Source organism: Callorhinus ursinus, unplaced genomic scaffold (assembly GCF_003265705.2).
Source record: "Callorhinus ursinus isolate GAN/ISIS: 27379988/994484 unplaced genomic scaffold, GSC_fseal_2.0 scaffold19, whole genome shotgun sequence".
Lineage (NCBI taxonomy): Eukaryota > Metazoa > Chordata > Mammalia > Carnivora > Otariidae > Callorhinus > Callorhinus ursinus.
Genome location: NW_027397081.1, coordinates 30,025,609 through 30,149,678, shown reverse-complemented (window position 1 = coordinate 30,149,678; position 124,070 = coordinate 30,025,609). Strand labels below are relative to the sequence as shown.

Genomic DNA, 124,070 nt, shown 5'->3' with positions numbered 1-124,070 from the left:
AAATGGCCAACAGGCACATGAAAAAGTGCTCAACATCGCTCGGCATCAGGGAAATCCAAATCAAAACCTCCATGAGATACCACCTCACACCCGTCAGAATGGCTAAAATTAACAAGTCAGGGAACAACAGATGTTGGCGGGGATGTGGAGAAAGGGGAACCCTTCTACACTGTTGGTGGGAATGCAAGCTGGTGCAACCACTCTGGAAAACACTATGGAGGTTCCTCAAACAGTTGAAATTAGAGCTACCGTTCGATCCAGCAATTGCACTACTGGGTATTTACCCCAAAGATACAAATGTAGGGACCAGAAGGGGTACGTGTACCCCAATGTTTATAGCAGCAATGTCCACAATAGCCAAACTGTGGAAAGAGCCAAGATGCCCATCGACAGATGAATGGATAAAGAAGAGGTGGTATATATACACAATGGAATATTATGCAGCCATCAAAAGGAATGAGATCTTGCCATTTGCAACGACGTGGATGGAACTGGAGGGTGTTATGCTGAGTGAAATAAGTCAATCAGAGAAAGACATGTATCACATGACCTCACTGATATGAGGAATTCTTAATCTCAGGAAACAAACTGAGTGTTACTGGAGTGGTTGGGGGTGGGAGGGATGGGGTGGCTGGGTGATAGACATTGGGGAGGGTATGTGCTACGGTGAGTGCTGTGAATTGTGCAAGACTGTTGAATCACAGATCTGTACTTCTGAAACAAGTAACGCAACATATTTTAAGAAAAAAGAAAAAGAAGAAGATAACAGGAGAGGAAGAAAAGGGGAGTATGTCAGAGGGGGAGACGAACCATGAGAGATGATGGACTCTGAAAAACAAACTGAGGGTTCTAGAGGGGAGGGGGGGAGGGGGATGGGTTATCCTGGTGATGGGTATTGAGGAGGGCACGTTCTGCATGGAGCACTGGGTGTTATGAACAAACAATGAATCATGGAACACTGCACCAAAAACTAATGATGTAATATATGGTGATTAACATAACAATAAAAAATTTAAAAAAAAAGTTACATTCATGGAAACCGGTTCAACTTTCTCATTTAAAATTTTTCATGGATATCTAGAATTCTTATAAAAATTTATACTTAATATACTCTTAGAATTGTATATTTTTTAAATTTCTCATCAATTTTAATATTAAAAGAATGTAATGAATATTTTCACCATGTGCCATATAGATAGCACAAAATGCCCTCCTTTGCTCCAGTGCACCATTCAAATATTATTTTCCGTGTATACCATGACATGAAAAAGAAGCAAGGTCAGGAAGCATTGTGAAAAAAATCAAGAAGAAATGAATAAAAGATGATATAAATGTAGTGTGTCCAGCCAGCCACAATTCAACAGTTTTCCCAGCAAAGCTAATGTCTGAATTGCAGACCCTGAGGAGGGAATAGCATGGAGGACCCAGAAGGGACTCAAGGTGCAATTGCAGGCAACATGAGTGCAGCCTGGCAGGGTTAGCACAGGGAGTAAGGGGTTGTTCACCCTACTGGGGAGCCTGGATTCGGGGTTCAAATCCAATCCAGGTGAACATCTGCAGGGCCAAGTCTTTCCAGGGATGTCCTGGTAGCATCCCTCCCTGAGACATTACCATGCATCACACAGACCTGAAGACTTCCCATTTTTAAAGTGTCCCTTCTCATCCTGGATTTCAATCATCTGAAATGTCACTATATTCCCTGTTCCAACTGTGACTACAGTGTGCCACATCGGCCTTGTAAATCATCCACTCACGGACACCAAGTCTAAGCCTGGAAAATCACAGCATGAGGTTTTACTGCACCATGCAGTGGGAAACACTGGACAGAGACTTGGGTTCAGGTCTGTTTGAGCCACTGACCAGCTTAGGGACCTCTGGCCACCTGCATTTCTTTTCTGGCCTCAGATTCCTCATTTGTGAAAGGGTTTTACTAGATGATCTTTCAGGTCCTTTCCAGCCTTGACATTGTCCATCTCTGAGGTAATCAATGTCCAAAAGATTTAATTAAATGTTGATTCATACCACTGGGTCAGAAGTGCTGGGTTGCAACCCCCTTGACAGGAGCTATATACCTGCATTATTCACAACTATATCCCTGGTGCTGAGAACAGATCTAAGCATAACAGGAGGGGCTCAGTAAGTATTGAATAGATGGGTGGATAGATGGATGGATGGATGGATGGATGGATGGATGGATGGATGGATGGATATGTTTTCTAGGGATATGTTCATGCCATAGTCCTATTTAAGATACTGTAAAGTTCATTTATTTGAAAAAAAAATTCGGTAGGGCATAGGGAGTCAGCCCACCATGGACTAGAGTAACTTGATAGTGGCACATTTAATATCAGAGCCACATAGAGAAAAAATGTACTGAAAGTGGATGGTTATAGGAAGACATGCCCACCAGGATTCCCCAACCAAATTTGGAAGGTTTCTAGAAGGAGGGAAAATTTAAAACCCTGTTAGGGGGAAGAAACACTGCTGGATAGTGGAAAAGAGCATATGGCCTGCATTAAAGAAGTCATTAGAGGTTGAACTGAAGTCCAGGCCTCGTGGATGTGTGGAGGAGGCAATGAGGAGAACCAGTTCTTCAAGTTGAACAGTCCAGTCTGAATTTGAGCAGTGGCCACAACTTTCTAGCTTTTGGCCCTCCTCTGAGCCCTCATCATGCCCAAAAGGCCAGAGAAAGCCTGAGGAGCTGCCTGCCTCCTTCCACCCTCCCTAGGGGAAAAGCCTTCCATCCTCTAAGGTCAGTGCAGAATGTCCTGTTAGAGGTTCGTCCATCCTGTGTCTTGCCTCCAGTAGCGAATACCTGCCCAGCTCTTGGGTCGCCTTCTGTATTGTCACCAGGGCTGGTCCGGGAAATGCAAAGACTTCAAATGACTGGCCTGGGCAAAATCCTTATGAAGGTGCTCTTTCTGGCAGGGGAAGAGACTTCCCCAGAGACTTCCACTTTCACAGAGGGGAGAGGTGATTCCCTCCAGATGTTCCAGTCACGTCTGCTTTGCTTACCCTTCCCCTCCTGCTGGACTCCTGACCCTGGGTCACTCACCAGAACACAATGTCCTTTATCATTTTCCATTCACCTGGTGACCTCACCCTCTCCATCACCCACCTCTAAGTGGTGAGGGGTCCAGGCCTCCTAACCTCCAGCTCTGTTCTGTCCGATGGTATCACACACCCGAATCATTCAGAGGATTGCCCACAAGTTATGGAACACCTTTCCTGACCTCTGTATTTGCTTCCTGTTGCTGCAGGACCGAATCTTCACAAACTTAGTAGTTTAAAGCCACATAACATTTCTTATCTTATAACAAATATTCAGGAGGCCAGGAGTCCAAAGCAGGTCAGTGGAGCTGTGTTCCCTTCTGGAGGCACTATGGGAGAATCTGTTTCCTTGCCTTCTCCAGTTTCTAGAGGTGCCCTCAGTTCTTGACTGGTGGCTCCATCCTTCATCTTCGTATCTCTCTGTGACTCTCGGACCCGCTTCTGTCATCGCATCTCCTCTCTCTGACTCTCCTGCCTCCTCTTACAAGGATCTTTATGCTCACACTGGGCCCACCCAGATAACCTGAAATTTTCTCCCTATCTCAAGATCCTTAGTTTGGTCAACTGCACACAACCTCAGGGCCCAGGAATTAGAATGTGGGCATCATTGGGGGCCACTGTTACCTACCATTATGTGGCTCTGGAGGCTCAAAGCTAGCCAGTGGCCTCCTATTAAAAAAAAAAAAAAGCTAATGCTCTGACAGTGCCTGCCCAATCAGGTCCCCAGTTACCTCTTCGGTGTCAACATCTACTACTCTCTCTTGCTCACTTGGTTCCAGCCACATGAGCCTCCTCGGGATTCCTTAAGCATGCCAGGTCTGCACTCACCTTGGGGCCTCTGCATAGAAATCCCTCTCTCACACATGCACATGGTAATACCCTCTTCTTCAAGTCTTTGCCTCAATGTCACCTTCTCAGTGAGGACTTCCCTCACCACTCTTTTTAACATTGGCACTCCCTCCCTCCTCACTGCCGCCGGAGTTTGTTACCCCACTGTTTATTGTTCTTCTTCACCCTTATCATTTCACGATGCTATAGATTTCCCTTTCTCACTTGTTTACAGTCATCTTCCCTCATTAATGAGCTCAGTGAAGGAGGTTTTGTCTGTCTTGGTCTAACCATAACCCCAGAGCACCCAATTGTCCCCAAAACTCAATGAACACTCAATAAACATCCGTGGAATCTCATTATTCATTCAAAATAATCTCTTAAGCACGTACTGTCAGGGCCACTGGATCACACAACTCCAGGAGGCATCGTCCACATCATAATCCACGGACCAGCCCATCTGGTGGGAGAGGACCCTGGGCTTTGTGCTCCAGGCAGGAAACAGAGATGAAGGAAGGTCTCTGCCCTCACAAAATAGGACATCTAGTGGGGGAGATTGATACATAACCAAATACTAACAACATAGTGAGGCAGGCACTAATTCAGGCAAGTATAAAATATCATGAGGTTATTCCTCACCTCATCATCTCGTATATGTGATAACATCACAAGATACCATGCATGTCCTCAGCCTTGACAGCCACCTGCAATAAATAGCTGGCCTCTTTCACAGGGCCCAGAAAGAAGGTGTGTGATGACTCAGAAGGTTTTTCCAGCAGGAGTACCATAAAGCAACCCAATATTGCTGCCTTCTGTCACAGAACTGGGTCAGCCAATCAGAGGTCATCGGTCACATGGCCACCCAACAGCAAGAAGCTGGATCCCCACACCTCTTGCCCCAGCTCATCAGGAGCCATGGAAGACAGCCAGAGCCTGGGACTGGTAGTGGCTGCCACCCCCTGCGCTTGTGTAATTGAGTAGACCCAAATGGATGAGAGGAACATTTGTCACCTTTTAGGAGGGCATCTCCCCTCTTGGCTTCAAAACCTACATTCCTCTTTCTTACCTCCTCTTGGAGATGCGATACACAGCTAAAATGAAAGCAATTAATTGAGGCCTTTTCCTAATACTAAAGCTTTTTTGTAGTACCAACTTAATTATTTAATGGCATAGAAAGCAAGCTGGTTGCATGGACCAAGGGTGCAGTGCACAGCAGAACTGGCCACCTCTCAATGACCCCTCAGAGGTAAGGATGCTCCAGATTGGTCTGCCATTGCCTTTGGAAGCCCTGAGGCTAAGTCCAAACCTGGAGATACATGTGCTTCTGCAGTGTCTTGCCCCTGTACAGCCAAGGAAGGCTGTCATCCAAATCAACCGTTCACATTTCCCCCACTACATGGACTACTCAGGGAGCCTTCTTCTTCCCTATCTCAGGAGGGTGAGGGGCAGAAGAGCCTGCTGGACTCTGCTCATTCTGATCCTACCATAAATAGATTGCTTTGGGGGGCACCAGTGAGAGAAAAAGGCAGAGCCAATATCAAGCTTGTGGTCAATGCCCCACATGGACCAGTGCATTCTTAGTCCCATAGTCCCCACCGGCCACCAGGCAGCAAGCACAAGGCTTCGGGAGTGAATTAGCCCTAGTTAGACAATTCCTGGAGTACTTAGGATCATGCACACTTAGGTCGAGGCAGAATGTAAATAGAACCTGTGTACTGAAGAGTAAGTACATAGACAAAGTTGTTGGGAAAACAAGTCCCACGAACATGGATACATAAACAACTCTGGGAGCCACCTAAGGAGTGCCAAGTAGACAGTTGGAAGAGTAAGTCCTTGGGGCCCAGAGGAGGCAGAGGCCACGGTGAGCTGAAGCAGTCAGAGAAAGGCTTCCTGAGGGGAATGGAGATGAGGTTGGTTTCGCTGGATAATCAGGACTTGTCAAGGCACTCCAGTGGGTAGAAGGAGAGGCATGCCGTGTGCACAGGCAAGGCACAGATGTGGTATGTCAGGAGGATAACCTACAGACCCCCTGCCTAGGACAGCAGACTTGTGCCAGCAAAGCGCAGGAGGCAAGTTTACAAGGCAAACCAGAGGTTCAGCTGGTTAGCATTCTAACCCAAACCATCTACTCCAACGTCAGTATGCCCACAACACCACCATACCACTAACCACTCATCAGTCTGGAACATTCACTGTACCCAAGCACTAGCTAAGCACTTTTCAGGTCCTAAGGCACTTATTCAAACCAGCTCCATGTACTAGATACCATTTTATACCCATTTACAAACAAGAAAACTGAGGTCCAGAGAGGGTAAGTGACTGGGCCGAAGTCACACAGCCAGTAAGTGTGGGAGCTAGATTTTGAACTCGGGAAGTCTGGCTCCAGAACCCACCATGTTGTTTTTATTCCCGGTGCCTTTATTTCTTCAGAAGTAGTGTCTTTTTGATTATTACTGTCTGTGGTAGCAGTATCAACTTTAACAGAAAACAATCACCCACTGCCCAACCCCACAAGTCAAGACAATGGGTCCTGTTTCCCATTTTCTTCTATTCCCTACCACTGAGTGACATATTTGCTCCCATACTGGCTGATTATAGCTGCGGCTGAAGCCTTTCCCCTCTGCCCACTCTAGCACCTCCCTAGGACCTCCAGGCCTCCCCCCCTCGAGCAACTGAAAGATTAATACCTGACACATTTTTAACTGCTGTGATATATTGCCTCTTGCAGACAAGTGCTGATGGTGTCCAGAGGGAGTGATTACTTACCCCTCTTGAGTAAAATAAGCAGGCTCCAGATTGGTCTGGTGGTCTTCAGGTGGTACCCAGGAGGAAATGGGCCTAGATGTAAGTCAGAGCCAGCAGCGGCCGTGTGAGATCAGACCCGGGAGAGAACGTCTTCCGCCATGCCAGCCCGGTGCCCTGCATCTCCAGGTACCTGCTCTCTCCCACCATAGGAGAGACTATCATGGACACAGCAAATGTGGGACCTTCAGGGCTGGTGACAGTTTTGATGGGCTGCACTGAAAAAAAATCTGTAAAGATGGTTAAGATTTAACATGACTGACTGCCTAAATGCTTCTTTTTATGTGTCTATAAAAGTGATATCATCAAAGCAGAGCCTTGGGACGATTAATCTGCCTGCAGTCTGCAGGGAGCCCAGGCAGAGATTATTGCCCGGGGCCCGGAGGTGTGGCCAGAGGGCCTGAGTCAGGACTGTGGATCTGGCAGGAAGGAGGTGGGCAGAAAGCAAGAAGGAAAAGTCAACAGGTCACAGAGACTGGATGGACATGGGTGAGGGGCAGTGGGGTTCACTGATGACTCTGGGGCTTGAGAAGCGATCAGGGGAAGGGAGATGCCAGAAACCAATGGAAGATAAAGGGTTTTATTTTGAATGTGATGAGTTGCAGGTACAGGCCAGCCTGGAACTTGGGAGAGAAGGAAGAGTCTGTGTCTGCCTTCAGTTTGAGGGGAGAGTTCACACCTCACTGACACCTCGTGGGCATACGCTGCACCTCAGGCTTTGTACTAAGGAAAGGAGTCTGAAATTGCAGGGAAGGGGATGAATCCTCTGTGGGAATATGCGTGGAAAAAAAGAAAGGCAGTGAGGAGAGGTCCTCCAGGGCCCCCACCCCAGCAGACAGGAAGAAAAAGGGAGCCAAAGGGAGGTCTGTCAGGGGAGTAACAAGCAAACCAAGAATCGCTGTGTGCTGCGAGTTCCAGCTGACACAGGCTCCCCGCAAAGGACAAAACCAGCCCAGTCCACCACCGCTGGGGGACGGTCCACCCATCAGCTCTGCAGAGGTGATCCCTCCAGGTGATGCACTACCACAGAAATGATCCTTTTAATGATGGGGTCATTCTCTGCCCAGGAGTGAGAAGATCAGCAGTGACAAGAGCAGGGCTGGTACCTGCCCTCTCTCTGGGCAACTTTATCACCTGTGCTCAGACCCTAGGTCTTTTTCCCTTTTATGGATTGTGATGGGGCCTGCCTACAGGGTCTCTTTCTTTCTCTCCGTCTCTTTCTCATTCTTTCTTTAAATTCATCTTCAGGGCAGATGAATCCACCATCACTGCTGCTACTTCCCACTTAGAAAGAGAAACCAGAGTAATCCCTGTGGCAAACCACGAAAGCTGGGAGGGTTGCTGGCAGGCATGGGAGGGCCACTCTGCCCGAAACCAGCCAGAGGCGAAGCCGGTAGGTGATCACTCGTTTCTGGATTGTGAGGGCTAAATATTTCCTCACTGGGCCTGACAAGCTGGATCTTGAGGTTCACCCAGGTTTATGAGGACAGAAAGGCCATCACTGTTAGGACCCACCCACAAAACTGTGCATCTTTCAGTTAGTTCTCAGGTCATGAATATGAGCTGTCTCATCTGATGATTGGAGTGTAGAGGCCGGAAGCATATACAGTCTCATCAGAAGTTTTTCCTAAAGCTTCCAATATGCCCCTTCCACCCACAATTCCCAAAATAGGAGGCTCCAGCAGAGAGCAGACCTCCAAAGTCACTGACCATTGTAAAGCAGCTTTGGTGCTCACTAATGCAGCTTTGGTGCTTCAGCAAAGAGCCACAAAAGCCTCAGGGAAAATGCAGAGATTAGATGGAGGCTTTCTTACCTCTGGGTGATTTAAGAAGCTACTGTTACCCAGAGCACTGGCTCTCATAGAGTCAAAACTTTAAATTCCTGGGACTGCAGAGTCTGGACCTCCCAATCCAAAGGCATCTGGGAAGTCCCCTGACCCTGGCTGGGGTGTGACTATGGAGACACTGTTCCTTATCGGGCCTCACAGCCCAGAACCCATCTAGCCCCAGTCACCAAAGGTGCGGTTCTGTGTTCTGTGTCCTCCCCAAATCACAGAGATAGTTCCAAATGTAGGAGATAGAAAAGCCACTCCAAATGCCACACTGGCTTCCCCAGAACCAGTGGGGCACAGGGGTGAGGGCACCCAGCAGTGACCTCAGTGCTCTAGGAGGACACTCTGCACCCCTCTGGGAAGAATGACCACAAGGGACAGAGATTGCAAGGGGCTTCACCCAAATTACCTGACTAGACTCTCAAACTACTCTCATTTCATGGGCAAGGAAACAGAAGCTCAAGGAGGTTTGAATGAGTGGCCCAGGAAATAAGGGGCAAGCCCATGCTCTCACTCAGATCTGTGTGACTCTGAAAGCCCGTGGGGAGGGGATGGGCCCAGGAATAAAGAGAGGCGTGCCCCAGCCCAACGGATCCAGTAGAGTCAGCACCACCTCAGAAGTATGACACAACCTGCAGACTCCTGTTCACCCTGGGGTGGGCTTTCTAGCCAGGTGCCTAGAAGGGGTGGGGGAGCGTCACCCCCCTTTCCATAAACCTGGCTCGGGAGTCAGTCTGGCATAACCAAAAAGGAACGGGGATCTGTGTTCTGTCTGCACTTCCCAGAACTTTACCTGACCCCAGATGGACGTTATGCCATCCATTTCTTCCTCCACAAGGGTAGATTTGAAAGAAGGAGGAAATGCGTGGGTTGAGAAACCAAATTTCCATTCCCACCACACCTGGCTTTGCCTCCTTAAGGAGTCTGCAGCATTGCCCTCTGTCGCTCTTCTGTGTGTTCCCGTCAGGGCTGAAGGCTGCTGCCAGCTCTCTCCTCACCCCTAACCCCTACCTCCTTCTCTGAGTGGCCCTGGATCTACCCCCGGGTCCTTCTACAACTCAGTCAGTCACCCGACAAAGATTTCTGCCAGAACAACATGACCCAAACCCATGGCATCAGGGCTCTTCCTAGAGCCAGGGCTGGCTGGGGTCTCAACAGTGGCCTGGGGGGCTGGGACCTGTGCCTGTGACCTGGCCCCTCACATCGAGGATGGAGGGGAAAGCCTGGGAGACTCTCTCCCTGCAGGATCTGCCCTCTCACAGAGGCGGAGCTCTCCAATGGCTATGATGCCTCAGCAACTTCAAAAAATAATTATCTCTGTGCCACGCTTCTCTCTCAGAGCTGCTGGGACCAAAAGAACATCTCTACCTCAGGGGGGGGAAAAAAACAAGGGACAGAAACTCTCAGGATAAATACAGCCAGCCGGATAGCATGACTCTGCTGAGCTAGAGTTTTGGGGGTTTTGTTTTATTTTTCTTTTCTCTTTGCGGAGATGCTTCATAAAACTGCTGTGGGGCACAAACACCTCCTCTCACTAAGATGCTCCGCAGGAGAAGGGAGGGAAGAACTGATGGCTCTGAAAAGTGTCTGAATAAGCCAATTAGGTTGATAGCAGGCCCAGAGCTCAGACCCCTGTCTTAACGGGCAAGTCAGAGTAGTAAGTGGGGATTTCCGGCCAGTTAACCAGTTCTATGCCTCCTAGGATTGTTCAGGCATTTTGACCCCAATCCTAGTTCTGTCCAGCCACCCGAGGCCCTCACAGGGCATGACGGACCTGCGTGGAAGTCATATTTCCCGTGGGGGAGCTTTGTAAGAGCACCTCGCCTGGGGACAGCAGTTGGACCCTCGTCAGAGGACCCTCCCCCAGATGCAGACAAGGGTTGGATTTCAGTCTGGCTGTCCTCTTTGAGGACTGCAAGTGTCTTCCTCTATGATCAGGAGCAGCTTCAGAAGGAAGTCCTCCTTCATGAGAGGGAAAGGGATCAAACACCTACCTCATTCTGACAGACTTCCGTCAGGGATGGTAGTATTGACGTCAACACTAAAGTTATTGAGATATATAGATATATATATATAGATATAGATATATATATATATATATATATCGCAATTAATAAACATTTCGTATTCATTAAGCACCTGTTATGTGCATAGGACTTCCTGCGCAATAGAAACAAAAGCAGACCACGGCCAACCCATAACCTTTAACACACTGAAAACAGTCCTCAAAAAGCACTCACTCGTTTCCATTCATTCACGCACTGACTCAGCATTTAATTTCATCACCTGTGAGGCCCCAGCACTCAGGGGGGCACCTCCGGAAATGCTAGGATAAGTCAGACACACTTTCTAGCCTTATGAGGAATGCATTCTGTTGGATAAAAATGAATTCTGATTCACAAAGAAACAGAGAGGAAGCCCAGGGTGGTGGTGACTTTTGAGCTGGGCCTGGGAGCCGTTCAGTAGGAGTTCTGCAGCTGGGAAAGAGAATGATCACCTTCTAAGTAAAGAGAACAGCATTACACATTGGAGAGGGGAGTGGCAAGCACAATAACAAATAACGGGCAATAAGGGGCAGAATGTGATAAATGTCAAATGAGTGTCTCTGACAGTAAATGCCAGACAAGTTAGAGAAAAATGCCCATTTGAATCGGGGTGGTCAGGAAAGACTATACAGAGAGCGAAGTTTTTAACAGGATCTTACAAAACAAGCAGGCCTTGCCTGGACAGCTAGAGAAAGGGGAGCTCATTCCTCATAGAGGATAAGGTCGACAAGGAGCAGATAGCAGGACATCTGGAACCCATGACCACCGAATCGGGAGCTTGTTAATGGACGTGGCAGGGGTGAAATGTGAAATCCAAGGGAGTGGCTTGAGGAGAGGAGCGTTTTGCCCATTCAGAAGCAGAAGATCCTAGAGATACGGTGCTGTGATGTCTGGCAAACTGGGATAGGCGCACAGGAGGCAGGCCAACCACAGTCTCCAAGGCCTGCTCAGCCCACCCTTGGGGGTGTGCCCCTTGCCACTCAGAGGACAAGCGCCCTTCCCTCCAACGTCACTCACACCGTGTGGAGCATTTGCTGCTCGTTATACAGAAAGAGGTTTTTCTATCAAAAGCAAAATGGAAACATCAAGTTCTCCTGAACACAATTTATCTTGAAAATACAATTTTCCACTTTCTCTCTGTGGGTGGTAAGAGCTCCCTTCTTCCCTTATTGCTCTGGGCACTTTCTTCACAAGACACACCATTTCTCTTGAAGCCCTGGGAGCCCAGACGACCCCTCTTGTCCTTGGTGCAATGGCAGCCAGCCACCGCCAGTGGCCAAGCCTGAGGACTCACCAGCACTTACTGGGGGGAACCTGGGAGGAGTAGGCAGCGTTTAAAACTCTGCAGCCTGACTTCCAAAGAGAGGAATAATGCAGGATATGAAGGTCAAATATAATCCCACCAGCCACGGCTAACAGTTTGGTAAATTTCCTCCTAGTATGTTTTTACAGATTTTATACCGCCGATGTCACGTTATATGTACAGTTGTGTATCCATTTTCTTACGCACTTCCCAACGTCTCTTTGTAACACAATTGTCTGCAAATCTCTTGCCTGGCTCATTCTTGGAATCCCAGCTCAGATGGTCTTTCTTCCAGGAAGACCTCTCCGACCACTCTCACCTCAGGTAATGGTCTCTCTTGTGGGCTATTTCAGTCCTGACTTCTTACGAGAATTGCCTTGGTATGTGAGGGCCATGACGGCAAGACATGTGTCTGTCTTGATAATTTATGCCTCGTATAGTTCTTAATACATATTAGGTATTTAATAAATGTTTGTTGGATGGGTGGATGTCATTCTTTATATTTAATGGTAACATAATAATTTGTCACAAGGACATACTATAATTATACCATAATTGTTAAACAATTCCGTTTTTCTTTTTTTTTCTTACAGTTTTATTGAGATATAATTGACCTATAAATTGTACCAGTTTTAGGTGTATCACCTAGTGATCTGGTGCATGGGTATATTGTGAACTTATCGCCAAGGTAAGTTTGCACAACATCCGTCTCGTCACGTGTTACGGTGTTTTTTCTTGTGACGGTGAACACTCTAAATCGCCTCATTTGCTTCTTGCCTCCCCCACTAAATGGTAAGTTCACAAAGTACAGGAGCCATGTCCTTTCTATTCGCCAACATGTCCCCAACATCAACTGTAGTACTTAGAACCTTACCGATCTTGAAATTTATTGAATAAATGATTTAAAGAAGAAATGAACGTTTGGGTTGCTATTGTACTAAACAACACTGGGATGAACATCCTTGTGGGTGAATCTCAAACACAAAGGAGGAGTATTTACGCAGATTGTTTGGACATATATAAAGGCTTTTAATACGTGTGTCCACACTATCTCAGGTAAAGGCAGATTATTTCGGCAGCCGGCGTAAGAGAATGATGCTAGTATGTCCTCGACTCGTTGCAGCACATCCAAAGTCTACCTTTTAAATCTCTGTAAATACAGTTGGTGAAAACAGTATCTCATTTATGTCAGTGTGCATTTATTTGACTCCTAGGAAGAGTTAACATTTTTAAAATGTTTCTTAGGCATTGTTATTTTGACCCTTCCATGTATGATTTTTGCCCATCTTCTTACAAGGGTCTTAGTATTTTTCTTACTAATATAGGCATGAGCTCTTCAGATCATTTATTCTTTGTTTTTGATAGCTTTAACTTTTTCCATTACATTTGCCTTTTCATTGCCAAATACTTTTGATGCATAGAGTTTTTAAAATGTAATCAAATCCACTGTTATTTATTTCATCACTTTTATGCCTAGAATTCCCTTTTTCATTTAGAGGCAAGCACAGACTTAAAGTTTCTTCTAATTTCAATATGGCTTGATTTTCTCCTCTTAACATAGATCTCTTGTGATATACAGTATAAAGTGAAATTCTTAGCTGCTTACTTTTCCCAAAGAACAAGCCATTTTTTTCAACAGTGTTCAATCACTCACCTCTTCTCATACTGAGATGCCATACCTCCTATATTCTATTCAGGGCCCTTACCTGGGTTATCCTGTGCTCTAAATCTCTCTCCTCTTCCTTAACTACTACACAGTCTTAGTTAGTGATGATTTATAATATGTGCTAATATATGGTAAAACAAACCCCCTCATTCAACTTCTCTGTCATAATTCTTAGCTATTTTCACCTGCATATTTTTTCAAATGAACTTATTATTTTGTCAAGTCTTCCTCGCCCCATGAAAAAACTCGGAGTTTGAGGAAAAATGAAACCTATGAGTTAATAAGGGAAGAATTGATATATTTATGATGTCCAGGCTTCCCACTTGCCTTTCTTATTTGTTTGGGTGGGGCATGAGGGCAGGCCATGGCGTGTGCCACAACTCTAGGAAGCACCCAGGCCTCCTGGCAGAGGGCACGGGGCAGAGCTATGCCCATCCTGGTGTGGAGGGCTCTCTGAAAGAGCTATCGGTATGAGATCCATAACGACAGCTCTTTTAGGCAGGATCGATAGCTAATTTAGAGCCCAAATGAACATTTTGATCTGAAATAATTTGGTAATTTGGGCCAAAGTAAGATAAGAAATAGGATGCAGAAAGTAGCAATATCATGGCATAATTACAAAAAGAAATTTTTTAAAAAGCACTCGTAAACATGAATCCCATTCTTAGCTCTGCTGCTTACCAGCTGCATAACCAGGACATCAGTTCCCCTCTCTGGGCTTGGTTTTTGCATCTGTGAAGTGAATAGGTTGGATTAGATAGTGTTGAAATTCTTTTTCTTCTCTGAGCTTCTACCAGCCAACTTGCAAACTATTGTACCTACATTTGTTTACTGATTAGAAAAATTTGGAAGATCCCGTTCATTGGTCCCTAACCCCAATTATACAGAACACAGTTTAACTTCGGCATTATTATCTGTGACCTTTACAATAAAAAAGGCACTGAACTGGATTCCTAGGGTGTTTGCCCCCATGCTGAGGCAGGGCATGGGGATAGGAGTCAGAGGGTCAAGACTGGATAACAGTGATCTGGTCAGTCTCCCTTCCTCCATGACCAATGAAATGGGACCAGCATGGGGGCCACAGCCAAAGTGACAGGGCTTGGGAGGTTCTGAGAGGAGCAGGCACAGGGGACAGCTTATTACTGCAGGACAGCAGTAGGCAGAACGTGCTGAGTGCCATGGACACTGTAGTGGGCTCAAAGTCTTCAGGGTAAGCCTTCATACTCCTACAAAGTGTACAGTCAGATCCCCAGTGACTTCTAGTGACTTCGAGGGGAAGGACTCATTCCCTGGGTCCTCACTGCTGCAGAGGTGAGTTCTAATTCTGAAACACCCATCAACCCAGACAAGGCTTTGCAGAGGCCCACCAGGTATAGCCCTGACTAAAATAAATGGATAAAATAGCTGACTCCTCCGCAAAGCTCTATTGTACAGACCTAAGTGAGCTAACAGTGCCTGAATCCACAGTATTCATAGTGCCTGAATCAGGAATGGATAAGGAACAATTGATAAGGAACACAGCCCTGTTACAGGGCTAGAAGTATCTGGGGACATCATAGGAAGAGTAATGATACAGTGAAGTTGGATCTGAAGCCAAATCCAAGCTAACCACTCAGCAGCTGTACAGCATTGGGTATATTGTTTAACTTCTTTGAGCCTCTGTCTCTTCACCTATAAAATGGGTATTATTCATTAAATGAGTTAGCATTGGTAAAGTGCCTTACACAGGAGATGTAATCAATAAATGTTACTTTCGTCCTTTCCTCTTTATCAACCCAGAAGCAGAGATAAATTAGAAAGAAATGTGATCAAAAACATTTCACATACCAGCTCCCCCCATCTTAACAATGTAAATTGGATCCTCTGCTCAAGCTTCCCTTCCTCACCAGTGAAATGGGAATGATGATGCACACAGCAGACAGGAGATCAGTAGACAGATGTGAATGTTCTTTAACAAAAAGTGCCTTGAAAAGGTAAGGTAAGACTCTGGTTTTTAAAGAATGGAGAAGCGCACCTCTCTAATGACCCCACAGAGCATGCAGTTGATGTGTGGCTGCATGCAGGGTCGCTTCATGGTAATTAGTGCTCAATTCCCATCATTAGACACATCCAGCAGGCAGCCTGCATCTCTGAGAGGAGCCTTCTGCCTGCTGAAGCTAATGATGATGTTGCCGTGTTAACCTTCCCCAGGGGTGTTCTCCATCGCTGGGCAGTCAGAAGATGAGCTATTTTCTGGCTTGGCTTTGCTCTCACAGCTGGACAGCCGCCTCTGGGCTAGAACCACGGGACTCTCCTACAGTGGTTTTCCTTCACTGTGATGTTATTTTCCAAGAAAATAGGATCAGAGGATTCAGATACACTCCCTGACTCTCTGAGAAAAATTAATGTAGATGACATGTCCCTCGGGTCACTGGGCATCTGCAGCTACCCATGTGTGGAATGCCTTCTCCCAGTCCCTCTCCCCTAGGACTCCTCATTCCCCTTCAAGGCTCAGTTTGCAGTGCCCAGAACCTACCACATCATACTGTTTATCTAATCTCATTCCCGGGAGTGTAAGCTTCTCCAGGGCAGACTACATCTTATTCACATTTGTGTCTCCAGTGCATGGCTCATAATAGGCACTCAGCAAAAGACAAATTTAAACAGACCTGAATTCCACCAAAAGTCCATGCACTGAGGACCTAGAGCTGCCTAACAGTTAACTTCGGGAAGCAGGGGCAGTGGGCATGAGGGAAGCTTATGGACACTAAGAAGGAGAGGGACTGCCAGAAAGTGGGCACTTTGGCGGTGAAACATCCCCCAACCCAGAAATACCACCCCACAATGGGACCAGAGGGCCTGCTTTTGCCAAGAGACCCCTAAATTTTGAGTTCTACCTATAGCGACCATATTTTCTAAGCCAAAAATCTAGAAAATTAAGATAAAAATTAAATAGCATATGGTGACCCATTTAAGGAGTTCTAATTACTGAAGTGAATATAATCATTAGAAGCCAATAGTTATAAAACCCAGTACCCAGAACTATCAGAAAAAGAAGCTTCTTGGAGGAAGGGGTGAATTAACTTCATTATGCTTTGGGTTGGGATGTGACGAACCCATCCTAAGCAAAACTAATAAAGTACTTTGCAGGTTAATGCACTGACAACTGATTCTGGCTCCCAGGCGACCCTGAAGGAGAGGTCATGAAGGGCTATAGTTTCCCCTTCCCAATGCCCAGGGAGAAGAAATTTCCCTGCAGAGAGAAGAAATTTCCTCAGATCCTATCTCAGTTGGCCAGACATATTAATTTGACCCATTGAAGGACAGAGAAACCTGGGTTCTATTCGGAGCTCTCAGACACTCTGTGATGTTGGGCAGATCACCTGGAGCCTCAGTTTCCAAATTTAGAAAATGGGTGTATTGGGTCAGTCGATGGTTTCCAACATCTGGAGCTCCCCTGAGGTACTTGGAACACCGTGGAGGTTCTCCAAGCCCTGCACCCACCCCACCCCGTCTCATTGCCCCAGCTCACATGGCTTCACCTCCCTGAAGCAGAAACAACAACTTTTTTAACTGTTTTTTTTTTAACTTTTTCAATTCTGTTACTTTTTTTTTTTTAACAATTTGAACTTTTAATTCTATAAGGTTGGGAAATCATGGAAGGTTTATGATGAGAAAGATGTTAACAGCTAACTTTTTTTGGAAGGGTATATATATAGTATTTCTTTTTTTATTATTATTTGGAAATTACTATTAACAGCTAACTTTTTTGGGGAGGGTATACATATATATAGTATTTCTTTTTTTATTATTATTATGTTCAGTTAGCCAACATATAGTACATCATAAGTTTTTGTTGTAGTGTTCAACAATTCATTAGTTGCATATAACACCCAGTGCTCATCACCACACGTGCCCTCCTTAATACCCATCACCCGGTTACCCCATGCCCCTACCCTCCTCCCTTCTGTAACCCTCAGTTTGGTTCCTGGAGTCCAGAGTCTCTCATGGTTTGTCTCCCTCTCTGATTTCTTCCCATTCAGTTTTCCCTCCCTTCCCCTGTGGTCCTCTACTCTATTCCTTATGTTCCACACATGAGTGAAACCATATGATAATTGTCTTTCTCTGCTTGACTTATTTCACTTAGCATCATCCCCTCCAGTCCCATCCACGTCATTGTAAATGGTGGGTATGCATCCTTTCTGGTGGCTGAGTAACATCCCCTTGTATACATGGACCACATCTTCTTTATCCGTTCGTCTGTTGGAGGGCATCTTTTACCTGTTTTAAATAGTGGAGCATTTCATACAGTTTTGTTTGGAAGAACCAAGTATGTACACCACTGGACTGGATGATCTCTAAGAATCTTTCTGGCTCTTGTTCCAGGTCTGGTATCCTCAGTGGACCTGGGGAATAGAGCAGAGCCTGGCTAAAGTCGGTATCGTGGGCAGCCCCGTGAGGGGACATCCTTGTAGAAGGAGGTGGCATGAAAGGACCAGGATGTCAGGTAACGTTTTCCCCACACAATCAGACAGCTTGGACCAGAAAGACTTGGGCATTATCATCCTCCTGCCATAGCTATGTGCCCTTGAGCAAGTGCTTTAGCCTCTCTGACATTTGGTTTCCTCATCTGTTGATTAAAAAGAAAGTGCTTCCTTGAAAGGTCGATCTGACACATGGAAGCAGAAGGGCGAGCCTTCCTGGGAGCAGATCTCCTTCCCTTCCTACTGGAAGGAAAGAACACTGGCTTGCTGATTCTAAGAAATAGCATTCCTTTGCTCAGAACTCTGTTTTTAGTGTTTTTCTTTATAGAGGCTTAATTGGGAAGAAAAAAATATATAATCTTCTTGCATTGTTATTAAAAGCATCAGTTAATCCTGCTGTGAAGAGCTGCAATTTACTTGGGAGGGGCTGAGGAACAGTGAGTCCTCCAGAACAGAGCCATCATTGGTTTATAAGCCCTCCAGGCTCCTGGCTTCTAGCTGGGCACTCCACTGTCCCTACTGATATGCCAGGTGCAAGGGAGGGCAGGGAGGAGTATGACCCTACCCTGATAGACATCCAGGAAAGGGAAGGCGAGCTTGGTCCTCCCCTCACTTGGAGTGTGTCCCTCAGCTAAATATACTTACACCCAACAAGCAGGCTTGGGTAGGGATGTATTAGTACTTGTGGGCCCTGCATATTTTATGCTAAGCAGCAGTTCAAGCCTCAGACTCCTAGGTACATTCCTGTCTGTTCACTGCTCAGCAGTTGCTTTCCTCTAGAGTCAGTACTCCTAGTATTTACCCCAACCTTTGTACAGACTAGAAACTTCAGTCCATACAGGAGGTCCCTTTCTATAGCCATCAGACCTTACTGTATCAGTGTCTGATAGCCTGACCTTCTCCTGGGCTCCTCTGTGCCAAGCTCCCTACCTGCCCGGCTTTTAGCCTACCTCAACTTTGCATTGCCTTTGTGAGCCATCTGGCTGGCTTCTCTGCGGTTAACACCTGCTGTATTTGCTGTCCTGCACTGCCCTGCACTGCCCCATCTCTTGACCTCACCATCCCCAGATGTACTTGCTCTCAAGTAAAAGCTTCAGGTCTAGGAGACCTCGGTTCTAGAGTCTGCCCAGTTCCTTTTGGATATTGTCAAGCCCATCACCATGCCTCCTTTACTTGAGGATCAAGGTTCTTTATCACTGTGGTGCTAAACTGACTATACCAGACTAATTCGCTGCAGAATTACTAAGAAGTACTTAGTTTAGACATAGACATACATGCCGTCAAAGACATTTAGAATTAAGAAGATTCTTAGACCCAGCTCATCTAGACCAACTATCCCATTTCAAGGTTAAAAAGACTCAAGCCCCAAGGAGGGAAGTGAGTGCTAGAAGTCACACAGCAAGCCAATCACTTATAAAGGTAATAACGGTTCCTCTGGACACTACAGCATGATGGAGATGGGTTAGGTATCTCTTGCTTAGAGACAAGAGCAGGACTAAATGGTAGGGGTAGAGGCCAGGGCTCAATAGCAGGAAAATGGAAGTGACATTTAGCTAATGGTGAGCTTCTCTGGCTTCTTCAAGGTCAGTGTTGATAGAACTTGGGTCCCAAGAGATAAAAGGAAGTTTCTGAAAAACATTTGGTCCATCCACTCCCTCCAGTAACCTCAGTGTGCTCACAGGCTCTCTTGCAAGCAAATTTGTTACCATTCTCTTTCCCTTGTACTCAGCGCAGCTAACATGCGCCAGTGAAATGCACCCAAAGGACCTGTGAACAAAGGTAAATGAGATCTGCGTTTCTGCATTCCTGAATGCTCATGGAATGTGGGCATCAGGACAAGTACAGGAGGGAGAACACACTCCTCTGGGTCACCCTCACTTTCTACCTGGTCCTTGATCCAGAGCTACACTCCCAGGGAGTTAAGATGAGGGAGAACATCAAGCTTGACCGAAGGAACCACTTGTGCCTCTGGTCTTTTTTGTGTGTGTGAGGGGCTATAGGGCCCCAGTGCCTGATGGTTGTGTCAGAGAAGGAATTTGAAGCCCCACATGCAGAAGAATCCAGCTCAGTCTGCAGCTTGAGCTCAAGAGCTAAATGACACGTAATTCAGTTAAAGGAGAAGGAAGCAAACCTCATCACAACAGTTGAAAACATGAAAACAACAAATAAACAGCTGCTTTGAGCCTGCTACAAGGAGGCCAATTTGATCTTTGCAGAAAGAAAAGTGCCATCTTGCATGTGCGTGTGTGTGCGCGTGTGTGGTGGGGGAAGGGCAGCTCTCTTCAAGAAGCTGCAGCTGTGAGCAGTTCAGAGCACAGCATTAACCAAGTTCCTGGAATAATTTGCTAGATTAGAACTACAGCATTCATAGCACACAGAGTAGGGTCCCGGGTGGCAATACTAATGTACTTGCTGTAATCCCCCCACCACACACACGCACACACATACCCCCTGCCATAGCTGGGCTAGAAGAGAAGATATCTGGAGTCTGAGAGCCAGCAGTCCTAGTCCTGAAAATGCACTCCCACACTCCTAGCCCTCACCCCCACTGCTGGTGAACTGAGACAAACCCTTCCCACTCAATGTGTATGAGGCAAATAGCCTGTTGCAGAACCATGAGGCACCAACTGAAAAGGCAGATTCCTGGGCCCCCTCCCAAATTAGTAAATCAGAATCTCCTAGGGTCCTATGAGTCTGTTTTCACAGGAACCTCAGTGATTCTTTTGTACACAAAAGTTAAAGGTGTACTGAGTGATATATTGCCCCAAGAGCATCAGTTAGCTATTGCTATAATAATTCTACATAGTGAAAAGAGACCCACAAAACCTCAGTGGCTTAAAACAAGTCATTTGTTCTCACAGATGAGCAGGCCAACAGGGAGAACTCAGCTTCGAGCTATAGGTCTGCAAGTGCTGGGGTTCCACATGTAGTTATTCCAGGGCCAGGTCAAGGGGGCAGCAACTCATCTCGCAGCCATGGTAAAGGTAAAAAGGAGAAGAAGAAGGAGGAGAAGGAGAAGGAGAAGAAGCTGCAGCAGCAAAGATCTACAAGGCCTCTAAGGCCCTGCCTCAGAATGCCTTGCTGTCACTTCCACTCCATTCCAACATCTAGATTAAGTTACACGGACAGATCTGGAGTCCAACAGAAAACTAGACCTTCCTGGTCAAGGGCTTGGATTCCTAATTTAGAAGCTAATTCTTGTTCAAATTAGTCCATCTCATAGATAGAATTAGAATTAGAAGCTGGGTGATGATTTGGAAAATACAATCAATTTAGTCCAATTGTTCTTGCATGTCAGCTCCATCCAATAATGAAGAATTTGCTCCTCGGGCTCTATGGCTGACAGTGAGCCATTATCCATAGGAGTGAGGTTAGTCTGATAGAACACAGGAATCAAATAGGTTAAGGGCTGCCTTCTTCCCCCAACAGAGGCTCCCAGCCAGGGCCAGAGGGAGATTAGTGATCAGATTCTACCCAAGGAAAAAAACTTGAGCACAGCGGGACAATTACCTCTATGAGGTCAGATCCCAAGACAGGGCCAGGAAAAGACAAGGCACCCATCTGTGCCTCAGTTTCCTTATACATAATTGGAGGGTAATGAGACCTACCCTACCCACCTCATGGGATTATACTTAGGAACAAACAACATAATTTATGTAAAACCTCATTTATTCATTCACTCATTTTTAATAAACATTTATAATATCTGATATTCATTAGACATCTAGCATGTACCAAACACTGCTAGGTAAAAGAGCTGATTTAATAAATAAGTCACAGTCTGAACTTCCATGGAACTCATGTGAAACTATACACTTACCTAATAAATAGTAGGGATGGTGGTGATGATAATGATGACAATAATGATGATTAGGCATTCACCCCAGAAGATACTGCTAGCCAGGGCCTGATTGTAATGTACAGTGAAAGATTGTTCCTTCCATTGCTCATCTTGGCTACGAGCTAAGAGAGATTAAAATGCTTTTATACAAAGCAAATAATATACATATTTTATGAAATACATTTCTCTGCCTGTTTAATTGTGGGATCTTCAAGAAAGGCAGACAGATTCACCATTCACCACTGAGATGACTGGATTAGGTTTTAGCTTTCAGCCTCAGGAGGGCCCCCGACCATTATAATGTCAGGTATGAATGAGGTTCACATTATAATGTCCTGGTTCTGCAGGCTTGCTGGGGGTCTGAGTATGCAGGAGGACTACTGACCATGCATGGCCTCAGTGTGCCTAGTTGTAAAGCTATGATGTCCACTCTCCCATTGCTTAAGTTTTCTTAGGCCTGATTTATTGCAAATAAATCTTCTGAAACTCAAAAAAATGATAACAGTTTACCAGAGAACAAGGAAAATTTCATTAGAAATGGTCTATCCCAGCATCTCTGGTGGTCTTCCTAATTTCTTTCACTCCCAAGACACTCCCAGCCTCCCCCATAATCCGTAATAAAGACATTTCAGTATCCTCCTCCCCCCAAAATTTAAGAGCTTTAAAAGTGGTTTCAAATTGGAGATATGCTGAGGCTTCTTGTATAGCAACTGTGGAGTTCTACTAGGTGTTCTGTGGGTGACCGTAGCTAGGCTAGGCCTAGGAGAGTACTCTGGAATTGCCCTAGCTACATCAATAGGCTAATGTCACGTAACAAGGTGGGTTTACCAACAAGCTGATGACCCACAGTTTGGGAGACCTCTTTTCTCAACCTCAGAGTTAAGTCATGGGAAGCCTGCTTTCAGATTCTGCCAGTTGGGCCACCAGGGTGTTGAAAGGAATGTAATTTGACTTGGGGGACCCACTGTGCCTGGACATCATCATACCGTCACTACACCAAAAACATGTCATTAATTCCATAGAATATTGTCTTTACCCACTCTGCTGTATCTCCTTAGTTGTCCCTTTTCCCTATTAGACTGCAAGCTCATTGAAGGTAAGTAAAATGTACTGCCTGGAATGGAAACAAGCATCTAGCAGGTGCTCAGTCAATGTTAGTTGAATGGGTGAACAAATGAGTGGATTTTTTTTTAAAGGAAAAACTGAAAGAAGAGAACACATGGAAACTGATTTTTAAAGACATATAATCCTAGAAGTCAAAAGGATTTTAGATATCACTTAGTTAGCAGAAATGGCTATCCCTATATCCTACCACCCACTCAAGGCAAAATCACTAATGGGTCATGGCACTCTGTCCTGCTTACCATAGATGTAGTTTCAGAACACTTCATACATTCACAACCAAGTCACTGAAATTGGCATGCAAAATAAAATTGATTTGCCGTCCTTGATCTAGGTCAGCCCCCTCATTTGAAACATGGGCCCTGTTAACCTTTTCCAATCAGTCCCCAAATATGTTGTTTCTATTCTATGCCTTTTCTAGCTGTCATTTTAAAGAAGATTCTGTCTTTTTCAAAGAAACACAGCTACAGGGCCTGGAAACAACGTTTTATGTGGATGTCAGCCTGGCTTCCACAACGTGATGCCCTCCTGCCAAGCCCAAGTTGGGCTTCCAGAGTCCTAATATTGCTTATGTCCAGATGCAAGAACATATGCCGCTCATGAGTGGCGCTGGCCTCGGTGCTGAAACATAGATATGTATATATGAGACAGTAAAACCTACATTATTGAGGATTTAGGGTGTTTGCTTTGCTGAATGAAGGATTAGAGACCAGAAAGCCCAAAATGACCATCCATTTGCAGAAAACGGAGCTGGAGAATTAGAACTATCAGATATGTGCTCTAACCCAGAGGGCCCTATTAGAGCTCTCCCTGACTCCTTTCCCACCCTTTATCCATCAGTAGGCTATGCGAGGACAGATCACCAGCTCCCCTACAAAGACCCTGAATGCATGCAGCCAGGAAGTAGCCATCGAATGAAAGGCAGTTTTCCCAGTTACAGGCCTGGGTGCAGGCATCTGTGGGTGGGCAACCTGGTGAGCAGCCACAGTGGCCTGAAGGCTAATCATCTGAGCAGGAGGTTCAAGACTGCCATCTTTGGGGTCTCACTGAACAGCCTGCTTCTGAGTAGTGTCCAGGCTTTCAAGTGGCCTTGCCTCCATAATTTCTTCCCAAAGTCTGAGGAAAAGCTTGACCCTCAACATTCAGCACACTTTCCACTCTTATATCCATACCTTTTCCTTGCTGCCCAGAAATCTTGACAGATTCTTTGCTTGTTTGACAAAACCAGAATGGATGTATTCCTCAGTCCCTTTGGCTTCCCATGATCAATGAGGCTGTCAGAGAGTGTTTAGTGTGAATTCTCTCTTTTCCTGTCTTCCATAACACATAGATCAGTCCACACGAAGTTTGGGTAAAGAGCATCAATGTGCACTGATTCTGAGTATCCCCTCCTCAACTCTGCCATTCTCATGGCTCTAGGGAAAAAAAGGAAGAGAGAGAGGGGTGGAGAAAGAAAGAAAGAAGAAAAGAAAGGAAAAGAAGAGAAGAGAAAAAGAAAAGAAATTCACAGGCCTAAGGAATCCAGAGAGGAAGGAGAGAGATCTGCTTCTGATACACTAAGCACAAAAAAATGATTTCTCAGACCTTTTAACACCAAACTTTTCTTTCAGAAAATGCCTGATCAGAAATCACTACTTTAAGTCTGAATTTTACCTGCAACAGTTACAGCCTCCTATTCTTCCTCTCCTACCCAAAAGAAGTCATGATACCAAGCATCTTGGGCAATAAGAAAAAGTTTGGAGGTCATTGCCCAGTGCCTCCCCTCTCCTCCCCTCCTACATTTTGTCTTGGGCAGCATCCTTGCCCAGGTCTCAGCCTGTTGTCCAGACAACCCATTCCTCTTCTTTCTTTCAGAAGAATCCAGTGGTAGGGCACATGGGCAAAGCAGATGGCAAATTGAAACACTGAAACCCCAGGCTTGAGAGGACTGCCAGACTGAAAGCAGGAGCCAAATCTTTCATTTCCCTATTTTTCAGCACCTAGTAGAGGTCCTGGCACAGAGCAGCCTCCCAGAAACTGAGTTGAATGAACGATTGAATGAAATCAAAGCACCCATAAGGGAAGAATCTTAGACCTTCTTTGTCTTCCAAATTCCAAAAGAAGGTGAGAGCGGCTCAGGAGGAGGAAGCCACTTCTGCAGAAGCTCTGCTAACACTGGAGGTCTAAGATGTCTGCCCATTACCCTGGCTGTGGAGGGGAGTCTAGGCAGGAAATTAAGCAACTACATCCATCATATTTATTGAACAGCTCCTCTCTAGAAGACACTTGTGCAGGAGGTCAGTCACGCACATGAATCCTCAAACTCTGAAAGGGAATGTTCTTCTCACTTCACATTGTTCTGTGCTTGCTCTCCACACTCCAGCCTCACTTGCCTTGTTTTTGTTTCTCAAACACACTGAGCATTTTCCTGCCTCCTAACTTTGCCTATTGCTGTTCTCTAGGACTGAGCTCCAGATCTCCAGCTCTGCATGCAACTGGCCCTACCATCCTGCAAGTTACAGCTCAACTCTGACCTCCTGACAGAGGCTTTCCCTGATCCTCCCATGTAAAAAGCCCCTCCCAGGATTCTCCCTAACTCTTTGCCCTGTGATTTCCTTCTTATAACTCATTCAACATCTGTGTTTATTCAGCGTGTTTGCTTGTCTATTATACCCCTACCATATAAGCTCCTGAGCTATACTGGGATGATGAACAGCATGAGTTCTAGAATTAGACTGCCTGCATCAAATGCCAACTTTGTCATTCACTAAACATGTGACCTTGATTAAATTACCTAAATACTATGCCCTGGATTCCTGACCTATAAAATGGAATTTATGATAGAACCTTATCGTTAACAGTGCCTCATAAACAAATGTCATGAAATTTGTTAATGCACATGAAGAATTCAAACATTACCTGGTACACATAAAGGGCCTAGTGGAAGTTAACTTTTCTCATTGCTGTTATTTACTGCCACATCCACTATTACTGCTCTATCCTGGTGCCTAGCTCAGAGTGTAGCATAGAGGAGCTTATAATAGACTCAGAATATCTGCTGAACAAATGAAAGCATCCATGCGTGAATAAGAACCTCCAGAGAAGCCCAGAGAAGGTGTGATGCACTGAGAGGAAAGCAGCTTACTTCCTGAGGTGCCTCAGTCAGGAGAGGCTGCAGGATGAGGGCAGCAGGGCCAGAGCAGGCTCTTGGAGGAACTGAGGGAGCCCCTAGGTCTCACTGTGCCTGACCCAGGCTTGGGTCATAAAGAGTTCTAAAGGGACTTGGGAGAAATGGATTCTGGAGAATAGTTAGAGAGTAGTTGGAGAGGTCAAGGGGCAACCTGGGGTGGTTTGTACTGCCCCAAGAGGACAGAGACTGTTCCCAAGTTTGCCTCAGAAAGATGTACCTCCAAGTCACAGGGCTCTGCTCCCATAGTCTCTCATGCCTCCCTCAGCCACAGGAAAAACAAAGCAAAACAAAACTACAACCACTTTGTGTTGGTGAGGATGTGGAGAAAAAGGAACCCTTGTGCACTGTTGGTGGGAATGCAAACTGATGTAGCCACTCTGGAAAACAGTATGGAGGAGGTTCCTCAAAAAGTTAAAAAATAGAACTACCCTACCATCCAGTATTTGCACTAGTAGGTATTTACCCAAAGAATACAAAAACACTAATTCAAAAGGACATATGTACCCCTACATTACAGCAGCATCATTTACAATAGCCAAATTATGGAAGCAGTCCAAGTGTCCATCGATAGATGAATGGATAAATATGTGGCATATATATTCAATGGAATATTACTCAGCTGTAAAAAAGAATGAAATCTTGCAACAACATGGATGGCTCTAGAGAAGTATAATGGTAAGTGAAATAGTCAGAGAGAGACAAATACCATGATTTCACTGATATGTGGAATTTAAGAAAACCAACAAAGAAAAAAGAGATAAACCAAGAAACAGTCTCTTAACTATAAAGAACAAACAAATGGTTACCAGAGGGGAGGTGGAGCAGGAATAGGTGAAGCAGGTGAAGGGGATTAAGAGTACACTTATCCAGGGGCGCCTGGGTGGCTCAGATGTTTAAGTGTCTGTCTTTGGGTCAGGTCATGATCTCTGGGTCCTGGGATCGAGCTCATCAGGGAGTCTGCTTCTCCCTCTCCCTCTGCTTCTCCCCCTTGTTCATTCTCTCTCTCTCTCTCTCTCTCTCTCTGTCTCAAATGAATAGATAAAATCTTAAAAAAAAAAGAGTACACTTATCCTGATGAGCACTGAGTAATGAATAGAATTGTTGAATCACTAAATTGTATACCTGAAACTAATATAAAACTGTATGCTAACTATACTGGAATTTAAAAAACTGAGATCACTTTGGGAGTCTAAAGCCATGCAACTGCATCCTCCCCAAGGATGCAGGGATTTGAGAAGAGCAAGGTCAGCCTTCTCACTACAGCTCAGGAGGAATCCTGGCCCTGCTGGAGAGGAAGGGAGGGAGCAGGGTGGGAAGGCTGAGAGCCCTGGAGGCCAAAGGACCATTTCCAATTTGTTATGGGGAAACGGGAATATTCAAAATCCAAAGTTCTGACCAGAGACCTCCTGATGAAGAAGAGCTTAAAGGTTTCCTCTCCTTTCTCTGGGCCATGAGCTCAACCACCCAAAACAACACATGCACACACATCCAGCAAGAGCCACTGCAAGAACAAGCCATGTGTGCCTGCCAGACACTTCAGGGCCCTGGGGAATTCACCCTGACTGCACTATCCTCTCAACTCCCACCACTGTGGTGAGGGAGAGGCTGCAATAATGGGTGAGCACATGCAGTGTGTGGTGGGTGGGTAGGGAGTCTTCCTGGACCAGTACATTCACATCAGCCAAATCACTGCTATAGACTCCGAGGTGGGGGATGGCTCCCTAGAAATGGGGGCCCTAACAATTAGACAGCAAAGCCCAGCACTGGATCCCAAATAGGCAGAGAGCAGCTCAGGTGCCTTCTGTTACCTCTCTGGGGTGGTTGGTTAGCTGAGGAGGAAGGGTGGTCAGAAAAGGAAATACCATTACAAATCAGGAGAAGGCCAAAGCTCCTGCTGAAAGAGAGGCCAGCAGAGGCAGAGGGAACCCACAAGGGGAACAATTAACTGATAAGAGTAAACTAATTGTTATTCATATTAAATTAGGGCACAGGTGATTTCAAGAAAACCTACAGACCCTCCCAGATGTTTTTTGGGTTTTGCATTGCAGATGATGGTTTTATGCAATCCTTCTGGGAGTCAGATTGCGGGAGCTGGGCCAAGACCAGAGCAGGGACAGGGCTCCCATCCTGTTTAACTACACAATAAACACATAACGGCTTGTCCCAGAGGACAGACCCAGGCTCTGCATACTGAACATTTTGATGGTAGGCTTTGGGGGCCTCTGAGCAGAGGAGCTCACTTACTCCTGGCAGGGAAGAGGGGGAAGGGGAAGATCAATCATGCAGGGAGATTCAGGGACTACTCCAGATGTTTGGGGCAAGGGCTAAATCGTGGGATGCACTAAATCCAGATGTGGACGGGAAGGAGACCATGAAGGAAAACAGAGAAGAAGGTAGAAGGCAATCATTATGGCCCCAACCACCTTGTGGAGACTGGTGTATGTGTGTGCACATACATGTCTATGTGTTTGGGTGTTCAGGTATACACATCTGCATGCATGCATGCATAAAGGCACTCCCAGGAGTAGGAGAGTTGTATGTGTCTGCATGTGTACCTGCCTCTTTGTGCACATTTTGTATCTATATAGCTGTTTGTGTATTTATGTTTCACGCACTTGGGGTGTTGCCAAAACTTCCCACCGAAACTAATGGCAGGCTGTTCTCTCTTCACTGAGGTTTATCATGCTAATTTTAATCCCACATTATTGTTTTAAGTTGGCTCTAAAAATTAATATTAAAAAATTCTGTAAACAGAGTCTGGGGCAAAATTACAAGACAGGTCCCTAGAAAGGGGTTTTATTATCACTATTGTTCTTATAAGAATAGTGAGGGTGAAGTTTGTCACGCATCCTGTTCCATCTGGTTAGCTTCCCCTTAGTGAAAGGGACAGTACCGGAGAACACCTGCAGAAAGTGTCCACCTGGCCACAGCCTGTCAGGACCAGACAGGACTGGTGACCATTTAGTCTAACACCTAGTTTTATTACTGAAAAGAGTGGCTGTGAAAGACTGACCACCCAGTCACCCAGGTAGTGTCTTCACAATCAGCCTGAAGCTCTTCATTGCCTGAGCTTACCACAAGGAGGCTGTGCCCTGTCCTGGGGGAATTGATGGCGAAATGGGTGTAATGCCTGGCATATCCTCACACACATAGTGCACACATTGCTGATGCTGACATCTTCTGTGGGTTTCAGTTCCTTTGTTTGTAAAACGAGGGACTAGAACTAGCAACTCTACAAGGGCATTTCTGTCCTACCATTTGGTGATTGTATATCCAGGACCAGCAGGTTTAACTGGGGAGACAGGCAGTTTGTACGCCATGCAAACTCATGGTCACGTCTCTCCTCTGTGCTCTCTCTATCTGCCCTTTCCTGCTCCAGTTGTTGTGGTGGGGAAGCAGAATGTGGAGACAAGGAAAACATGGTCTCTGAAAGGTTTCTCTTAGCAGAGTCTTAAGGAGTAAGGGTTACTCCAATAGGGGAAGGAAAAAACAGAGTAGGGATTGCTATAATTCATGCTTCATTAAGAGAATGAGGAAATGATCCTGCACTGTAGCAGAAGGTACTCAGGTTAGATTTGGAAGAACTTCCTTGCTGGCAAGGAGGGCTGTTAAACACAGGAAAGGAAGAGGGAATGAGAGGGTGGAACAGCTGTCCCCAGAGGCAGTAATTATTTTTTCAAATATCTGTGAGATGGTAATGGATGATGAGGCCCCTTCCTCATCTCAAGATCTTGACCAAAGTAGCTGATTCTGAAGCCTCTGCCCCTACCCCCATCCTCCACTCACCATACATATTCAGGGAAGGAGCAGGGCAGGGCCTGCTGGGTAGTGACCAGGGTAGGGAAGGTGGTAGGGGAAGGGGTCCCGTGCTTCTCAGCATCAGCTCAGGGTACATAGAAAAACAGTGCCTGGTGATACTACTTTGATTCTGCAATGCTTGACAGTGGGTCTAGAGTTGGTGGAAGAAAGAAGGCATCAGACCTTGTGGGAGAGTTTGAGCTTCTAAAAAATACTGACATCCTCTGGCCCTGCTAAGACCAGAACGCCAGCTACAGGAGCTGGCCTCTCCTGGGGCTGTGAAGAGAACACGGGGTGGCTCTGACTACAGGTGTCCAGGAAGAGAACAAGTCTGGGGGTACAAATCCTTAAAACATGCCTGACGATAGCCTCTAAGTCTCTGGCAACTTGACACAAGAGCATTTGGAAGTGTCTCCATAGCTAGCTACCTGCCATGCCTATATCTGTACCCCACAATGCATGCACACACATGTGCCTACACAAGCACTCCCTGGCCACACACACCCTCAGCCCATCCAGCACACACAGGCAGGAAACATGCAGGGGCTTCTTTGCCCAAGGAGCCCTGGGAAATTACTGGATAGCCCACTAGCCCCCTTCTCTCCATTTCTGCTCCTTCCTGTTCCTTCCCAGCTCCCTCTCTACCCCACGCATTGCCTCCCTGCTTTCTCTTTGGAATGTCCAGGGCACTGTGGGAGGAGGAGTGGAGGCTAACACTCAGCAGCTGGACATGCCCTTTGACAAGGCAGCAGTGCCGACAGGTGGGGCCGTCCTGTTGGCCGGTGCCCGAGGACCCCCATCTCTACCCCACATAGGCAGCCCCTACCCCGCCCGGCAGGTACCACCCACCCCCACCAGTTATCTCCCACTCCTGGGTGCCTGAAGCCAAGGAAGGAGCCGCACCCTCCCCGCTCCCCAGCTCTGCCTCCCGGTCCCGGAGAACCGCCCCCCAACTGCCCAGCCCGGAAACAATCACCCTTTGAGAAAGGCTGCCAAGCTGGGCGCCAGGAACAGCCAGGATGGAGGCGGGGTGGGATGGGGGTGCAGGCAACGGGCCGGGCGAGCTTTAACTCTAGAGAGCCGAGACCGGCGTGGCTCGGCCCCAGCCCGCAGCCCCTGCTCCAGCGCCTCAAACCGGAGCCGCCTAGGCTGGGGAGGGTTTGTGTGTAGGGGGCGGGGGAGCGATACCAATCCCAAGGGGGGGCTCGCCACCTCCTCCCCGTGCCCCCCGCCTCAGCTGGCGAGGTTGGTACCGCCCATTAGCAGCGCGGGTCCCGCCGGCAGCTAGCGCGCGCTCGGGGGCGGGGGCGGGGGGAGTGGGGGCGGGGAGCAAGGGGTGGGGGCGGGGCGGCAGGCGCTGTCAGAGCCGCGGCTGCACCGGCGCATCCGCTGCCGCCGACGGGACTCCGCACCGGCCGGGTCGGCTCGGCTCCGGCCGCCCCGCGCCTCCCCCTCGCCGCCCCCCGGGCCTGTCCCCCTCGCTTCCCCACCCCATCCCCTGTGCCTCCCCCTCCCCTACTCCCCCGCCCCCTGTCTCCCTGCCTGCGTCCTCCCGCGCGCTCCCAGTCTCCGGCTGCCGCCTCCCTGAGCCCAGAAGGAGCCGAGCCGAGGCGGCGGGCGGGCGCGCGGACCCCGCGGCTATGAAGTGGCCCCCGGGGGCCCGGAGCCCGAGAGCCCCCGGGGAGGGAGGTGCGCGCGGCCCAGGGCAGCAGCCGAGGGGCGCCGGGGCAGGCGCGTAGGGGCCGCCGCCCGCCATGGACCGCTCCGGGGACGATCCGGACTCGCCGCCGCAGGTCAGTGCCCCCGCGCCCCCCGCGCGCCGCCGCGGCGCACAGAGTCCCTTTATGCGTCCCTATCGGTACCCACGCCTTGTCCTCCCGGGTGCGAGTGTGTGTGTGTGTGTGTGTGCGCGCGCGCGCGCGCGCAGCGGGGGCAGCTGGAAAGGGGCCGGGAACCGGGCCGGGGCTGGGAGGCGCTGCCGCCGAGGGGCTGCGAAACAAAACCCGGGCGATGCCTGCCCTCCTCCGGCCGGCCTCAAGGGGAGAGCTGGTTTTCGGCAGCATTCAACAACTGGCCCAGGCTCTAGGGCTTGGGTCCCTTTCCACCTCAGCAGGTGGTTCCTGGTCGCCCGGAGGAGTCAGGGGCCAGCACACCCGCCGCACCCCTGCTCCCCAGCAGTCGTTCCCAGTTGCTCTGAAGCTGCAGGCACTGGCAAGTTAACTCTCGTCAGGGGACCCAGCCTCTACCACTCTACTGGGGAGCCTGAGGGGCTGTGAGGTGGCAAGGGTGGCAAAGGGCCCTTGGGCCCGTCAGGGTAGCCAGGAAGGAGACATGATGACCAAGTTCACCTCCCACCCCTGTGCATCTGAGGTCCTGATTCCTTCGAAGTCAGAGCACACAACTTCAGAAAAGGAAGCTGAGAGGGGAGGCAGGATAGAAGAAAGGAGGAAGCCGCAGGACCTAACAGTGCCAGAGAAAGGAGGTGGCAGCGCGGTATCAGGCAGCTAAGGTCAAGAGACATCCCCTCCCCCACACATATATGAATACATAAACAAACAGTCTTGACTAGCCTCCCTTTCCCCTGCCTCCACCCAGCCAGGCCTACTGTCAGCCATGAACTACTTGGATGAATTCTTATAGAAGCTGGGGTTTCCAGGGGTTTCCAATTCACAGGACTCGGAAGGGGACCTCTGTTGACAGTTGCTAGCCCTGGGCTGGTGGGGCAGCTCTATCTGCATGGGTACCAGTCTGGATGGAGGACCCACTGGGACCCGGTTGGGTTCCGTGACATGCACTGTAAAAGGATTGGGTGTGAATGTCTTAGTGCATAGCTCTGTGAAGTTATTATGTGTTTGTGTGGAAATGGGAGGCACACAGCTTCTTAAGTTACTGGGGTTGTGGGGGCGTGTGGCTTCGCAGGACTGGTGCTCTAGGGTTTTCTAAGATTTGTCTTCTGTGCCTCATGTCTCCCTACCTCTGCCAATAGCCACCACAGAGACTGAGACATTTCCTCCCAGAACTTGCTTAAATGGTGACCATTATTGGCTTACTGGGCCAAACAAGTTCCCCCTTCTTTCATATGGAATGAAGACCCTTCCCATGAGACTCTCTAAGAAACTGCCCGCTCTGCCAAGTCAATGCCCAGCATACCCAAGGGTTCTGGAGTTGCATGCCATTGCCCTCTGCCCCTTTAGGTGGGAACAAGAAAGCTTGCCAGGGTTAATGGAACAGGGAGGGTTAATGAATTTGTCCCCCATTCAGCACAAGAACCAAGTGGCTTGCTGTGCCCATTTCTCTACCTGGTCTTAGATGCTTGAAAATCACTCTATTTTCAGGCATGTTGGAAGTTCATATGTGCTGGATTGAATATATGCATATAGGTTTCTGGATGAGCAGGCCCTAACTGGCCCACCTGAAGCATGGGGCAGGTAAATCACTGAGGTGGGACAGCTCCAGTGACAGGATTGGAGCCTGCAGCAGAGACCAGGGGCTCCAGAGGAAGATTGGGGGTGGGGGGAGTTAGCTCAGTTCCCTGCCTCAGGCATCTGGATAGACCTGGATTCACCCACAATAGTTTTCGAGGGGTGAGGAGAACAGGTGGACTGTACTTTTTGTGAAGCACAGGGTGAGGAGGCAGAGCAGGAGCTTTGCAAGTGTGAGAAGTGCAGGAGGATGAGCTGATTGGGAGTCAGGCTAAAGGATAGGGGAGCGCGTTCGTTCAGTTTGGCTAGGAAAGAGGAATGAGCAGGCGTAGAGATGCCTGAGAGCTGTCTGCTGACACTGGTGAGGGAGGCAGGGCTCAGGAAGAGAAGGAATCCGGGAGTCTGAGGCAGACAGTGGAGTCAGCCTGAACAACAGACAAAGACACGGAGGCACGCTCACAGAGCGATGGGGCGGGGGGCCCAGAGGCAGAGGTCTGGCTTGCCCAGCGGTGCTGTTGGGGCCAGTCCACGGCCCTCCCAAGCTCCACAGTATCAGCAGTCATCAACCAGGGCAGGGGGGCGCAGGTCCTCAGGGGAGCAATCAGACAGGCAGGCCCTTTCCATGCCTCTGATAAATGCAGGGGATGGTTCAGAGGGATGCCTGAAGGCAGAGGGCTGGCTGTTGGATCAGGGGTCTTCAGGAAGACCTTCTGGCCCAAGCTTATCCCCCAGTGCTGAGGGCTTCCCCCATCTCCCTGCCCCTGCTCTACTACCCCTCCTGGGCCTGGGATGCAGTGGGGTGGGGAAGGGTGTGGACTCTGGAGAGACTGGCTCTGGGGAGAAGGAAAAGCAAAACCTCTTTCAGGAATCCCCAGGCCTCCAGACAAGACCTCTGGAGACCCTGCTGAAGAGCACTGGGGGGCATGGAAGTAGTGCAGTGCAGAACACAGGTTCTCAGCCAGGCCTGGGGGGCCCTCCATGACCAGTCGAGTGGACTTTGGGAAAAACTGAGCCCTCTAAGCCTTGGTTTCCTAAAGACCTAAACTAAGGAAGCCTCATCTCACCAGGCTGTTTTTAGGTGAAGTGTCTGATGAATGTTAATTTATGTACTTATTTTATATACCCTCCCCCACATTCTTCCAGGATCTGGATGGCCCTAGAATTTGGAGTAGCAATTCTCTGGCCAACCCTGGAACCAATTACACCGGGATGGTTACAGTCTCGCCATCTCCCACGCCCTCCACTCCATCTGCTTTGCCACTCCTCCAGACTCTGGGCCTTCCCCAGGCCCACCTGTGATGTGCCTCTGTTGCAAGGACACTCTCATGTCTCCTTGGAACAACAGCAACTACAGTGTTTCCATGTCTAATTAGTGGTCAGTGTAATTGTTCCAGTTCATCAGCCAGTGACTCCCCAAAACAATTTATGCAACTTACAAGAACTCTAGCTCTGTGACCTCTTAATATCCACGCTGAAAGATGGCAAGGTGGACAGACATCACTCAAAATTCCTTTCACTTCCACAGACGTTGACTGAGCACCTACTGTGTTCCAGGCTCTGGGCCAGTGATAGGCATCAAGTAATCCAAAATCTGTAGTTTTTATTTAGCTTTTGGAAGGGTTATATGGGTTGCTTTTTTTTTTTTTTTTTTTTTTTTTGCAGCTACAGCAAATTTACTTTTCTAATGAGGTTCAGTTCCAGCCAATATTAAAATGAGTCTGCGCTCCCTGCGCACACCAGCTGACAGCAGGGCAGGCAGCCTCCCAGCCAAGTGCCTGGCAGGGATTAGGGCTTTGCCACCAATAAGCCCAAAAGTGGAGAGTTTCAATCTGGATCACCAAGAGTTGACTGGATTCAGGGATAAACCTTGCCCACGGGGCTGTGTATCTCACAAAGTATTAGAGCCATGGTCAGGGCTTCTTTCTTCTTGTATGTGCGAACTGTGAGCTGTTATTATCTCTTTATGAAGGGAAGAAGGCTGGAAGTAGCAGAGATTAGATAGTATGTCCTTGGTTATTTGGAGTGGAACTATAGGACCAGCCCTGAGGTTGGGGGCCTGGTTCGGCCAGTCCTCCCTGACTGGCTGTGTGTGGCCGAGCTCATCCCTTCTCCCTCCTTCACTTCTCTCCATCTTGCTTCTTTCCTTATGAGGCAGTTGTGCAATCTGGCCTCTGAAGCCATGAGTCTCTTTAGGCTCAAGACCCTGGGCTATTCATTTGACCATCATCCAGAAACCTCCATAGCCCAACACTAGATGTGGGGTGGGCTGCTTTTCTTCCCATGGTGGGCAGTGTCCCACTCACACCGGCCACATTTCAAGAGCTCAGTAGCCACATGCAGCTAGTGGCCACCATATTGGACAGCACAGATACAGAACATTCCCAGCATCACAGGAAGTTCTACTGAAGGTGCCATTCTAGACTTGACATGGATGGTTTAGCAAGTGGCTAAGAGCATGCACTCTGGAGCCTGACTGGCTAAACTCAAATATGGCTTTGCTCCTTAATAACTATGTGGCCTTGGGACATTACTTATCCTTTCTGTGCCTCAGATTTCTCATCTCTAAAATGGGGATAATACTAGGATGTTTATGAGGAGAGAACGAATCATTACAGTTAATCATGATAATCACTCAGAACATGCAATAGTGAGCGCTTTGCCTGGCAATTTCTATTATTCATTTATTTAACAACTCACTTAATAAACACTTAGTGAACAACATACTTTATACTGGGCATGATGCCAGGAGCTGGGGCTGTCAGTCATCAGCATGTGATTGCTCCCTGAACCTCAGTTTCCTCACCTGTGATGGGAATGTGCCAGGTAATAACCCCTGCACCTCTCCCCTGGTGAGATGCAATGAGATGAAGAATGTCTTCCTTTGCCCACTATACTTCTGGATAAACAGGGGCTGACATTTTTGGAAGTGGATACAACTTAAATTCTCTTTTTGTTGGAACTACTCTCGCCAAAAAGCATTTCCTAAGCCTCCATAAGTTCAACATAAAAGGGGCAAATGAGGTCCCAGCTACCTCCAGCATCTTGTTGAGTGGGGAGGCAGCAGACTTGAGGGGCTCTTGCCTAGGCTCACCCCCTCCCTGGTCCTAAGGGAAAGCAAGCCAGGAGCCTGCTGCCCTGAGCTCAGCAGCAGGAAGAGGGAGAAGGGCCCTTGGCTGGGCAGGATGCCGCCATCAGCTGGCTGACCCAGTGACTAGTCACAGCTGCATCAGCAGCTCACTGTGACAATCTTGTAGACCCTCATCTTCCTCATCTAAAATATGAGGAGCAGGAACCATGTGAACATTGTCCCACCTGAATTATACCACTTGCCTTGGTGAAGGAAATGGGTCTGAGAAGCAAGAACGTGCCATCTGTAGCCGCAAACTGTTCAATGAACACTGAAGACTCTCCAGCCTATAAGGCTTTGTGCAGAATTTGGGATTCTCTGACTCTGGGTTGCTTCATTCTTTTTATAGATAAGAAAACCAATGCCCGGAGAGGTTCTAGGCTTATCTCAGGTCACACCGTGCTGTAGTGCCTTGTCCTAGACTGTGACCTAAGTCTCCCAGTGCCCTGCTTCTCCCGCTCTGTCAGGCTGCCTGCCCTGCACCGCATGGAAGCAGGAGTTGCCTCACCCAGGCGTGGGGTAAGACGCTGACACTTGAGACCCCAGGGCCCCTTTCATCCAGGACGGAACAAGTCTTCTCTCCCCTCCTCTGACAACTGGCCCAAGAGGACCAACCTAAACTATCTCTGACGGGACCCCAGGGAAGGTCAGATCCTTCAGGCCACTGGCAACACATTAAAAATACATAGAAAACTTTAATTAAATCAGTGAATCATTACCCTGCTACTGTATGTCCATGTACACTCTGACCAAAAGAATAAGTTCAGCCTGGAAATCATCAGGCTGAGTGAGCTCTCAGGGGCCCTCCATAGCTTGACACTGAGGTTCTGGGGCTATCTGGCTCCAGCTCAGCCCAGACCTGAAGCCCTCTGGGTCCCTATTGGCTGATTGGGGGTTTCCTAGGGGATGTCTTATGAAGCCTGAGGAAATCCGGGTATCCTTCTCAGCTCACCTCCCCCATCACCGGCATCCTAATGCCCTAAGATAGGCAGGTGCTGACTCCTAGAGATGTTAGCGCCCTGTCCCCCGGAAGGCGTAGTTAAGGGAGGCGTAGTTAATAGAATAATGCAGCCAGGGTGAGCAGGCCACACGAGGGCCCTCGAGGAGACACTTCTTCCCTGTGGCCATCCTGGGCGTATATGTATTTTTCCCACTCAGTACCTCGTGCTCTCTTCTCCTCTATCCCCTTCATGCACGGAGCACAGACCAGGAAGGACAACCCCGTGTTCCAAAGGAGTGGCTGGCCGGCACCCCCCCCCCCAACCCAGGGCTCCGGGATCCCCGCTCCTGGGCAGCAGGTTGCTCATGCCCCAGCCTGCTTAAGTTGACATACAACCTCTGGGCATGTTATTTTCTTTTTCCATCAGAGCTTCTGAACTTAAGCTGAAGTATTACTCGCCTAACTCATCACTTGTCGATACTAACTTCTCCCACTTATAAATCTCTCCCTGGAAACAAATGTCCCAGCTTCTCTGGCTCTGTCCCTCTCCAGCCCCCATGACGAGGCGACACAGCAGGCTGCCATATGCGTGTGTGTGTGCGTGTGTGAGTGTGTGTATGCATTCATGTGTGCACACACTCCTCCACCACATCTTGCTCACTCCTAGCAGTACATCTGGAACCTCTGCAGGGTGCTCTGTGCACGTTTCCTCACGGCAACACTCCCCCATGACAGGCAGCAGGTAGGTGCGCCCAGGAGCCCCACTTACTTATCCTTTCTGTGCCTCAGATTTCTCATCTCTAAAATGGGGATAATACTAGGATGTTTATGAGGAGAGAACGAATCATTACAGTTAATCATGATAATCACTCAGAACATGCAATAGTGAGTGCTTTGCCTGGCAATTTCTATTGCCAGGGGCCCGCCCACTGCATCCCTGTTGCCAGGAAAGCCCTCTGACCCGCCATCCCTCACCCTGCCTAGTGTGGAGGCCCTAAGGGATGTGTCATTGTTGGCAGATCTAACCAGACCTTCTGGACCACCAGTTCTTTTTGGTGTGTGCAGTAAAACAAAACAAAACACACATAACATAATATTTACCATCTTAACGTTTCTCAGTGTTCAGTGGTATCAAGTACATTCATATTGTCATGCAACGGTCTATCTCCACAACTTTTTCATCTTGCAAATTGGAAAGTATATTCATTAAACAACAGCTTTCCACTTCTCCTTTCCTCGGCCCTGGGTGACCACTCTCCTACCTTCTGTTTCTGAGTTTGACTACTTTAGATACCTCATGTAAATGGTATCATACAGTATTGGTCCTTTTGTGACTGGCCCCTTCCACTTAGCGTGGTGTCCTCAGGGCTCATCCATATTACAGCATCGCTCAGGATTTCCTTCCTTTCTCAGGCCGAATAATATTCCAGTGTATGTGTACGCTGCCGTGTGTTTATCTGGTCAGCCAGTGGACAGGTTCTTTGGTGCCAGGCAGTGGAGCAAAAAGTGCTTGATAATGGTGGTTCTCCCCAGTTGACCCTCCTTGCCATTCAGGGGGTGTCTCAATATAAGGGCCCAGCAGAGACCTCTGTGCTCCGAGTTCACCTACATGACAGGCATCTTAGGAATAGAGAGGAGGGAGCCCCATGTTATTTGAAGAGAATGGTGTTCTCTTTTGGACCTCTGGTTGCTCCCTTCACTGCCCAGTGCTGACTGAGCATCCCCAGTGCCCAGCCCATGTGTGGCATTCCCTAGAAGTGTACCTGGCCCAGTCCTTGAAGGTCAAGCAGGAGCTCAGCACATTTAGGAACAGTGAGGAGAAAAACATTCCAGGCAGAGACACCTGCCGGTGAAGTGATGCCAGCATCCTGGCCCAGACCCCTCCCTACCTGCCACCTTCTCAGGACCCTGAGGAAGAATCAGCCCCATACTCCCAGAGCTGTTCCCCAGGGGCAGGGGCCCTCGGTGACCCCAGAGAGCCCCTGTGTCTGTGGCAAGCCTTCCTTAGCACAGGCCTTTGCATTGTGCAGGTTCCTTCTTCATGATCTGTAGCCACCGTGTTGCTAGCTGTAGAATACACAGCCTGTAAAACAGAGATAGTGTCAGCGTAATCTACCGTCTGGGGGACTGAGATTTAGGGATTCTCTATTCATCACATTCATGCCTGCCTGGTCACAGGGAGAGCACACACTGCCTACTCTAGACTTCCAGGCCAGCTGAGGCTGGACTCCCCCCGCAACACACACACCCCCCTTCAACATCTTCCCTTAACTCTTCCTCATCCAGACAATAGGGTGAGCTGATGCCAGGAGGGATCTAAGGGATAAGGCAGAAATAAGAGAGGAAGTTGGACAGCCTCCAAGGGGGGAGATGAAGCTTTCCAGGAACCTGGCCTGCTTCCAGGAGAGAAAGGGCGGGGAATGACAGGGCCCAGGGGTCAGCGACACTAGCCGCCTGCTGATGCCCAACTCTCAGCCCCAAGGCTGCAAGAGTCTCAGTGTTCTTACAACTCTGGAGGCAGGAAAAGAGAAGGGGGCCACCAGATCTTCTGAAATACACAGTCCTTCCCTGAGTGCGTGTCTCAGAGGGTTGGGCAGAGACATGGGCTGAGTGTCCCAACACCAGGGCAGGCCCGGCTGTCTACCCATAGCACAGCCTTTCAGCTTCTCAATCTGTAAAAGAGGACGAGGAAAGCAGTGCCTTCCCGAGGGAGCTATGCTGAGAGGCAGTGGTGGGCAACTGTACGTGAAAGAGCTTGCTAAACTCCGAAGTGCCCGTGAGAGGGGTCAGCCCAGCCTGGAGGTCAGAGCAGGGCTGGGGAGCAAGGGCCAGAGTACCAGATTTCCTAGGCCTGGCCTCCCCGCTGTGGCGAGTATGCCTTCTCCAGGCTCCGGCACACAGGCACCTCTTTTTATTACCCTGCTGCATGCTGATGTGCCTGCTTTCTGTGGGGTCCAGTCTCAACACAGCCTCATCCTTGGAGGAAGGAATCTGCTAGAAAAGCTGCCCCAGAGGCTGGTCTGTGCTGACCTGGAAGGAAGGAACTGAGATGTTCCCTCTCTCTCCCTTTCTCTTTCAGACCTGGAAGGAAGGAACTGAGATGCTCCCTCTCTCTCCCTTTCTCTTTCAGACACTTGGATTCAGCTGAATCTTTTTTTTTTTTTAATTTTATTTACTTACTTGTCAGAGAGAGAGCATGAGCAGGGGGAGTGGCAGGCAGAGGGAGAAGCAGGCTCCCCGCTGGGCAAGGAGCCCGATGCGGGACTCGATCCCAGGACCCTGGGATCATGACCTGAGCTGAAGGCAGACGCTTAATGACTGAGCCACCCAGGCACCCCGATTCAGCTGAATCTTAAAACAAGGTGGTGGTGGTTGTAATTACTATTTTACTTTATATTATCTAACATTTTTAGTACTCATTATTTGCAGGCCCCATGATAGATGTTTTCCATGGATTCCCTCATTTGATCCAAAAATAGCCCAGTAAGAGTTACAGATAAGGAAACTGAGTCACAGGGATATCGGTGCAACTTCTGCTTTGTGTCAGGGCCTGGACCCTTTCATGGGTTCCAGAGGTAAGTAAGGCCTGGTGCCCCCAGAGGAACCCATGGCCCAGGAGCTGGAGACAAACATAAAAACCAACAAGCACACAGAAGGTTCCGGGGCTGGACCTTGGCTTCACGGACACTGAGTGCTCAGGCCTGGGGAAGAGCATGGCCAGGAAAGGCTTCAAAGCAGGAAGGGCAGGCTTGAGGGCATAGGGCTCAGGATGGCCTCACCTAGTCAGCACCCTCACCCAGAACTGCACAGATATCAGCACTAAGGGAAACTGAGGCAGAGAGTGGCCTGGACAATATGAGGTCAGGAAGGACAGTACAATGGGGACAGATTAGCTTTGGCTACTCACACCCTCTCCACAAGATGTCTGAATCCCAGCCTCACCCACAGTCTGAGAGGCTCTGCTTGGCTATCCCTGCCCACCCTCGCCATGGACCCTCAGTCCCTGGGCCAGACCCACAGGATCACCTGGCCTGCTTGGTTCCGGTCCCCAGGCCCTGGTCACGTGCCCTGCCCACCAGTCTGCAGGGGTCTAGTGGGTGCCAAGTCAGTCATGACCTGTTCCCAGCTCCATGCTATGGACCCTCATTGCGACCAGTGCTTGGCTCCCACTAGCCCAGCATTGGGCTTGTCTCATTCTCCCTGGGCTTCCTCTATAGTCAAGGGCCCATGAGATGAGGGCTGTGCCCTCCCGGCAGCCAGAGCCCAGGACGCTAGGGTACTGCAGTCTTTCTGGGTTCTGGAGTGTGCCCTGACCTCAGCCTCAGCAGGTAGCAGGCTCCCTGCACTGCTCTTGCTAGGTAGCCTGGCAAAAAGGAGGGTCACACAGTAGCCTGCGTGTCTCTTGACAACACTGTTGCACTAGCAACTGTCGATTTGCTTGCCCTGCCCCGCTAGCCCCTGCTGTTCATCTTGTATCAGAATCTGCTGAGCCCTCCACTCTACTCCCCTCACTCCCACTCAGCCAGCTAGGTGCCCCTGGCGGCTTGACACCGTGGGTGTGTGCCACTTGAAGGCAAGGCCCCACCTTGCGTCCTGAGCTGCCCCCGACCTCTCCCAGAGCAAGTATTGCAGCAAGCTAGCTGAAAGGCTCAAGAGCATTTTGCTAAAGCCATACGTGGAATCCAAGGCAGGACAGTATCCTGGTGTGGCCTTGACCTGTGCTAGGGTAATACACATTGCCAGTTCTGCTCCCCTGTCTCCAAGGGGTTGAGGCGAGGCCAGGGCAGGCAGAGGATATGGGGAGGTGTTCCTAGCAGCAGTGAGAACCCCAGTGCTCCCAGAGCTCATAATGCAGAGGGCAGAGGAGCTGTTCTGGATTTGCTCACAACACAAACCAAATGTGCTGATTTGTGCTTTGGGCAGCCTTTGCATGATTGAAGACCGGTTTTGGAAGTAGGCAGAGGGGAGAAGCACTCGGTCTACCTTGACATTCATTCCCATAACTGGGTGCCACATACTGGGTGACAGTGGGCTCCAGTTAAGGGGACCACTGTCCCCTGTGCCCAGACCAGCCCCTGACCGTGCCTATGGCTGATGCATTGACTCCTGTTGCTTTCCTTACCTCAGCACAGTCTGGAGGGCCCTGGTTTGGATAATATATGGCCACACCCACTCTGATGGACAGGGCCAAGGGGGGTGACTTAAGCACAGATGCCCAGTATGGGCTCCAAGGCCAGGAGGAGGAGCCCTAGTTTCCACCCAGGCCAGCACAGAGGTGGGAGAGTGCCCAGAGGCAGCCTGCAGGGAGCATGGACCAGGAGAGAGAAGGGCCACACTTCCAGGACCCCTGAAAGGGCCACTGCCACCCAGAGAGCAGGTCTCAGGCAGGCGTAAGGCTGGGCCGCTGTCTGACTGGACCCAGGATACCTAGACACTCAACCCCCTTGTGCCTCAATTTCTTCATCTGCAAAGCATCAATAAAGCTTTGGAATTACAAGGGTTTATTGATTAAATGAGATGACCAATATGAAATCATTTGGGAAGTTGCAAATCACTATTGAGTATGAGTTGCGCTCTCGGTAGTTTCTAGGGGAGGCTGCCCACTGCCCACGGCACCACAGAGAAAGCGAATTGGCCTGTCCAGATCTGTGTTCTAGGACCTGAGGCCATTGGAGGCCAAGGGCACGTGAGGTAATCCTTCATCTGAACAGAGACCCAATCATGGGATTCTCCAACAGGGCTCAGAGGCAATAACCAAACCCAGCCAGGGGCGTGCTTGCATGTGCCAGTGAACACGCGTGTACTCGCTCAGATGGGGTGCTGGCCGTGAACACAGAACTGCGTGCACATGTGTGTGCCATGAGCTGCTGCCCTGTGGAATCGCTCTGAAGGGGGGGGCTCTGGAGTTTGCCGGCATAGCCTTGGGACTTGTTAGAATGGAGGACTCAGCCTGGCCGTTCTCCTGAGTGAAATGACAAATTCCACAGCCAGGGGGATGTGAAGCAGGGTGCTTCAGTCACCTTTCCCAGTCAGACGGTGTAGAGAGGGTGGTGAGTAAGAGGCAAGAGGGCCACACACCCCAAACTCATACTCAGGTCTCCACAGGGCAAGGACCTATGACAGCCAGCAGGTGCGGTTATATACCACCCTCTCCCACCGTGTGGGGTGATGGCAGAGGTCTGGCAAAGAGGGACAACAGGGGTCAGAGGTCAAGGTGAAGAAGCAGGATTGCACATGGAAGGAAGTAGGGGGGATGCTAGTTTGCAAGGGCCGGGCCTGGCTTGGTCTTAGGACATCTTGACTCTAAAGAGACCTCTGCCCCTGAGGCTGGCCCAGATGCCGGCCCTAGGTAGGAATGGGCAGTTACCATCTAAATAAACCAAGCAGGTCTACCTGCTTCCAGAGCTTTCCCAAGTGCTACAGGGAGAAGAGAAGGCTCTGGATGGTAGAGATCAGAGACTGCCATGGGCAGGAGGTAGATAGGAAACAGAAGAGGGTGCAGTTAGAGCAGTGGACTGGGCCACATGGTAAAGAGCCTTGAATGCCACGCTAAGTAAGTTGCAGTTAGCAGGAGATACGAAAGGTTTTGAGTGGGAGCAAATCCGTAAGGCGGGAGAGGCCAGGCAGTGAGCTAGAATCTGAAGAAAGATCACAGTGGGTGGCTGGGGGAGGAGAGAGATGACCCAGCCCTGCATCAGAGGGATGCAGGCCAAGGCCCAGGAGCAGGCCAGGCCAAAGGTGCTGAGGCCCAGCTGATGCAAAAAGGGGGAGGGATCTGGGGCATTCCTGGGACAGGCTGAAGTTGAATGACAGAAGGAAGGGAGGGTTGGGAAGCTAGTCTAGGAGAAAAGATGATACTCAAACCTTAGTCATGTTGTATTTAAGGTCATAGTGGGATATGCCAGACAATAAAAGAGGCAAAACAGCTGGAGATGGGGAACCTGAGGCTGGAGAAATTAAAGGTACTTATCAATGGCCTCACACTGTAGAAGGCCAAGGTCAGCCCTCGAGACAGGGAGGCATCCCTTCTGTCTAGCCCAGTCACCCATCCTCGTTTCCTCCTCCTTCGGGAGTGATCGGGGCTTTCAGGCTCTGTGGCTTCCACCCTGCCTTCCAGCAGCTAGGAGTTCAGCTGGAGGGAGTTGGAGGGAAGCAAGGCCAAGCAGACCCATCTCAGGCCCTTTCCAGGGCTGCAAGGTTGGCAGTCGTAACAGGTGCTCTTACTGACACCAATCATGTGTCAGATAGTTTATACTGATTTTGCCTAATCACCCTATCAACCCCAGTGAGGGAAGCACTATTTTTATTCCCATTTTACAGGTGGGAAAACCAAGGCCCAGAGAAGTTACTTTGCCTAAGTCACACAGCCGAGGAGGAGGGGCTCTAGTATTGTGCCCAGGGCTCTCGGGCTCCAGGGCCAGGCCCTCCACTACTTCACTGTCTACCTGTGTGCCACTTTTCGGGGCAGAGGAGAACAGACGAAGATGAAGGGAGGGAACAGAAGGCTGTGACTGTGGTTAGACCCTGCTGTCACCTTCAGCAGCTGTGGGGGCCAGACAGGAGCTGAGGGTCAGGAGGGGACCTGGCCTCCTTGTTTGGGGGGACAAACTCTAAGGTGTCTCCCCATGACTCCTGACTCTGCTGTTCATGCCTTTGGATAGCTTCCTCCCCTTTGGTGTGTATGGCACCTGTGACCAGCCTCTCACCAGTAGAACGTGGCAGAGGTGATGGACTATCACTCCCATAATTATGTTATATAGGACTCTGTCTTGTTAGCAGACTTGCTCTAGATCCTCCCCTTGCTGGCTTGATGGAGTAAGTAGCTACACTGGAGAAACCTATGCGGCAAGAAACTTCGAGCAGCCTCTAGGAGCTGAGAGCAGCCCCCAGACAACAGCCAGTGCGAAGAGCGGCCCGCAATCCTATGCTTGAAAGGCAGAGGACTCTGCCAACAGCCTGAGCTTGGAAGCAGGTTCCTCCCCAGTGAGCCCTCCAGGGGAGAGTGCAGCTCAGCCAGTACACTGCACCTTGCGAGCCCCTGGGCCATGCCTGGGCTCCTGGGCCACAGAAACTGAAGAGAATAGACGAGTGTCATTTTAAGTGGCTAAGTGTTTGATAGCTTGATGGATAGCAGCAGAAAACGAAGGCACTCCTCTCAGGAGCAGTGACCTTCCTTTCGAAAAGTCGGCATGGCTGCCAGAATGGGCCTGGGGTGAAGGTGGACAGATAGCAAGGACAAAGGCAAAGGAGTTGAGGGCGGTGGCACTTTACAGGCCCAGAGTCCTCCCCTGGCCCCAAGGCCCCAGCCGAATGCCTAAGGCCGTGCCAGAAACGGGGCTGCACGGCTCTTTGCAGGGACTGCTCCCCCGTCTATAAACTCCACAGCTAGGCGTGACCCTCACTGTTTTCCCCCGGCATGCAGGCAAGGGCTGAGTGGCCATGTGCCCTCACTGGGACTCTCCACTGTCCTGCTGGAGATCAGCATGTCACTGCTGACTGTCTCGCCCACCCAGCCCTCCGCAGTCAGCCCTCACGACCCGCTGCATGCTAGCCCTGCACGGGGCTGCCCCGTGGGCCTGGTGGGCCGTTGTTGTGAACAACCCTCCATCCAGCCTGTGTCCTTCAACTTGCTGTCTCCCTGGCTACTGCGCCCTCCCGAGCTGTGGTCATCTGTGTGCTTGGGCCCCAGCCTCTGCAAGCCCCAACTGAGAGCAGCGACCGATGTCCCCACAAAATGAAACATTGGATTTTTTCTCTAAGGGCCTCCTGCCTGGAGGCTCTGGAATGAGTGGCTGCCTGTCTGCCTGAAGCCCACAAGCTACATGATTCAAGGAACTTCAGTGAAACCAGCTGGGGCCCATCTCTTGTTCTGTTTAAATTCCTGCAGTGAACCAGAATGGACTTTGCCTTGCAGAGTACCACATGAAACCAAACCCCAGTTTTCATTTCTTACTGAATCATAATCCAAATTGAATCTAAAGGCTGTTTCAGAAAAACCAAAAAGAAAAAAGACAAAGGAGCTACCTAAAACAAACAAACCATGAGTTGCATTTTCTGTCACTGTTGGGCTGGAAGAAAACCAAAGCCTAAGAGTATGCTTTATGCCAAGCCTGAACTGAAGGAACACTTCTTTCAGCCCAAGCCCTTGGATGAGTTTTCCTAGCTAGAAAGGAACAAGATGGTGGAAGATCAGGAATCCATGTCATCCTTCCTATCAGAAGTACCCAGGAGAGAAAGCCAGCAGTGGCCAGGCCCCAAGGCAGGAGGCAGACCTCCCCAGGGCTCGGGTCTTCCTCTCCTCAGCGCCCCACCGTGAAGAAATGGTGAGAGAGCCCCTCCCCGGGGCTCTCGGCCTGACCACCAGGAGGGCAGGCCAGTGGTGGGCCCCAGCCAGCTCAGGAAGCCGTGTGCCTGGGGCAGAAGTGCCGGGTGGGGGGAGGCAGGAAGCAAGTACCAGGTCTGCAGCGAGGGAAGCAGGATGGGCATGGGGGGCATGCTGATTCGGAGTCCAAAGGCCTGAGCATGCTCTCTGCCAGTGGCCGACTCTGAGCCCTGGGCCAGTCACACAGCCCATCTAAGTCTCAGTTCCCTTGAAGATAAAATGGGGGTATGGTTTTCCTACCTGCCTCGCAGGGCTGTTGTGAAGATCAAAGGAAGATGAATCCTATTGGCCCAGCATTGCGCTGTTACAGGAAAGGCTTACAGCCCCAGCCAGGTGTCCCACAGGACCTCTCTTCACTTCTTCTGAGGCCATGGGGGCAGGGGAGGACAAGGAGGAACAGGAAGGCTGGGCAGTGCAGCTCCTTGGACACTCTCCCCCATGAGTGTCCTGGGGAATGGTGGGCAGAGAGCGGCCCGTGCCTGTTGCTGCCATCCCAGCAAGAGCCGGTGGCTGGAAGCCAGGGCCAGGTTGGGGGGATGGAGGGTGGGGGGGCCAGGTGGCCGAAGACTGGGGCTGGGTTAATGAAGTATGGATTGACTGGCCCAGGCGCTGATTAGCTCTGGCAGTGGGCTTTTCCTGAGCAGTGGCAGCAGAATCAATACTAATCCCTTGATCCCATTAGGGGCTCCTGCGGGTCTCTGGGACAAATCTGTGCCTCTCTTTGAGAGGGGCGCTGTCTGGGGCTAAAGGGTAAAGCTGGAGCCTTGACCAGCATCCCTCCCACTCTCTTCTTTTAAAATTTCCCCTCTTTCTGCCTGCTGTTGCCACATCCCTGCTCCCATGCTCAAAGGTCTGATGCCTTCCCTAGCCATGCTGGCTGCCCCAGCTCTCTTCACCCACCCACCCCCTCCTTCTGGGCCCGAACCACTGCAGCTGCTTCTGCTTCTGCCTGAGGAGGCTTCAGCATCTGCCTCATCAGCCCCAGGGGTCTCAGGCTCCCAGATGACAGAGGACAGCTTTTCCCCTTCCCATGTACAAACAGAAGCTCTCTTAACCAACCTTTCCTCCACTGACTGAGCACATGACTGATGTTCTCCACCCCATCTGTAAAGCACACTACCAGCTGCCTGTGCAAGCCTGATGCCGGACCTCCCCTCTGGCGGCCCACTCCCGCTTGTACCGGCTGAGCCGCATGCACGGAGAGGCCAGAGTGTTTGCTCCCAGCCTGCTTCAATGGTCATGCTTGCTATCACCATCATGGGCTATTATAGGAACCATGAAACATAAGCTGGAAAGAAAGAAGTGTGTTGTCTCTATGAAAACTAAGTTGAATACTCTCAAAAGACTCCCTAAGATGAGTCTAGGGAAAAAGTTCTCCAAATTAGGTGAAGATGGGTGGGAAATATAAAAAATCTTAAAGGATGCAGCACTTGATTTGCTCACCAGATGTCCTTCAGGTCCTGGAGCACTTTGAAGAAATCAGCCCTGGAGGCCACAGGCAGTGCACTGGGGTGTGGATGATGTCGGCAAGGCCACAGGGAACTCGCCTCAGCTGTCTGTCGGCCCTAGGAAAGGCCCTGTGTCAAAACAGCAGAAGTGCTACAAGCTAGCCAGTTCTGAGTGGTTTGGATTTGGGGAAAATGACCACATATGGTGCAGTCCTGGAAAAACATCACCTATTGAGCTCTTGGCTCTTTAAAAGTTACTTAAGTTGAAACATGTATCATATGTGTGCATTTTGAAGGACTCTTCACTTTAATGGATTCCTTTGAGGAGCCAACTACTGTTCCCAAACTTATTAGGTAACATGGCTTTATCATCCTCCAGAGACAAGTGGCTTGGATGGTTTCTGAGCTTGTTAGTAACTAACCTCCATCACACACACACACACACACACACACACACACACACACACACACACGCCCCCTCTACAACAAGAGTACTCATCACACATCATCCTGAGTGATGATGTGGGGGCCTCACAGACACCTGTGTAAAGTCCCTCTCTCCCTCTGGGCTGCGAGATGCTGGAAGGAAGCCCTTGCCTCCCTCTCCCATGCTGCTGCATTGCCCATAGAACCTAACACAGTGCCTGCCCACTACAGATGCTGAGTTAATATTTGTTGAATGTAATTAAATAACCCTCCTCTTCAGGGACCAGGGGCATTGATGAGGTTTTCGTTGGAACACCTGTAGGCTCGGGAGGAAGCCTTTCCATGCATTTGGAATCATCCAGCCTTGAAGCCAGTCTGGCATCCAGCTCTGCCTCCCCAGGCCCAGCTTCTCTTGTCCGGCCTGACTGTCTCTGCCCCATTCTTGGGCACTTCCTTCAGGATGCCCCCTGGTTCTCACACACAGACCATGACACCCTTAAACCCAGAGGCAAATTCCTATAAATAGGTCTTCGCAGACATGGCCAGTCTCCATAGCTAATTGGTCCTTAAATCATGACTAAGTTCCATGCAAAGTTGTTAGTTTGGCTTCCTGCCTTGGATGCCCACCTGACCCCACTTTTCTCACACAGGACATTTCTTCATCGTCACAGAGGCCTGAATGTCTCAACCTCGGGTTGCTTAAAATGGCAGAACTGAAAATTCATTAGCACTCTCCCAACCCAGACTCTCTATTTTAAGATGAAGGTGGAGGCCAAGGAGAGCAAGCAATGGGACCTGGTCCCCCAGTGAAGGGGGACACTGTCCACCACCCAGAACACTGTCCAGGCCACTGCTGCCCTGTCTCCCTGTCACAGCTGCCCAGTGCCCTGCTCCTGTCGCCAAATGACTGTCCCCCCTCCCTTGGCCCACACCCTCCACCCACAGCACAGCCTTTGTCTGTGTCCCGTGGAGGCTTCTTGGAGCACCAGGGGGTTGGAAGGGCCTCCTCATGTCTGCACTTACTGGGGAACAACTGACAGCGGAGGCTGGTCACAGACAAGAGTGACGAGGTTCAGGTGGGGAGTCATGGCGCCACCACGCCCCTGCACTTTCCTGTCAGCCACCCCTCACCGCTTCCTCAAACATCCCATCGCCTCCCCTCTGTTGGCCTCATGGTGTAGCCAATCCCCTGCTCCATCTTTGTGTTGATCCTTCTGCCCTAGCCAGTGAGGGCCCGGAGTAATTCTGGGGCCTGAGCCTGCAGCCACAGGCAAGCCACTGCCTCTCCTCCAAGGTGCAGCAGAACAGCAGGCTATGGCCAGGTGGTCATCCCTGCCCTCCCATCTTACACACGAGCCCGGGTCTGGGGGTGGGGAGGGGGTTGCAGCTCCCAAGACCCTCCCCTGCCCCAGGTCCCATTCCCCACAAACCTGCCCCCTGCTGGCCAGCCAGCTTTCTCCAAGGCTGGGGGCTCTCTCTGTGCTGCTTAAAAACTGCCTGGTAATTAGCTCCATGATTTTGCTACTATGTTTATAATAGCCTCCATTAAAGTTATGGGGTTTTCAAGCCGTAATGGCTTCCAGAGTAATTAATGCACAACTGGGTTTATTGCTAAGTTTATTTTTAGAGCTTTTCTCCTTTATTCCCTCCTCCCTTTCCTTTCATAGATGTTTTGACCAAAAAGACTAGATGGGCTCAGAACTCTCTCTCCAGAGCTCCCTTGCACCCTTGCCTACATCATTCCTCCCCCAGAACCCGCTTCCTGCTCCCACCTTCAGGGAGGTGCTGGGACCCCACAGTGGAGGCAGCTTTCATGAAGAGGGTTGGCTCTGAAGCAGTGCTAGGCCTCGGTCTATGTAGACCTGTGCTCACTCTGCACCTGAGCCAGGTTCAAGGCTCTGGGACCTGGAACCTCTCTTCCCATGCTTCTGCTGACCGCATACAGCCAAAGGGTCAGGACTTCTGTCTGGCTCCACCGTGACCTGATTGCAGCTTTGGACAAGCCCTGATCCTCTCTGGCCTCAATGACTTCCTCATGAAATGGGGTTACAATGGCACCTGTGGCCAGAGGCGTCATGAGGATTGACTGTGAAGAGTTGAGCGTCATTTCTGAACATCACCAAGTGCTGCCTCACAGCTTGTTTTTACTAATGACAGTCCAAGCAGACAAGTGGGAGGCTGAGCAGGTGCCAGAGGTAGGAGGCTTGGGATAAGAGGCCGCCCAGAGGAAAAAGGTGTAAAAGCAGGCACGTGCAGAGTGAGCAGGCTGGATGTGCATGTAGCAAATTGGCCTGGAGCTTGCCTCTCCGGTGCTTTCTCCACCCTGGAATTAACCCTCCCCAAGATGAAGGACATTTGGAAAAGCTCCTTTTTTGAGTCACTAAGAATCCAAAAGAGATCTCGCAGCCAGGCCTCCTAGAAGCTCCCCTGTCCTCCATCAAATGTGGCCTAAGATCACCCAGCCAAACCAAGGCCTTGACTCAGCCCTTTGTAGCCTTGTCAGTGGCCTTGGAGTGGGGGGATCGGGGTGGGGATGGGGGTGGCGAGAGGTCACTCCACTTCATCATACTGAGCACACAAGAACCAGACAGGGCTCCTGGGGCAGGACACTGGGTTCTGTCACCTGGGGGAAGGGGGGCATAAAAGAGGAGTTTGTACTTATTCTCCCTGCTCTGTGTCCACATCGTTTGTCCCTGCCTGTAACATTGCAGCCTGTTGGACCTTCCATTTCCCTGAGGAAAGCGGGGCAGCCTGTTTACCACCTGCCTACAAGGAGATGGTGGAGGCCGAGCAGGTCTCTGCTGAGTAGGTAGCTGGCTGGGACATGCTGGCCGCCCCTGGGAACCATGGTGCGCTTTACTAGAAGACACACCTGGCTCTTGCACAAGGTGACAAAACTATTTGGAGAGAGGACCAGACAAGGAGAGGAAAACACACTGTTTCCCAAGCTGGGGGGGTCGGTGGGGGGGTGGACAGAAGTTCTTGACCTTGGCTCTTGACACTGCCAGAGGTGAAGAGCATGTGCTCCTTGGGCTGGACGGGGCGGCTGGACTCTCTCAGGCATGTCACTGCACAGTGCTGGCCACCAGAGGTGGTGAGCATGCCAGGACCAGCCAGGGGCTACCCGGATCCCGCATCTTACACAGGGCTCAGCGCAGAAGGGAAAGGGAGGCAGAGAACAGGATGTGACTATTTCCATGGTGGTCACGAGGGCACAAGACAGCAAGGCCCAGAGAAGGATGCTGCTGACACGCCCTCTGCAGAACTGAGGAGAAATTCTAGCGGGCTCACGCTCCTCACAGAAGGGGTATCTCTCCTGGAGCCCCTGTTGTTGCCACTCTGAGTGCTGTCTCCTCAGCATATGGCAGCCCCCACAGGGACACCTCTTCATGTCCAACAAAAATTCCCGACAGACATTGACAAAGGGAAGGCACTTGCTGCATTTCCTCCCAGGGCCTATCCCCCAAAACATGTCTTGTTGGCCCTCACCCCAGTGTTCACCCCTTTATCTCAGCTATGAAAGAAACCACCTGGATACATGTGGACAACTAGCCAACATGTCTTGAGATACACACACATACATACATGCCAGGCACCATGCTGTGGCCTTTGTTGGTATGAACTGATTTAATTCTCACAGCCTTGTGAAGTAGGTAGTGATCATACCCCATTTCACAGATGAGAAAACAGAGAGGCATGGAGAGCAGCCGTGACTTGGTAAAAAGGGCATATGGCTTGTTGGTGGCAGAGTTGGGGTTTAAAACAAGACACGTGTCTGAAGGTCGTGCCCTTAACTTCTGTGCCCTGCTGAATCATGGAACTGGGCAGCGCCACGTCCCCATGCCTGTGGGGGACAGAGGCTCGTTTCATTCAGGCAGGGAAGCCGGAGCAGTCCTCAGAGAGATGGCAGTCCAGGCTCTACTGTGAAAACCCCGATGCTGTGAGCCCCACAGCAAGGCCCCAGGTCTCTGGCCATCCTGCTCTGCTCTCTCTTGCAGGTGTCCACTTCACAGGGTTCCTGATCATGCCCTTGGACAGCCACCCCTTCTCGGTCTCCGGTCTGGCCAGACTCTGCAAACCTGCTTCCGCAATGGGTGGGTTGTGAGTGCTGGTAAGATCTGCTAGCCAACATTCGGCTTCTCTGCTCTCCCTGTGCCTGGCCTGCCCGGCCCATTCCTGTTCTTTTCTCCCCTGTGCTCGCCACTGTCTGCCGCCATCGCCCCTGGGGCCACCCTTCTCCTGACCTTGCCACCGCTCAGGTAACGAGGAGCTGTGGGCCCAGCCAGCCTTGGAGATGCCGAAGAGACGGGACATCCTTGCAATCGTCCTCATCGTACTGCCCTGGACACTGCTAGTCACCGTGTGGCACCAGAGCACCATCACGCCTCTGCTCACCACGCACAAGGGTGAGCCCCCCAACCTCTGGCCCCCAGCCCCAGCCAGGCTTCTGTCATAAGAATGACCACAGCCAACACTGATGGAGTTCATGGTTTCATGTATGAGGCAGCTGAGAGGAGCCATAGGATGGTCCAGGCCAGTGACCTTACCTTTGTGGAGGTCTTGGTCCTTTCGGGAATCTGATGAATGGCGCCACACGCATGTATGCACAGAGACACACATGCAAAAACACAGTGCAGAGACACACATGCACGACACTGCATCCAGTCTCAGGATGTGTAAGGATTGTTTGCTCTAAGCTGTGGGTAGTGAAGGATGCGGATGGACGGGGTTTCTGGCCTGTGTTCTAAAACCGTTCAGGGAGAGCATCGTGTTTGCTCCTTTTTCCTGTTTAGACAACCCTAACCTAGTCAGTCCTACCGAGTGAAAATAGGCCCAGCTAGAGAAAAAGTCCCACGAAGCACTCGTGGATGAACAGGCTGGAGCCAGGTTCTCCTGGCTCTGAGTCCAGAGATTTTTCCCCTCCACCAGGCTGCCTTTCCTTCTCACACGGGACTCCCCATACCCTGGCCACTTCCATGTGCCCCCTGTCTGGCCTGCCCCCTCATTCTTTGGTCTCTCATCTCACACTCTTCTGCCCTCCAATGTACTCCATGCACGTACAGACTCAGCACTCTAAGGCAGCAATTCTATTGAAACGTGCATCGTATTACAGGATAAAATACAAAAGCACCCAGGCCCATCCCAGAGAAAGAGAGGGTGGGTCTGGAGTAGGGCCTGCAAATCCACATGTAGCTCGTAACCCCGAGTGATTTGGATGCCGGCAGTAGCCAAAAATCATAGTCAGAAGGCAGGCTGCTCCACAGTTATGCCGTGGGTCCTGCTCAGTCCCAGCAGTTCCTGAAGCTTCCATGAGGAAGATTTTCCAGACTGAAGATCAAGGAATTCCCACTGCCCAATGCTGGGCACTTAGAGTCTCTTCTGACATTTATCCTCCAACTTCTCTCTTTGGTGCTCTTGCTTTTGGAATTGTTATCCTACAACTACATCATGCCAGAAGGGTTAAAGCTACCATATACCAAGTGACATAATATCACATAGATTCCATTCTTGGCAGAGCTCTAAGGTCAGAGGTGTCAGAATGTTTAGCTAAGCACTGATGCTAGTGCCTGAGGATGGGGAGCTGGCGTTCTGTCTCCTCAGAGTATGCCAAGAGGGGCTGAAGGAAAGCTGCAGTGAAATCATGTCAGGGTGGCCAGGAGGCCTTTGTGACTCAAAGGTTGCAGAAGCCCTGAAGCCAGCACAAAGAGCTAAGCTCACGCTGTGGCCAGGTCAGAAGGCATGGAGAACGTTCCCAGGGCCCAGACCCGCCTGTTTGGGAGGACTTGAATGGAAGAAAGGTGAGGAAGATGGCTCTGAATCTTTCTTCCCAGGCCTCAGTTTCACTGACTGCAGGATAAATAAACCCTTATATAGATCTTGGTCAGAATCCCCATCATCCACCTCTCTTTCCTCAACTTTGTTATGTTTGTTTGACCCCAAAACCCCTCCAAAAAGTCGCCTTTGATCAACAGAGGCTGAGCATTCACACCCCCGGGGGCAGTGTGTCTCCCTCCCTGGCTCAGGCTCCTCACTATCGCTGTGTGTCTTACTGTGCCGTTGGCCTATGTGAACTCCCCAAGAGCCCAGAGCCGGTCTTCTTCTGGGTTCATCTGTACCTCCTCCCAGAGCCCAGCGGCACGTCTCATATGAACACCACACACACACCTCATCTGCTAAGAACAGCGATGGGAAGGAAGGGAGGTGACAGAATGATTCCCAGCATCCTCCCTGGAACCATACTTCTACTCAATGGTGAGAATGCTCTTCTCCGGCTGCATGAAGCCATGCAGATGGAGGGCTGGCAACTGTCTTCCCTAGCAGTGTTCTGAGTCCTTTACATATATTGACTCAATCCATATAGTAACTCAATAAAGTTAATTCTATTATTGGCTCCATATTGCAGTTGCTAACATTGAGGCGCCAGAAGCTAAGTGACCTGCCCAAGGGCAATAGTAAGTGATAGAACCGGACAGGGTCTGAGCCCAGGCATTCACATTCCTGGGTATGTCCTCTGACCCATACCACCTCCTGCTGAGATGCTGTAAGAGCAGTGAGGGCCACAGAGTTGTTCAAACAGAAAGACATAACTTGGAGAGGAGGAGCTCATTAAAAACAAGAATACCAATGGCGCTGATTTCTCCTCTCTTGGTCTAGCTCTAACTACTAGCATCAGTAATGAGAAAAATGTCCAGGATCTAGAAAAAGCTTGGTTAGAGCTGCCCCAACTGAAACAGGTTGCCATCGGGAAGGAATGGGTTCCCCAGGACTGTGAGTGTTCCACCAGAGGCCAGAACTCTGCAATGTTCCACACACTGTCCCTCATGGTGTCTTGGGGAGTAATGCATAAACACTAGCTGGATGTTAGCACAGTTGGGGTCAGTGGTCGAGTTAGTCTCCCAGATGGCTGAATGAGTCCAAAAGTACAGATCAGGAGATTGACATCGAAGCAACAGAAGAGCTAAAACAGGTTTCCACTCTGTCTTCTTGTGTAGGCTAAAATTTAAGAACATCTAAAAGTACAAACAACGGGTTCAGGATTCAAAATTATCTTGACAACTATAGGCATAACCCTGGAAGAAAACGTGATAAGTATGAAATTCTGCACCAAGATTCGTAAGACCAGGAAGGGAGAGGCCCCACTTAAGTAGAAATTCGTGAAAAATCGGACTGAGCCAACCTCAGACGCATGGGGTCCACAGTGTGCTGTGTCTAGGAAAGCCCTAACACTGTGCTTGGGCACTGTGGCATCTACACCAGTACAGGTGGCAGTGCCATGTGCTAGGCAAGCCCAATCCTGGGCGGGGGGCGCGGGGGTGGCAAGTGCAGGCAGCCCTGGCCAGATGGGGAGGGCACTAGGGTGGGAAGCGTCAGGACACTTTGTCATATAAAACCCAACACATTTAGGAAGTGAGAAGGCAGCCTTGGAACTTGGCCAGCCACACTCAAATAGCTACAGAGCTGTCAAATGTGAGAAGGCGGAAGAGGTTATTTCTGTGTCATTTCGGGAGTCAGAACTAGGAAAAGGCCCGAGAGCATTCCAGAGATGCAGCTTTCTCGGTTAGCTTAAAAGTTAGAGCCCCAGGCGGGTTTCCCATGACAATCCTGCAGGAGCAGAGGAGAGGTTCGTCTTAGTAGGGTGGGCGGCCTCCGGCCCAGTACCTGAGGCCAGAGCCGGGGCCTGCGCGGCCCCTCCCCACACCGTGTGTCTCCCAACCCCACAGATGACGGCAGCGACCCCCGGCGCGATGCGCCCCCGGGCGCCGACCCCAGGGAGTACTGCATGTCGGACCGCGACATCGTGGAGGTGGTGCGCACGGAGTACGTGTACACGCGGCCCCCGCCGTGGTCGGACACGCTGCCCACCATCCACGTGGTGACGCCCACCTACAGCCGCCCGGTGCAGAAGGCCGAGCTGACGCGCATGGCCAACACGCTGCTGCACGTGCCCAACCTGCACTGGCTGGTGGTGGAGGACGCGCCGCGCCGGACGCCGCTCACCGCGCGCCTGCTGCGCGACACCGGCCTCAACTACACGCATCTGCACGTGGAGACGCCCCGCAACTACAAGCTGCGCGGCGACGCCCGCGACCCGCGCATCCCGCGGGGCACCATGCAGCGCAACCTGGCCCTGCGCTGGCTGCGCGAGACTTTCCCGCGCAACTCCAGCCAACCCGGCGTGGTGTACTTCGCCGACGACGACAACACCTACAGTCTGGAGCTCTTTGAGGAGGTGTGGGACCAGGCAGAAGGCGGGGAAGGGGCGGGAGGATGCCGGCGCAGGGCCTCTGGTGTGGGGCCCCGGGACTCCTGCGGAGGGATCCCTTGGAATGGACACCTAGAGAAACCATAGGGTTGGGGTGGGGGCGGCGGGTGCCAACTGGGGTCAGTGTAGAGTACAGGGAACCAGGAAAGGGATGGAAAAAACTCGCTGCCAAGTTTCAGCAGTCACCGTTGGTTAAAGGGAAGAAAGTGGGTGGTGGAGCTCTTAGACCAAAGTCTTCGCCTTAGAGGCATTGTCTCAGTGAAGGCCTCGAGTGGGGTCATTCTATGTGGAACAGTTTGTCCTTGGGGTTTGTGAGTCATGGGAGGCTGGAGCAGGGGAAGGAGTCATTTTACTCTAAATTAGGAAGATGGAGGTTTTGCAGGAGAGAAAGCTGGGCTGCCCAGTCTTGTGGAGAAGCAGCATGTCAGCTGGGTGAGAGGTCAGGCCTTGTCCACAGTGAGGCAGGTTACCCTGTAGATGCCCACCATGGAGAATACATCTGGAGACAGGGCTGGGCTGGATCCCCTGGTACGGCTTCAGATGGCCTGTCTGCATAGAGCTCATCGATTTCCCCTTCTCGGGGGCCAGGCTCCATTCCCTATCAACAGTCCCACGTGTCCTGATTCTGGATCCCCTCTTGTAGATGCGCAGCACCAGGAGGGTGTCTGTGTGGCCCGTTGCCTTCGTTGGTGGCCTTCGGTACGAGGCCCCACGGGTCAACGGGGCAGGGAAGGTGGTCGGCTGGAAGACAGTGTTCGACCCGCACCGACCATTTGCAATAGACATGGCTGGATTTGCTGTCAACCTGAGGCTCATTCTACAGCGTAGCCAGGCCTACTTCAAGCTGCGTGGCGTGAAAGGAGGCTACCAGGAAAGCAGCCTCCTCCGAGAACTTGTTACGCTCAATGACCTGGAGCCCAAGGCAGCCAACTGCACCAAGGTAAACCCTCCCAGAACTGACAGCTATAATGCAAGCTTTTTCCAGCCCATCCAAACCCTCCTACAGATCAGAGGGAAGGAAATAAAGACCTCAAAACAGCCCTGCAAAGGACCAGCCTAGAACCATGCCTTCCTCAGGAAGGTAGTTTATCCTGTCAGAGGCCATCACACTAAAGTCAAGCAGAGAAATAGAGAGGGTGGTGGTCAGTGAGCAGGGCCAAGGGTTGCCTTCCCTCCCAAACCTCAAAAGAGCTAGGCTCCACGACCGCCCTGCCAGACATGTGTGTTCACATATGTACAAACACGTGCTTGCCTGGGTGCATGCACACACCCATGGGCACACCTGCATGCATGCACGTATGCACGCAGACACACACACACTGCTTCCTGTTTGGATTTCTCCAGCTAGGGCCTGAACTATCACTTGGCTGAGCCAAAGCCTCCTGAAAATTTCTCCCTCTCTAGGGAGACCTATGAAGACAGGGGAAGACGAAAAGGAAGAAGAGATCTTGGAACTGACTTGTCTGTCTTCTGTAGCTACATATTTTTTGTTTCCAACAGATATTTTGAATGCATCATTTATGTATAAACAGCAAGAATGGGGGGGTAGGTAAAAATAAAGAACAATGGAGAAAATCTTGATGGAACAAGGACAGAAAAGGAGGGGCAGGAAAAGTACTTGCGGAGCATGGGAGTGAACAGGGAGGTGGCGGGCTGAGGTCAGGGGGGCCTGCTCCATGTTGTTTCATGTCTCTGGACACACAGATCCTGGTCTGGCACACACGGACGGAGAAGCCGGTGCTGGTGAATGAGGGGAAGAAAGGCTTCACTGACCCCACTGTGGAGATCTGAGCTCCAGGATACAGGTATGGCAGGGATGAAGGTAAACCACACACGAGGCAAGGGCACATCAAGTTTGGATGCAGAATAAATCTGCTGAGGCTTTTCGTCTTGGTTTTTAATTGTGGGAGGTCAGGACAAAGGGGGGCAAGAGCGGAAAGGGCATAGCTGAAGTCCCCATCCCCGTGTACCACCTGCAAGTTAACGGGAGCCGACTTCCCCCACACAGCTGGGTCCTTCTGCCACCAGCAACTTTGAAGGCCTCACCTTCTAGACATGGCCTCATGACAACCTCCTGTCATTACTATTATCTTGGCCATGACACTGGTCCTGTTGCAAGGCATTGCCACGTGCACTCTTTCTCCTAGGTTCTGTCTTCTCCTGTGGTCTTTGCCATGCTGCTGTGACAGGGACCCCTCACTCACTGCTGCTCCCTCATCGAGCACATCCATGTGTCTCTTAGTAGTAACCATGTAGTGCAGGGGTGAAGGCATGGACCCCACAGCTTAGTTCAGCCTCCAGGCCTACCACTTTTCACCCTCTGACTTTACTTTCTTCCTCTAGGTCTCAGTTTCTTGATCTGTAAAATGGGCTGTTGGGGGCACCAGGAACAATCTTTGGTACACAAAGAGTCTTAAATAAGTGTTGCTATTTTTAATTGATTCTTTAAAACTTTTGTAGTGTTCCATGATTCATTGTTTGGAACACTACATCAAAAATTAATGATGTACTGTATGGTGATTAACATAATAATAAATAAATAGATAAATAGATAGATAGATAGGTAGATAGATAAATAAAACTTTCTATTGAAGTAGGCCACAGGACCTATCTACATTTTAGAGGTAAAGGAATGGTGTTCAGAAAAGCTAAATGAAGTGAATTGTGCCAGCTGATTTTCCAAGTCGGGAATCGTCTGTGGGCTCTTCTATAATGTCATCACAGAGGTGGGAGCTCAGACGGTGGAATACACATCTGTCCTCTGGCCTCAGAGTTAAGCTTCAGTGTACCTGTCATGTCTGCCACTGCCCTGCCCACAGGAGACCACAGGGTGTCAGTCGGCCTGCTTTGTGCCCTGAACCAAAAAATCAGCTTGACCAGTGCTGCTGAAAATGCACCAGTACACAGCCCCGTTGCCTGCCTCCTCACTTCCAGTGGTCACTGGAAGAGCCCAGCCGCCTCTCAGTAAGAGACCCACAGAGGACCCTAGGGGCTGGGCTCTGCGGAGCTCCTGGGTGGACTCTGAAGGGGGCTCAGGATTGGGCAGTTTGGCCAGACTGGCTGCCCCTCCCTGCCTCCCCCCTTCTTGCCTTACCCATATTCCTCCTTTCCCCTTCACAGGAGCCTCCTTCTCAGACCCTGTTCCTGGCCTTCCATCCTCTTCCCGTGGCTGATGGTCCCTCCGAGGCAAACTCCTAAGGAATCACCATCACCCTCCTTTCTATTCTAAGGGCTTCAGAGAGAGCCCAGCTTGATGCCAGGACAAAGGACGGAGAACCTAAAGCACAGAAATCCCAGACCTGTTGTTCTCTCCCATCCAGCACGACCAGGGGGCCCCCCTGCTAGTCGAGCCATGCCAGTCAGCGAGCCAGTGCCCCAGCATGCCTCCCCAGAGCTTCCCGCGCTGACAGGGCCTGCGGGGGCAGACGCAGTGGGCACCGAAGCCCTGGAGTGACGCCAGGCTGGGGGAGGGGTGAAAAGACCCCGGCTGTCCAGTGCAGTGTGGCCTCCCCTGGCTCCCTGCTCCTGGGGCCCAGCGTGACCACACAGGCCAGGCCATCCGGCCAGGGAATCCTGAAGACCGGAGAGCAGCCCCCTGCCCAGGCATCAGGAACACCCCCGCCCCTCCTCAGAGAGCTGTTCTCAAGTAGACATACCTCTCTGGCTTTCCTCTGGTTCCTACTTCCAGAGCATAAGGCTGTCTTTGATCCCAACAGGCGACCACCCTGCATGAGGGGAGCCTGGGCCTGCCATCAGGCTCCCCCATACCCCAGGCTGTGGTAGGAGTGGAGCCCCTTACTCTGGCCACACATCCCTCAAGCCTGCTCCTTCCAGCACAGAGAAGGAGGCGGGCCCTCGAGCCAGCACAGGTCATGGACTGACCTGGACTAAGACCATGCAGGCCCCAGTCTACACACTGCCTCCCCCCTGCCCACTGGGCCCCAGGGCCCTTTGCCTGGGCCGGGACTGGGGAGGCCAGGAGCCCTCTTTCCAGAGCTCTTGAGAACCACAGACCTCAGGGGCCGAAGTGAGCCTGGGTGGGCAAGGTGGGAAGAGGAGGGAGGCAGGGGCAGCTCCATACTCCTTTCTGCCCCTGGTTGGGGGCGATGGGGCTTTGGGTGAACAGAGGAATTTGTGGAAAAGGGGCAGAGATCATTTGGACCCTGAGGGGAAAAGAGACCTGAGCACACACTACTTTGGAAATCATTCTATTTTAAACACAAAATGGGAATGAAAACCTCCCTTGTCCCTGAGCTGGGAGCACGAGGAACAAGCCTGCTGCTTGTCCCCTCTCCCCCCCCCCCGCCCCCACAGAGAAAGAACAGTGTGCTTGTACTGCCCCCTGCACCAGGACAGGCCACTGACAGGGACAGCCCTCTTCTGATTCTCTCACTCATGCTCCTGAAAGCTGGAAGCACAATTTCCCTCCCAAGTGGAGGAAAAGGAAAGGCCTGAGCCTACTGAAGAGGTGTTTATTTTTTAACGCTAACGGCCCCCACTCCGTTTAAACTCACAGGACCGGTCTGAGGACCGCTGAGAACCCATTCCTGGGTGGGTGGGTGGGTAGGATTCAGTCCAGCAACCTAACATTCAAAAAATAGCATTGGCTGCCAATTTTGAAATGGATTTAACTTCCCACAGCATTCGTGAAACCACCCCACGGGATCGCATCCCTGAGAACCCTGAGCCACCTTGCAGGACGTTCCCTAGCCTCTTACACTTTCGATGGTGGCTCTGGAATCAACCCCTCAGAACCAAGTGGGGTGGCGTGGGAGGGGAGCGAGGAGGTGTGCACAGGGCACCCCCCCAAATGAGTGAATTTATGCCCAGGCACGGCACTGCCTCACTCACCAAAACCAGCCCTGAATGCTCAGGTCAGCCTGGCTGGTCTTAGGCTACCTTCTTAGCCAAAAACCCAGGGCTCATTTTTCAGGAAATTGATAATGAACAACAAAATGGGATATCCTCCCTCTCTGTTTTTGTTTTTGTTGGCGGATGCTATTTCCGTTGTTTTCACCTAATAGCCTCTCTTAGCTGCATGTGTATTTATTTATAATTATAACCCTGGTGGACTGCAGCTTTCATCTTTGTTGGGAATGGGTTTTTTCCAAGTCAGAGTTGGGTCCATGACTACAAGTTGTTTCCCAGACCCAGTCTGTTCCTGCCCCCCACCACAAAGGAGTGAGGCTGGGGGCTCAGAGCCTCGAGAACAGAGCCCATGCAGCTGCACCATCTGGTCGGTTTTAATTTAACTGTATTTAATTTGTTTCCAAAATTAAAAGTCAAACATGGTTTTTAACAGCCCTAACCCTCCGTAGCCCTGCCTTATTCTCATATACTGTTTTAACCATCCAACAAGTAGTTATTTGGCAGGCATGATTCTAGGAGCGAGGACAGAGCAGTGAAAAACCAAAGCACTTGGCTTCATGGAGCTTCCCTCCTTGGGAAATGAGACACACAGACACTAGGCAAATCTACAGTATTTCAGATGTGATCTGGTCTAAGGAGAAGTATGAGGCTGGATGGAGGTGTCAGAGTGGAGCTGAGGAGGAGCTGATCCCTACTCTAGGGCCGTCAGAAGAGCCTCCCTGATAAGGGGACAGAGCAGTGCAGCAGTTACCTGGGTCAGAGCTTTCCGGAAAAGAACTTGCTCCCATGCAGAGAGTACTTAGCATGTTTAAAGAGCAGCAAAAAGGCCAGTGTGCCTGCAAGTGACTGGCAAGATGGGAAGGGGTAGGGTGGGAGGGGGGAATGGACCGCAGTTGGTGGAGGGTGCAGAATACGTTGGCCCTGGAAACCAGGGCAAAGCTTTCGGCTTCTCCCCCAAGGGAAAAGGGAATTGGAACCATTGGAGGGTTTGGAGCAAAGGACCAACACGATCTAACTGGCCTGTAAAGAAATCACTCCCCTTCCTGTGCTGATGATAAACAGAGGGCAGGGTAGGCTAGGTGAGGCCGCTCCTGCCATGATCCAGGCAGGAGAGGACAGTGAGTCAGAAGAGCAAACCTTGGGGCAGAGAGAAGTGGTCAAGTTCTGGACGTGTTTTGAGGTACAGCCAGGAGAATCACCTGATGGAGTGGCTATGCAATACGAAAGAGAGGAGCCAAAACAAATCTAAGACACAGAATAGAATTGCCATTTCCTGCTGCGGGGTGGAGTGCAGGAGGGATCACGGGGGGAGTCATCAGAGTGTGGTGTCACACGCAGGAGAGAAGGTGAGTGGACAGTGAGTGGGCCTGGAGCTTGGATGGAGAAAAACATCAGAGAGCATGAATGTTGAGGCTATTTACAAACCCCCCAAGTCAGTGAGGCCCCCCAACAGTGAGTGTGGACAGAAGAAAAGGCCCAAGGAGCAGGCCTGAAGACCTTCAGCATTTAGAGGTTAAGGGTTATGAGGAGTCTTCTAAAGACTCTGTGATGAGGCCATCCAGCAGGAAGGTCTGGACAAACCATGAATAAACTCTGGAAGATGAGCTCTGCCAAGGGGCTTTGACAGAGAGAAGCTGCAGGGTCAGCAGGCAGATAAGAAGGTCAAGAACAGTGAGTTGGTGCAAGAGGACCAAAGCAGCCCTGCACAGATTTGGATAAAAGCAATTCAAGGGGATTCTTCACTTTACAAAAGGATCACCGTAAGATTCATTTCAAACTCCAGTTCCCTATCACATTTTCCAACAGAAGCCAACTTTTACATACACCTTTGTAAAATTATGCTCAGGTGTAAAGTAAGGTGCAATGACACACTCTCCAGTGCTGGCCATGCCCAAGCCCTGGTCTCATCCGAGTGTTAGCTGTGTGCTTTCCATTGCAAGGCAATTCAGGAACAGCAGATGAGTTTGAGCAAGACTGGGGACTTTACCCGTATCTGGCTCCCCAGCCCTTGTCCATGAAATTCACTTTCATAAGCTCCATTTCTCTGCCCCTGTGGACCCTTGGGCCCAGCCCCTTGTAACTAACTGTCTGTCCTTGACCCAGGCTCAGCTCGTGGGCCCAATGGCTACACACCACAAATGCCCCCTTCCTTAGGCAAGCCCAAGATGGGAGCCATGGGGCTGCTGGGAGCCTCATGGCCTGCTATTCCGCAAAGGTCTTTATGGGCTCCTGGTACAGGCACCGTCCCGAGGAGGTGTTGGCTATCTAACTTTGATTACTATTGAAGATAGTTTGTGGCAGTACAATCCAGATGTTATGTGTGAGGAAAACTCACCCGCTACCTCACATGGAGAGCTCTTGGCTGTCCAGCAGATTCTTAGCACCTGCCCACCAGCACCAGAATGGATCTGTATATGACTTCTCCTCCCCAAGGGCACTGCCGATTCACGATGACATTTCAGGCAGAATGAAGGTCAGGAGGGAGGTGGTAAGGAGCCAGGGGCTGGAGCACCTACTAACCGGGTAAAGTCTGTCTAGACTCTGAGTGCTGGATGGGCTAAGTGGGTACCTGACCCCACAATACCTTTGCTTGTGATAAATAGAAGCACATCTCCTGAATCCACTAGCTCTGAGCTCCCCAGCAAGGTACCAAAGAGCAGACCTGGACCCTGAGAAGTACCACCAGGTGGTTCTTCTAATCTGAATCAGAAGAAAAGTATCACCAAAAAGGGTTTGATTCAACTCTGTTGCTTTATTGCAATTCAGGACAGTGAACCAGAGCTAACCCAGTGGATTCAATCCCTAGAACAAGCGCCTCAAATTTGGACAGACAATTGCAAAGGAAGGCTGCTTCTCCTCCCTGCTGCTTAGTTACAGGGAGTTGAGGGAGAGAGACTGAGCTGGATGCAAGATCTGGACTAGGCCTGTGGGCCCCGTGGCTACACCAACATTCCAGGGAGACTACTTGCCCATGCCCCCAGAGCTGGGCCTTCAGATCAGGGTGTGGTTCTTACTAGGGCCTGCATTCCCTCCTCAGTTGATGCTTCTTCTCATTGAGTAAAACTGGAAATACTCTCTAATTCAGGAAAGTAAGTGGCTGAGTATTTCTGTTTCTCCTAAGCTTGGCTTGTCATCCTGTCAGATGCAATTAGAGTGGAAAATGAGGAGAAAATGTGTGTGTCTCTCATAGTTTCTTCCAGAATCCCAGAGAAGGCTTGGGGAGGGTTGAGAAGAACAAAGATGATTCAGGTGAGACACCTACCCGCTTCCCTATCCTCTACAAATGGTGACAAACCTCCTATTTCAGATGAAAAGGGGCCAGGAGGGGCATGGTTGAGCACAGGTGAGAACATCATAGGAGCAAACCTGTGTCTAGAAGTTATGCCCAACTGAGGGCCCCAGGCATCATCACGTGGACATCTGATTAGACATTCCTACCCTAGAGGGACATCCCTCTGTCTTCTCCCAGAAGTTAAAGGGAAGTAGGAAAGGTGCCAGCAACAAAGCCCAGTCAAGAAGCCACTTAGGACATCAAAAACTAATGATGTAATATATGGTGATTAACATAACAATAAAAAAATTTTTTAAAGCCACTTAGGTAAGGAGGGGGTCCCACCCTCCTATCCCACTTTTCTTCTTCAGTTCTTCCAAGTTTAGGGTCTTGAACTGAACGAGCGGGCCTTGCTGTAGCCACATGGCTGCCTGAGGATGCTACTTAAAGAAACTCTCCTGCATGGGAGGGTGTGAAGGAGCAGAGCACCAGGCTCCGGTCAGCTGACGGGGGACTGTGGTGCTCTCCTGCTTCTCGCCACCAGGGGGCGCGGGGTGGTGCTGCTCAATCAAGGTACTGGCTCCTGCCTAGGTGGGGTGTTTCAGTGAACTGTATCACAGGGCCTGCCATCTTCTCCTCGAAAACAATAACCTGGGGGAAAGAAGGGCTGGTGTATGACAGCAGTAAAGGTTTGTCTTGGAGCCAGATGAGGGTGCCTTAGGGGAAGGGATTGAGAGCCACACTGGAAGGAACAGGGACCCACAACTCATCATCACCAAGGAGGAATGCAGAAGGGGCTGGCTAAACCTTCTGCCCCATCTCCTACCGTAATGAGCCTAAATAGACTGTTACCTGAACCCCGCTCCCAGGAAAACATTGTGATACCAGGGAGGGCTGGGTCAAGGGAAGAAGCTGCAAATGCTCCCACCTGGTTGATGCCTTGGTCCAACCAGGCACCTGGGAGGTATAGGGTCTCCTGGGGTCCAATGTTCCAGTAGCGTCCAAGGTTTTGGCCATTGATGAATACAACCCCCTTCTCCCAGCCCTTTAAGCAGAGTGGGAAAAGGATTAGTTGACCATGAAAGCCACCAAATATAAAGTCACATAGGAAGACAGAGATAGACACATGCCATGAGTGCTTCTCTCAGCTTCCAAGATACCAGTGTGAATGAATATTTCAACAGCCATGAGGTTAACACAAGGGTGTTCTATCTCCTGAATCCACTAGCTCTGAGCTCCCCAGCAAGGTACCCAAGAGCAGACCTGGACCCTGAGAAGTACCACCAGGTGGTTCTTCTGATCTGAATCCACTCCTCCACCCCAGGGAGGCCCCAGGGGCCCTTCAGAGAGGGCAAAATAGAGAATCTCTGGGTACAAGTGGTATAGAGGGCTCCAGCAAGGACAGGTACAGGTCTTGGGCTCAGAGCTCTCTGAGGGAAGGCTGGAGAGCCCAGGCAGGGAGGGGACTACAAACCTCCAGCTTCATGAAGGTGTCAAAAGGGGAAAGGGAAATAGACAAGGCACCCAAAAAGAAAGCAGGGAACGTAGGTACTTCAGGGATAGGGCTCCATTTGTCGATGCTGAACCTATGAACAGAAGAATGGAAGACAAGAAAGAAAGGGGGGCACTTACTCAGATTTGGACCCTGTTCCGAATCTAATTACAAAGGCATTCCAAATACCCTCACCCACCCCCACCTGTTAACCAGGGTACCATGGAAATTCCCTAGTCTCTAGTGCTGGTACTGCCCCTACCTTGGGCAAGTTGCTCTGGGTTCTGGGTCTGTTTACTCTTGAGTAGGAGGGGCTAGGGCAGAGCAGTTTTCTGGGCCTTCCTGCCTCTTACTGCACCTTATCCATGGGTTCACACACTTTATGCGGTGGGGACTCACCTCTGAAAGAAGCTCTTTTTCATATCCAGGCTGTAGATTCTGAATTTTTTCAGGGGAGAATCATTCAGATAGATATTTCCAATTAAACCTGTGGGAAGAAGCCAAGAAAACATGAATGAGGCCAAAGGCAGGGGCAGAGCTGACCCAGCTAAGGCCCTGCACATACATGGAGAATTTCTGAAAAGTTCCAGTGAGGATTCCTCCAGAAGTATATACTCCCTACAGAGCTCTTCATATGGCATAAAACCTTCTCTAGAAATCCCAAAGGAGAAAAGAATGAGTAACAGCAGTGTTGGCCAGGACCTCCCTAGGATTTGCACAGAAGAATACATCTGAGGGTAATGGGAACTGAGAATGTCATTGGGTGAGAATAATCTCTGGCTTTTCTCTGAAGGGGAAGCTCCATTTTGGGACCAAAATGAGTCCCAAAGGGCAGATAATCAAGAGGTCACAGCAGTTCTAACTTAGCTTCAAGATCAGATTCAGTAGGGTCCCAGACTAAACAGACCTAATAACTCAGCCAGAAATCTTCTACATGACCTAGGACTGAAGATATGTTAAGTATTTAAATTGTGAACAGATGGCAATATGACTTGGGTATCCAAGTCTGAGGACCCACACACACTTGCATAGTGATTAGCTAGTCCTTGGGGAAGGGGCCAGCAATGTTAGTCCTGGAGCAGCTCCCATGGTCCTCACAATCATGGAGCTGCTGAATTGCTAGAGAGGGAATCTGAATAGGCTGGGAAGTGCAAACAGGTTTCATAGAGCCTACAGACTCTTAAATTACAGGTACAGGTTGGGGCGGGGAGGTCTTTGACTTATAAACACTGAACTGTTCTAGGGGATAATTACTCCACAGTGAGAGTCCAGGGCACATCTTACTCAGGAACCTGGGGAGGCAAAGACTGAGAATGGGGTGAGCCTGGCAATCCCTTCCTGCCCATAAGAGAGCAAAGGAAGTGAAGATGAGCCTGCAGATGGAGCTCCTAGGGGAAGAAGCCAATATCCAAAGAGGAACACTGGGGGATTCTTTAGGGGAAAAGGAAGATAAGCCTGGACAGTACTAGAAGCTACCATGAGGCCTATCTGGAGAGGGCCAAACCCCAAGACCCAAGAAACCCCCAATGGCTGGGCCACAGTGTTTCCCAGGCAGGAAAGGAAGGAATGCACAAATTTCCTCATTACAAAGGCAAACACCCATGAGAGAGTTGGGAGGCCACCAGTATCCCTTACCGTAGTAGGATTTATTTGTCTGAATTCTTACAACTTACATGAAACCACCGACATTTTGATAGATGAAAAGGAAGAGGCAAATTTAAGCAGAGAAGTTTTAGAAGGCCAGGAAAAATAAAATGAGTTGGTGAGATATTCCTAGGGGAGCATTCCATCAAGAGCATTTTGTTTACTACATGTACTACCTCCTCCTCCCCACCACAAATGAGATCATCAATGGGTTTCCACAGTGGATCAAGAAAAGAAATGCTGGGGCACCTGGGTGGCTCAGTCAGTTACGTGTCTAACTCTTGGTTTCGGCTCATGTCATAATCTCAGGGTTGTGAGATCAAGCCCTCTGTCGGGCTCCATGCTCAGTGCATAGTCTGATCAAGATTCTCTCCCTTTCCCTCCCTTTCTGCCCCTCCCCCTACTCACATGTGTACATGCTCTCTTTCTCTCTCCCCCTCTAAATAAATATATTAATAAAATCTAAATAATAAATTAATAAATAAATAAATAAATAAATAAATAAATAAAAACTCGAAAAGAAAAGAAAACTTCAGTGTGGAGACCCAAGAAGGCAGGGGTCCTATGCCCATTTTGGCTTCCTGGGAATCCCCTTCCTTAAGCCTCACCACCCCCAGCCCAGCGCCAGCAGATAGTCCCCTACTAAAGCAGACTACAACGCAGGGAGATCTGGAGAGGCTGGCTCAGTGTTCCCTGTGTGTTCACCATGGCCATGTGGACAACATGCATAAGAAAGAGGTCAGAACCCACGTGGGCCTTTCAGGAAGGCCCACTTCCACCTCTCTTCAATAGGCTTCCATGAGTTAGCTCCCCACAATGGACCTCTGCAATCCACCTCTCTCCAATGGGCCTCCAAAACCACCTCCCTCCAATGGGTTTCCATTACCCACCTCCCTCCAATGGGCCTCCACAAACCACCTCCCTCCAGTGGGCCTCCATGACCCACCTCCCTTCAATGGGTTTCCACAACCCAATTCCCTCCAATGGGCCACCATGACTCCACCTCACTATAGTCAGCCTCCATGACCAGCTGGTGCACTGGTTTGAAGAAAAAATAGCCAGGCATTGCTGAGCACTAGAAGCTCTTCTCTCAGCACATGCTATGACCCACCTTTGCGCTGGTCATCAATGTTATCCCCATAGTTGACTCGTCCGCGATTCTCCACCAAGATCCTCAGCCTGGTGTAACCCTGCCAGGAACATAGTGGTTGATGATGACCACCTGATTCCCCAGCCATAAGATCACAGCTGCACCTCAGAGTTTCTTTGTGGAACCCCAGTTCTTCCCTGAACTCTGAGAATAGGGGTAAAAGAGTACCCACTGATCAGATAGCAATGTTTTGCCCCTCTTTCCATCAGCAGCTCTGTGGTTAAGGAGCCTCCTGTCTTCCAGGTCTTCCTCTTTGACTCCCACCAAACCTGCTCGGGAAGCAGCTTGGTGCTAGCCATCACCCAGCTCCCCAGGATAACAAACCTGGATCAAGGGAATAACAATCTTCTTCCTTTCATAGTCCAAGAATCCTACAGACACTGTGTTCACAAATACCTGCCAAATGAACAGACAGAAAGCATCCATGGGTTGACAGGAGGGAGGCATAAGAGGGATCTCTCATAAGCAAAGAAAGGGGTAACATTATGTGTGTGCAGTGAAAATGGGGGTTAGCCAGGCATAGAGGAAAAATGAATGCCCATGATTGTAGCTGAAAATGCCAGCAGAACTGATGGTGATGGGCCATTTCTACACACTGGTAACAGGCAGATATGTGAGCACTGAGGAGAGTCAGATGCATATGGTAGGACTTGATGACCACAAGGTCACAGGAAATAAGATGCCCCAAGATTAGAGCACAAATCAATAGTATAGAAATCAAAAAAATAGTAGAACAGATCAAGGAAAATAGGAGCTGGTTTGTTGAAAGAATCAGTAAGATCAATAAACCCCTAGCCAGATTTATCAAAAATAAAAGAGAAAGGACACAAATAAATAATATCATGAATGAAAGAGAAAAGATCACAACCAACACTGAAGAAATACACACAATTCTAAGACATATTATGAGCAATTATATGCCAACAAATTAAGCAATCTGGAAGAAATGGATGCATTCCTAGAAACATATAAACTACCAAAACTGAAACAGGAAGAAATAGAAAACCTGAACAGACCCATAACCAGTAATCAAAAATCTCCCAACAACCAAGAGTCCAGGGCCGGATGACTTCCCAGTGGAATTCTACCAAACACTTAAAGAAGAACTAATACCTATTCTTCTGAAACTGTTCCAAAAATAGAAATGGAAGGAAAACTTCCAGACTCAATTCTATGAGGCCAGCATTACCTTGTTTCCAAAACCAGACAAAGATCCCACAAAAAAGGAAAATTACAGACCAATATCCCTGATGAACATGGATAAAAAAATTCTCACCAAGATACTAGCTAATAGGATCCAAGAGTACATTCAAAGGATTATTCACCACGACCAAGTGGGATTTATTCCTGTGTTGCAAGGTTGGTTCAACATCCGCAAATCAATCAATGTGATACACGGCATTAATAAAAGAAAGGACAACAATCATATGATCCTCTCAACTGATGCAGAAAAAAGCATTTGACAAAATAAAGCATCCTTTCTTGATTAAAACTCTCCACAGTGTAGGGATAGAGGGAACATACTGCATATCATAAAAGCCATCTACGAAAAACCCACAGTGAATATCATCCTCAATGGGGAAAACCTGAGAGCTTTTCTCCTAAGGTTAGGAACATGACAGGGATGTCCACTATCACCACTATTATTCAACATAGTACTGGAAGTCCTAGCCTCAGCAATCAGACAACAAAAAGAAATAAAAGGCATCCAAATCGGGAAAGAAGTCAAACTTTCACTCTTCACAGATGACATGATATTCTATGTAAAGAACCCAAAAGACTCCACCCCAAATTGCTAGAACTGATACAGGAATTCAGCAAAGTGACAGGATATAAAATAAATGCACAGAAGTCAGTTGCATTTCTATATATTAACAATGAAGCACAGGAAAGAGAAATCAAAGAATTGATCCCATTTACAATTACACCAAAAACAATAAGATATCTAGGAATAAACCTAACCAAAGAGATGAAGGATCTATACTCTGAAAACTACAGAACACTTATGAAAGAAACTGATGAAGACACAAAAAAAAGTAAAAACATTCCATGCTCATGGCTTGGAAGAACAAATACTGTTAAAATGTATATGCCACCCAAAGCAATATAATTCCTATCAAAACACCATCAACATTTTTCACAGAGCTGGAACAAAGACTCCTAAAATTTGTATGGAACCAGAAAAGACCCCAAATAACCAAAGTAATGTTGAAAAAGAAAACCAAAGCTGGTGAAATCACAATTCCAGACTTCCAGCTCTATTACAAAGCTGTAATCATCAAGACAGTATGGTACTGGCACAAAAACAGACACACAGATCAACGGAACAAAATAGAGAACCCAGAAATGGACTCTCAACTCTAAGGCCAACTAATCCTCAACAAAGCAGGAAAGAATATTCAATGGAAAAAAAAGACAGTCTCTTCAATAAATGGGGTTGGGAAAATTCGACAACCACATGCAGAAGAACGAAACAGGACCACTTTCTTACACCATACACAAAAATAAACTCAAAATGGATAAAAGACCTAATGTAAGACAGGAATCCATCAAAATCCTAGAGGTGAATGCAGGCAGCAACCTCTTGACCTTGGCCACAGCAACTTCTTGCTAGACACATTCCCCAAGAGCAAAAGAAACAAAAGCAAAAATGAACTATTGGGACTTCATCAAAATAAAAAGGTCTTGCACAGCAAACAAAACTAAAAGGCAACTATGAAATGGGAGAAGATATTTGCAAATGTCTTCTCAGATAAAGGGCTAGTATCCAAAATCTATAAAGAACTTCGCAAATTCAACACCCAAAAAACAAAAAAATCTGGTCAAGAAATGGGCAGAAGACATGAACAGACATTTCTCCAAAGAAGACATACAAATGGCCAACAGACTCATGACAAAATGCTCAACATCAGGGAAATACAGATCAAAACCACAATGAGACACCACCTCACACTGGTCAGAATGGCTAAAATTAACAAGTCAGGAAACAACAGATGTTGGTGAGGATGCAGAGAAAGGGAAACCCTCCTGCACTGTTGGTGGGAATGCAAACTGGTGCAGCCACTCTGGAAAACAGTATGGAGGGTCTTCAAAAAGGTAAAAATAGAGCTACCCAATGACCCCGCAATTGCACTACTAGGTATTTCTCCAAAGATACAAATGTAGTGATCTGAAGGGGCACATGCACCCCAATGTTTGTAGCAGCAATGTCCACAATAACCTATGAAAAGAGCCCAGATGTCCAACAGCAGATGAGTGGATAAAGATGTGGTATATATGTACAGTGGAATATTACTCAGCTGTCAAAAAGAATGAAATCTTGCCATTTGCAATGACATGGATAGAGCTGGAGTGTATTATGCTAAGTGAAACAAGTTAGAGTAAGACAAATACCACATGATTTCACTCATATGTGGAATTTAAGAAACAAAACATGAACATGAGGGAAGGGAAGGGAAAGAAAAATAAAGTAAGATGAAAACAGAGAGGGAGACAAACCATAGGAGATGCTGAACTCTAGGAAACAAACTGAGGGCTGCTGGAGGGGAGGTGGGGGGTGGGGGTGGGGGAGGGATAACTGGGTGATGGGCATAAAGGAGGGCACCTGATGTAGTGAGTACTGGGTGTTATATGCAGCTAATGAATCACTAAAGTCTACCTCTGACACTAATAATATAGTATACGTTAATTAATTTGAATTTAAATAAAAATTTTTTTTAAAAAAAGAGAAATTGCCCCTACCTGTCCCCGGTCACGCACAAGACCACTGAGGATGCCCGATGAAGAAATGGTGGTCTCGTACAGAGTGTACCCAAAGGACTGTCCATTTCCATTGTTTATTGGCAGGTTCTCCATATTGACTGGTTTTTCAGAATTGACTGGCTGTACAGAGAAGAGTAGGGGAGATATAGGCTAGGAAGAGGAGAAAGGGGGCAGCAACCTCATCTTGAGCCTTCTGGGGGAGTGCAAGACAGCAGACAGATCCCCACCTGGGACTGGGGATTTGGGGGAAGAGGCCCTCTAAACTTTTCTTCTAGTTTGACTTCTCACTATACAAACATAGGGAGCCAATCCGGCCGATTGGCTCTTCAAGCTCCAAAATTCTGATTTTGACTTCTCATCTCATTAGCCCTAGGCTGTCCAGGGTCACAGGGAGGGCAGATGTGTGATAACAATGGAATGAAGCCCAGAGATGTACCAGACCTGTAGTCTTTCAATCCACCATCATTTCTGCATCACGGCACCTCACTGGGTCAGCTCCAGGGGGGCACCCTCTTCTCAGAGGGGGGATACATCCCATTCACGTGCCTATTCACCCTCCTCCCCGTCCACCAAGGCTGGAGAGAGAGACTACCTACTGTGTTACCCAGGTTTTCCTCAAATTCCTTTTGTTCCTTCCCAGTTCATACTCTACCACAAGTTTATGCTCTTTCTTCTGAGCTCTAAAGTCAAGGAGTGGACCTCAAAGCTATCAGAGTTGGTTTTTCTCCCTCCACAGCCCCACTGGCCCACCTAGTGACTGCCCCAGCTTCCCTGCCCCAAGGCACTCACCTCCTCCATGTACTGCAGGGCATCCCACAGTGACAGGTATAAATTCGGTCTCAAGGGCTTATACGCAGTCTTGGGAAGGAGGTCAGGTTGGGGAGGAAGAGGGACACCTGCAACACAGACAACAGGGCCAACCCAAGAGGACCCAAAAAGTCACTGCCACCTCCAGCCTCCCCAGCCCCTGGCTTCTGTCCACGGCCCAATGTGCTCCTTTATCCTAGAGCCAAGAGGGAAACATTCTTAGACTGCCTGGCCCTGCTAGGAAGGCAACATGGGGGAGGGGGGGTGCAGGGGATTTTACTTTCTCATATCTTCAGGAGTCTTAATGCCCATAGAAAGGCAAAGCTGATGACATGTGTCATGTGATGACACATGATGAAAACAGTCTCCCAAACTTGCCTGTCCTTGGCTAGGGACATTCTTGTACATAGGTCAACTGGGGTTGAGATGGGGTAGTAAAGAAGTAATTCTTCAGGGGTCTCAGAGCAAAAGCAAGGGCCCAAGTTGGTGCTTGAGTCTGCTGCCTGTCAGGTACCTGAGATAGAGCCAAAGAAACCTCGGAGCTTGAAGTACTTGGCTGTGTAATCCCCAGCCTCTGTCAGCACAGCATCATAGTCTGCAAGACACCAGGATGCTGTCACTGGTCACCTGTATCACAGGACAGTGTCCACAGCAGCAAAAAGAGAAGGGAGAAGCTGGGGCATGGCATCAAGGTCCTCATCCCAGCAATTTGGGAGGCAGAACACTTCTGGTATAAGCCATCAGTCAGAATACAATAAATACTAAATACTATAAAGTACCACCAAAGGTGCCATGGCCATGGCATGACCCTCAATTTCCTGCATCTTGCCTACCTTCAGGGGACTCTCAACCTAAAGGGTGCAGGAGTCACACATCTCAAGGGCCTGAGCAGGGAGAAGAGGCTGCCCTCATCAAAGGACCTTCCCCCATCCTGGCTATACCTCTCACTTCCTCCAATGACTTCCAAAGGCTCACAGGCATGTGAGTGGGCTTCAGTCTCCTACTGCTCTAGAAGTTTAAAAGTAATAATCCAGGCAAAACCATCCCTTCCCCAGGCACTCTAGAACCAAATGCATTAAAGGTGCCAGACACTGCCCCTAAAGGACTCTGCATAAAAAGCCCCAGACATGCTAATGTGGAGTGTTCCAGGGAGGGTCAGTGTTGGGGAATACTTGCCGTAGCTGGTGACATCAGATTTATATTCATGAAAATGCATGGCTCCATTTATGAAGCCAAAGTTGGTACCTCCATGGAACATGTAGAGGTTGATGGAGGAGCCAGCATCGAGGATGGCAGACACTGTTTTTAGAACTTCTGCAGGAGGAAGGGAGAAAGGGGATGTGCAGAGCGAGTCAAGAGTTTGGGACAAGTCACAGACTTGTTGGCCTCTCAGCTGTCCTGACCCCTCCCCAACCCCATCAAATTCAACTCTACAGCTCTGCCCTTCAGCTTCCACTAGAACCGCAATCACAGACGATGAGGGGTGTGAAGACGAAAGGGCCAGCCCCACAGCCCCTGAGCTGCAGTCTTCCAGCTGTTGGTTCCATCATGGCCAAGTCTCCAATGACAGCCTTCCACCTCCACTGTTCTCAACCCTTACTCACACTTGGTAAGATGCAAAAGACTGGACTCCTAGTCGGAGATGTAATTTCTGACCACCTCCCTAATCCCACCTCTATTAGAGAATTAGCCAAAGACGTGAAAAGATAACATCAAAGGAGAAATATAAAGTATACACACATACATATATATTGGCAATCAGATTGACAAATATTAAAAATTATTTTAATACTCAGTGTTGATGAATCTGTGGAAAGTAGGTCTTCTCATTTAATAATAGTAAGAATTGTTATAATCTTCCCAGAGAGTTTAGTACATATATATCAAAATTGAATTAATGTAGCAATTCTATTCCTAGGAACTTATCCTAGGGAAATAATATGCCAGATTTGCAAAACTGGGTTTTCAGGAATGTTCACTGCAATGGTGTTCAATTAACAAAAACCACTGGAAACATCCTAACTGTTCATCAATAAGAGAATGGCTAAATAAATTGTGGTTTAATCACCAATACAACAGGGTTCTTTGCATTCTTTAAAACAGTGATGGAATCTCTAGTAGTATGGAAGGCTGTTCATTTGTGTCAATCAGGGCACAGGCAGGTAACAAAGAGCAGTCACGACTACGAGCATCCATATCTCTGCGTGCGTGCAGGGCTACAGACAGAGACACAGAACTGCCTGCACAATATACAGCTGACCCTCGAATGACACAGGTTTGAGCTGCACAGCTCCATTTACACATGATTTCTTACAGTGCAGTGCTGTAAAGTATTTTCTCCTCCTTACAATTTTCTTCATAACATTGTCTTTTCTCTACCTGGTTTTATCGTAATAATACAGTATATGACACAGACAATATACAGAATATGTGTTAATCAATTGTATGTTATCAGTAGGTTTCTGGCCAATAGTAGACTATTAATCGTTAAGTTTGGGGGGAGTCAAAAGTTATACCCAGACTTCAAGTGTGCAGGGGGTTCAGCACCCCTAACTGCTGCCTTGTTCAAAAGTCAACTGTACGTGTTTTCTTCGGGCTCTGGGGTTTTTATTTCTTCTTCCTACATTTTCTGTATTTGCTGGATGTTTGCAATAGGTGTGCCTTGCCTATCTAATTATAAAAACATAATAAAGCAGTGTTAAGAGTCCTACCGTTCACTTCAAATGTCAAGACACATGAGTCTGGAATATCAAGAGCTGACTCTGACATGCAGATAATCCCAGGAGCCTTGCACCCTACAGCTCATTTACATCAATTAGCACGTTATTTGGAACTGATTTTTACTTCATAGGTCAATACACATGTTGGGTGTAGGTACTGCAAAGCACTTACCAGAAGAATCCAGGATGTTGTGTGGGCCTCCCCACGAGTCAAACCACCCTGTCCAGTACTCCATCACCATCTTGGGCTGAACCCTCTGGGCACCACAAAATGAGAAGTTAGCTGGCCAAAAGAGGCAGAAAGGAGTTCTTCTTTCAGGGATATCCCAGCCCTTCTACCCTCCCAACTCCTCCCTGGCCACACACTCCTTGCTGTAAAGGCCATCAAAAGCAGAGCGCAGGTGAGGACTAAATGCACCTGTACCAGCTTATCCTCCACATGTGCCTCACACTGCAGGTAGAAAGTGGAATGAACTAGCAAAGCTGATGCAGGAGACCCTGATGCCTTAACGTAGTTTTAATGTTGCATACGGAACTAGCAAGAAAACACAGGGACGTGTTCAAAGTCAGTCTGCATCAGAATGCAGCATGTGCTCTGGGAGTCTTTTCCTACGTGGATTTGCTTTCTGGGTCAAGCCAAGCTTTGCCTATCCTCTCTCAGGGAAGGAGAATGTTCTATCAGGATAATTCCATTTCTGATGGGCACCCCGTGGATGCAGACCCCTCAGTTGCCATTTCCCTTTAGCTGGAAGAGTCAGAGGGCTGTAGAGTGGGCCCCTCTTTGAGGTCTAGTTTAAACATTAGTTTACAAAACTGGACAAGAAAATTAGGGAGTTATTTAGCACAGCTTTTCCAGTGCAGGCCCTGCAGCCACAGTATCTGGCTTCATACCTTGGCTAGGATGTTCGATAACAGTTAAGTCTTTAATATTACTTCAGAATGCTGACTTTGGTGTGGGATTGCCCCAGGGATGCAGAAACCATTCCGAGAACCATGTTCTACTGTGCCGTGTTTGCAGAAGCACCAGAGCATCGGGGGGAGATAGAAGGACTAACATGCTGGTGTTTCAGGTTCCACACCAGAGAGCCATCCTCATTCATCAAGTACTTTCTCTGTTAGTGATGGCCTTACATTTAGAGGGCAACACATACAGAGCAACAAAATCTGGTCCAGAGTGATGGGATAGGTTTATTATCTGTTGAGTAGAAGATACCAACCATGCCAGACGAAAAGCCAAAGTAGTCACAGTAAATTTTTTAGCAAGACAAGACTGGTGGCTTGGTTTTTTTTTTTTTTTTACACCTGTCTACCTCCCAAGAAGGGGATACACTGTGCCATGTTTAAGTCACTAAGTGTGAAGTAGATTCTACGTGCCACATGTCAATAGTCTCCAGGGCTAGGAAGGGGCTCCCTGACTTAAGGGTGCCAGGGCCAAGGTACGGGGAGGCCCACCAATGGCCCAGGTCACTGCGCCACACGATGTGGTTAAGAGCTGGAGCTCTGCCTCAGTCAGACTGTGCCGTACCCCCTCACCTGCCACTTACTGGGTGCTCTATTTGTTCTCAAATCAGTCTCCTTAACTGTACAACAGTAACCACGGTATCCAGCTGACCTGGTTACTGGGAGAATTAAATGAGATAATGCATGTAAAGCCTTTAGCACATGGTGTCTAGCACTTGGGAAGTGCTCAAGAAACATCCACGTTAATTATCAGATATCATTACTGGACATGCACATGAGGGCCCAGCAGAGTGCTGTTGGACATCCCAAAGTTGAGCAGAGCAGGGCCTGTCCTGTTTGAGCATTCAAAGCAGACTCTAAGTCCCCTTCCTTGAGGAAAACATCACTGAACTGAACTGCAGACAGAAAGGCCATTAACGGTGCATCTGTCAGCAGGATGACCCGGCCTGGTTATACAGCCGTGGGGCCCCTATCTAAGGATGACCATAAAGGAGCCAACACGAAGCCTTGCTTTCCTGGGTGCTTTCCAAATATTTCTTCATTTGATCCTCAAACAATCCCCCCAGCAGGTACTATCATTATCCCCACTTCACAGAAGAGGAAAGAGAAGCAGAGGGGTCACACTACCAAGTGGGCAGAGAGACAGCTCACAATATCCTATACCTGCCTTAGACAGCACTCAGGTACGATCCTATTTAGTTGCTGGGCTATTGTTTATTTTTGTTTACTCCCCAGGTTGGTCACAAACCCATAAGGCAAAGACCTGCCATCTTCGTCACCACAGGGTAAAAGGGCCTAGCCACATTCCACACACAGAGCAGGCACTCAGTCAACACTGGAGGAAGGAAGGAAAGGAAAAAGGGGCTGGACCTTGGCCCACCGGGACCCACTGTCTCTCCCCCACTCAATCTAACAAAGTCTGCCTGGTGTCAGGTCCCATCCTGCCCCATTTCTTACTGGTCACCTTCCCTGAGCATTCCACTTGTCCCTCTAAACTCAGATAGTAGCCACATCATACACACAGGTGGCCCTCATCCTCCACAGCTTCACACTCCCCTGGTGACTTCATATGGATGTGCCTTTGGACCTACTTCTGCTCTAAGAAATGAACAGGTGGAATGGAGAACAGCCCCAGCATCTCTGTAGGCATCTACTCACGGGTGATGCTAAAGTTCCAACAGCTCCCCACTAGGCCCGGGGAATCAATGCCTACACCTAATAGGTGGTGACAGTCTGGGGCATTCACACCCTTCAGTAAGACACGGTGAGGGATGGAGCCCTAGCTCTGTGAATGGGCTGCCACTACTGTGGCCAGGTACCATCTGCCTCCTTAGGAGAGGCATGTGAACTCAAAAGAAAAGAAATCAATCAGAATAGGATTTAACTGTAAATTCCCATCAACCTGAAGGATGTGAATTTGTACTCGGAAACTTCTCTCCTCTCTCCTCTGACCTGGAATGGCCCAGGCTTCCCATCTTGCTGATGACAATAACCTTTCTAGGCACAGAGGAGCCTTACGGGTTAAAGTCAGACACACAGTACAGGTCAGGAAAGCATTACTCCTCTCAATCCCAAGATGAGCATATCTGGGGCTAATGGAGTCCACAGAATTCTAGTCCTGAGCCTCTGTGGTTGAAGCAGAGGATGAAGGATGAGATGCAGAGGCAGAGGATGAAGGATGCAGAGGCAGAAGGATGGCTGGGAGGTGATAGGCTGAGCGAGCCCAGAGTCATCCTCTCCCCATCCTAGAGCCCTGGACATAGCTGCAGGTACCTCACAGCACTGCACACTTCCTGACAGAGGCTCCATTTGACTCTAGGACTTTCTACACTTGCACCAAGCAGAGCAGGCAGCTGCCCCTGGGCCAGACTTACCTGCACACTTAAGAGAAAGTTGGTTAATAACTGCAGCTCATGTTGTGACTGCAGGTTGATGGTGGCCAGCACTGTAAATGGAAAAGAGAAAGAGAAACAAAGCATTGTCTTAAAAGCCAGGGAGACTTTCTGAACTAACCCAGACCTTTCCCAATTTACCAGCAAAATAAATTAATCTTGACATTGTTTCCCACCTCACATTAGAGTTTAGTTGCTCTGATGTCAGGAGATTTATCTTGTTCCTCTCAGAAACCACCACTCAGCTCACAGCTTACAGGGCAATCACTCACTGGGCATCTGTTCTTGATTAATGTAATTTTTACAAGCAGAGTGTACCTCTCTGGTAATTATTCTTTCATAGGAGCCCAGAGTCTGATCTTTGTTTTGCACCTCAAGCATCTAGTGCAAAGTAATCTAAATGAAGACTTCCCTTTTATTTCTTAAGTGAGGGCTAATTTTCTATTTCATTCCATAATATGTCCATTTTTTTAGTTTAGAATTATATTTTAAATGGCATCAGTGAAAGGTATGCCCAAGAAAGATGTGCTACATTTGGCCAAAAGGTCATGGACCTTTTGGCCTACCCCAGCTGCAGAACTTGGCTCTGAGGCTCCTTGCCTGCCTGTTGTCTGCTTGGACAGTAGGCCTCATATGCACTGGGCTTGGCCTGAGCTCGGGCAGGTCTGGGAATGCATGACAAAGACTGACCAGCCTGCCAAGCTGGCCACCCTGACACTCTCCTGGTAGACATAAGCCACTGATTACCAGTGATTAAAAACAAACAACAGATGAGGCTCCAGGAGGTTAAATAACTTGCCTCAAGGTCACACAACTGGTGAGCAGCAGAGTAGTGCTGCAACCCAGGCCCATCTGACACTGACCCATCGTCCTGTGATGTCACCATCCTCCAGCAAGCCACTGGATAAGACCCTACATCCAGACCCCTCCTCACCTAAAGGAGAAACCTTGAAGATAGGATGCCCATCTGAAACCTAGCAGGCAGAAATCTCAGAAGTGAACAGGATTAGCATGGCTAAAAACATGGCATCTATTCCTAGCCTTCCTGACCCCTCACTAATATAAAAATAAAGGAATCCAAAGGTGGAAGGCCATAAAGAACAAGACCTAGAGAGGAGACAAAGCAGAGAGGAAGTTTCAAGAAAATCTCAGGAGGCTGCAAAGGGCAGTGGGTCAGTAAGCAGCATAGGAGAGCGGAAGAAGCTTCAACAGGCTCCCCACCTCCAGCCCCAGTCCTTGTCTCACGTCCCAGGCACTGTGCAGCAGGGAACACACTTCCATCCCATGCCTCACACACTCCTCAAGCCTCTCCCCCACTGGTGCCTCACCCTGGAGGACCACATTCTCTAGGAAAGCTGAGTGTCTCCAGGCTGGGAGGGATCAGCGCAGCAGAGTGTGAAGTTAAGAGATCTGCAGCTGGTCAGTAAGGGCCATCTCAGCCAAAGGATTCCTGCCCATTCCTCCTGTCTGCTCCCAGGATATCTGCAGCAACAGACCAAAGGATTTGTCTCTGGAAACACTTAATAGAGCTAAAGACAATATCTCCAAACACTGACATTTGGGCTTCCCTCCTGGAAACAGCACACCCCAGCCCCAACACCCCATAAGGGAGCACACCTGCCCCAGCCCCTCCTGGCACTCAGCTCCCAACTGGCCGTTTAGTGCCTCCTCTTTAAACTGCTCAGTCCAGAGCCAGACAACTGAGAAAATCCCGTCACATGGAAGATTGAGCAGAACTGGTAAATATTAAAAAAGTAAAAGTAAAATATCCTCAGAACAAAGTAAGAAAGATTGTGTCCATTTAAAAACTATGCCATGAGAAAAGAAATATATTCAAGGAAACAAGACCCAGGAAATATGAGGATTACAAGACAAATTGAGGAAGTCACCCAGAAAGTGGAACTAAAGAGCAGACATATATCAAAAATATAAGCAACTTAGAGAATAGATATGAGAGTCCAACCTACAAATAACAGGAGTGACCAAAAGATCAGAAAAAAGAAGGGAAAGCATTTCAAAAAAAAAAAAAAAATCCACTGACTGGATGTCCAACTGTTTCAATTCAAATGACGCCCAAAAGTTCCACAAAAGGAAAATAATCCCACACCAAAGATAGACCAGAATACCCAGGATAAAAGGAAAATGCTGTAATTTTCTAGAAATGGGAAGGAAAATAAACAGGAAGAACATATAAAAGGATCAGGAACCAGAATGTCCTTGTACCTCAGGGTGACGGTGGGTGCTAGAAAATCTGGCCACAGCGCAGAGAAGGGGGGAATTGGGCAGGAGACCCAGAGTTTAGCCTCCGGTAAAGCCGGGTAGCCGGCTTCCATCAGGTCAGGGGCGGTCGGGTCTCAGACCCATCGGACTTGACATAGAGTCTGATATGTACAGATATTTGAAACACACGTGACAGGAGTTTGGAAAATCTTTGGTAAAGCGTTTGTTTAAAAGAGAAGAGGGGGTACACAAACTAATGTAACGTGTGTCAGCTATGTGTGTCAAGTCAAATTTAAACAAAAAATAACAATGAAAGAGAAAGGGGAGAGAAGAGAGAATTGAAAGAAAAGAAAAAGAAACGGGATAGTTACACTGAACGTGAAAACTAAGCCCAGCGAAAGCGAGTCAGTTCAACAACACCGCCCCGAATACCGCTCGTACCGCACGGCAGCGGGCAGGAGGGGCATCTCGACGCGGATAAGGCCGGCCCACGAAGCCGGTCAGAATCACCGGGGAGCTACGCCGCCGGGATGCCGCGGGCCAGGGTCACGTCTGGGGACGGGGAGGAGGAGTCAGCATTTCTGTGATCTTACTCTACACCTGTGGATGTCTTCACTCTAATTACGTTCTTAAGTAATGGAGAAAAGTCCTTCCGACAGCAGGCAGAGCTCCGGAGGTCAGGGTTGGGGTGCAGGGCACCGGGAGGGGAGGCACGGGGGTGGCGCGGAAGCGGGGTCAGAAAGGAGGGGATAGGGGGCGGGGCACCGGGGACGAAGGCGGGGGAGAGGGGCACGGCGGGGCGGGGCGGGGGTGTGGCGAGGGGCGGAGCGGGCCGTGGAGGAGGGCCTGGAGTCCGGCAGCCGGCCTCGTCCACTCCCTCCGTTGCGTCGGAGGCGTTGCTCAGCGCGGTGCTGACGCGCTAAACCTGTGCACCCGCCTCCAAAGGGTCTTGCCTGCTGGCACTGGCCATAGCCCCTCCCAGGCCCCACCGGAAGCGATGGAGCGGCGGAGGCCTTGGAAGCAGCCACAAGGAGACTGCCATCGCGTGGAAGCGGCGGGAATCGCGACTGGTCCTCGAGGAGCTCAGTGGGTCTGGGGAAAAGGCCTTCTCTTGCCCGTTTATCCAACGAGACACCCCCGAGTGCCCCCCGCAGGCCGGCGCTGACCTAGGGCCGCGGAGATGAAAGGCTCTATCTGTTCACTCTAGTAGAGGGGAGGGCGACGCAGAAGGAACGGGAAGCCAGGCATGCTGCCACAGAGGCAAGCAGGTGGTGGGAGCCCTTAGGAAGTATCTGGCAGCTGATAGGAGGCCCTTCAACGACCATCATCCTTGCGGAGCATGAACCGTGTCCAGGCACAGGGGCACCACCAAACAAGACGGAACCCAGGCCCTGGTGGATCTTACCGCTGCAGTCAAACAGGTGAATGAAACAAAGAAACTACCCAGAATGTTAGAAGGCAAAAATAAAGCAGGGCTCAAGGGCTGGGTGAGCTCCAGAAGGAGCTGCATTTCAAATGGGTGCTCAGAGGAAGCCTCACTTCGAGGTGACCTGGGAGAAAAGTGGGAGGAGAGGTCTTGCAGGAAGGCTGGGGATGTCCAGTATGTTCCAGAAAGAGATAGGAGGCCAGGAGGAGGGTGGAACAGGATGGCAGGGGAGGGGGGCCAGGAGACACCTAGCCAGGTCACAGAGGTCACAGGTCAAAGGAGGCCCTTCGAGGCCTTTCTCATAACTTGTGCTTCAGTGTGAGGAAGGCAGGATGTACCTGGAGTTAAGGTGAGGCCTGAGGCAATCCAAATGACATTTGCAAATGCTGCTATGTTGAGAAAAAGTGGTGTCAGAGTCAGCAGTGAAGAAAGGAGATCAGTTCAGTGCTGCTGCAACAGCCCACATGAGAATGATGGTAATAGCAGATGGGGTAAAACTTACTTGCATCTGGATAAATTTGAAGATAAAGCTAACGATTTTTAGGATTTGCTGTGTGTCAGGCATACACAAGGAGAGGCCTGAAAGTGCCTACAAAGTTTAGGTGCTGGGCAACTGGGGGAAATGGAGTTGCAATTTACTGAGAAAAAGAAGACGGAAGGTGGGACAGGCTCTGGGAGGGAAACAGACAAGTTCAGTTCCCCACGGGTTCCACTGAGACCGGCAGCCTTCCCAGGGTGCTGTGCCCAGTAGGCAGATGCACACGTGAGGCAGGAGTTCAGGAAGGTTGCTCATGGAGACGTGCATCTCACACTCATCAACACACAGGTCAGACCTAAAGGCACCTGGATGACATCACCAGGGTGGTGAGTGTATAGAGAGGAGGAATATTCATTCCAAGGAGTGAGAGGTAAAGAATTTAAACATCAGAACTCAGGAACAGAGAAGTGACCAGCAGAAGATACCAAGTAGGAGCAGCCTGTGAGGTCAGAGAAAAAAACAGGAAATTGGGTCTCAGACACCAAGGGAGGAAAGAGACTAATGGTTGCTGACAAAATCTGAGAGGTCAGAGGCGACAAGGACGAGCATTTAAATTTGTAACATGGAGGTCACTGGCAACCCTGAAAAGAGCAGCACAGTGGAATGGTGAGGGTGGTAACGTGACCCCGATGGTTTAAGAGAGATGGAGAGGAAATGGACTGGGGCAGCCATTGAGCATGGACATGGGGAGATCTCTTGAAGGGGAGCAGAGAAACACAGCAGCCTCTGGAAAGGGAACTGAATCAAGAGATTTGTTTTACAAGAGAGAAATAACAACATGTTTACATGCAGATGGGAATGACCCAATAGAGAGGGAAAATCTGATGACCCAGGGCAGAAGCGGGAGTTGCTGGAGCAACGCCCTTGAGTAACTGAGGGACAAGGGGCTTGGTGCACAAGGGTGAAGCTGGGCCAGTGCCTCTACAGTAACAGGAAGAGACACAGAGTAAGGAAAACAGACGGCGCTGATGGAGGGCAGCCACAGTCATCTTCTGTTCACTTGCTGCCCAGCCAGCTGCCATCACCACAGGGGCTACATGCCCCCTGGGTGGTGGTCAGCCATCTCCATGATTTTGGCAGCGTTTGAGTAAGCCACCCTCACAGGACACCCCATAATGCTTCATCTGCTCTGCCCTCTCTGCAGGCATTCAGAGAACTTCCGTCTAGGATGACCAACTCACCATTCCTGTGTTGCAGTCTGCAGAGCACTATTAGTGTCCTGAGTGAGTGCTCAGCACAAGTGGGAGACCAGAGATCCGTCTGCCACAGATCCTCCAGCCCTCTGAGGCCCAGAGCTTTGGGCCCAATGCCATGCAAATGGGAGAAGCCCAGACATCAGGGAAACTCCACTTGCGGCCCAGGCCATTTAGGGATGCATGCAGAGTGAGGCCAGGGTGCCGCCTCCCCCCATACCCCCCCGCACCCGCACAGCTTCCAGGCAGGCACCTCCATCCATGACTCCCTTTTGCAGGCCATCCTTGTTGTCTGAAGTCAAAAGTAATTCCACAATACCTCGGTCCTCCAAGGCCTGTGGGGGAAAAGAAAACAAGTCAATCTGTCGTTCCTCAGAGCTGGGAAGGTGTCAGCTACAAGAGAAAGAGGGAAAGATTCAAAATAAAGCATTTACTTCTCTGCAAAAAGTGGACAGAAACCTATCCTGTCTGTGCCCAACATGGTCAACAAAGCTCCTATTAGCTGAAGTCCAGCTGTGGCAGGGGCAGGGCTGTCAGACTCTGGCATCCCTTAGCTGCCTCAGATCTGGTGAGGTGCCAGATCTGGCTAGTGCGTGCGCTTATTCTTAGACGGCCCCACTCAGAGGCCGGCTTACATGGTCTCCAAGAGCAGGCCAGGCCCTCCTGACCCTCCAGCTCCCCCTACACCAGAAGCAAGCAGCCCACTCTTCCCCCACACTGGGCCAGGGAGGGCTGTGTCCAACACAGTCACATGCCCATGACACATTGCACGTACCCAGTAGAACAGGAAAAGCTCCTTGAAAGTCATCAAATGAAGAAGTGGAAGGAGTTACACACTATGCTGAGAGGCAATAACCATTTTACTACTCCTGCTGCCATCTATGAACCACTTACAATCATGCTAGGCCTTCTGCTAAACACTTTACATAGATTCTCCTATTCACTCTTCACAATTAATAACTGTACAGAGGAAGAGTCTCAGGTTGAATAAAGGGTTAAGGGATACAGAGCAAATTAGATGGTATGGACCTGAATCCAGAGTCTGTCCACCTTGGTAGGTCTGCTCTGGGGCTGTGGGCTCTAAAGGATCAGAAACCCTGGCAAGGGGGACTTTCCTCTAATTTTTCCTGCAGATATTTTGACAAGACTGCTTATTTCAACCAAATTCTTTGCGAAATAGGTGAGACAGAGAGATAATCCAGTGGGTACATAATGTTCATGTCTAAAGCCTGATGCCAGTAAGGGAAGAGCAGAGGGGGCCCTAATTCTCAGAGACAACAGAACTGCAGATGTTCAATCCATTAAGCAAGGTGAGATGTTTATTAAAAGCCCTGGATCCAGCACCTCGCAACTCTCCAGCCAGTCATTCGCCAATATGTAACAGGCTTTGCCTCAGTTCCTACCTTATGCATCTAAGATCGTGGGGGTTGGGAGGGTGTAACCTTCTTTTACAGCTGTACTATTACACTTGACTTTTTACAGGCATTAATTTATTGACTGCACACTGTAAGGGGTAATTACTATAGCCTGAGCACCAGTGATCTGCCAAGCAGAGTTACGGGTCTTGTGTCTATAATCTGTCTCCATTCAGCACATGATGAAGCTAAGGCTCAAAAAGGTGAGGTGATTGACCCGAGGTCATCCTGTGCTGATGGTGTCCTTATGTCCGCAACACCCAGGAGAAGCTGCAAGACAGCTTAAGAGGGGATCCTCCCAAGAGGTCAGGATGACAGAGGGTGGGTGCTGCAGCTTCTCTTTGTCCATCTGTCTCACATATGGATACCTTCTCCAGACACCAAGGAAGTGTTGACTGAGCTGGAGAAGCCCCTTGAAGTGGTTGCCCTCTCCTCCCCACCTATTAGCAGAACTCTCCTTCTCTACAGCTCAGGACTCAGTAGACACCTGCTGGAGAAGCCCCAGCATTTGAGAGACAGTCCAAGGGAAGGAGTTATAGTGGGAGAAGCTCTCCTATCATGGAGCCCTGGCTGGAATCTTTCTAGCTAATTCAAAGGCAAAGATGGAGCTGGAGGTATGGTCTAAACAGGCCACAGTTGGGCTTGACTATCAGGATGCCTGGGAATGCCTCTTCCTAGATACAGGCTTGTTCCCTACACAGGGCTTTCTGCAGGTGATAAGAAGGCGGCAAGAGTAGATGAGAACCTATAAGCTAGAGTGCTTGAGCTTGGTCTGCCTGTGTGCAGGAACTTAAGTGATTTCCAGATGGAAAATGAATCTGCCTATGACAGCAAAAGAGATGCTGACATCAAGGGCCAAAACTAAAGCAGCTTTAATTAGGTGGACTCTCTGAGGCCACTTAACATTTCCTCAACCCACACCATGGCCCGTCCTTCTAAGTACCCTAAAACCACTGCCAATAATCTATCAAAGTCTTATTTATTGACTACTTACTACATGCCTAGAACAGTCCTGAGCCAGGTGATCTCACACACATGCACAATTCAGAGAGGCAAGTTCTCTCACTAGTCCCACTTTAAAGAAGAGAAAATGGAGGTTTAGAAAAATTAAAAGGCATTTGCTCAAGGCCTTAGCTACAAAAGGATAGAAACCAGATCTAAAAAAACAAGCCTGTTTTTTTAAGTGTCATCTAGCCCTGCCATATGCTGATCTGCCACACATTCAATCAGTGGTTCTCAAACTAACTTACACATTGAAATCAGATGTCTGAGGACCACCCCAGCGATTCTTATTTGATTGGTATGGTATGTGGCCTGGGCATAGGGATTTTTAAAGTGTATGTTCAGATGAAGCTGGGAACCCTTGCTTTAGATGCTAGAATGAAAGCAGACTCTACAGAGAGACTTCACTAATCATCACACTCAATGAAGCCCATCCCTTTATTCTCAGCCATTGCAAATTACATGTGTGTAGTGCAACCCCCAATTAGACTCAATCGATAAAGGGTAAATAAGTGGTGTCCCCACTGAAATAAAAGTATGGTGAAAGGATTCACTAATTAATAAATGGTGCTAGGAAATGTGGTATTAATATGAGAAAAGAATTAGGCCAACATGTCACATCATAGCCCATACTACATTTCAGAGGAAGGAATATGAAGAAATAAACCAAGTTGACTCTTACTTTCTTGATGTAAGGCATATAGGCAGGGTCTCTGTTATAGGAACCATATTCATTCTCCACCTGCACAGCAATGATGGGGCCTCCGTGCTTGTACTGGGGATAGAGACAAACAAAAGCTGAGTTTATAGTGGACACTGTACTAATTTCACCACACTTATCACCAATTACCAGCAAAATATTCCATTTGAAAGCAAAAGTCTGAAAAGATTTGGTTATATAATTGAGAATGATGTCAGTAAGAGAGTAGGTAGGGAGCTCCAGGTCCTTGCTCTCTTATGGAAACATCAAATAAACAATTACAAACTGACAAAAATAACTTTATAAAAGCTCTGGAAACCAGTTAAATGTTTAAGCAAATCAAGGAAAACACATAGTTTAAAATGATAAGAAATCTCATGGTGTCTTTGCTCACTCTCGCCCTACCCTCCTCCCCGGCATAGCATGGCATTGTCAGAAAAAAGCAACCCAATTCCCAGTTCCCTCCCTCAAGACAGAAGAAGCAAAATGGAACTTGTTTGCAATATTCTGGGCTGTCTGTAGGCTGCCCAGTAGACTAGTTTCAGTCTTATCTGCCTTGGAGCTCAGACAGGAAATGGCATAGCTTGGACCTCAGGTTGGAAGCTACATAAGGCAATGAAGATCACAGCATATGAAAATTTCAGGGGGTCTACAGACCCTTGTATGCCAGGGTGCAAGGGATGATAGGCAGAGGAATATGATAGAAGATCTAAGGCCACAAAAAAAAGCTGGCGTGAGACTCTTTGGGAAATTAAGACATGTAAAAGCAGCCAGGGAAAGCTGGGAGGAAAAGAAAGGTGGCGCACACACAGGCCAGAGTAGATTCGTGCCCAGAAAACATCTGAGAAGATCTAAAGCCATCACCCCATACTGATTTTAATGCTTAGGAGCCCGCCAAATAATGAAGGTGTTCCCCACCAGTCTGCAAACACTGAGAGAGGTGACTGTTGTTTCAAATGCCCAATTTTCTTTTTTTTTCTTTAAATTTTTTGTTGTTATGTTAATCACCATACATCATTAGTTTTTGATGTAGTGTTCCATGAGTCATTGTTTGTGCATAACACCCAGTGCTCCACGCACAACATGCCCTCTTTAATACCCATCACCAGGCTAACCCATCCCCCCACGCCCCTCCCCTCTAGAACCCTCAGTTTGTTTTTCAGAGTCCATCGTCTCTCATGGTTCATCTCCCCCTCCGATTTACTCCCCTTCATTCTTCCCCTCCTGCTATCTTTTTTTTTTTCTTAACATATATGGCATTATTTGCTTCAGAGGTACAGATCTGTGATTCAACAGTCTTGCACAATTCACAGCACTCACCATAGCACATACCCTCCCCAGTGTCTATCACCCAGCTGCCCCATCCCTCCCACGCCCCACCACTCCAGCAACCCTGAGTTTGTTTCCTGAGATTAAGAATTCCTCATATCAGTGAGGTCATATGATACATGTCTTTCTCTGATTGACTTATTTCATTCAGCACAACACCCTCCAGTTCCATCCACGTTGTTGCAAATGGCAAGATCTCATTCCTTGTGATGGCTGCATAATATTCCATTGTGTATATATACCACATCTTCTTTATCCATTCATCCGTCAATGGACATCTTGGCTTTTTCCACAGTTTGGCTATTGTGGACATTGCTACTATAAACATTGGGGTGCACATACAATTTTCAACAACAACAACAAACACAAGGCAAAGAAACAGGGTAACACAGCTCATTCAAAAGGATAAAATACATCTCTAGAAACAGTCTCTAAAGAACACATACTGGACTTACTAGACAAAGATTTTAAAACAAACTGCCATATATATATGCTCAAAGAGCTAAAGAAAACATGGACAAAGAAATCAGGAAGAGGCTATATCAGCAAAGTGAAAAATATCAATAAAGAAAAAGTATAAAAAAACTAAACAGGATTTCTGGAGCTGAAAAATACAATATCTGAATAGAAAAATTCACCATAGAAGTTCAACAGTAGATTCAAACAGAAAGAAGAAAGAATGGGATAACTTGAAGACAAGTCATTTTAATTATTCAGTCTGTAGAGCAAAAAGAGACAGAGAATGGGGAAAAGTGAATAGAACCTGAGGGACATACACAACATCAGTAAGCAGACAAATACACTCATTGCAGAAATCCCAAAAAGAAGAAAGCAAAGGGGCAGAGAGATTATTTGAAGAATTAATGGCTGGAAACCTCTCAAATTTGAGGAGACATGGATATACAAATCCAAGAATCTTCAGTGAACTCCAAGTAGCATTAACCAAGAGCCCAAACCAAGACACATTACAATCAAACTGTCAGAGCTGAAGACAAAAAGAGATTCTTGACAGGAGCAAGAGAAAAGCAACTTGATATGTATGAATGATCCCCAATAAGACCATCAGTGGCTATCTCACCAGGAATTTGCAGGGCAGTGACAGAAGGATGATACATTCAAAGTGCTGAAGGAAAAAAAACAAACTATCCACCAAGAATTCTACATCTAGGATAACTGTCCTTCAAAAAATGAGGGAGAAATTAAGACATTCTCAGACCAATAAAAGTTGAGGGAGTTTGATACCACTAGACTTGACTTATGAGAAATACTACATAGAGTCCCTCAAGTTAAAATGAAAAGATGCAAGACAGTGACTTGAAGCCATAGGAAAATACAAAGTTCTCTAGTAAAGGTAAATGTCAAAAAGAATGAAATCTTGCCATTCACAACAATGTGGATATAACTAGTATTATGCTGAGCAAAATAAGTCAGTCAGAGAAAGACAAATACCATATGACTCACTGATATGTGGAATTTAAGAAACAAAACAAATGAACATAGGGAAAGGGAAGTAAAAATAAAATAAGATGAAAACTGAGAGGGAAGCAAACCATAAGAGATGCTGTACTCTAGGAAAACAAACAGAGTTGCTGGAGGGGAGGTGGGTGGGGGAAAGGGGTAATTGGGTGATGGGCATTAAGGAGGGCACTTGATATAATGAGCACTGGGTGTTATATGCAAGTGATGAATCATTAAATACTACCTCTTGAATTACTTTAAAAAAAAAGAAAATTGTAGGGGTGCCTGGCTGGCTCAGATGGTTGAGTGTCTGCCTTTGGCTCAGGTCGTGATCCCAGGGTCCTGGGATCAAGCCCCACGTTGGGCTCCCTGCTCAGTGGGGAGCCTGCTTCTCCCTCTCCCTCTGCCATTCCCTCCACTTGTGCTCTCTGGCTCTGTATCTCTGTCAAATAAATAAAATCTTTTTAAAAAATATAAAAACCAGTATTGTTCTAATTTTAATTTATAAATCTACTTCTTTTTTACAGGACTCAAAAGACAAATGCTGAAAATAATTACTAATCTATATTAACGAGGACACAACATATAAAGATTTGACTTGTGACATCAATAACATACAGGGAGGTGAAGCTATAAAGGAGTAGTTTTTGTGTGTGATTGAAGTTTAGTTGGCACCAATATAAAATAGAATGTCATAACTTTAGGACAGTATTTGTAATCTCCATGGTAACCACAATGAAAATATTTATAGAATATACACACAAAAAAATGAAAAGGGAATTAAAACTTGTCACTATAAAAAGTAACTAAATACAAAGGAAAATAGTTACGGAGGAAATATGGGAGAAAAAAGCTATAAAACATAGAGAAAACAAATAACAAAATGACCAAAGTAAATGTTTCCCCATCAGTAATTCCTTTAAATGTAAATGGATTAAACTCCCCAATGAAAAGATCTAGATTTAGAGTTGAAAAACACTATAGAGCAAATGAACTTAACAAATATATATAGAACATTTCATCCAATAACACAATACACATTTTTCTCAAATTTATACACATGGAATATTCTCCAGGACAGATCATATGTTAAGCCACAACACAAATTTTAATAATTTTAAAGACTGAAATCATACAATGTATCTTTTCCAATCACAACCAGATTGGATAGAAACCAACAGCAGAAAGAACACAAAAATTCACATTTCAAATTCCAGAAATATGTGAAAATTAACACATTATTAAAAACAACTAATGATTCAAAGAAGAAATAACAAGGAAATCAGGAAATATCTTGAGACAACTGAAAATAAAAATTCAACATAAACTTATGGGATGCAGCAAGAGCAGTGCTAAAAGGGAAATTTATACCTGTAAACACATTAAAAAAGAAAAAAGGTCTTAAGTCAACACCTAACTAGTCACCCTAGGGAAACAGAAAAAAGAAACAAACTAAACTGAAAGGTAGCAGAAGGAAGGATATATTAAAGATTAGAACGGAGATAAAAACAGATAATAAAAAAATAGAGAAAAAGCAACAAAACCAAGAGTTAGTTCTTTGGAAAGATTAACAAAATTGACAAACCTTTAGTAAGATTAACTAGCATAATAACATTATTCACAACAGGCAGAAGCAACCTAGGTGTCCATTGATGAATGAATAGATGAACAAAATATGATACATACAAAGGATTATTATTCAGTCTTAAAAAGGAAGGAAATGCTAACACCTGCTACACGTGCTACGATGTGGATGAACCTTGAAGACATGCTAAGTGAAAGAAGCCAGTTATAACAGGACAAATACTGTATGATTCTACTTATATGAAGTACCTAGAATGGTCAATTTCATAGCAACAGAAAGTAGAATGGTGGTGGCCAGAGGTTATGGAGAGGGGAGATAGGAAGTTAATGTTTAATAGATATAGAGTTTCAGTTTGGGAAGATGAAAAAGTTCAGGAAATGGATGGTGGCAATGTTCACACAATGATATGAATAGATGTAAGGCCAGTGAACTCTACACTTAAAAATGGTAAGAGTAGTAAATTTTATGTATATTTTGCCACAACAAAAAACAAAATAATTATGTTATACCCAGATTTTTTTTTAAATATTTAACAATGCTCCTGAGCCATATTCCTGGCATGAACTTCCCTACAACCCCGCCTCTACCTCCAGCACCCAATCTACTACAACCTGCTGAATCATCTCAGTAATCCCAGCTTCCTTACAAAAATCCAGGCTAATAATTCTCTGGCTTCTTACTTCTTTCATGATTAGGGCTTCTAGGCTTAAGAAATAAAAATACAAGATAGCCGGTTAAACTTGAATTTATGAGGTGGAAGAGCAAGATGGCGGAGGAGTAGGAGACATAAATTTCATCTGGTCCCAGGAATTCACCTAGATAAGGATCAAACCATTCTGAACACCTACGAACTCAAGAGATCGAAGAAAAGAATAGCAGCAACTCTCTGAACAGGAAAGTGACCACTTTCTGGGAACTCTCTTCTGATTTGTTTAGTCTATATTTTCTGGGGATGTTGTTACCCTGTTAGCATTTTGTTCTCTCATTCATCTATCCTCCTCTGGACAAAATGACAAGACAGAAAAAATCACCTCAACAAAAAGAACAAGAGGTAGTACCGACTGCCAGGGACCTAATCAATACGGACATTAGCAATATGTTGGAACTAGAGTTAAGAATGATGATTTTAAAGATACTAGCTGGGCTTGAAAAAAGCATGGAAGATATTAGAGAAACCCTTTCTGGAGAAATAAAAGAACTAATATCTAACCAAGTCGAAATCAAAAAGGCTATTAATGAGGTGCAATAAAAAATGGAGGCTCTAACTAATAGGATAAATTAGGTAGAAGAGAGAATTAGTAATATAGAAGACCAAATGATGGAAAATAAAGAATGTGAGAAAAAGAGAGATAAACAACTACTGGATCACGAGGGCAGAATTTGAGAGATAAGTGATGCCATAAGACAAAATAATATTAGAATAATTGGGATCCCAGAAGAAGAAGAAAGAGATAGAGGGGCAGAAGGTATATTGGAGCAAATTACAGCAGAGAACTACCTTAATTTGGGGAAGGAAACAGGCAAAAAATCCAGGAGGCACAGAGAACCCCCCTCAAAATCAATAAAAATAGGCCAACACCCTGAAAACTAATAGTAAAACTTACGAGTCTCCGAGACAAAGAGAAAATCCTGAAAGCACCTCAGGACAAGAGGTCTGTAACCTACAATGGTAGAAACATTATACTGGCAACAGACCTATCCAAAGAGACCTGGCAAGCCAGAAGGGACTGGCATGATATACTCAGAGCACTGAATGAGAAAAATATGCAGCCAAGAATACTATATCCAGCTAGGCTGTCATTGAAAATAGAAGGAGAGATAAAAAGCTTCCAGGATAAACAAAAACTAAAGGAATTTGCAAACACAAAACCAGCCCTACAAGAAATATTGAACGGGGTCCTCTAAGCAAAGAGAGAGCCTAAAAGTAACATAGACCAGAAAGGAACACAGACAATATACAGTCACAGTCACCTTACAGGCAATACAATGGCACTAAATTCATACCTTTCAAGAGTTACCCTGCATGTAAATGGGCTAAATGCCCCAATCAAAAGACACAGGCTATCAGACTGGATAAAAAAACAAGACCCATCGATATGCTGTCTGCAAGAGACTCATTTTAGACCCAAAGACACCCCCAGATTGAAAGTGAGGGGGTGGAAAACCATTAACCATACTAATGGACACCAAAAGAAAGCTGGGGTGGCAATCCTTATATCAGACAAATTAGATTTTAAACCAAAGACTGTAATAAGAGATGAGGAAGGACACTATATCCTACTTAAAGGGTCTATCCAACAAGAAGATCTAACAATTGTAAATATCTATGCCCCCAACATGGGAGCAGCCAATTATATAAGGCAATTAATAACAAAACCAAAGAAACACATCGACAGCAATACAATAATAGTGGGGGACTTTAACACCCCCCTGACTGAAATGGACAGATCATCTAAGCAAAACATCAACAAGGAACAAAAGACCTAAAATGACACACTGGACCAAATGGACTTCACAGATATACTCAGAACATTCCATCCCAAAGCAACAGAATACACATTCTTCTCTAGTGCCCATGGAATATTCTCCAGAATTGATCACATCCTAGGTCACAAATCAGGTCTCAACTGGTACCACAAGACTGGGATCATTCCCTGCATATTTTCAGACCACAATGCTTTGAAACTAGAACTCAATCACAAGAGGAAAGTCGGAAAGAACTCAAATACATGGAGGCTAAAGAGCATCCTACTAAAGAATGAATGGGTCAACCAGGAAATTAAAGAAGAATTAAAAAAATTCATGGGAACAAATGAAAATGAAAACACAATGGTTCAAAATCTTTGGGATGCAGCCTAGGCCATCCTAAGAGGAAAGTAGATAGCAATACAAGCCTTTCTCAAGAAACAAGAAAGGTCTCAAATATACAACCTAACCCTACACCTAAAGGAGCTGGAGAAAGAACAACAAATAAAACCTAACCCCAGCAGGAGAAGAGAAATAATAAAGATCAGAGCAGAAATCAATGAAATAGAAACTAAAAGAACAGTAGAACAGATCAAAGAAACTAGGAGCTGCTTCTCTGAAAGAATTAACAAGATTGATAAACCGCTGGCCAGATTATCAAAAAGAAAAGAGAAATAACCCAAATAAATAAAATCACAAATGAAAGAGGAGAGATCACAACCAACACCAAAGAAATACAAACAATTATAAGACCATATTATGAGTAACTCTATGCCAGCAAATTCGATAATCTGGAAGAAATGGATGCATTCCTAGAGAGGCATCAACTACCAAAATTGAACCAGGAAGAAATAGAAAACCTGAACAGACGTATAACCACTAAGGAAATTGAAGCAGTCATTCAAAATCCCCCAACAAACCAAAGACCAGAGCCAGATGGCTTCCCAGGGGAATTCTACCAAACATTTAAAGAAGAATTAATACCTATCCTTCTGAAACTGTTCCAAAAAATACAAATGGAAGGAAAACTTCCAGACTCATTTTATGAGGCCACCATTACCTTGATCCCCAAACCAGACAAAGACCCCATCAAAAAGGAGAATTACAGACCAATATCCTTGATGAACATGGATGCAAAAATTCTCACCAAAATACTAACCAATAGGATCCAACAGTACATTAAAAGGATTCTTCACCACGACCAAGTGGGATTTATCCCTGGGCTGCAAGGCTGGTTCAACATCTGCAAATCAATCAATGTGATACAATACATTAATAAAAGAAAGAACAAGAACCATATGATCCTCTCAATAGATGCAGAAAAAGCATTTGGCAAAGTACAGCATCCTTTCTTAATCAAAACTCTTCAGAGTATAGGGATAGAGGGTACATACCTCAATATCATAAAAGCAATCTCTGAAAAACCTACAGCGAATATCATTCTCAATGGGGAAAAACTGAGAGCTTTCCCCCTAAGGTCAGGAACACGGCAGGGATGTCCACTATCACCATGGCTATTCAACATAGTACTAGAAGTCTTAGCCACAGCAATCAGACAGCAAAAAGAAATAAAAGGCATCCAAATTGGCAAGGAAGAAAAACTCTCACTCTTTGCAGATGATATGATACTTTATGTGGAAACCCCAAAAGACTCCACCCCAAAACTGCTAGAACTCATACAAGAATTCAGTAAAGTGGCAGGATATAAAATCAATGCACAGAAATCAGTGGCATTCCTATACACCAACAGCAAGACAGAAGAAAGAGAAATTAGGGAGTCGATCCCATTTACAATTGCACCCAAAACCATAAGATACCTAGGAATAAATCGAACCAGAGAGACAAAGGATCTGTGTCAGAAAACTATAAAATACTCATGAAAGAAATTGAGGAAGACACAAAGAAATGGAAGAATGTTCCATGCTCATGGATTGGAAGAACATATACTGTGAAGATATCAATGCTACCTAGAGCAATCTACACATTCAATGCAATCCCCATCAAAATACCATCCACTTTTTTCAAGGAAATGGAACAAATAATCCTAAAATTTGTATGGAACCAGAAAAGACCCCGAATAGCCAGAGGAATGTTGAAAAAGAAAAGCAAAGCTGGCGGCATCACAATTCCGGACTTCCAGCTCTATTACAAAGCTGTCATCATCAAGACAGTATGGTACTGGCCCAAAAACTGACTCATAGATCAACGGAATAGAATAGAAAGCCCAGAAATGGACCCTCAACTCTATGGTCAACTAATCTTTGACAAAGTAGGAAAGAATGTCCAATGGAAAAAAGACAGTCTCTTCAACAAATCGTGTTGGGAAAATTGGACAGCCACATGCAGAAGAATGAACCTGGATCATTTCCTTACACCACACACAAAAAAGGACTCAAAATGGGTGAAAGACCTCAATGTGAAACAGGAGTCCATCAAAATCCTAAAGGAGAACACAGGCAGCAACCTCTTCGACCTCAGCTGCAGCAACTTCTTCCTAGAAACATCGCCAAAGGCAAGGGAAGCAAGGGCAAAAATGAACTATTGGGAATTCATCAAGATAAAAAGCTTTTGCATAGCAAAAGAAACAGTCAAGAAAACCAAAAGACAACTGACAGAATGGGAGAAGATATTTGCAGATGATATATCAGATATAGGGCTAGTATTCAAAATGTATAAAGAACTTCTTAAACTCGACACCCAAAGAACAAATGATCCAATCAAGAAATGGGCAGAAGACAGGAACAGACATTTTTCCAAAGAAGACCTCCAAATGGCCAACAGACACATTAAAAAGTGCTCAACGTCGCTCGGCATCAGGGAAATCCAAATCAAAACCTCAATGAGATACCACCTCACACCAGTCAGAATGGCTAAAATGAACAAGTCAGGAAATGACAGATGTTGGCGGGGATGTGGAGAAAGGGGAACCCTCCTACACTGTTGGTGGGAATGCAAGCTGGTGCAACCCCTCTGGAAAACAGTATGGAGGTTCCTCAGAAAGTTGAAAATAGAGCTCAACACGATCCAGCAATTGCACTACTTGGTATTTACCACAAAGATACAAATGTAGGGATCCGAAGGGGTATGTGCACCCCGATGTTTATAGCAGCAATATCCACAATAGCCAAACTGTGGAAAGAACCCAGATGTCCATCGACAGATGAATGGATAAAGAAGATGTGGTATATATATACAATGGAATATTATGCAGCCATCAAAAGGAATGAAATCTTGCCATTTGCAATGACGTGGATGGAACTGGAGGTTATTATGCTGAGTGAAATAAGTCAATCAGAGAAAGACATGTATCAGATGACCTCACTGATATGAGGAATTCTTAATCTCAGGAAACAAACTGAGGGTTGCTGTTGTAGTGGGTGGTGGGAGGGTAGGGGTGGCTGGGTGATAGACATTGGGGAGTGTATGTGCTACAGTGAGCACTGTGAATTGTGCAAGACTGTTGAATCACAGACCTGTACCTCTGAAACAAATAATACATTATATGTTAAAAAAAAGAAGATAGTAGGGAAAAATGAAGGAGGGGGAATCAGAGGGGGAGACGAACCATGAGAGACTATGGACTCTGAGAAACAAACTGAGGGTTCTAGAGGTGAGGGGGGTGCGGGGATGGGTTAGCCTGGTGATGGGTATTAAAGAGGGCATGTACTGCATGAAGCACTGGGTGTTTTACGCAAACAATGAATCATGGAACACTACATCAAAAACTAATGATGTAATGTATGGTGATTAACAGAACATAATAATAAAAAAAATCTGAAAAAAATAAACTTGAATTTACAATGAATAAATTTTTATATAAGTTATGAATATTTTTAACACAGGTATGTCCCATGCAATATTTAGGACATATTTATACTAAAAAACATATTCTTTGTTTATCTGAAATTCAAATTTAACTGAATACCCTGTGTTTTATTTGCTTACCCTACAAATGGTCAAGTAATTCCTTTGATCTATGTGTGCTGTGAACATTCCAAACCATTGACTCAAGAGCAATTTTATAGATATACTTACTAATTTTTTTATAAATGTACTAATTTCTCAGCATAACTCTTCTAATTTTTATATAAGCTCTTGAATTAATTATTCCCATTCCTGCCTTCTTATTGCTTCCAAATATTACATGCAATGATAAGATACTTTCTCCCCAAAATTCATTTTTATCACCTATGTTTTGGATAAAATGTATACCACACACACAGCCCCTTTTTGGTAGGTAGCAAAAAGATGTACCTTGAAAAGTCATCAGCTGTAATTTTATAACTACAAAAAGTCCTGCTGTCTTACAGGTAAGGGCCCATCCATTTACGCTCCTCTCCATGTAGGACTGAGCCGGTTAGTATGCTATTGGGACACCAGTTGGTGGGTTTTTCAGTTACCAACACATCACATGTGGCAGCTCTGACACCGTTTGGATGAACGTATGTCCTTGTGCCTGTCTGTCCCTTCAGCACTATACCCCCCAAGACAACACCGAAATACATCTTTTAAAAGACAACTATTACAAACCCCTCCAATTATAGATCTCAGGCAGTGGAGAAGAATGCATTCCTGTGTTGAAAGGAACTGTGAGCCCCTGGTCTGAGAGGTCCCCCAGGACTATTTACTCCCAGTAGGAAGACAGTTGAAGATCAAAGAGGAGGCTCCTCGCTTTTACCTGGAGTGGCACCACCCTGGACATCAGGTGATCAAAATAAAGGTCCACTGCTTCGGTGAAGCCCTTGTAAGTTGTTCTCAGCCTCATGCCAGAGTCTTGGAGTAACCAGCTTGAATAAAAGGGGGGGTGGGAATTAGTTGCACTGTTTGTGGGTTTGTTCTGGGCAGGATGATGGTGGGGAGAAAAGAAGCAGCTTCAGAGTCTTGGGGAGAGTGGGACCATTCCCACCCCACTACCTCCACTCAGCCAGGAGCAGGAGATTGTGCAAACAGATCAGGGGCAAACTCTGCTACAGCTCCAGCCCTGCACTCTGCACTGCTTCCCTACGAAAAGACAACCAGCATTGCTAGGGATTTTATTTCCAGCTTTGTGGCTATAGGTCTGGCTGCCAGTCAGAGCGAGAAAAGCTTTTCACTGAACTGAAGCCCAGTGTTAAAGCATTTATTCTAACATCTCCTTACAAAGGGGTGAAGCCAAAGCGGTTAAGGAATCACTGGGGCCAGATGCAACCTTCCAGTGTCACCCAGAAAACCAGGCCTGACAGAGAGGCCATGAGAGGCTAATCCCACTTCTCCCCACTTCTCTCTAGGCTGACCCAGGGGGCTCATTAGCATCAGCCTCCTCAGCTCTTCAGAGCTCAGCTCAGGGGAGTTGCTGATGAGCAAGAAGGTGAATGCTTCCCACAACCTGTCCATTGTGATCATATTCCCCAGGTGTACACAGATCATTCCTTCCAGAGCTGGAGTCAGGAACTTTTCCTTCTCACTTGAAATTCTGAGAAAACACTTATATTTTCTTATAAAGGCTCTGATGCTTCTTGTCCTAATGTGCAAGTCCTGAGCGGAGTCAGAAAATTATCAATTTATGTTAGGTAAAAGTGTTTAAGGAGAGAGCAGCTTCCTCTAGATACCTCCACCCTCCATCTCACCTAAAAGGGTCGAGCTTCTCATCAACACTGGGTCTCTGCTTGTTTGGGCCTCCCTGGGGTGTGCCCCCGTGCCAGGACCTGAATGGACAGTGCCGCCCAGGAGGAGGGCTGAGTGCTGGAGCTCCCGCTGCTTCTAAGCCAACACTTAAATCCTGTCCTCCCCCTGGCAGCTCCGGCTGAGCCCGAGGACATCGCTGACACACAGATTTCTAATCCCTCGGTGCAGGGGGAGGGCACCCTGGCTGTGTGCGCAGCCTTGTCAAGGGCACAGAGACAGAGAAGTGATCCTAGAGAGTGAAGGAGATGGAGATAGAGCCTGCTTGGGGTCCTTAGGGAAGGGATGGGTCGCTCTGGAGACAGGAGAGAAAACAAGGCCTGGCCTGGTGGCTGTGCTGTGGGGAGAGGCCATTCCCGAAGAAGACCACAAGGCAAACAGGACCAGCCTTCTTCCCCCTTGGGGCGGCATCGGGTAGGAAGAAAGTGGATCTAACCGTCTGGAACGCCCTGAAGATGGGAAAGATTATGCCTATTAAAAGAAAGTCTTTTTGTTGAAAATTAATGGCAGTAATGATGAGGACAAGGAATGAATGTGGTACCAGGTGATTACCGTCCAGATTTCTACTCCATAATTCATTAAAGCCTGAGATTTGAAGAGAAAACAAAACAAAAACGATAATTTGTTTCTCTTATACTTTATCAAATAAAGTGACATCATTTAAAATGGCCTCCTTTGGGCATCACTTATTTTGAAAAGGAATTTCAGTACAGAATAAGAATATACTTTAGCAGCAAAATTAAACCTCCAATTGTGATTACTGTTTTGCAGAAGCACAGAGGTCCAGCTCAAGCCACAGCTGAAGCCCCTCACAGCCCCACTCACCTGGGCAAGCCCCCAAGGTCAATCTCACTGCAGATGTAGGGGCCTGGACGCAGAATCACCCACAACCCGATCTCCGCAGCCATCAGCACAAAGGCCCTAGGGAGGTCAGTGTCAGCAGCTCTCAAGACACAGAGGGGAGGATGGGGACAAGCCCAGCATCACAAGGTGGTGGAGCTGCCCAGCTCCTCTCCTCCCTCCCTTCACAGGCCCTGGGAGCTGGGTTCTCACCTGCTCCCAGCCCAGGACCTTCTGCACAGCCCCACTGGGGGCATAAGGAGGAAGGGCATCAAACAGGGTACAGGGGGGTCCTAACAGTGAACCTGACCCCAACAGCCTTGCGACCATAGAGGGGCAACCCCGGTCCCAGCACAGGCGGCTGGCCCACACTGCAAAGCAGGGCAGACACTGGGGATTAGGCATCTCTGGGCTGCAGTGAAGAGGTCTGGGCTCAGAGGAGGCAGACCCAGACCCCCAGGAGTAACAGGTTCATGGAGAGCATGTGGGTCCTGAGAACAAGGCTCCTGACCCGCCTCTCTTTGGTTCTCAAAGCAGAACCGAGATGGTCCCATGGTTCCTGATCAACCCCAGGGGGCCACCTCTCTGCCTCCCCACCCCAGGCCAGGCTATAGAAGCAGCAAGAGCACTTACTCCAGGTCCAGGTTCCCAGAGAAGTCAAATTTGCCTCTTTCTGGCTCATGGAGGTTCCATGGAACATAGCTGTAATAGATAATTACAGGAATGAGCTTTTCATTTATTCCACTTTGTCTTCTAGATTACCTTCTTTACCCCAAAACCCACTATGATGGTTGAAGATGTATTTCTTAGGTACAGGTCTTAATGGTGTCAGGATTGGAACCAAGAACTAAGTGAAGAGACCTAGGGACCTTAGAGAATCCAGGGCCAGTCCCTGGGAGGCTAATACCTCATCTCCTTAGGAGAAGGAAGAGAAGGCCAGTAAGCTTTGGGTGAAGCATGAGATGTGACCACAGGTGAGCTTGAGCATGCACTCCCCCCACTTCCTCCCTCCCTCCCTCCCCATCTCTCCCACTTTTTCTTCATCAGAGGAAAAAAAAAAGTAACTTCTTAAAAGAAAAAGTTAAAAGTAAGATAAGAGGAAACCTCAGTGGGCAGTCCTATTTTTACTGAAGGAATCAAAATTCCAAAGAATTCTTTCCTTATATCTTCTCTTTAGAAGATAAGGAAAGGAAATAAGTTCTTTAAGGGGCCCAACTCAAGAGGTAGAGGTAACACAGCCGCTCCTCTCCTGGACTCCCACCCACCCCTGGCTTCCAGTGGAGCCCTCTCCAACTGTAAAGAATGTGCACAGGTAAAGGGGGAGGAGGTTTGCTTGCTTCCAATTCAGACTCAGGAGTTCCCTGTTGAAGAAAATACAGATTACCTAGCTTTTATAAGGTAAAATGCTTAGCCTGCAATATTCCCACAAGCTTCAGAAGTCCTGTGATGTGTGAATGTACCCCCAGGACCAGAATTTACATATGCAAATAAATGGATCCTTTTAAGTACTCCTTCTGGAAAACCATATACATTTGTTTCATCTATGCTGTGATGGCCCAGAACATTCCTGTAATTCATTTTAGAAATTGTCTTCAAAGCTAGCTCATGAACCACTCAAGAAAATCCACATCCTTGATCTGTAATCATATATTTTTGCCTGAAAACAGCTTTCCCAAGGAAGCTATTTTGCAAAAGATCACATTCATTTGCTGAATAAATTGGGAGCTGGAGTGCTTGTTTAAAAAAAAGAAAAATTGGATAATTTAATCACCTCCTACACCTACACTCACCTCCTTCACTGTATTCCTTTGTATGCCATTGCTCTTTCTGTTCCTCTAAAGCTTATACATCCATCCTGTCTTCTCATCCGCACTAACGGGGAGTGCTGTGCAGGTGAGGGAAGGAGGCTGTCGAACCCGGCAGACCTATGCAGAGGGGTGGGCTCCTCCTATATTTTTCCCCACAAAGCTCAGCCTAAAGATTCTATTCAGGGACAGCTCACGTTCAGGATCTGGCAGGGCTCCCCCAATCCTGACACAATGAAGACCTACAGTCTGGGGTGCCTTGAAGAAGCCCAGGACACAGATGCGACAGATGCCAATTCTTGGTGGTGGGGTGGGCCAGCACTCACGTGGTGAGGGTATTCAAGCCACAGGCTTTCATCTTCAGCAAACGGTCCCTCCAGTATTCCTTAGGCACACGGAAATAGTGCATGGAGCCCCCGAAGATCCAGAAAGTGGAGTCCTCCAGCATGAAGGATTGGCCGTTGGCCTGCAGCCCTGACTGCCGTTGTTTAAGCCATGCAGGGAGCAGATTATACCAATCCAACCTGCAAAGAGAAAAGGCAGCCGAGAAGCTTGGCTCATCCTCAGCAGTGAGCAGGGGTACAGAAGTCTTAGGAGAGAGGCTTTTTCTCCTCCTCTGCAGGCCCTCTGCCTTTCTAAGAGCTCCTGCTTCTGAGGCCTTCAGAAAAAGTTCCCCACCCTCCGATTCAGCCAAACCTTAGAAGGAGCCTTTCTTCAGTATACTCATCTGCATCCCACTGCAGGGGAAGAGCAAGCTGAGGCCATAGTCAGGAACAAGACAAACACAAAGATCAACATGAAAGCTGTGTGCTAACAGGAGAGAGACGAGGTGGGGGCACACAGCATGGAAAGGGTATTCTCAGGGGCGTGTGGGGTGCCCAGGGCAGGTGTGACACGCAGGTTCCTACAAATGGCCAGCTTGTCCAGGCCATTTGACTAAGCATCAAAGAAGCAGCTATTTCAAATAGTACCTCTGAGCCGCCTCATGGTCATAGCTGCCCGGCCTGAGATGCAAATACCTAGAAGGAGGTATCTGGGTTAGAAACAGCATCTGTTCATTGACCAACATTCCAAGTATTAATTATTATCTAAAGATCAAGTTCAAGAGATAATCCAGCACAACAGAGAGCCCCACCTGGGAGGGCTGTTGGAAAGTGCTAGTCCCTAAAAAAGTAGGTCTTGGGGAGTCCCCTCAAACTGATCCCCATGACTAGAATTCCTTCCCTCTCTTCCCTCCCCAGGCTCCAAAGGCCATGAGAGAAACCCAGCAAGAGACTCTGGGGGAGCCAAGAAATTTAGGAGTTTGGAGACAGAAAACAGCGTGAGTGAGTGCCTGAGGGGAAAGCAAATTTCCGTTGGTGCCTTTTCCGCACCCACTTTTCCTTACAGTTCCTGACACTAGAGGGCGTATTGCCCCGCAGGGCTCTTCTGCATCAAAAAGCTCCCTGAACTGCTGCCTATCGGTCTTTCCATTGATTTTGTAATACTAGCTAAAACTGTGCCACTGAGAGACATGCTCTGCTTAAGGCCCAAACTGCTCCACTCGATCCATATCGATACACACTGACGGGAGACTGTCGTCTCTTAGAAGAAACAGAGATGCAGGAGCCAAAATTAGGCTAAGAGCTTCAATCTTGATTCTGGATTCAACAATTCTGTGTCCTTCAAAGGGGCAGCTCCTTCACAGAGCTTTGGCCTCCATGGGGACCAGGAGTGGAGGTCATGGGGGCAGAGGGCACACGCATGTCGCATATCCCGTTGCTGACTCTCCTAGTATGCTTATGGGATCAGCCATCCCTTCCACTCTCTCTCCATCACCACCACAGCCCTGTCCTCCTGCCGCGTCTTTTTCCTGCATGACAACCAGCTTCTCCTCCACCTACAGTGCCAAGAGCTTCAGCTTGGAACATAAACGTGCATACCCTACACTGTAAAGCAGCCGGAGCCCTGCTATTGGTGGAAAAGTTTTTAATGGCATTTAGTGAAAATCCACTGCAGGAGTGCATGCTCCTCAGGAAGCTGGCTCCCATCCTACCAAAGTTCCTCCGGGCCACAGACTTCACGGTCCCTATAAGGCATTCTGACACATAGAGTCTTCTCCACCTCCATGCACACTCAGATAATTACAAGTCGGTGTCATGTGTGCCGCTGTAAGGCAAGCGCAAAGATAAGGCCAGGGCTGGCCTCTGGGGCATGTGATCCATGCAGTCCACCCAGGGCCCCAAGCTCAGAAGGCTCCCTTGCAACAAGTAGTTAAATAAGCCATAGAGATCTAATCCACAGTATAATGAATATAGACCATATTGTACTATAATTATGTCATGTGATAAATTATTGTTACAGTGGCAATCACATTACAATATATAAATGTATCAGAGCACACACTGTACACACGATTTCAGACACACTATCTCCATCCTGAAATTCTCAATGTTTTTTAGACAGAGGCCCCACATTTTCATTATGCACCGGGCTCCACAAATTAGGTAGTGTGGCCTAGCAACAGCAGAGGACGGTAGCTGAAACACACACACACACACACACACACGTAATTGTCAAATGAAGAAATTATCTATATCATCCAGGTGGAGTCAGAGAAAGCTTCGTCCAGAAGATGACATATTCACGGGTTTGAAGGCAGCGAATATAAGAAAGCAGAGGGAACTAGGGGCAAAAGCATTAAAAAGTGAAAGCATATCTACTCAGGGAACGGCAAGCAGACAGGTGAGGAGGCTGTGTGAGCACGCACCGCAGCCCGGGGCCCCTCCACAGCGTGGGCCTGGCAAGGGCACGCACCGCTGCCAACCTCCTGCTAGTCCGCGACTGGTACAGAAACGGAGATAGTTTTAGAGCAATGAGAGTCATTTTATGTCTGTTGAAGCTCATCATAAAAGACTGGGGCATGTACTTTGTGGATCTCTTCATTTCCTTTTTCTAGTAAAGCGTTTTCAATGTCTTTGATAAAGTAACATTGAGGGAAAAAAACTTTTAAAGAAGAAAAGGAAAATGATTCTTCAGCACAGAGAGACTGAGAAATATTCCTCGAGACCAGAAACAACAGTCTGGCCTCGGGCAGTTGTGATCAGAGCTGGGAGGACAAACATATTGACCAGTTCGGTTTAACAGGCTTAGTAACCAAATGGGAGACCAAACCGGTGTGAAATTGCTTCATCAGCAGCTTTCCCAGCACTTGGCTGAAGTTGGCTACATGACTAGAAGGGAGGTTTGGGTTTAGCCACCACGGTGGTTCTCAAAGCTGGCCCCCTATCTGAATCACCTGGGAAGCTTAAAACTGAGGAATGCGCAGGCCCCACCCCGACCAATTAATGACGGTGGAGGTGGACCCCAGGGATTGGTAGTTTTTACAAGCTCCTCCACAGATCCGGGTGAGGCTGAGCTCCTGGAAGGTGTTACAGGAGGGCTTGGGGGCAAATCAGGGACCCTGATGGCCAGAGATGGGAGAGCAGGAGGTCAAGACAGAAGTGCCACAGACATCACTGACTGCTTGGAAATTTTGTCGACGGCCACTCATGGGCAAAAAAAATTAATTTGACCCCTCCTTCCTACTTCTCATAGCCCCCAGGACCCAGAACCCCTAGTGCTCTGCGGACTGCAGTTGTATTATATTACAGTTGAAATGGCCATTTTTGGATAGCCTGGGGACCTAATTATTGTTTTCTTTCTCTAAAGAGAAAAGTTCCATGTTCCAAGTGACTTAGAAAGCATATTTCAGAATACAGTTCTAGAGGCACCTGAGTGGCTCAGTCGGTTAGGCCCTGAGATCAAGATCTCAGGGTCATGAGTTCAAGCCCCGTGTTGGGTTCCACACTGGGCATGGCACCTACTTAAAAAATAAAAATAATACAGTCCTTCCAAAGGACCACCTATATGGGAAAGCAAAAACAAGAAGAGTATCTGTAAGGGGAGGATCTGAACATGACTCCTGGCCCTTCTCTTGTAGCACGGCCACCTTGGGTCAGGGACACTAGCTCTGTGGGCATGAGTTTCTTCCTCTGTGAAATGGGGTGCATGCCTGTCCTAACTGCTATGAACGTCAGATATAAACAAATACTCTGTAATGTGCTATAAAAGAATTTTGTCACTGTTTGAAATAAGTTTATTTTTGCATGCTTTGCATATTAGAAAGAACAACCTCAGTGGGGTTTTTTTATGTCCTTATTATGGAAAAATCCCAATTTTTCCATTCTTAACCATTTAATTTATTGTCTAATCATATTTTATATGCAAGATTTTGTGCCATCTTATTACTATTTCTAAAATTTTGCAGTGAAAGTTCTATCCACCAGGATCCTGTCAAACCAACCCAGCAAACCCCAGGTGTGAGACAAAGCCACCCTGCCTCCTGTCTTTGTGCAGCCAGCAAGCTACGAATGTCTTTCACACTTTTAAGTGGTTGGAAAGAAGCCCAAAAAACAAGATTTGGGGGCAAAAAAATTATATCAACTTCACATTTCACATTTCAATGTCCATAAATAGTTTTACTGACACCCTGCCATGCCCACTCCTTTCAGTCCTGACTGTGGCTACTTTGGGGCACAGTGACGTTGCTGGAATAGACACTGCAAAGCTGAACACATTTGCTATGTGGCCCTTTACAGGAAACTCTGCCAACCCTGCCTTAAAGGATGAGGGCTGGGATACTCAAAGGAGGCTTCAGGCCCCCCATGACCACTGTCGGGGCCTCAGAGCCACCTCCTTGGTCTGGCTCTTCTCACTAACGCCCCCACCTCCCCACCCCCACTCTTTCCTTTGGCCACAAGCTCCTGGTATTCTGGCTGTGTCTGAAGTCTCTCCTACTGCAGGCACAGGAGAGTTTGGTCTCCCTTAGTTTTCACCATATCTGCTCCAAAGAACACATTCTGCCTTCTTGTCTCATGGACTCACTAGACTTTACATACTCTCCCCACCTGACACCCCCAGGCATTCCCTCGGGTGCCCCACCATCCAGGCTCGCCCCAGGCTAGAATGAGGAAGAACTGATGGACAGAGTCTCTTCTTTAACACAGGGGTATACTGATAGTCCAGTGGTGAAAATACACACATGCACACACAAAATCTCATTATTTTTAAAGACAGTGAAAATACAATTTAGCAATCACTCCACTGGGCAGCACTCCTTATTCACTGGCCAGAACTTCAAAAGAACAATCTCCAACTCACCAAGCTCACATCACGGACCTTAGCTTTTGTTTAAGGTGTCTCCCAAATGCTGTGAGAGCCTCCCTCTCCCCATCCGCTCAGTGAAGAGGTGTAGACACGGTTGGAAGCACACCCTGTGACTCCTTGTTCCAACATACTCCCTGCTGGTAACACACTCTCCCTAATCTGTCCCCTAGCAGGTACCTAGTCATTAGGAAACCTCCTTCTGGGTTTATGTCTCCAGGTGTGGTCTGCACCTGCAGGGTGTCTTCATCTGGAGTTTGCTACAAATGCAGAAACTCAGGCCTGAGTCTGCATGTCAACCAGACCCCAAGGTAAAGTTTGAGAAGCACTAATCTGTATCTTGTCCTTTGATATATTATATATAATCTCTTCCTGGATAGAGCTTCTATTTGCTACTGTCTTTATGTGCTCTTATTTTCTAGATTTTTTAAAAAATATTTCCTCTCAGTGCTTATTAAGAAGCATGAAGCTAACACTGCAAATAACAAAAGCTAGCTCATATCAAATTCTAAATTCTGGAGAATTCAACTGTTTTCTTTCTGAAAATCTTCTGTTTGGTTACTAACTGAGTTTTTAATATATTAATGAAAAGGATGAATTCACTGAGAAAATGAGGATGATAAATGTGGGGTTTCTCCAAGGAATTCACCGTGAGAAAATGAGATAATACACATTAGAGCTTCATAAACGAGAAAGCACTATGCAAATAGTTGTTAATACTGATAATATCATTAGTACTAGTGATCATAAATTAATAATAACCCCATGCTTCCTGAGTAATTAACTCAGTAATAACAAAATAAAGAAAGTGGAAACTTTGTGGTTACACCAGGTCAGAGACTTCCCTTCTAAATTAGGAGCTGTGATAACCAAATCCTTAGCAAACCCTCGTTTCTGTTGCTTTTCCCAGTGAGCAAGCAAGTCATGTTGAAACTTTTTTTTCTTTAGATTGTCGAAAGCTTTAATTGGAAAGCTTTGTGGAAAGCTTTTTTTTTTTTTTTTTTAAGTAATGTCTGCCCAGTGTGAGACTCTAACTCAAAACCCCAAGGTCAAGAGTCACATGTTCCACCAGCCAGCCAGGCGCCCCTTGTTGAAACATTTTTTGTTGAGACCCGGGCATCTGCCTTCTCTCTAGCTGGAGCATATATTACTTTTTCCTAGAAATTTTGTTGCCTTTGTATCTTTGCTTCACTGTAGGCTAAGTAAATTTTCAGTCTGAGAATAAACGGAAGAGCAGGCCTTGCTCACCAACCTGACCCGTCCTCAAGTTTGCTCTGCTCAGAGCCATACTCTGTCCACAGTCCATAGTGAGGTTTCTGGAAGAAGGCACATGTATCACGATTTCTGACAGGGCCTCACACCATGTAACAAGACCTCTGTATTCTGGTCACTACCATCCCTTTTGGCAGGTGATATTAGGTTGTGCAAGCCATGGACGCAACAACAGGTTACAGCAGAAACCATAGGCAGAGGACTTGGGGCCTGAGTTCCCTATGGTCAGGAGTTGCCATCAGGCAGTGACTGGGAGGATGATGAGGGCAGAGGAACGAATCCTTCTTATACTTTATCACTGTCGTGGATCATGATGACAAAGGACACAGTGCAGGCTCCACACAGACCGGATGTCACTGAACATGGTCAAAAGTGCTGGGTTAGTATGCTTGAATATGGAAAAAAGGCAGATGAGCTGGTGACAAGCTTACAACCTCTTTCATGTGAAATGGGCCCCTGAATTGATTCTCAGCTCTCAGAGACGGTCTTCCAGGTGAGATGGGAGAAGAGCCAGATCCAGTCACCTACTTGAATGATCTCCTTGAACAGAATGTGCTAAAGATCAAGGCAGGTCTGAAATGGCTCTTGCCATTCCAGAAGTCATCCCTGTGTCACCTGTAAATCCTGCAAATATTGATCAGTAATGGAGGCCATAGCAGGACTGAGGCTACACTTGGAGTCACAGCCATCTCCTTCAGCCTTCTGTCATACCACACAATCTGACCAGATTCAGACAACGTAGTATCCACCCAACCAGATGGGGCAGAGACAGCATCATCAACTTCTGAGGTATATGGGCCCCCAGCAGAGACCAGGCAATGCTCATGCAATTTTACGCTGGCCAAGGGTGGGGACAAGCTCAGTAAAAAGGTAGGAATCTGCAGAAACAGTCTTACAATTCACAGAGCATAAATCTTCGCTGACCCTACGGATTGGTTATTTTGTCACTATACATAATGTATACTTGAGAGATAACTTACAAATCCAATTTCCAGATGCACTGTGATCCTACTAGGGCTACCCTAAACAGAGGTTCACCTGCATCTGAGTCCAGTGCACCACATTAAAGACCAAGAAAACACTCACCTCTTTGTTCATTCAAGTGGTCATGCCAGAGACAATTATTTAGATGGCAGTTACGTTAAACTGCCCAAAAGACACCATCATGCATAGAAATCTCCTCACTTGGATCTAAAATACAAATTTCTAGTCATCACTCCAAGACTCTGATATGGTTACAGGTTCCCATGAGGTCCCATTGCCTTGGGCATTCCATTCCTTTCAACTGCACACTTGAGGATATTTTGGCCTTACCAGTCTTTAGGCTGTACACTCCTCCCTCAGCAGGAGAACTTGAGGGCCTAAGGAAGGAGCTGCCCACTCTTTGTCCCAGGCCAGTGCCCTTAATGCCTCTAATCCAGAATAACGGCTCTTGGATCAATCCTGGAACCCCAAGAACTTCAGCCCCAGCAAAATGGAACTCTGTCCTTGTAGCTGATCCAGCTTTCCTGAATGTGATCCTTGGCCTGGGCCCAATGCTTTAGGCTTCTGCTTTGCTCGAACAGCATTAAATATTTCCAAAGGGCTTGAACCTTCCATTCCAAAAGCTAGTATACTCATTTTGCAGAGATGCGAGGTCATTTTGTAGCATTTTTCAGGTCAATGGCACTACTGCAACTTAGTACCTCTGTCCTTCCCTCTGAAAAGGCTTCTTGGTAAGCCAGGAAATGGCCTAGCACCCAGACTCCAGCAAGTCAGGCCAAGTGGTTGTCTACATGATCCAGGGACATGCTGCTGGTTCAGAGGGCAACATCTACCAAATACTGTAGGAAGTTTAATGAACACTTATTAGACCAAAACCTTGAGACCCATTGGTGAAGCAACAAAACTGCTCAACTACATATTAACAATAGTAATCAACAACATATTAATAATAAAAAGTAACCTGATGTTATATGACAGAAATTTTTCATTTGGGGGAAAATTTCCATTGTGGCATCATAAATAAAAAAGGGTTATATCCCAACCTAGAAAGGGGTGAAAATTCTGTTAGATAACCCAAAAGACTCTATTCTTAGACTATGGACTCTGAAAAACAAACTGAGGGTTCTAGAGAGGAAGGGGGTGGGGGAATGGGTTAACCTGGTGATGGGTATTAAGGAGGGCACGTTCTGCATGAAGCACTGGGTGTTATACGCAAAAAAATGAATCATGGAACACTACATCAAAAACTAATGATGTAATGTATGGTGATTAACATAACAAAAAAGACTCTGCTCTTAGAGATGCTTGTGGAATCAGAATAAAATGATTTGTGAAACAGGGGAAACATAAATATGTTCAGTATTTTTTAAAATCCACCACATGAGGCTTATGTACATAGATATATAAGAGATGGACTAGTTCTTAAAGATACAAAGAACCTATACACATGAGGAATAAATAGAATTTCCCCTTCAGACTATAGAGCTCAGACTATAGAGCTCAGAATCTCCTTCACATTGATCCAACAGAAATAGAATGTGCTATTTTACTATTTTAACTTATTTTTACTTACTTATTTTAAATGTCTATCAGGATTAGGGGCACCTGGGTGGCTCAGTCAGTTAAGTGTCTGCCTTCAGCTCAGGTCATGATCCAGGGTCCTGGGATCAAGCCCTCCATTGGGCTCCCTGCTTGGCGAGGAGTCTGCTTCGCCCTCTGCCCTCCGCCCACCCCCCGCCACTCGTGGGCTCTAGCTACCTCTCTCTCTCCAATAAATAAATAAAAATCTTAAAAAAAAAAAAAAAAGTCTACCAGGATTTAAAATGAATACTTCATATGGTCAGCAATTCTAGGGACAGAAATATACCCAATGGATATTCATTGCAAAATTTGGGGGGTTTTTTGTTGTTGTTTTTACTTTATATTATTTCAATTCCAGTGTAGTTAACATACACTGCAACTTTGCAGTAGCTAAAAGATTGCAAACAATCGATGCCCATCAACAGGGAACTGTTTGAATAAATTATATCCCTAATGGACAAATGGGGTAATACGTATAGCTGCCTTCTTATATATGCACAGAATATCCCTGGGAGAAACCATTATTAGTAATCACCTCTGGTGGGGCGGAGAGGGGTGCCTAAGGGCTGGGAGTGGGGGCTTTATTCTCCTCCTTATATTATTTGAACATTTAATCATTTACATAGATTACCTACTCACAAAATAAACTTTGCAGGAAAACATGTTTTTGAAAGGAAAAATGCCACTCTCTGTCTTGCTGAGTGTGTAACTATGAAAGCAGTATCATCAAATAAGAGTCTCTATCTAGTAGACCTCAGTAAAGAGTTATTTGCTTCATTACCATTAGCCTCTAAAAATACCCTTGCCCTTCTTCCCCAGGAGAAGCCTCACACAATGGGAACTCTTTTTCAACATGGCCTTTAATATCCAGAGCAATAGACTTAAGCAAGAAATAAAACTGAGTGGGGAGGAAGCAGCAAATATCCCTATACCAGCAGAACTGCGCTGGATGATGGGGGAGGGACCAGAGAGATGGGGCTGGCCTCCAGAGTCTTTTTCAGGTGCTAAATGTTCTGAAAAGACCTCTCTAAACTCCAGCATCTCCTGAATCTTCATTAGAAGAGCATTCAAGGTGATATAATGGAAGTCTGAGTCATTTCATCAAAGATTAAGTGCTTTTATTTCACTTGCTACTTCTTTGACCCAAGGTACCGAGAACTCTTTGGCCAACCTTCTGATACTTCTGCTGCCAAGACTGTGTAGCTTTCCCCCTGAATCTCCTGGGCATCCCAATCCTTTTAATCACAAATACAGTAATAATGTCCATGCTCTTGCTCTAAGACACTCTGGTCCCCTTCAGTTGGCTAGTATGGCAGTGAAAGAATCCCAATGCCAGCTCTATCTTCCCAGAACAGGGTGGTTCAGACATCCTACCTCTCTCTCTCTCTCTTTCTCTCTCTGACTGAGCCACTGCCCAGGTAGCCATGTTTCTCCACTTGTGTCAGAGAAATGACTACCTGCTGAAAGAGACACTTCCCAGATGCTAAAAACTTTACTATTAGAAGATGAAAGGAACAGTGTTCAAAGAGTTCAAACATTCCAGGGAATATGACTCAGGCCTCACAGGGTAGAGTCCTAGAACAGGCAAAGCTCATAAAATCAATGACCTCACAGAAGCCCAGGAAGGGAGGAACAGTTTGCCCACACATCCTTGGAAGGCAGAACTGGCCATGATTTGGATCAAAGGTGACCAGGTCATGTTGCTAAGTCATCCACCTTCTCTAAAAAGAAGATTTTGATAGGCTCCTCTTCTTTCCTTCAGGCAGAGTTTGGGGTCTAGAATCCAGATAATGCCAGTGTAGGAGCACTGAGTGAGGTAGAGCTGGGCAAACAGATGAACTTGCCTTTAAGAAGGCATGATGCAGGGCACCTACCTGGCCAATTTCCTCTCCTGACTTTTGCCAGCTAATATATCAGGTATAAGAGATGCAGAGTTCATTGTATTATTGCTCAGTGATGCATTTATATTAAGGAAAAGAGTCATGAGTGGAAACCATGCCTTGATCATATCAAGCAGGCATTCTTGCAACCATGGAGTGGGAGGAGGAAAGGCAACTAACTCAGACATGGTTCCCACTGATATGCATCAAAGATTTCCAAATAATATACTGAGTGAAAGAAGCCAAATCAAAACAGAGTACATACTTTAGGATTACACTTCCATAAAACTCTAGAAAATGCATACAATATATGGTGGCAGAAAGCAACAGATCAGTATCATTAGGGGTGGGGGAGCAGAGAAGGGCAGGAGAGAAAGATGCACAAGGGCACAAGGAAATTTCTAGGGCTGATGGATATTTTCACTCTTTTAATTGTGGTATTTTCACAGATGGATATATACACCAACATTATCAAACTGTACAAGCTAAACATGTACAGCTTATTGCATGACAATTATACTACAATAAAGGTAAATTTCAGACCATTGTTCAAGCTAAAAAATATCAAAGGTTGAAATCATCCTCAAAAGTCATCTTGGTCCTCCTATTTCTTGGATGTGAAATAATCAAATAGCTACGATTGACCATGAACCAGCCCAAGGTAAAGTTCTTGGGAAAAAAAAAAAAGCTGGAGCCCGGCAGGCACTCCCTACCCAAATACCTGCCTTCTGAGGTACAGGAAAAGGCTGATCCTGACAGCTTAGCTCCACAAAGCTGCCAGTTGAGTAGCCAATTCCCATTCCCAATTCCCCTATATTCCACTGGCTATATCCACATTCCCAGCAACAGCTGGGAGGGGTCCCCACCTCCCACGAAGTTAATATCCAGTCAAAGCCAGAGCAAGGCAAGAAGAGGAAGCAACAAAGAGTGTATTCTCCTCTGCCCTCCAGAGATAATCCTTGGTGTCCAGCCCATGGCAAAAAGCCCAATACCATGAGGGTAATAAAATTAAAAAATGCCCAAAACACACATATTCTGAAGTACCCTAAGAGATGGCCCTGAATTTGGGTCAGAGCTTCTCTGGCCTCTGTCTTACCTGCTGAGAAAGGAGGGATATCAGGAACAACAATGACTTTACTAAGCATTTCAACTATTTCCTCAGGCTTGGGTTGTAGCTATTCTCAGGCACCTCCATCAGCCCCTGACTGACTCCTGCTATGGCCACTCCAACTCAGGTAGGGACATGGTTAACTCACCTATGAGAAGCTCAGGCTTCTTCACGGCCAGTCAGCTACCTGACACCCCATCTTCCTTCCTGCCAGACACCAACAAACACCCAGCCTCCTTCCCACACCTTTCCCTGTGGACTATTAAGGTTCACTACCTGGCCCAACTCAAGCCCCTCAGAGCTGCCCCTCAATGCCTCTGCATGGACTGCCATATCCTTGACCTCCAACAATGGGCAAACCACATGCTACTTGCACACCTCTGGCCTTTCTCTCTGGGGTGTGGGCTCCTTGATACCCTGCTGCATGCTGGAGGCTCTGTTGCCTCTGCTTTGAGTAATCCTTCTGGGCTTTGCATCAGCCTTGCGTCAGGAGGAAGGCTGAGCATCCTACAAGAGCCAGGATCAGTCTTCAGAGAGGAATGGATTAGAGATCACTGACAAGATGGAAAAAAGTCTTGGGAACAACTCGGGAAACAAAATGCCTCTTAAGTTTTCTGGGCCCCAGAGTGAGAAGAGCACCATTTCTTTCTCTCAAACAGTATTATGACATCCTTACCAACTCCAAAGCCAAATGTCTTTAAAAAAGGTGGAAATAGTTTCTGAATGTGTTCTGTGGCAGCAAAAACATTCAAATATTCATCTCCATCAAAAACTTCCCTATCTCCCAGAGGAGAGTCAGAGAAACTAACAAAAGGGATTGGAAGAAGCAAAAGATAAAGCTGAAGGGGTGGTGTGTCTGCCTCCACATCACCTGCTTCGAACTTAACTTTCAGTGCCCAAGTATTTGATACTGCTGGTCTGCTTTCCCAGCAACACTGGAGGTTTTGAATATGGAAAGTGCCAGCCATAGACCTGAAAGACATGGTCAGGACTGTAGAATCCTATAAATAGATACACTTTACAAAAGTTCTGGGCTAGGGCACCCACACAGGCTGTGGGTAAGTCCTTCTATCACTAAACACAACCACTTGTCAAAGATAACACTTTGTAAAAGGGGGTTGGGAAGGAGTGAGCAGATGACTGACCAACGTGGGACAGTGGAGAGAGAAGACATATCAATCCTGAAGTGGGGCTAATAAATCCAGGGTTGAGGATCTTGAAGGACCCAAGGGACAGCGATCTCATGACTGCGCTGGGCAGGTGAGATCGACCATAGCTCTGAGCCTGGAGCTCTGGCTTCTGATGACTAGAGAAGCCTCCCAGCAGGCTTGGTAGGAAATGTGGGGACCCGAGAAAACAGCAGAAGCGGGCTCCCCCAGGACTAGGGGCGGAGCAGTGATCTGGGACATCTGAAAGAGACCTGATGGCTAGCTCTGCTGGCCTTCGCAGAGAGCTGGGTGTATCCACGAAGAAAGCAGAGCCCGGGCATCACCAGCTTCGAGAAAGTGGGGAAGCTCTACACAGACGCAGAGGACAGCACCTAGTGTCACCCGGAATCCTGGATCTCGAGGCAAGAGCAGAGTGCCTAGTGGTGGAGAAGGACGCCAGACCCAACAAAGAAGAGGCCGGATAGCCCTTCCCGGTGGGGATTCGCGGGACGCGGATTCCCGGGACTGCCTCCCTCAGGTGAGAGGGGAGACGCAAACTGCAGGTGTGGAAGGCTGAGGTGTCTGGAGTCCGGCAGGTGCGGGGCGGGGATCTCTCACCTGCAGAGCACCAGGAAACTCAAGATCACCAGCAGCAGGAGTCCGAGTGCGCGGCCCGGCTTTCGCCCGATGCTCCACTTGCCCATCGCGCGACTGCGCGCGGTGCAGGGACCGCAGCTAGCACTGTAACCTGCACTGCCCAGCTCGCGGGCTCGCGGCGGGGGGCGGGGCCGCACTTTGGTCGCCCGGGCGACTGGCCCGCGTCCCGCCCGGCCCGCAGGCGCTCATTGGCTGAGGCCTTCGGCCCGCCCCACGCGCCGCGGGCCTAGCGAAGGCGGGGGCGGGGCCTGCAACGGAGGAGGGGCGGGCTGCCTCCTGGAGCAGTTTCCAGCTCCCGGAAGGTTCCCGGGAGGCTCTAGGGGTCTCCCCCGCCCACCTGCCCCTAGTCTCAGGGAGGAGCTGGCTGTTGCTATTTTCCTTCACGAGATATGCAAACAAGTGCAAAAATACTGGACCCATGTCGCCCAGTCCTTGCGCATCGTAGAGTACACCCCCCCACCTCACTACATTAGCAAGCATGTATTAAAGGCGCCTGCAAAGCCAACACGATGTTTTAAAACAATTCAGATTTTGAAGAAAAAAAAATTTGAAGTAGTGAAGTATCATATGAAAAGGAAGAACATTGTAGAATTTCCTTTAGACATATTTTATGACTTAGTATGGTTCACGTTTGAATAGCATGGGGGGTGGTAAGGTGCAGAGGAAGGAGCACCAAAATATTTCTTGCCTTTAATTTCTATCTTTAAAAAAAAGTCCAGATAAAACCCCCAAATTTTATGAAAGGATGAATACAATTCTTATGGGTACAGAATTATGCCACAAAGGATATTGTGTAATATTTGAGCAAACTTATGCTTTCTAAAAATCACACACCCACTTCATCCCAAGAACAAAATTCAGATTTTACTGAAAGAAAATCTGAAACATTTTCTAGGAAGGCTAATGTTTTTTCAGAGCATCCGAATTTCTAGAAAATATCCCCTGTTGCATGTTTCAAAACCACTTCCTACACTTGTATATAGTTTTGAACTTGTAAAGCTGATAAGAACAAAATGAGATTTTACTTCTCAGAACAAAGACATGCAGAGTTTGGTGTGAAGGGTCCTTTGACAAGCATTACGCAAATATTTAGTATGGAGCAAAAGTTAAACCAAGGAGAGGAAAAAACAACCAAACAAGTTGGGGGGGGTGGGCAGATAGCAGGGCCAGAAACATTCCTGGAGACATTTAGAGAGAGAAGTAGCTCCTCTTTCACACTCTACAAAATCAGTACCTTTTCCCCATTTTTTTCTCTTTTTTTTTGATAATTAGGCAGCATTTATTTTTTTACAATTTTTTTATTTTATTTTATTATGTATGCTAATCACCTTACATCACATCATTAGTTTTTGATGTAGTGTTCCATGATTCATTGTTTGCATATAACACCCAGTGCTCCATGCAATATGTGCCCTCTTTAATACCCATCACCAGGCTAACCCATTCCTCCACTTCCTCCCCTCTAGAACCCTCTGTTTCTTGGAGTCCATAGTCTCTCATGGTTCATCTCCCCCTCCGATTTCCCCCCCCTTCACTTTTCCCTTCCTACTATCTTCTTCTTTTATAAAACATATGTTGCATTATTTGTTTCAGAGGTAAGATCTGTGATTCAACAGTCTTGCACAATTCACAGTGCTCACCATAGCACATATCCTCCCCAATGTCTATCACCCAGCCACCCCATCCCTCCCACCCCCCACCACTCCAGCAACCCTCAGTCCATTTTTTTAAAGACATATAATTGCTTTGTAGTATTTTGGACTATGATGAAAATATTCTCATATAATTGGGATAAAAGCTAGCCCATGAGACATGGATAAAGTGTCAAATGTTAGCCCCTTTTTTACCTTTGGAGACCTATTCCTGGCACATACCCAACACTCACCCCTCACTCCTTGTGATATTGCTGGGCAGTAGTACAATCTATTACACATCAGGGTATCCTGAAGTTAATAATCAATACCAGCATCTCCATATTTTTTTCAGATATTAGTAAAAACCTGTTAATATGAGCTATAAAACCTCTGAAATTCTTAGCCCATCCTTGTATCCCTTGTTTTTATTTATGAAAGAAAACATAAATAGCTCTTTTAAAAAAATTCATTAGCCCTTAACTTTCTGGGAAGCTCAGAACTGTAGATACAGCTACCCACAATTTAGGAACAATTTCACTTTATCTGGCTTTAATGATACCACCGAGAGCATTACAAAGATAGCATTAATCTGAGAGGTGTTTTGCTGAGGAGTCGAGACTTCTTCTGGTTTTTAAAATATTAGCAAGATACTCCTTCAAAATACTCCTTTCCAAAAAGTGTAATGAATTTAACCCAAAGCAGACAATGAAATACTCAAATCTGGGAACAGAAGCTACAGTTTAATAAACTGGCCTGGTGGAGATGTAAAAATGCGGTCTGGCAAGGCTCATGGATGGAAACAAATCTCTGATGCTCAGGAATCAATCTTCACAAGCTACATTTCTGGTGTCAGGGTTTTAGTTTAGAAAACATACAAAACTTTTTTTTTTTTTTTTATAAAATCCTGTTGACATCCTCAGCCCACGACTCTAAGTTAGAGCTCCAACAGACCCAGAGAGCACAGTTCCTTCTTTGAGAAGTCACCTCTCCCACATAGTATACAAAGAACCCTGGGGCGGGGGGGTGGGGGGAATAAAAGCTACAGTCATTCAGGATCAGTCAATGAAGGCTCTCAAGAAAAATAATCATATCAAACTAAACTTATTGGCTGTTTTATTTTTATTTTTAATAGGTAACAAACGGGTTTATAGATCAATTACTCATTTATTAACATGTCTTATTTTTTAGTGCACTGTGCTAATGCCTTAAGTATAATGTATCTGAATTTTAGAAAAACATTGATGAAGTCTTTCCTAAAGTCATGAGAACAAGATGCAAAATATGGCTTCTGTAGAGCAGCTACTTGGGCCCCTGGACCATGATACAACCAGCTCTTCTTCACCCTCCTCCTTATAGACAGACACCCGGACCCACCCTCCCCACCCACCCTCTCCAGCTCTTTTGCTCCATGTTACATGACAAGACCTGTTATGATGTCAAGTTGTGAAAGAGTCTTGAGCAAAGAAATTAAGAACATGGGGGAATTTCTGGGAATAAATGAGGGCAATTTCAACCATAGACAAAAAGAAAATAGAAAGTCCCAGGAAGGTGATTTTGGCCTTGGAAAGAGAAAAAGAAAGCAGAATCAAGTTGAGATAAGTAGTCAAGGCTTCTCACTCCAAGAGATGTGTCCCTGGGACTGGAAGGGACCTGTATCCATCGGGGAGGGATGCACTGAACTTCATCATTGGCCTTTGTAGTCCAAAAATATCACTTTTCAGCCTCAGCCTTTGGAAGGCAGAAAAGCCAAAGACCTAATTCAATATTTCATTCATTAAGAAGTAAGCAACAAATGTTTAATGACTACTATGTGCTGAACACTGTTTTAGGTGCTTACAGTACATCAGTGGACAAAACAGATGAGGGTCCTTCCCTTTGAAATTTATACTTTAGCTGAGGAAGAAAGACAACAAAAATTAAGAAATGAATAAGTAAATTGTAGAGTATGTCCAAAGGTAATAAATTGCATTGCAAAAAGGAAGTAGGTAAAAGAAGGGGATTGTGAGCCTTGGGGGGAGGGTTGTGCACAGACAAAGCCTTACTGAAACAATGTTAATGAGCAAAGATCTGAAAGAGGTGAGAGTTAACCATGCATGCAAATATCTGGAGGAAGGGCTATGTAAGCAGAGAGAACCCACAGTGCAAAGGCTCTCAGGCAGGAGCATGACAGGGTGTTCTGGGAACTGCAAGGTCCCCGTGGGAAGTGAAAGGGAGGGGGAGAACTACAAGCAGTGAGGTAAGAGAAGTACGGGGGCCTATTGATGGAAGGCCTTTCAGAGGAGGACTCTGACTCCAAATGAAATGGGAGCCATTGCAGGCTTTGGACATCAATTATGCTTTGAAAGACTCCTCTGGCTGCTGTGTTGAGGCTCACCAGAAGTGGGCAAGAGCAGGAGAAAGGAGACCCGCTTTGAGGCAGCAATCCCAGCGAGAGATGATGCTGGCCCGCACAAGGGTGGTAGGAAGGAGGTGATGGGAAGTGTTGGATTTCTGGAAATAGTTTGAAAGCAGAGACTGGGGGATTGTTGTGATTCCAGGATCATTTGTCGGGTGAGAGAAATAAGGATTCAAGAATGACTCCAACATATCGGAAGCGCAACTTGGGCTGGTTGAGTTTGAGATAGCTGTGAACGTGCTAGTAGAGATATCACATAAGCTATTGAATGCACAAGCCTGAAGTTCAAGAGAGAGGTCTAGCATGGAGATGTAAATTGAGACATTGATATATCATTGGTATTTAAAGGCATGAGCCTGGGTGAGATCACCAGTGAAGTAAGTGCAGGCAGAGAAAGAGGACCAAGGATGAGCCCTGGGGCACCTGACACTGAGAAAAGAGGAGAAACCAGCAAACTTGAACTAGAAGGAGCAGCCAGTGAGGCAGGAAGAACCCTCAGAAAAGATGCCATCCTGAACGCCAAGAGAGAGAAGTTACCATGGAGGAAGCAGTAATGACCTGTTACATGGTGCTGACAGGTCAAGTTAAGGAAAGGCTGATAATGAATCAGTGGATTCAGTACATGGAGGGTTTTGGTGACTAGGATGCAGGCAGCTTAGGTGGAGGTGGGGGTTAGGGTCAGGGAAGCTGACTGGAATAGGTTTAGAAAGGATGAAGAATCTAAGAGTGAAAGGGGAATCAATAATTGGAACAGTAGCTGGTGGTTCTTAACTCGGAGTCAGGGGTAGTATTCTATCTTCATTTCTATTTTAGATAGAAACTACCACATACTCATATGCTGAGAGTGATCATGATCAAAAGAGAGTGAAAACTGTGAAGTAGCAGAGCCCTTGAAGAATCTCTGGAGCAATATCCTTGAGTAGGTGAAGTGGATAGGGGCGGGTGACCGAGTCAGCATATATAGGATCATTTAAGGTATCACTGTATTCTCTGTGATAGAATGATCACTTAGGTTAATTTCAAATACAGACAGTGCAACATTGTCAGAAATGAGAACTGGACGCATCGTTTGAATTTGTTGTTAATATCTGATTATTAACTTTCAAATGTATGCATACATTTGAGATGTGACATGAAGTAAAACATTAAAATTTTATTGATAAGTTTAAGCAAAATAATGATTAATGATTATTATGAAAACTATTACCATAATGTACAGAAGTAATTTTTTGCATGTTCATAATTTTTTATTCAGATATAATTGACATATAACATTATATTCATTTTAGATGTATAAGATAATGCTTAAATATATGTATATATTGTGAAACGATCACCACAGTAAGGCTAGTTAATATCCATCACCACGTATAGTTACAAATTTGTTTTTATTGTGATGAGAACCTTTAAGATTTACTATTTTAGCAACATTCAAATATACAACAGTATTATTAGCTATAGTCAACATGCCCTACATTATATCCCCAGGACATATTTATTTTATAACTGGAAGTTTGTACCTTTGACCTTCTTCACCCATTTCACCCACCACCCATTCCCTGCCTCTGGCAACTACCAATCTGTTCTCTGCAGCTGAGTTCAGTATTTGTTTTTTAGATTTCACATATAAGTGAGATCATATAGTATTTGTCTTTCTGCCTGACTTATTTCACTTAGCATAATGCCCTCAAGGTCCATCCATGTTGTTGCAAGTGGCTTAATAATATTCTGGGATATGTGTGTCCATAATGTACAGAAGTAATTATTAAGAACTTTCAAATTCTTAAGCATATGGAGAAATACATTAATAGCCAGTAAGAATATTAAGAGAGCACATTAGCTTTATAAGTTCTAAGAAAGAATATGATATCTTCTCTGAGCCAACAAATGTATGTAAATAGATGATCTTTAGAAAATAAAGAAGATGGGGGCGCCTGGGTGGCTCATTCGGTTAAGCATCTGACTCTTGGTTTCAGCTCAGGTCATGATCTCAGGCTTATGAGATAAAGCCTCATGTTGGACTCTGCAATCAGCAGGGAGTCTGCTAAACATTCCCTCTTTTCCTCTTCCTTTTCCCTCCCCCCACATGCGCTATCTCTCTCCTCCCTCTCTCTAAAATAAATAAATAAACCTTAAAAAAATAAAGATGATAGACATATATTTATATAGCTTAAAAATTTAAAAATATACATAATAATTAAGAGCTATCAATATTGTTATATCACAATTTTATTACTTTAGAACTGTTTGATGTCTACCATTCATAACATTAAACAGCATACTTTTTGTAAGCTGAATTTAATTGTATCACATAATTTCATTGCAGCTGTGAGTCTTGGAAAAAAGTCGTCTTTGGGAACTCTTGCCACCTTGAAATTTCATGAGGAGGAAAAGCTACAACATGATATGCAGCTACATCTATGATAAACCATGTTCAATCCAGATAGAACAAAGAATGAACAACATGTGAAAAAAGGATGAAATCATTAAACAAAAATTAGGTACACTTTGTTCTCACTACCAAACTTCAAAAGGACAGACTTATAAAATTTTAAGAAGACAATTTCTTATAGATTTGAGTCTAGTGAGGCTA

The 124,070-nt window shown here is 47.4% G+C and overlaps 2 protein-coding genes and 1 long non-coding RNA gene across 5 annotated transcripts; 1 reads left to right on the top strand and 2 right to left on the bottom strand.

Annotated features, from left to right (window-relative positions):
- Positions 1 to 12,879: 12,879 nt before the first annotated feature.
- LOC141374558 (uncharacterized) lies at positions 12,880 to 31,071 on the bottom strand. The gene is made up of 5 exons (XR_012381562.1): positions 30,897 to 31,071; positions 21,811 to 21,953; positions 17,788 to 17,912; positions 14,209 to 14,259; positions 12,880 to 13,011 (listed from the first exon to the last, which is right to left on the bottom strand). It is a non-coding gene; the product is annotated as an uncharacterized lncRNA (long non-coding RNA).
- Positions 31,072 to 31,341: 270 nt separating this feature from the next.
- Positions 31,342 to 60,322, top strand: B3GAT1 (beta-1,3-glucuronyltransferase 1). Of its 2 annotated transcripts, none has more exons than XM_073904015.1 (7): positions 31,342 to 31,713; positions 52,664 to 52,759; positions 52,925 to 53,071; positions 56,387 to 56,895; positions 57,572 to 57,868; positions 58,633 to 58,733; positions 60,049 to 60,322. In XM_073904015.1, the coding sequence occupies exons 2-6, from the start codon at positions 52,690 to 52,692 to the stop codon at positions 58,717 to 58,719; spliced, it is 1,110 nt and encodes a 369-aa protein (XP_073760116.1). In that variant the 5' UTR covers positions 31,342 to 31,713; positions 52,664 to 52,689; the 3' UTR covers positions 58,720 to 58,733; positions 60,049 to 60,322. The 2 variants fall into 2 exon arrangements, with proteins under 2 accessions (XP_073760116.1, XP_025749772.1); XM_025893987.2 differs by having other exon boundaries at positions 31,572 to 31,713; positions 52,664 to 52,776.
- A 1,580-nt stretch (positions 60,323 to 61,902) lies between these two features.
- LOC112840530 (beta-galactosidase-1-like protein 2) lies at positions 61,903 to 117,537 on the bottom strand. Of its 2 annotated transcripts, XM_073904014.1 has the most exons (19): positions 117,410 to 117,537; positions 103,961 to 104,158; positions 102,463 to 102,531; positions 101,815 to 101,910; positions 100,007 to 100,115; positions 88,473 to 88,565; positions 85,627 to 85,708; positions 79,979 to 80,049; positions 76,816 to 76,900; positions 75,100 to 75,237; positions 74,438 to 74,518; positions 73,906 to 74,012; positions 73,096 to 73,236; positions 69,679 to 69,750; positions 69,316 to 69,394; positions 66,960 to 67,047; positions 66,543 to 66,654; positions 65,997 to 66,113; positions 61,903 to 65,719 (listed from the first exon to the last, which is right to left on the bottom strand). In XM_073904014.1, exons 1-19 carry the CDS (start codon positions 117,493 to 117,495, stop codon positions 65,633 to 65,635), a joined length of 1,911 nt encoding a protein of 636 aa, XP_073760115.1. In that variant the 5' UTR covers positions 117,496 to 117,537; the 3' UTR covers positions 61,903 to 65,632. The 2 variants fall into 2 exon arrangements, with proteins under 2 accessions (XP_073760115.1, XP_073760114.1); XM_073904013.1 differs by lacking the exon at positions 61,903 to 65,719 and having other exon boundaries at positions 65,727 to 66,113.
- Positions 117,538 to 124,070: the final 6,533 nt, after the last annotated feature.

Bases quoted from the DNA above. Each gene is read 5' to 3' on its own strand.
- B3GAT1 (XM_073904015.1), top strand. From the start codon at position 52,690: ATGCCCTTGGACAGCCACCCCTTCTCGGTCTCCGGTCTGGCCAGACTC. The intron at 53,072-56,386 runs GTGAGCCCCCCA...CCAACCCCACAG, and splicing joins TCTGCTCACCACGCACAAGG to ATGACGGCAGCGACCCCCGG. The intron at 56,896-57,571 runs GTGTGGGACCAG...CCCCTCTTGTAG, and splicing joins GTCTGGAGCTCTTTGAGGAG to ATGCGCAGCACCAGGAGGGT.
- LOC112840530 (XM_073904013.1), bottom strand. From the start codon at position 117,495: ATGGGCAAGTGGAGCATCGGGCGAAAGCCGGGCCGCGCACTCGGACTC. The intron at 104,159-117,409 runs GTGAGAGATCCC...TTCTCTTTGCAG, and splicing joins AGTTTCCTGGTGCTCTGCAG to GTTGGATTGGTATAATCTGC. The intron at 88,566-100,006 runs GTAAAAGCGAGG...CTCTATCCCCAG, and splicing joins CCAGGGTGGTGCCACTCCAG to TACAAGCACGGAGGCCCCAT.